A 144,179-nucleotide genomic window follows, 5' to 3' on the forward strand; every position below is an offset into this window, starting at 1 on the left:
TACTTACATAGAAATGCAGATCTATATTCTTTTGAACATTTTTTTGTGGCAGGATCCGCCTGAAAAAAACGTCATGTGCACGTAGCCACTGAGCATCAATTAAGTGTCAACTAAGCGTAAACTCTCCAAATCCTCCTCCAACTCTCAAAACTCATTAAAACCTTTGAGCTTCTGTTCTTAAAACTCAGCAAAAAAGGCGTCATGTGCACATAGCCTTACTATTTAAAGGATAAAATTGTAATTTTCTGTGTATTATTTCTTTAAAAAAAAAAAAAAAAAAAAAGTGATGTCCCAGGCAAAGCAAGTGTTAATCATCCACGGACCCCACTGTACCAGACCTCTTTTGAGCAGGCACTATACAACTGTTCCACATTTTCAGCTTTGAAGTCATTACTAAAAACTCCTGGAAGGGGCAATGGAATAAACACAGCGGAGGCTCCAGATGAATTTTGGCAGAATGTTCAGGTCAAAAAATTTTCAACATCTAAAAATTCTGACATTGTTACGGGAAAAACTTCTAAAGACTTTTCCATCCGTGTAACACATAACTGGGTGCGAGGGGGCGGGGGGGGGGACGGTGTGACATACGAGCGAGCGCTGAAGTGTTTTGGAATAAAGCTCAGAACTTTTCGTTCAATGTATTATTTTAAGCCACCCCTGATGGGAACAAGTCCAAAAAGCAGCTCCACAAACAGCCCCACCCGCGGCTCAAGGCATCCTTGGAACGTAGATAACACATATTTGGGATGCACATACTTGTGTGCCCGTTATAAAGAAAGAACAAAAGGGACAAAAAGGGAAGTTAAAAAAAAATTACCCATCGATATATCCTGCCCGAGGGTTTCCCACATCCATCATATCTCCTTATCTCAAACACTTTTACCCATACTAAGGTCAATGTCACTTTATCGGAGTGTGGGAGAAAAGTAGGGTAACTTCAGAAAAGTCATGTGTCCCTGAGAAGAACACGCAAACTTCTTGCAGATGTTGCCCTTGTCACATTTCATTCCATGACACCAGGGCTACTGAATTGACCAAAGAGCCACCATACCCCAGTTAGTCCATCTATCTACTGTATATAGCCATCTCTGCCTTATCAAATCTTGGACCTAATCTCGTCCCATCTTGGACCTGGAAATTCATTACATTCAGGCTTCTGGTTTTCTTTTAAATAGACCCGTGTGATGGATCCGATTCTCATCCATTTTTGATCTTTGAGTCAATTTTTTAACTTCAGTGGGGCCTCTGTTTGCTCATACACAAGAAAAAAAATCCCAAAAGGTCACCTACCCATTAAACAGTAAAAATTGTTTGGTAATCAGATGATAATTGGACGGCATTCAAATACTATCCATTTTTTTTCTTGGAACCATTGAGTTGAAGAGGACCTGCCATCAGGTCAAAAGTCCCCCGTTTTTGCTGCTCTTATTTAATTCTTGCAACTCCTCTAAGCATTTTTTTTCTTTTTAATTCCACCATAAGGTTCCACAGATATGAGGTTTTTTTTATTTGGGGCACATTTTTATGGACTTTTTCAAGGGGGTGTTACTCAAAGGATCCTCGGGGGAGTGTCTTTAGGCTGTTCTGCATAACTGAATTCCAACCATGTAAGCAACGCCCACTTAAAAGTTGAAAAATTAATACTAAAACACAGAATGTGAGATTATATTATATATATATATATATATATATATATATGTGTGTGTGTGTAATATAATATATTCGGAGTCAGATCTCTGTAGCTTACTACAAATATATATTTATTAATTATATATTTATATATATATATTATATAATATCTATATTGGGCCCTTTTGTATTTTTATTTACTTTTTAATTTATTTATTACCTTTCTTATTGTTACTTTTGTTTGAACATTTATTGGACTTTTTTTGTTGTCTATTAATTATTATTTATGATATAATCTATTTCCGATACTAAAAACTCAGTTTAACTGTAAAATATTTCAGAAAAGCTTTGACAGACCAGTAAGATAAAAAATAAATAAATAAATAAAAAATGGTTAAAATAGAATGTAACTGGGATTAATGAAACAATAAATGGACTGGGATTCACTGGTTACCAATGACCTAGACTGCAGTACTCAATGCCAGGCAGCAGCTGCAAAAGCAAATACAATTTTTAGGATTCATAAAAAGGGAGCTAAAAATGCATGTCTCTATAAATACCAGTACTGTATATACACAAGCACTGGCTTCTTTAAAAAAATGTTATATATACATAAAATAGCAGAAGCCAACTGAAGAATGGTCAAGTCACTTCTTTTGACCACTTCTCAGCTTTTAAATAAGTAACAAAAGACGGAACATATAAGTCATTTTGACATTGCTGTGCATCATGTCCATTGTTTTTAATGCTTATTGAGCGTTTTTTTCAGGCGGATAAAAAATTGGCTCTGCGAACAAAACCTAAACCGTCCCATCAAAAAGCTGCAAAGACTGTTACAAAACTTTTCAGAACTTCAAGAGGCAAACTCCCCCAAAAACTGCCCTTAAAAAAGAAAAAGAGCGGTTCCTGAAGCTGTTTCTGCTTGAAAAACTTGTGGTTTTTGAACACCAAAAAAATCTCTGTGTGTACATAGCCTTAAATTTCTGGTGTCTGGATTAATTTTGGGAATCTGGTTTTGGGGGTCTGAATATATTTAGGGGTCTGGTCCTATCTGGGGTGTGAATTTATTTAGGGGTTGTCAGGAGAAGTCGTCATGACGGTCTGAGCCGGATGGAGAATAAAACAGAACAAGTGAAATAGTAGAACTTGAGTCACTGGTTTATCGAGCCGTCTCCTCTCCTGACATGTCTGCTACAGCAAATCCTTGCCTATGAAAAAAACATTCTGGAGCCTCTTTTCTTGGCAATTGAGGACGGGACGCTCCTCTATTATTCCTCCTGTAAATGGGTTACTAAGTTTTGGTCTACCCAGGAGCTTTTTGTGAAAGTGTGATATTATTTTGTATACTGACAATATTATTGTTTATATAAATGGGTCTTTATATCAGTCCCTGTCCCTGAATTTAACTTTTCTTGTCCATTTTTTTTTGTGCTGTTGGTGCAGTAAATATTTTGGAACATAATTTATTGCTTGACTTTATGTCTATTGATTTTACAGAGAAAAAAAAAGTAAATTCATTTTAGAATATCATGCAAATTCCTTCGAGATTGGACTTTGCACTCTTACGTTGAATTTTTTTCCGTAATATTACCAAACATCTTTTAATGATTACATTTTCTGTAGACTTCTGGATTACAGGAAAAGTACGCTGGAAACAAAAAACTGCTCCCAGAATGCACCGCGGTGGCGGCTGAAGTTGGAGCACAAGGAGTGTTTCAGCTAAGAAAACTGGGTCAGTTGGCAGCAATTCCTTTCCTGGACGAGTGACACTTGGCAAGCGCAGGACTCCTAAATGGCACGCTGCAGGGCAGGTGTATGAGCGGAGATGGTCCTGGCCAACAAACCTCAGTCTGATCTGCGCTGCAATGTCGCCATCTGCTGGTAGCATAGCATATTGCTTTATTATCCTTACGTTAACACAGGGTGGTAATTATTTGCACCACTTCTAAACTCAATATTAATGAATCCCCATCGTGTAAAAGTGTAAATTATATTATGGTCAATTACTTACATGAGCAAAAGTACAGAACAAATCTGACTTGCAAATTAGACCTCTTCCCGAAGGAAAGAAAACAACCACCTATTGGATGTGGCTACCTTATACTCTTTTAAAGAGTTTTTCCCCTTTTTATAGATAGATCTTGCAAAAACAAGCACTTTTGCAATTTACTGCTTTTTAAAATTTCCATCTGTTCTTGAGTTATTAACTCTTCTCACGTTGCCTAGGAGACCGACCACCGCTGCTGTCTGGCTTGTAAACAATGCATTGAAGCTGGATAGGATTAGGACGTATCCGTGCACTCAAGGTTTCCTGGCCGGCTTAAAATCTGTGCTAACAAGCTCAATAGAAAAGAGCTTGTAAGTAATGGGTTAGTTCTGCTGTTTAGCAGCGGTGGTCGGTCTCCTAGACAATGAGCTGTAAACATTACGTTGAAGCTGGATGGGATTACAAGGTACTAGCGCATTCCAGGGATCCTGGTCAGCTTAAAATCTGTGCTTACAAGCTCAATAGAAAAAGAGCTTGTAAGTAAAGGGGAAAGTTCTGCTGTTTAGTAGCTGTGGTTGGTCTCCTAGGCAACAAGCTGTAAACAAAAAAAAAAGTATTAATCTCTCAAGAACGGCTGGAAATTTTAATAAACAGTAAATTGCAAAACTGCTTGTTTTTACAAGCTCTGACAGTACTTATGTATTACTTATTTGACTGGAAGATTAGCACATTCGGCAGCACTATTCTTTCTGACAAAATGGCAGACACAACAAAGGAACTGGACAGACCCTATTCTAAATCATTGGGGTCCGTTGGGAGAATTTGTTGACAGTCATGTAATGGATTTAACACTGCATCGTGCCCCTAATTGGGAAAATTCCAATATTGCTCTTTTTTTTTTATCAATCAGTGCAGCAAAACAAGTATTCCCTTCTCATGTGACACTTTCCCTCTGTGCTGCTGTTGTAAAATGTCTGGCATAAAAACCCTTAGAATTAATTCTAAGAAGAGCCACGGGTTAGGAAGTTGGATTTGTTTCTGCTTCCCTTTTACTTTTTTTTTTTTTTTTTTTTTGCATATTTTCTTTATCCGATGACCCATTCTTCATGCTTAAATATTCATCAATGCAAATTCCCTTACACGGCTCCTGGTGTCAAATTCAGATTCACCAGCAGAAGGCGCACTTTGTTCCCATATTATAGTCATCCGTGCGCCTGTCGTCAGTGGAAGAAAAGGGGAAATTCATACATAGTTACATAGGTTGACAAAAGACCTACTGTAGGTCCAAAAAGTTCAACCTTTCAAAATGTGTTTTTGTGAGTCTACCTGGGACTCAAACCCACAACCTACATCATTGCAGGTAGAGCTAAAGCCACTGCCTGCTGTAACAGCCAACATGCTTGTTAGATGGGTGGCAGTATGTTCTGCCACACATCCATTTCCACCTTGAGGAATGTGTCATCTGAAAGTGACAAATTGTCCAAAATACGTCAGAAATCTTGAATTTTTCTCTCTGGCTAATAGGACTAATACTGGACTCACACTCTCACATTTCCTGTTCTGTACAAGAGACTTTTCATCTGTCTCATTATCATCACAGACAGGAATTACAATGAATGGTATCACCTCTATGATGCCTCCACTCTGTGCCAGTCTTTGCACTGGTTGCCCATCCGCTACAGAATACAATCTTATCACTCGTAGACCACGTTCACACGTTCAGTATTTGGTTAGTATTTTACATCAATATTTGTAATCCCAAATCAGGAATGGAACAATTAGAGGAATAAAGTATAATAGAAACACATTTTTCACCCAGTCCTGGTTTGGGCTTACAAATACTGATGTAAAATACTGACCAAATACGGAACATGTGAACGTAACCTTACACACAAAGCTCTCCACAGTTCTGCAGCACCCTACATCTCCTCCCTCATCTCTGTCTACCACCCTACCTGTTTTCTCTGTTCCACTAATGACCTAAAACGAACACCCTCTATATTCCAAACTTCCCACTCTCGTCTCCAGGACTTCTCTCGTGCTGCAACAGTTTTCTGGAATGCACTACCCCAGACAATCCAGTTAATTTCCAGTATCCTGAGTTTCTAAAAACACATTTTATTAGACTGGCTTATCACCTCAACTCATTAATCTAACTATCCTCTGTTCTCTCTTCCATGTACTCAGCAGCACTTTGTAGTTGTACAGATACTGGCTGGTGACCGGCTCATGCAGCATTATTTGAATACCCCTGTTATACTGATGACTGGACCTTACATGACAATCACCCCTTTGTTGAAGGGGTTGTCTGAGTACTGTATAACCTCTTTAATAAAAGTAGTGCTAAATAGATGGTACTGTAGTTTAAAGCAAATTTATTTCACTGCTGTGCTGGATTCACAGGCGCACAGCTCAGTACTCCATTCTACTGCTTCAGCGTGTTACAGAAAAAGAAGAACAAGAATTCTTCTGTATCTGTGTACTGTGTAGTATAGAGGGAAGATATAGTAGCTAGTCTCCACCCACCAGCTCAGAGAGAACTGAAAATTAGAGCTAAAGCCCGCAGAAAGTGAAAAACTAATGGAAAATGTCATATACAAGTCATATAATTACAATATACAGGTGCACTTTAAAATAATGTGGTAAAATATAGGTGGTTGGGGCGAAAACTTGAAAGCCCTTTCCTCCGATGAGTCCATGGTCCTTGGTCCAAGAGTGTAGACCATCTTTACTCAGGACACAAGTGAATCACAACTTCAAATATTTAAAGGTTGTATAATAACTTTTATTGTTCTATAAACACATAAAACATTCTTAAAAAAAAAAAAAATCTTTAAAAAGAAAAAAAAAAAAAAATTCTAAATGAGACTGAAAATCTGGAACCGTTTCAAAGTGCACAGAATTTTCCAGAAATGCAAGAGATTTAAGAGAAAAAAAAAAAAGAAATATAAAAACACAATAACAATTCTCTATCATTATAAATATAAAGTAGTAGTACTTAGTACCACTGAAACCAGCCATAATAAAAAGATTACCCGGCTCAAAACTTTAAGATCGGACGATATTCATGTCGTCATGAAACTCAACAAACTTTTAAAGAAATACTCCAACTAAGGCTGGATTCACACTTTTAAAATACATACCAACATATCCATTAATAAAAGAGGGATGTTTGGAGGGGTTGTTGAATATCAGAAAAGTTTTTCCTCTAAGTTTATTACTAGTAATAAAAAAAAAAAACCACACTCCCCTGGTCCGGCGCTGAGTCTCCACCACTGCTCCATGCATCTGTTAATTGTCTGCAGCAGTACAGCGTTGCATCCATGGAAATGGCATGAGCTCAGTGATTGGCTGTCGACACAAAGCCAGCGCTGCAGACAATAAAAGACATCGGGAGCAGCAGTGGAGACTCAGTGCTGGATCGGGCAGGATTTTACTAATAATGTTGCTTATAGGAAAAATTATTCTGAAAGGGAACAACCACTTTAAGTCCAGCCCCCGAGGATCATCCTGGGAACATTCAAAATTGGTCAGGAATGCAAATATTTGGGTAAGGTTTACCGAAACGCCACCTTTTTTTTTGGACTGGGACAGAGCAGAATTTGCTGGAGTGACTTCTCAAAATTTTGGCTTAATGATGCAAATAAATCGAAATGTTTTAATTCTAAAAATTGTCTTCGTTGCCCAAACGAAACAGTGACTGAGTTAATTTTTTCCAAAGCAGTTTAGGATATAAAAGCTGAGCTGTGATTGGCTGCTACTGTCCGTTGGGATAAATATTTCCAGAATAAAGTTGGAAGATGACAACAGATAAAAAAAAAAAAAAAATTCCCTCTTCAACGGTTGATCAGGGCCGGGGTTCATTGCAAAGTATAGGACATGAGGCAGTCATTGGTGTTGTCCATCATATGGCAGTAAACAATATTAAGTGTCCCAACGAATAAACAAATCCACCTAAAATATAAAAAAAAAAAATTTTTAGACATTTGTACATCATTTCATAAAAAGAAAGAGGCCATGACACTTGCTAATAGAAAAAGACTGCGGCTGCATCTTCCTCAAAGAATTAACCTGATCTGACGTGAGTTTCGCACTTACCGCTTCATCAAGGGTTCTCCCTTCTCAATGGATTTTTTGAGTAACCAAGGAGGTTTATGAACATTTATAGGTAAGGAAAATGCACCTTATATTCCCAATAGCCACATATTTTCTGCCACAATGTTGTTTTTACATATAGAGATGGTAATAAGACATATTAATACTCATTGGGCTCAATGCCCATATTTGCTACTTACCTTATTTATGTGCAGGAGGTGGTTTGTCACTTTTCACTGTGCCACTATCTTGGAGAGCCTCCACTATCCAGGAAAGTGCCTTCGCGCAATATTCCACCTGAAATACACACTTTTCATGAAACTTCTGATTGTTAGAAGCAGATTTATGACCTAGGACTGGCCCTTCTCCCTCCACTACCGGTGACATCATGGAAATCTGTGCTGATAGAGTTAATTTGGAATAAAACAGATTACGCCTTCATTTCTTATCATCTCAATGGTTTCCTTGAATGAACCCTGGATTCTGGCTGGAAAGTTACAGCACTTTTGTGTACAGTAATCGGAGAGGACCGGCATACATTAACATTTATAATCCTTGCCAAGCTTCATTCTACCCTGAGCCTCGAGGTCACCTTCCAGATACTATGATTCACACGAGGATAAAGGCGGGGGCTGACATGGGGTTTTATTAAGGGAACCTACTTTTCTGGACAGTCTGTGGATGTCGTAGTTTCAGTGTCAGACCCAGAGTGCAGTGCATTACACAGTTACGTCTACGTCTTTGTATGTTCTTACCCTGGTTTCTTCAAACACTCAGAAAAATATTAATTGGATTCCTTCCTTGAAGCTCATGTGTATTAGAGAGAGCAGCACAGACGCTGAGCGCCATCGTCGAGAGCAGCACAGACGCTGAGCGCCATCGTCGAGAGCAGCACAGACGCTGAGCGCCATCGTCGAGAGCAGCACAGACGCTGAGCGCCATCGTCGAGAGCAGCACAGACGCTGAGCGCCATCGTCGAGAGCAGCACAGACGCTGAGCGCCATCGTCGAGAGCAGCACAGACGCTGAGCGCCATCATCGAGAGCAGCACAGACGCTGAGCGCCATCGTCGAGAGCAGCACAGACGCTGAGCGCCATCGTCGAGAGCAGCACAGACGCTGAGCGCCATCGTCGAGAGCAGCACAGACGCTGAGCGCCATCATCGAGAGCAGCACAGACGCTGAGCGCCATCGTCGAGAGCAGCACAGACGCTGAGCGCCATCGTCGAGAGCAGCACAGACGCTGAGCGCCATCGTCGAGAGCAGCACAGACGCTGAGCGCCATCGTCGAGAGCAGCACAGACGCTGAGCGCCATCGTCGAGAGCAGCACAGACGCTGAGCGCCATCGTCGAGAGCAGCACAGACGCTGAGCGCCATCGTCGAGAGCAGCACAGACGCTGAGCGCCATCGTCGAGAGCAGCACAGACGCTGAGCGCCATCGTCGAGAGCAGCACAGACGCTGAGCGCCATCGTCGAGAGCAGCACAGACGCTGAGCGCCATCGTCGAGAGCAGCACAGACGCTGAGCGCCATCATCGAGAGCAGCACAGACGCTGAGCGCCATCGTCGAGAGCAGCACAGACGCTGAGCGCCATCGTCGAGAGCAGCACAGACGCTGAGCGCCATCGTCGAGAGCAGCACAGACGCTGAGCGCCATCGTCGAGAGCAGCACAGACGCTGAGCGCCATCGTCGAGAGCAGCACAGACGCTGAGCGCCATCGTCGAGAGCAGCACAGACGCTGAGCGCCATCGTCGAGAGCAGCACAGACGCTGAGCGCCATCGTCGAGAGCAGCACAGACGCTGAGCGCCATCATCGAGAGCAGCACAGACGCTGAGCGCCATCGTCGAGAGCTGCACAGACGCTGAGCTCCATCGTGGAGAGGGACTGATATATATAAATATATGATCTATAGTATATGTGTCACAGTGTCTGTTTCTATATGTGAGTGTGTATGCATATAATGTACATATGTGTGTGTGATTTGTAGTGTGTGTGATGTATATATTTGTCATAGGGTGTATGTGTGTGATGAATTTATGGGTGATCTGTAGTGTATGTGAGTATATGTGTGATGCATATATGTTATTTGCAATGTTTGTGTCACAGTGTATCTATGTGTGATCTAGTATGTGTGTCAATTTGTTTATATGTATGTATTGTGTGTGTATATATTTATATATGTGTATGAGCAGTAATGTTTGTGTTACAGTGTGTATTTGTGTGATCTTTAGTGTGTGTCACTGTGTATAGGTGTGTGATTATATGTGTCAGTGTGTATATGTGTGTGACGTATTTCTGTGATCTGTAATGTATGTGTAACATATGTGCATGTATATACAGTATGTGTGATCTGTAATATTTGTATCAGTGTGTACATGTGTGATCCTTACTGAATGTATGTGTCACAGTGTTTATATGTGGGCGATGTGTACAAGTGCATTATGTAGTGTGTGTCATGGTATGTGTGATCTGTAGAGTATTTGTCACAGTGTGTATATCTGATGTACTGTATATATGTGTGATCTGCAGTTTGTCAGTGTATATATGTGTGTGAATGTTTGTCTATATATACAAATATATGTATACATTATATATGTATGTGTGTGTGCGCGCGTGTGTGTATATAGGTGTGTGTGTACATGTGTGTATATGCTATTGCCTTTTCTCTTTATATACAGATTACTGACATATGTACTGATATTTCCATTCTGCCCCCACACAGTTCAGCCACTCGTACCTCTAGTTCCAGCGCTTTCAACCTTCGGTCGTGCTCCTTGATCTCCCCGAGTTGCTTCAAGGCTGTATCTACCCTGCAGAAATTAAAACAAATGTGACCGACCGACAATGGACAGAGAAAATGTTCTTTGGTTCCATCTTGTCCTACAGAAGTCGGGACATTGGATTCATTAGTTAGAGAAATGTAAGTCTCTGTATAGGAACAATAATTTATTATTGGGAGATGATTTTTGTATGGAATGTTTTTTTGTTGTTTTTTTTTCATGGGATTGCGGGAAATAAGTGACTATCCAAAAATGAGCAAAAATTAAAAGAAAATGTATTGATGTGTTATGCATAGTGCTGGAGCTGACACGCTGCCCCACTATTCAACCTGGAGCACTGCCACGCCGTCTGGCGTACAGGTCCTTCATCAGTTTTACCCAGACTGTTCCTTTAAATTGGAGTCCGTATTGATCGCTTACTTTTGGGATGTGCGTCTGAGACGCTCGGAGTCGCTGTCCCTCTTCTGCTTTGCAATATTCACCAGGTAATTCTCCTTTTGAACGGCTTCCCATGTCAGCATCCGGCTGTCCAGTGGCTCCTTCAGCTCCAACACTAGAAAGCAAAAAGTATCGGCTATCAACATGGCAAAAACGGGGCAAGGCCACCATCTTTTATGTGTGCCCTTTTTTGGAGCATGTTCACACACACACTATTTCTGCTCCAAAATCCAACTTAAAAAAACGCTTCAAATCCTCCTTTGAAAAGGCGCCATATTCATTGCAATACGCCTAGGTGCACACGGTGGCGTTTTTTTGTTTTTTTTTCCGCAAATTCCCCTCCCACGTAGAAAAATAAGTAAATGGTCAGTTTTTATGGAATTTCTGCTTGAAAAAAATATTCAAAATTTTTATATCACCGAATTAATTGAGGTAGAAAATAATACCCCATAGACAAAAACAAAACAAAACGCATGAACACATTTTTTATTATTTTTGTGAACGGAACATATTTCTCTCTGCTGGAATTAATTTAGTGATCATGTGGAATAATTTTTTGTTAAGCAGAAACTTCACAAAAGTTTATATATGTCTAGTTATATTTTATATTTTCAATATATACATAAAAAATATGATATATATATATATATATATATATATATATATATATACACACACACACACATACATATATACACATATGTACATACACACTCATGTTTTTATGCGCTTTTGTTGTATATGGGGCATTTTTTTCCTGCTTCACTTGGTCAAATATGGAATATTTTTTTCAAGCTCAACGACAAAATTACATTTTTGCTTTTTTCCCCATGCTGGACAAAAAAACTGGAAGAAAAAACATGTATTAAAAAAATGTATCAAATAGTTGTGGAGCGGATCTCTTTCAATGTCCATCTCATACTTTGCACTGACGAGGGGCAAACACTGTCTGCAAATTGAGATTCTGATTTGACTTGTACCCTAGGTCATATCGTAAGACTCCTTAAAGGGTCAACACTGACTTTTAGGATTGCTACTTCCAATAGGTGGCGCTAGAGTTCTAAACCTATTCCTCTCTGAAAAGAAAATTTGCATATTTAGTTTCCCAGAGGAGCATGCATGGTGAAACAGTGAAGAAAATAATTATTTGATCCCTTGCTGTTTTTGTAAGTTTGCCCAATGACAAAGACATGAACGGTCTATAATTTTAAGGGTAGGTTAATTTTAACATTGAAAGATACAATATCCCCCCCCCCAAAAAAAAAAATCAAGAAAATCACATTGTATAAATTAGATAAATTTATTTGCATTTTGCAGTGAGAAATAAGTATTTGATCCCCTACAAACCATTATGAGTTCTGGCTCCTACAGACCGGTTAGATGCCCCTAATCAACTTGTTACCTGCATTAAAGACAGCTGTCTCACATAGTCACCCGTATAAAAGACTCCTGTCCACAGACTCAATCAGTCAGACTCTAACCTCTACAACATGGGCAAGACCAAAGAGCTTTCTAAGGATGTCAGGGACAAGATAATAGACCTGCACAAAGCTGGAATGGGCTACAAAACCATAAATAAGACACTGGTGAGAAGGAGACAACTGTTGGTGCAATAGTAAGAAAATGGAAGAAATACAAAATGACTGTCAATCGACATCGATCTGGGGCACCATGCAAAATCTCACCTCGTGGGGTATCCTTGATTATGAGGAGGGTGAGAGATCAGCCTAAAATTACACGGGAGGAACTTGTTAATGATCTCAAGGCAGCTGGGACCACAGTCACCAAGAAAACCATTGGTAACACATTACGCCTTAAAGGTTTAAAATCCTGCAGTGCCCGCAAGGTCCCCCTGCTTAATAAGGCACATGTGCAGGCCCATCTGAAGTTTGCCAATGAACACCTGGATGATTCTCTGAGTTATTGGGATAAGGTGCTGTGGTCAGATGAGACAAAAATTTAGCTCTTTGGCATTATCTCAACTCTCCGTATTTGGAGGAAGAAGAAGGATGAGTACAACCCTAAAAACATCGTCCCAACCGTGAAGCATGGTGAGGGAAACATTATACTTTGGGGGTGCTTTTCTGCAGAGGGGACATGACGACTGCACCGTACTGAAGGGAAGATGGATGGGGTCATGTATCGCGAAATTTTGGCCAACAACCTCCTTTCCCTCAGTAAGAGCATTGAAAATGGGTCGTGGCTGGGTCTTCCAGCAAGAGAATGACCCAAAACATACAGCCAAGGCAACAAAGATTGGCTCCAAAAGAAGCACAGTAAGGTCATGGAGTGGCCTAGCCAGTCTCCAGACCTTAATCCCATAGAAAACTTATGGAGGGAGTTGAATCTCCGAGTTGCCAAGTGACAGCCTCAAAATCTGAATGATTTAGAGATGATCTGCAAAGAGGAGTGGACCAAAATTCCTCCTGACATGTGCGCAACCCTCATCATCAACTACAAACAACGTCTGACTGCTGTGCTTGCCAACAAGGGTTTTGCCACCAAGTAATAAGTGTTGTTTTCCAGAGGGATCAAATGCTTATTTCTCACTGCAAAATGCAAAAAAATTATCTAATTTATACAATGTGATTTTCTTGATTTTTTGGGGGATATTCTGTCTCTCAATGTTAAAATTAACCTACCCTTAAAATAATAGACTGTTCATGTCTTTGTCAGTGGGCAACCTTAAAAAAACAGCAAGGGATCAAATAATTATTTCCTTCACTGTAAGTCTCCTCACTCTGACATGCCAGGCTTGACCTGTCACTCTCCACAAGGAGAAACGTTACCCCTTAGATCCCAATAGCCATGTAAAAGAACTCTTCACAAACATATCGTTAAAGTATATGGACACTGTTGGGGGTTATTTTATTTTTATTTTTTCTTCAGTTGATTTATGACCACATCAAAGTTCAGCTCTACTTTGATCTCCTCTGTGGTGATAAATCAACACAGAGGAGTTCAGAAAAAGTTTAGAAAACTAACTCACTGATGAATTCTCAGATAACTCATTCTGCAGCCATGAACCTCAGTTGCAAATTTTTTTTTGCCCAAATGGCGCCAAACTATTACTCTATGGGTATCTTTCTGTGCATCCAGACCTATCTGGATCCATTTAGGTTTGACAATTAAATTTATAATTTTTGGGTCGGTTTTCTTTCGAAGTTAGGAGAGCTCCATTCGACAGGACTGTATTTCCTAGTGAGCACTTACTGAAATGTCTTATCTTCTGAGACTGGACCTTGCGGATCTTGCGCTTGATAAATGTATGAATGTGGCTGATGATGATGAAGGGTGGGGCGAGAGCCGGACGATTGTGATATTCCACTATCAGGTTGTATCGCTGGAATTTCCAGTAGATATCACTGTTACCCTGCACTTTGGAGAAGGTGTAGCTGAAGAAAAGGGAAACAGAGAAAAGAGATCATCACATATATTGAGGCACCATAATGAGACGCCTATGGGTACGTAATAAACGCCGATAATTGCTGTTTCATTTTTATTTATTTTTTTACAAGTCTGACAAATTTGTGCATTTTGACCTTATATGATATTGCATGGTACCTACTAGATATCAGAAGTCACTAATAACGCTTTGTAAGGCTGCGTTCACATTTTTTTTTTTTATTTATTTATTTTTTTTTTTTTACACAATTTTTTTTTTTTCTTCAAAATCACAGCAAATAATGTTTTTTTTTCATGCAGCTGTGACCTTGGACGCAACGTGTGAACACAGCCTAAAGTGCAGCTTATTTTATAACACCAGTTGGCTATTACATTGTGCTACATGAGAAAGTAAAAATTTGATTCAATATCTTTGTACGAAGAATTCTCGATTTTTATCGGTGAATTTTCATGCCCGGCGGTTCGATCCTACCGGTCTTTATGATAGAACAATTCTTACATTTCCGTTTATTTCGGTAAAGATTGCAATTTATCTCTATGCAAATTTAATACATTATCACTCAGATACATATAGCATAAACAACGCCTAATAGAGTAATGTTTTTAAATCAAGCCATCAAAATATGGAGCTCAGAAGAAAAATAAGCAAGGAAGGACACATCTGTATTTTTACAAAAGAAGCCAAAAGGGGCAAGCACTATTTCACTGGGGTCTCCACACCCAGACCCCGCCAATCTTATACCACCACTACATTGCTCATAACTACCAATCAGATTGCTTCTTTTATTTTCAAATCTGCTCTGGAAAAATAAAAACAATAAGTTCCCTTTAAGTGCTGCCCATCCGTCTTCCCCTGAAATGTTGGGTAATTTCAGAGAAATTAGAATTTGAAAAGTCGGCCAGGGACTATGCATCTTGGATGACTTCTTCCCACCCCGATGTCCTTGAATGACCGGTCCCTCCTGATGCACATGCTCAAGGAGAGCCCTATCCATCTAGGAGATGAGCACAGGAGACCTGCGTTGGACTAGTCATTCTAGTTGCATAGTCCCTGGCCAGCTTTTGCAGCCAGTGTCTGATTGATGCTACCCGTGGTTTGGACAGCATTAATCAGATGCCAATTTCCCTTTAAGCTTGCCATACACATGAGAAAGTCGTTGGCTGAAAGTTCTCTCGGCTGTTGTCCATCTCACCCGACTTCCCCCCAAACACGAGCTCTTGACTTGACTCTTGACTGGTGACCCAGTAATCAATGTTTGAGTAGGGAAAATGAGACTCTAGCCTAATCAAAAATCATAACGTACACTGTTTTCATGGACAGGGACATGGACATACTGGAGATCTATATGTAATCTATTTTCTATCCGCTAATTACCTGAACATGGCGATCAGCAGATTCAGCAGGAGGATATTTGCAACAAGCAAGAAGACAACAAGCAGGAAAATTACCAGCCAGTTGGCAAATACGTTGACACATGGGGGATGTAGGCCGCTCAAAATGACGTCAGGGTCATCAGAACAGGTTTCATTGGCCAGCTTCCCAGCTACGGAGTAAAAAGACAAAATTAGAGGATCAATGCTTTGGTGTGGCCTACCCTGGTACGGCAGCGCCCAGCACCACCAGACACCGCAGTCAGTTGTGTTGGACATAGAGATTCAGATGTCATCAGTTGAGGCTTTCAAATTAATTTCTCCTTTAAGGGTCAATTGTTTCCAAATTGATTTCCAAAGACTGTTTTGCACATACACATCTGATGGTTGGACGGTCCCTCCAAAGTAGTTGGACTTTGCAGACTTTCATGTAAAGCATATGGGAGACTGAAGAGTGCCTTTACCCTTACATATATCTTTTGCTTTTAGCTTTCTGAAGGATTGACTCCTTGAGAAAGCTTAAAGGCAAAACATACGTTAGAGTCTTGAGTCACTCACTTCTGGTCTCTTCCTCTTCATATATATGGTATGCTGACAGTTAGTATCTGTATCTGTAAATAGTGATATATTATGTATACTTATATTATCACTATCTTTTTAGCTTCATATTTTTGTATGTTGAATGGTATAATAATAAAATTGAATTTGTAGGTATTCTGCCTATCAGTCTCAATGACTGTAGAGAGCGTGAACCGCATCTGAAAGTAGAGATGAGTGAATCAATTTGTAGGAACTAAGGATGAACGGACCTGTGGAAGTTCGGGTTTTGATACCCGACCGAACTTTAGTTCAAAGTTCGGTTAGAGTACCAGAATTGTATCTGAACTTCAACCAGAATCCCATTGAAAACAATGGGGACCCGAACTTTGTAGCTGGGAAAACTCTCTCTCCTCCTGGACTTCCCCCCCGAACTCCGAACATTAAAACGGACTTCCGGGAGAAGTCAGTGTTCAGAGTTTAGCACCGGACACTAAGTTTCCGGTATGAACTCCGAACTTCTACATTTGGGTTCACTCCTCTTTAGTAGGAACCCAATTTAGTGGCCAGATTAGTACTCTGTGCCCAGAGGATAAGAGCCTTGCAAACTTTCTCCTACATCCTCCATCATCCCGGCTCCTTTTTTGGCTAGCCGGCCGGCTAACGAAAAGTGGAGCCTCAGAAACCGGTAGGTAAGTGGTGATTTGCAGGACTCCAGTCTTGGGTCCATGAAATACTAACCTGACCACTGGACCAGGATTCTGAGAATTGATTCATCTCCATTTGAAAAGTGGCTCCATCATAGGGAATAGAAAGGTTTTATTTAGGGACCATCATAACAAATGAAGGAGAGAATTGGTTTTAGCCTAACAAAATACTTGCGGGTATGAATGGACAACTCAGACCAATTTTCCTTATCTGCAAGAGAACCCAATTTAGAGGGGCTTTCCAATATCTCGATATTGATGGATAGGTTGGGTACTATTTTTGGCCCCCCACCTCTTAGCTGGTATAATCTCTGGCATGGTCCACCAAACACTGTGGTGGAGCGGTGGGTTGTTCTTGCACATTGTTGATAGCCAGTAGCTTCCGGAGATTATTACATCTGTTGGGGGCGCTAATCGTTGGCCACCAAACCGGTGTCATATTGATGACTTATTCTTTGGATAGGTCATCAGTATTGATGTAGTGGAAAACTCATTTAGGAAGCTAAAAGTCATAAGGCTGAGGATCTTGAACACTCTAGGGTTAAAGGAGGGGTTGCTCATTCACTACACTGGAACAAAAGGAGCAAGGGACGTCTCTCTTACACGGGACGTTCTTCTAGCAGCTGTGAGATGACAACAACGTCAATGACATTGTAGGTCAACAAGTTACAAGCTTGTATCTGGAGCCTAGACATGGATGTGTCCCAATGAGATTAAACTAAAGCTGCACTTACACAGGCAGATTTCCTCTCCAATCAAACACCAACTCATTGCTACCACATTTTTGAGAAGTTTTCCCACTTTAGGAACAGTTTCCTCTTAGTCTCTGCTCCTCAAACTACTTGAAAAACGGTGTGCACATAGCCGCAGAGAGGAAACTCTTCAAGTTTCCACTAAAAAAACCCCTCAGCCTAAAGACCGATAGCCAGTGAGTGGAAACAAACTTTTTGAGGAGTTTTGAGATTTAGAGGGTTTCGCCTCAGCTTCCGCTCTACAAAACCCTCTGCGTACATAGCCAAAGTTTGTTTCACACAGTTTTAGGGAGGCAGAAAAATCAGTCAAATTTTCAAGATGAATTCAATAAAGGAAATGCGTTTTTTTGGGGGGGGGTTTTAGCACTTTTTTTTTCCCCACAATGTTTTGCAACTTTTTGACTTGACAGCGTCAAGTTTGGAGTAGATTCTTCAAGGAATCCACCTCAAATTAAAGACGTCACCTCTCCCCCCCCCCCCCCCTCCACAGTGAGGTTTTCAAAAATTTGTTTTCATACGACAAGTTTTTTGAGCAGTTTTTCTAATAAACTGGATTTAAATTAATAAGGAGAGTATTCAAAGCTTATTTTACACTGTTTTTGATGTGGATTTTAGAACAGCTCTGCCTCAAAACCCTCCTCTGAAAAAGTCAGTGTGACCGTACCCCAAGAAAATTGTTCTTCCAAAAGTTTCTGTACATTAAAATAGCTTTTTTTGTCATCCGTTTCTGACAAGTGGTTCTCTGTACTAAACCTTTGTTTTTTTGGATAGTCAACAAGCTGATGAAAAAGACTAGACCTCTTAAGATTACACCTTTGGTGCAGATGGTGGTGGTGTTCCTCTGTGTCATAGTCCTAGGCATCACATATTTGTCTCTTACCATCCATCTGGTCTAGTTCTATCTGACCGAAGATTTGCAGGTAGGGTCTGTAGAAGACACGTCGGAATATCCACCCCAGCCGTGTATCATTGGGGTGTAGGAGACCTTCGGTGGCAACCCCATAGGCAATCAGCCAGACACCAAGGAAAAACAGGAAGAAGAAGACGTCTTTCATCTGTGAAGAACGAGAAGAGACAAAATTATATCTTCCCCCAAGGTCAGAAGAACAATATAATTCGGAAAGAACACCTATAAAAAGACAAGTTGGTATCAACGACCTCAACAATGAGATATATAGTCTCATATGTCTATGACCAGATGTGGACAATCAAAGAAAAGAAAATGAATATAAAGGAAAGTAGATGGTACAAAAAAAAAAAAAGTTGGGAAAAATGAAAGTCCTCCTCTTTAATGGTGGCTTTTTGATGAGTTTTTTTTTTTTTTTTTATCTGAAATTGAAACTCTCCAAAAGCCTCATAAAAAATTAAGTTTCTGCTCAGTTTCCCCTCTAAAAACTAAGCAAAAAGTGCATGTAAGAAGTAAAAAACAAAACAAAAACACATCAAAAATGCATGAAAGGAACACTTACCATCTTTCTGACAATAATTATTTTGGGTCCCAGCTGTTTGTTGACTGCAAAAATGTGGATAAGTCGAAGGGTAAAAACCATGAAGTCGAAACACATTATGGTTCGTCCTGACTCATACGAGCTTTCCATCATTCTGTCCAAACAAAAGTATTTGTGTGTTAATTTTTGTGGTTTTAGTTGAGAAGCATGACAACTCCTTATTAGAGAACTTCTCTATGATCATTGCAGGCTCATAATACGTGGGTGTTTGCGTGAGATATTCTCCTACCGAGTTATTTAGGTGGAATCATAGCATGTTGGTCTGGTTCTTTGGGCCTTGCTGGGATCTAATGGTCAACTATGAAAGGCAGTAACTCAAAAAAAACATCAGGGTGATCCTACTCTAAAATGTCACTGTAGTACATTAGAGTGAGGTTAGCACTTGGGTCAGTGACTTGTCTCTTGACAGGGTAAAAGATCAGGCATATCGAAATCCAACATGTCCATTCCTTGCTTCTCCCAACATAAGCCTTCAAGTAACAGTGGAGAGATTTCCACACACATTAGATTGTTGGTTTTGCTCAAGTTTTAATAGGATCTACGGGTGTAACGCCAATGTCTAGGGGCAACTATAATAAACTCCATTTATATGGAAAAGTTTCTCCTAGTGGGAAAGCCCAAGTCAATGTAAGAAGACTTATAGGCCATGCAATGCTCCTCTGGGAATTTACATATGAAAATAGCCTTTTAAGAGAGTTATAGAGCAACGACGCTAGTCCTAGCCACCTATTGGAAGAGCAATCCTAAAACTCAGTATTGACTCTTTAATGAGCCTTGCCGCATGACTTAGGATAAGAAGCCAAACCCGAAACTCCATTGTGTTTTGGAGTGTTTGCCCCTCATCAATGCAAAGCAGGAGAACGAATTTGGCTAGGTGAGAGGCCTCTGACTGGGAGTCTAAGGGGTAAACTTTCTCATTGCGGAGAATGCCAAGTCAACGTAAGGAGACTTCTAAGCCATGCAATGTTGCTCTGGCCTCTCACCTAGCTAAATTACGGTTTGCACGGATGAGGGGCAGACACCCCGAAACACATGTCTACACCTGGATTTATGGATTGGCTTCTTATCCTAAGTCATTTGGTAAGGTCCTTTAATGGGTTGATATTGACGTTAGTGCCACCTATTGTACTTGGCAATCCTAAAGTTCCTGTCCTCCTGTGCTCTGAAAAGTTCCTTTGTGGTTGCTAAGACGACTCAGTTCTTTTAAAACCAATATACAGGAACAAATGAGATATTGTTATAGCCAAAACAAATTCTTAACATGAGCAGTAATTCCTCAATTTTTTAACTTTTCCAGTTGGGTAAAACCAGTACCTGCAGATTACTCCGATGATGAAAAGTAGCAAGGCCGTGATGTCTACATGGTTCCAGGAGTCCTCTAAGTACTGCTTGACCTTCTGTGTTACAGGCATGGATCCTACAAAGAAACTTTGCCGTATTTCTTCGCAGACCATAGTGAAAACCCAAAAATACAGGATAACCTCTGAAGTTGCTGGACCATCTGGTGGAGGTCTTTTAAAGTCCAGGAGAAGAACATAAGAGAACAGGAAAAGGAAGGTAAAGTACATGACAACATTGCCGAAGAACGCAGTCACAGGAGCGCTCCAGAATTGTTTCCAGCGACGCATCCATTGTGGCCGTGGCTTCTCCTTAGTGACTTCGGCTTCAACGTGAGCAGAGTTTGCATCGGATGCTTTGACAGGTTTGAGCAGTACAAGTTCACTCTTCTCCTTCATAACTTCCTCCCTTATTAACGTACAGAACAATATCTATTAATACAAGACCACAAAGAGTAGCGCTGGTCAATTCAAATTCTAATTTTACATACCCTTCCATTATTTCGGCCACAGTAGTCTTTATATCAATGTCTAAGCTGTCCATTTCAACTCTATTGGTGCCTTCGCTTCCATTTTCATTTTCAAAACTTCTAGAAAAAAAAACAACACCACAAACAAATTAAAGTTTTAAATTACAAAACAATCACATAATATTTTGGCAAAATGTATTGAGGGGTATATCAATGTATTAATTGTATCACTAACATTCTTGCCTTGCGAAATTATTCACCCCTCTTGGCTTTTTACCTATTTTTTTACATTACAACCTGTGTTTAAATACTTTTCTAATCCAGTTTGTGTGTGATGGATCAGCACTAAATAGTCTAAGTTGGAGAAATTAAGTGAGAAAAATAAAGCCATAAATTAAATTTATGGGCTTAAATAACTAAAAATTGTCTTGTGCATATGTATTCACCCCTTTTACTATGAAGCCTCTAAAAGTTTCTGGTGCAAACAATTCCCTTCATAAGTCACAGGTGAAAGGACGTTCACCTGTGTGCAATCTAAGTGTCACATGCCTGTCAGTATATACACTTTACCTTTTCTGGAAGGCCACATAGGCTGCAACACCATTAACAAGAGGCACCACTAACCAAACAACACCATGAAGACCAAGGAGATCTCCAAACAACACCATGAAAGCCAAGGAGATCTCCCAACACCACCATGAAGACCAAGGAGATCTCCAAATGTGGCGTCCCTGAGGGTTCGATCGCCACAGGAATGCTGCACTTCTTTAATGGAGTGTAGTGTTCCTCCTCTGAGGTAAGGCCAGTGTGATAGTCGTGACCTAACCTTTTGCATCCAACACCACACTTCTCCACCAGAGGGAGCTAGTATGCACTAGGTGCTGCTCCCCTGGTTACGGGGAGACTGGGGAACACAAAGTGGTAAGAACCAGATAGTGGGTGAGGGTGGAGGACTTACAAGTTAGTTACACTTTAAAATTCATATTTAATGTAAGGCCATCTTTGATCTTGGTCCTTTTTGGTTCTTCTGCTGGTCCTCCCTAGTTAATTGGTTGGTCGGCCTTGGCGCAACCTGGCTAGTTGGCCTTGGTCGTACAGTGCTGTCAAAATACTGTGTGTAATGTGACTTCCCTCAGGGAGCGCAAATCCTGTGTGGGCCTGCATCGGTAAGGGACACAGCCCTCGTACCGTGGCCTTGGGACGAGAGGTAGGTTGTAGACAAGGAATGTCTCAACCCGGCCGAGGACTAGGATCAAGAAGGCCCGGAGCTTGAGAGTGTGGCTCCACAGCAAATGGATCCCAGGCAGGATGCAGACGGAGCGGTGTACGCCACCTGTCCTCGCCATGCTGATATATTCAGAGGGACTCCGGCTGCAAGAGGGGTACCGGCCCCCGACACCCGACCTTGCTACTCTAAGTCTTGGACGGGAAAGCCCGGTTAGGCCCAGAGGATCCCATCGGGTATTGGAAGGAGCGGAGCTGCCACCCGTGCCCTTGTTCTGAGAGGAGTTCAGAGGGAGACCCGGCCTATTTGCCCACACACACGGACAGGAAAGGATTCGGTCTGTAGTTCAGGAACACTCTGTTGTAGGGTCGCGACTGAATGCTGGACTTACTCGGAGGTTGTCGGACCCCCGTCTCTGGTAGCCGCAGGACTCCGTGAGGAGCAGGGAGTCGCCTTCCTTCTGCCATCTCTAAAGTGAGTAAAGCCTTGGAAGTTCACCCCTATGGCCTCCGGACTGTTTATTCTGCGTCACACCGCACGACGCGGCGCCCGTCTCCCTCTACTGCTACCCCATCCTCCTGTCCCTCTGTCCTGAGGCCTTGATCCGCCTGTGGGCAGCAGTGAGAACTTTGGCCGCCATGACACCGGGCCTCGGCGGACTGTAGCGGTGCTGGTGGCCCTTCACCAGGCACCACAGGTGGCGTAGTCGTTAAATAAGTCACTCAACCCGGACGAGCCCACAACATCTTCCTTTTCATGTGACGGCCCTGAGCACGGGTCGGGTCCGGGCCACGGCTACATCCCATCTCTTCATCACAGGACCCGACACCGAGTCCCCCATCACCCAGGGTAAACTCAAAACTAAAAGGGCTCTTTCGAGAATGAGGCGTCACACAAACACCACCATGAAGATTAAGGAGATCTCCAAACACCATGAAGATCAGATCACCAAACAAGTCAGGGACAAAGTTGTTGAGAAGTACAAATCAGGGTTGGGTTATAAAAAAAAATATCCCAATCTCTGATGATCCCCCGGAGCACCATCACATCCATTATCATCAAATGGAAAGAACATGGAACCACAAAAAACTGCCAAGAGAGTGCAGTCCACAAAAATTCTCAGCATGGGCAAGGAGGGCATTAATCAGAGAGGCAGCACAGAGACCAAAAGGTAACCCTGAAGGAGCTGCAGAGTTCCCAAGCAGAGACTGGAGTGTCTGTCTGTAAGAGCAGTAGTTATTTCTCTGTCCTGACTCAATGTTGTTTTTTGTCCATGTACTTTGCTCACAAAGAGAAGCCTGTGATCAGATAAGAAGGTCTTAGGAATGTCTTTGTTTAAAACCCCTTTACAACCCATGCCGTATCAGTACGCACATTTGCGATCCCCCGTTCAGTGAGGGCTGCTGCACTGAGCCCGCACTGAACCGAGCACATGTCAGCTGATTCTTACAGCTGACATGTGCCCGCAACAGCCCCGGGTGGAATCGCAATCCACCCGCGGCTGTTAACATGTTAAATGCCGCTGTCAATCTCCGACAGCGGCATTTAACGCGCGCTTCCGGGTAGCGCGTCATAAGCCCCGCCCATCGGCGACCCAGTCACGTGATTGCGGGTCACCGATGGGTGGGCATGACAACCCGGGGTCTGCAGCAGACGCCTGTGGTTGTCATGATCTGGTCGCTATGAGCGCCACCTATTGGTCGGCGCTCATAGCACAGGACCATTTCTGCTGTATGCAGGGGATCAGCTCGTCCCCTGTATGTAGCAGAGGCGATCAAACAAGTGCTGCTTCTAGTCTCCTATGGAGACTATTGAAGCAAGCAAAAAGTGAAAGTTTTTAAAAATATTAAAAAAAAAATATAAAAAAGTTTAAATCACCCCCCTTTCGCCCCATTCAAAATAAAATATATATATAAAAAAAAACCTACATAGACATATTTGGTATCGCCGCGTTCAGAATCGCCCAATTATCAATATAAAAAAGAATTAATCCGATCGGTAAACGACATAACGGGAAAAAAATTCTAAACGCCAGAATTAAGTTTTTTGGTCGCCGCAAAATTGCAATAAAATGCAATAACGGGAAATCAAAACATCGGATCTACCCCAAAATGTTATCAATAAAAACGTCAGCCCGGAGCGCAAAAAATAAGCCCTCACCCAGCCACAGATCACGAAAACTGGAGACGCTACAGGTCTTGGAAAATGGCGCTATTTTTTTTTTTTTTTTTTTTTTTTTTTTTTTTACCAAATTTTGGAATTTTTTTTCACTACTTAAATATAAAAGAACCTATACATGTTTGGTGTCTATGAACTCGTAATGACCTGTAGAATAAGAATGACAGGTCAGTTTTAGCATTCAGTGAACGTGGTAAAAAAAAACAAAAAACCAAACTTTGGTATAGCACTTTTTTTGCAATTTTACCGCACTTGGAATTTTTTTCTCGTTTTCCCGTACACGATATGGTAAAACTAGTAATGGCGTTGAAAAGTACAACTCGTCCCGCAAAAAATAAGCCCTCACACGGCCATATTGGACCAAAAAATAAAAACGCTATGGCTCTGGGAACAAGGGGAGCAAAAAACGAAAAAGCAAAAACGGAAAAAGCTCTGGTCCTTAAGGGGTTTTAAAGACACAGAAATAACAAGAAACAAGACTAAAGGACCCGTCACACTTAGCGACGCTGCAACGATTCCGACAACGATACGACCTGTCAGGGATCGTTGCTGCGTCGCTATGTGGTCGCTGGTGAGCTGTCAAACAGGCAGGCTCACCAACGATCAGGGGAGCAGCGACATCGTGGAAAGAATCTTTCCACGATGTCCTGCTCCTTGTTACCAGCCTGCTGAAGCAGGAGCAGGCTGGTAACCATGATAAACATCGGGTTACTAGGGGCACACGCGCACATAGTAACCCGTTGTTTATCATGGTTACCACTCTGCTACGGTGAGCGGGAGGTTACCGCTCACTTTAGCAGGCTCGTAACCATGATAAACAATGGGTTACTAGGTGCGCGTGTGCCCCTAGTAACCCGATGTTTATCATGGTTACCAGCCTGATCGCTGCTCCCGCTGGTCACACACAGCGATGTGTGCTGACCAGCGGGAGGGCAACGACCAAAAAATGGTCCAGGACACTTTGCAGCGATCAGCGACCTCACAGCAGGGGCCTGATCGCTGCAAAGTGTCACACATAGCGACATCGCTGGTGAGGTCGCTGTTGCGTCACCAAAACCGTGACACAGCAGCGATCTCGCTAGCGATCTCGTTATGCGAGACGGGGGCTTAAGGGGGAATAGTACACCACCTAGTTTCATAAGCTTGGTGTCAATAGTATTAACTTAGCCAATTAGATGTATGTATGCTAATGCCAGCACATATTTAGAGATAAGCTGAGAATTATATTGCACTGTCCATACGACCACAATAAGCCTTGTACTCCATAGAGGTGGTCTTTATTGAAGAATGGGCAGAAAAAAAGTCCTTTACTTAGGCTATTTTCCCTACGATGCAGAAAAGCTCCGGATTTTTCCTGAACGTTTCTGCATCTCCCTCGCAGAAAAAAACGCATGCAGATTGTACATGCGGATGTGAAGCGTTCTTCACTTGCATTTCTGCATGCGGGTTGACAAGCGCTTTCCAAGCGATTTTTCGCATCACTTGGAAAGTGCTTGACGACTTGGTCACACTATATAAATCCATGCAAACGGCATGGATTTACAGTACAGACCAAAAGTTTGGACACACCTTCTCATTTAAAGATTTTTCTGTATTTTCATGACTATGAAAATTGTACATTCACACTGAAGGCATCAAAACTATGAATTAACACATGTGGAATTATATACTTAACAAAAAAGTGTGAAACAACTGAAAATATGTCTTATATTCTAGGTTCTTCAAAGTAGCCACCTTTTGCTTTGATGACTGCTCTGCACACTCTTGGCATTCTCTTGATGAGCTTCAAGAGGTAGTCACCGGAAATGGTTTTCACTTCACAGGTGTGCCCTGTCAGGTTTAATAAGTGGGATTTCTTGCCTTATAAATGGGGTTGGGACCATCAGTTGTGTTGCGCAGAAGTCTGGTGGAAACACAGCTGATAGTCCTACTGAATAGACTGTTAGCTGATTTTTTCTTGCCATAATACAAATTCTAAGTAAAGAAAAACGAATACTGTAAGAAATGAAGGTCAGCCAGTGCGAAAAATTGGGAAAACTTTGAAAGTGTCCTCAAGTGAAGTTGCAAAAACCATCAAGCGCTACAAAGAAACTGGCTCACATGAGGACCACCCCAGGAAAGGAAGACCAAGAGTCACCTCTGCTTCTGAGGATAAGTTTATCCGAGTCACCAGCCTCAGAAATCGCAGGTTAAAAAGCAACTCAGATTAGAGACCAGGTCAATGCCACACAGAGTTCTAGCAGCAGACACATCTCTTCAACAACTGTTAAGAGGAGACTTTGTGCAGCAGGCCTTCATGGTAAAATAGCTGCTAGGAAACCACTGCTAAGGACAGGCAACAAGCAGAAGAGACTTGCTTGGGCTAAAGAACACAAGGAATGGACATCAGACCAGTGGAAATCTGCTTTGGTCTGATGAGTCCAAATTTGAGATCTTTGGTTCCAACCACAGTGTCTTTGGGCGACGCAGAAAAGGTGAACGGATGGACTCTACATGCCTGGTTCCCACCGTGAAGCATGGAAGAGGAAGTGTGATAGTGTGGGGGTGCTTTGCTGGTGACACTGTTGAGGATTTATTCAAAATTGAAGGCATACTGAACCAGCATGGCTACCACAGCATCTTGCAGCGGCATGCTATTCCATCCAGTTTGCGTTTAGTTGGACCATCATTTATTTTTCAACAGGACAATGACCCCAAACACACTGGCTGTGTAAGGGCTATTTGACCAAGAAGGAGAGTGATGGGGTGCTACGCCGATGACCTGGCCTCCACAGTCACCAGACCTGAACCCAATCGAGATGGTTTGGGGTGAGCAGGACCGCAGAATGAAGGCAAAAGGGCCAACAAGTGCTAAGCATCTCTGGGAACTCCTTCAAGATTGTTGATAGACCATTTCCGTTGACTACCCCTTGAAGCTCATCAAGAGAATGCCAAGAGTGTACAAAGCAGTCATCAAAACAAAAGGTGGCTACTTTGAAGAACCTAGAATATAAGACATATTTTCAGTTGTTTCACACTTTTTTGTTAAGTATATAATTCCACATGTGTTAATTCATAGTTTTGATGCCTTCAGTGTGAATGTACAATTTTCATAGTTATGAAAATACAGAAAAATCTTTAAATGAGAAGGTGTGTCCAAACTTTTGGTCTGTACTGTATATAGTGTGACCGAAAGAATTGTAAAAAATAAATATATAATTACCTTCTGATGGCCCCCGGTGTCTTTGTCTCGGCTTGCTGGCAGCTCGCGTTAGACTAAAGGACCTGCCGACGTCAGCGGTCGCGTGACCGGTCACATGACTAAATGACGTCAGCGCAGGTCCTCGAGTCCACCGTGAGCTGCCGGCAAACCGAGACAAGAAGACCGGGGGCCATCAGAAGGTAAGTATAATATTTATTTTTTATTTTATTCTTTTTTTAACAGTTTCTATGGTACCCGGGTCCGGAGGAGAGTCTCCTCTTCTCCAAACTCAGGTACCATCCGCACATTGAATCGCATGTAATCCGCATGTACAGATGCAGTGATGCAGATATTAAGTGATTCAATGCAAGTCAATGGCGGTGCAAATGCCGCGTTTCCGCAAAATAATTGGTAGTGCTGCGGATTTTTGCGCAATGATAATCTGCAGCGGAAATTTCAGCAGCATGTACACAGCACATGCGGATTATCATTGGGGAACATGGCAGACCTTCTACCAAGCGCTTTTTCAGCGTTTCTGCGCAATTGCCGCTGCGGAAACGCTTAAAAAAAGCATAGTGGGCACACAGCCTTACACAGAAAAATTGTAAGGCTCATTCTGAGTTTGCCAAAAGACATGTGAGAGACTCCCCAATTGTATGGAGGAAGGTGCTGTTGTCAGCTGAGACCAAAATTGAACCTTTCGTCCACCAAGGTAAACGCTATGTCTGGGTCCAAACCAACACCGCTCATCACCCCGGGAACACCATCCCCACAGTGAAACATGGCGGTGGCAGCATCATGCTGTGGGGATGTTTTTCAGCAGCAGTGACAGGGAAAATGTCAAGGGGGAAGATGGATGGTGCAAAATACAGGGATATTCTTGAGCAACAACCTGCTACCCACCACTGGCCCTCTAGTACCATATCATGATCATGTTAGTCTAGCATGTCAATTTTTTTTCCCCGCCTGCTGGATTTACCGAGATTTCCAGATTATGAAAAATTGGAGTGGAACATATATTCTATATTCAATGTTTTAGAATCAATGTTCTGCAAATGAAAGTGTTGTTCTGAGAAGGCTCACAAAAAAAATGGATTTGGCTACTTACTTGAATTCAATCAGATCAGTATAAATGAGAGGAGGGCAGAAGAAAGTCAGCACCATTGCCCACACCGGTGTGTTTTGTGCCATTTGACCCCACCAGTTTTCTGTTAACATGGACTGTGGAATAGAAAGGTATCATTATTACAGTGGCTTCGATGATGAAAAAACCTTTGTAACTTTCAATCCTTTACTAGAGATCAATGTCACTAAATGGATCATTTAAGGGGTTGTCCGGTCTTAGGCTATGTTCACACTAGGCGTTTTTAATGCAAATTTTCAGCTGCATTTTACAGGACCAGCAAAATCTATGGGATTTCAGAAATCTCATACACACATTGGTTTTTGTGTCATCAGTATTTTGTTCTTTGCATGCTTTTTTACCCAATAGAGCACGTCACTTCTTTCTGCATTTTTTTTCAGCGTTTTTCACCCATTGAAAGTAATGGGTGGTGAAAAAATGCTGAAAAAACGCCTAGTGTGAACATAGCCATTTGTTTTTTTCACTAAAAACGCAGCAAAACCTAAGTACAGCAGTATGTGAAACTCATTTATTTTTGTGATTTTACCATCTTGTCTTTGTCACCTGAGATGGCAGTTTTGATTAGGACAGTTTAATTAAATTAGTGATGTGTAACATTGGCTGAGCTAGGTGTGAGATTGAACAATACCTGTGGCCCATGGAGGTATGAAACTGAACAATTTCTGAGCAGCTCAATGGCAGACCATAGTGTGAAAATAAATAGTGTCCTATAAACTCAATGCACTGCCAGTGTCTTATTGGAAAAACTATTCCTGAACAATTCACCTCCCCCTACTGTTACATTTGTAATTCTGGTTAATATGGTTTCACATATGTCTTGCATTGGTGACCTGTGCTCATGCTTCTGTGGTGGCAGCAAAGCTGAACTTAGGCATCCTGAAACACGTAGCAGAAACACACCAAAAAAATGCACCAAGAAAACGCACCAAAACCTGCATTTTTGACGCAGCTTCTTTCCTGTCAAGAGATCAGGTTTTGCTGCAGAAAAAAAAAAAGACGCTGAAAAAACACATCTAGTGTGAACATAGTGACTGCAGACTTGTAGCTTTAGGCTATGTGACTGCAGACTTGTGAACTCATAGTTCCTCCTACATGAATATTAGAACTCATACATGGACTTAGACCCTATTTGTTTTTATAGAAGCGATATCCGAGCATGCTCTAATCTGGGCAAAGGTCATTGTACAGGAGAGAGAAGAAGTGAGCTATGACATCAGTCCTCGTGAATAATAATAATATAATAATAAGTTATTTATATAACGCCAACATATTTCACAGCACTTTACAATTAAGTGAATAGTGGATCCTGTATTATCTATTGTATAGAAATAGGTTACCTTTCTTTAAACATAGTGTCTGTAACGATAATGAGACTGCTGAAAATTCTTCTGTACAGAATAGGAAGTGTGTCTAGAGTAAGGCTTCATGATTGGTGTGAAAAGTGCAATATTTTAAAATATATTGATGAGTTTGTATGTTTTCCCCGTGTTTGTGTGGTTTCCTCCCACAATCCAAAGACATTCTGATAGGGAATGTAAATTGTGAGCCCCAATGGGGACAGTGATGATAAGGTCTGTAAAGCGCTGGGGAATTAATGGCGCTATATAAGTGAGTAAAATAAATAATGAGACCTCAGTTCTATTTTATAAGCCTAACTATGCGGTCACCACATCAGATACTGGGTAGCGGATTGACCTTATAGGATTTCTCTGAAAGCATGATAGGTATGTTGTCTTACCTGAACACCATCCTGTGCAAAGAAATTACGTGCATCAGCCTCGTAAGCCAGCTGCAGGCAAGTGGCACCTCCCCAGACGGCTGAGCGGCGTACCAGTAGCTTAAACGCTCGGTTCTCGCTATTTCTGTAACACTCGTTAAACACACCTATAGCAATGAGAACTACAGTTATGCAATAGTTTTGACATCTGAATTGGCTGCATTCATCATTTACAATATATTATGTCAAGCAGACAGTTTCGTGAGCTGTCCTTAGTGCATGGGAGGTTATGGTCCTAAAGCAGGGGGATCAAACACGCGGCCCCTGAGGTTGCTTCATGCGGCCCGTATGCACTGTAGACCCCATGTCGATTGCGTCCCGGTCCGGGGGCCGTCGGCGTTAGAGCATTATTTCCTTGAACGCACATTCAATTAAAATGTATCAAGCTCTCTGCACCACAATACCAATGCCTGCCGCCGGCCAATCAGAGGCCAGCAGCTGACATCAGCATGCTGGCGTATAGCAGTGATGTCATAAGCTGCTGCTCCTGCACGCTGATGTCAATTGCTGGTGTGGCGACCTGCTGTGCATTGGTGCCACAGAACCCAGAAGGGTGCATGGATGGACTTCTCCACAAGAGGCCCTCACACATTCACACACCTCCACCCTACCACCTCAGACCACCAGAGGGAGCACGTTAGGGATATATATATATATATATAGGGAGGGTGGAGCCAGGCAGCTCAGATTAGTTCCTGCTGGGACACAGAGAGGAACAGAGCTCAGAGTGAGCTGAGAGTGTGCTGACGCTCAGAGAGCAGTGAAGAAAGCAGCAAGAAGGCTGCTGTGCTTAGGCGAGCCAAGGCCTACAGCACGTGTGGAAGCCTAGTGAGGGCCTTGAGTGGGCCGAAGGCGAGAGGAGAAAGAAGAAGTAGTGAGGGGGCAGAGGAGCATACCAGGCTCACCCCGATATATATACCGGACACCGGGTCCGCGCCTACAGGGTCCCTTTACACCCAGTAGGAATCACCGGAACCCCTGGAGGACTACAGGTCCCAGGTTCACCAAACACTGACTAAAGTACCAGAGCTAGGAGTCACGGAGGTCCCAGCGTCCAGGGAGAGTGATCTCCAAAGAGAAGGCCCTACCACCAGGTCAGCAGGTGCAGAGAGAGACAATAACCAGCTAGGCCCAGCTCCAGGCAGGCCAGAAGCTTAGAGAATAAGGCTGAGTTCACACGATGCGTTTTTCATGCGTTTCCGCGGCGTTTTTGCAGTTGCGTAAACGCCGCGGAAACGCATGAAAAACGCATGGTAGAAGGGCAGCAATGTTCCCCAATGGAAATCCGCATGTGCTGTGCCCATGATGCAGATTTTTCCGCAGCGTAAACGCTGCGGTCAAAAATCCGCAGCATGTCAATTAATTTTGCGGAAACGCTGCTCTTTTGCCGCCATTGACTTGCATTAGACCGCATGGAATCCGCATCACTGTATATGTTGATGCGCATTCCGTGCGGTCTAATGTGCGGATGGTACCCGGGTGTGGATGAGAGGACTCTCATCCAGACCCAGGTACCATTAAAAAAAAAAGAATAAAATAAAAAATATATATATTCTCACCTTCTGACGGCCCGCGCTGCGTCCTGCCGGCTTCCCGCGCACTTCGCGGTTGAATGAAGGACCTTCGCTGACGTCAGAGTCATGTGACGGGTCACGTGACGCTGACGTCGGAAGGTCCTACAGTCTTCACTGCCGGCAGTCGAGACCGATGAAGCAGGACACCGGGGGCCATCAGATGGTAACGTATAGATTTATTTTTTATTTTTTGACATCACACACTATATAAATCCATGCCGGTTGCATGGATTTATATAGTGTGAAGTTGACAAGCACTTTCCAAGTGATGCTAAAATCGCTTGGGAAGCGCTTGTCAACCCGCATGCGGAAATGAAAGTGAAGACCGCTTCACATCCGCATGTGCAATCCGCATGTGCAATCCGCATGCGTTTTTTCCTGCCAGAGAGATGCAGAAACGCTCAGGAAAAAATCCTGAGCATTTCTGCATCGTGTGCACATACCCTAAAGCAACGGATTGGGAGGCCCTATACCCGCTCACTGGGGAGAGTCCAGAAGTGTGCCCTTCACCTGGAGTACCCTGGACCGTGCCTGCAGCATCACTAGTAAAGGTACTGAAGCTTAGCCTGGTGTGAGTGTCCATCCTTCCTCCGGGACCGTCCTGCTGTCTCTCCCCTGCACCACCATCCAGTACATCCCCCACGCTGCCCTGAGGCCCGCTCCACCTGTGGGGAGCCATTCCATCACAAGCTGCCCTACCATCTGCCTCAGAGGACTGCTCTGCAGCAGTGGCACCCCGTAGCCGCATTCCACAGGTGGTGTCACGAATAATCCCAAAATCCCCATATAATAGAAGTTTCCCTTTTTTCATAGGGGACATTACTGTAAAAAGGGGACCAGGATGGGGCATCACTGTAAGAAGGGGACCAGGATGGGGCATCACTGTAAGAAGGGGACCAGGATCAGGCATCACTGTAAGAAGGGGACCAGGATCAGGCATCACTACAAGATCACAACCAGGATGGGGTATTACTACAAGATGGGGACATTACTACAATATGTGGACCAGGATGGGGATGTTACTACAATATGTGGACCTGGATGGGGCCATTATTACAAGAAGGGGACCAGGATGGCATTGTTTGACGCTCTCAGCCCTCCCTGGGAAATGGGGTTACTCGGAGCCGGGTCAGTGTAGGTGTCTCGGGGTTGCAGTCGTGGCCCGGACCCGGTCCGTGCCCAGGGCGGTCACATAAAAGATTTAATGGGTTTTCAGGGTTGAGTGGTATTTTCCGACTACGCCACCTACGGTTTCCAGTGATAGACACCAGCGCTGCCTCAGTCCACTGAGGCCGGTGTTAAAGGGGCAGCTTAGTTGGGACGGCTCCCCGCAGGCGGAGCAGGCCTCAGGGCAGTGTGTTGAGGAATGGTGGGTGCAGTGCCGCGCAGGTATTAACATGCTGAAGCGGGGTGTGAAGTCATCCAGGGTTTTTTACTCACATTCAGATGTACTTTAGCCGCAAAGCTTCCCTCTGCTCCTCGTGGTGTACTGCAGCCACCAGGAAGGGGGTCCAGCACTTTCCAGGTAGATCAGGAGCACCTGTCGAGACCCCTCTGGTGTGTGTTCCTCTCCTTGGTGAGTTCTCCCACTAAGTCTTCTCCTGACTGTATGTGTGGTTAGAACTAGGTGTAAGGCCGGGTCCCATTGGATAAACGCAGGTAGAGAGGTACAGGTGGCGTATGCCGCTCCGTCCGTATCCCTCCTGGGATCCACTAAGCCTCCGGGCTTTTCCGACTGAGACGTGAAGTAACAGTCAGATATCGGGGGCCGGTACCCCTCTTGCAGCAGGAGTCCCTCTGACTATGCCAGAGTAAGAAATACAGGTGGCGTGTGCCGCTCCGTCCGCATCCCCCTGGGATCCTTTTGCCTGTGGAGCTTGTCTCCTCTGCTCCCCTCCAGGCCTTCTTAGGTCAGGACCTTGACCGGGTAGAGGCCGTGGTTAACTCTGACCCGCTCCTCGTCTCAAGGCCAGAGAACGAGGACCGTGTATCTTCAAAGGCTGCGGGGTCTAGCAGAAGGCCACAATCAGCGATGAAGATCACAATCAAAGACCTTGAACCTAAGATGGCTGTAGATTAAATATGAATGAATAAGTGTAACCTAAAAGTGTGTTCTCCACCCTCACCCACTACATGGTTCCCCCATCTTTGGTTCCCCCCCCCATCTCCTATATCCCGGGCCGGGTCAGCACCCAGGTGCATTTAGGCCCCCTACAGGACAGGAGTGGTGTAGTGTTGAATGGTGAAGTAGGGTCCTGAGAAGTGCTCCATCCTTACCTGGAAGAGGAGATACCACACCTCAAGCCGAGGTGCAGTACCCCTGTGGCGACTGAACCCTCAGGAGCGCCACAGCATGTTACTAGAAGAAGGGGACCAGGATGGGACATTACCACCAAATTTTGAAAAAAAAATTCTTTCCAAATCAGACAATGTGATTTTCAGGATTTGTTTTCTCATTTTGTCTCTCATAGTTGAGGTCTACCTATGATATCAATTACAGGCCTCTCTCATTTTTTTTTAAGTGGGAGAACTTGAACAATTGGTGGCTGACTAAATACTTTTTTTCCCCACTGTATTTGTTATTGCCACGACCCAAACTTTAAGATAGTACCATAACCCATACGATGAATGCAAGTTAAAAAAAACAAACTAAAACACGCCAAAAATGTTAAAATTATAAAAAGGTGTATATTAAAAAATTTATAATCACTAAAAATGTCACTTTGTCTTGCAAAGAATGCAGCCCCCCAAATTCAATTTTTTTCTATGTGTGGCCCATAAAGCCAGCCAAATTTGGAGACCCCTGCCTTAAAGGGAACCTGTCAAATGGTTCATGTGGCTTAAACCATGGGCAGCATGACTCAGACTGGCTCTGTTTTTGCAGCCATGTAGGTTTTACTCTGAAATGTTGTGTTAGGCACCTGTGAAGAACTATAGACCAGCACTAACCAGATAATAAGGTAATGTGCCATACACCCCAAAAGCAGTAAATGGAAAGGCCAAGCTTTATTCCCTTCCCCTTTGGCTGCCACTTTTTGTTTTACTCCACACTGGGTGTTACAAGTGGCCTGGTGTTCCTCAGTGACATCATCTCCTAAGGACTTTTACAGCCCACTTGGATACCACTGTCTCTGAATATTGAGAATGTATTGCGTTCAATGACCATCCAGCTTCTTCTGTTGCCATCATCTCCTCAGACTGTAATTTTTTAATACTTGCATCTGCTGTTTCTGTGACCTGCAGGTTAACCCATCCATTGCTATCAGCATCACGAACTGTTATTAGAATTTTTACACATTATGTTTCAATCTGCTGTGGATTCTATAACTTACATCTGCTGCATCTGTGATCTGCAGGTTAACCCATCATTTGCTGTAAGCATCACAAACTGTTATTATGCTACCATCTGTTGTGGATTCTGCTACCTACATCTGAGCTCTGCTTTAGACCTGCTGTTTTCTTCTTCATCTGCCATTCTGGCACTTTGGCTTTCAGTGTATCCTGCCTCACGTTTTTGTTTATCTGCCGTCCAGCAAATCCTGTTGTCCAGGTCATTACTGTTCCATGTGTATTCCAGCCTGCTATGCCAACAACCTGGATCCATGGGACCACCCTAACCTTTAGCTTTATGAATCCACCTCCTCAGGTGAACCCAATACTCTGTGGCATTTCATAGAAAATATTATTTAAATCGGTAGCCAGGGATGATGCAACTAGGACCAGACCAAATCCCTGGCATCTTCTTCTAGCCCCCCTAGATTGATCGAAATGTGTGTGTGTATATGTGTGTGTGTGTGTGTGTGTGTGTGTGTGTGTGTGTGTGTGTGTGTGTGTGTGTGTGTGTATGTATGGAGAGACCTGTCAGCCAAGGGCAGTGAGACAGGAACAAGCCAACGGGATCCGCTTCTTGGACTAGTAATTTTAGTCACATGGTCCCCAGTCACTATTTCAAAGTATGGTTACGCCGCTGCGTGTTAGAGTGAAACATAAATCAATAACGGAGCAGATCTCTGATTTATACTACTTGTGGATCGGGCAGCATGAATCAGTTGAGAAGTCCCCTTTAAGCACAATGACAATGCCGCATACACGAAAATGTTCCAAAATTTGCAGGGTGGAGTCATTATTTCATGGTAAAAGGGCGGCTGTGGGAAATAATGTATAATTTTCTTTATATGAGGTGGGCAAAGCACAAAGACCACAGATAGTTACTGGAGACTATATAAGTGATGTGGTTTGGAATGGACAAGAAAAAAAAAAAAATTATATATATATATATATATATATATATATATATATATATATATATATATATATATATATATATATATATATATATATATATATATATATATATATATATATATATATATATATATATATATATATATATATATAACAAAGAAAATCATAAAATGTGAGAAACTACACTAAGATGAGAAGACAGACGAACTGTTTGCAAGAATGATTCCAAAGAGTGCAATGAGCTAAAAAAAAGCTTCAAAGGGAAGCAGTCAGCAGAGATGGACCTATGGTTTAAATCAGGTTTGTATGGTAAATGCATTTTTTTAATTGATATTATGTATTTATGTATGTATATAACCATATCTCAATTCTTATATATAAAAAAAAAAAAAATTGTGCAATTCTCTTACTGGCCACTGGGGCTTTTTTTACTCTAACTTCCTCGTGTTTCAGGAAGTTCACATCCTATCTTTTGTAATGAAGCATCTAATGAGCGTGTGCAAATGTCGTTGTGAAGGGCAAGGAGGTCAGGGTCAGCGGTGACATTGCCTATTGCGATTGTTGGATCCTGTGTTATCAGCTGTGCATGGAGATGCTACCTGTCATTGTCATCCTGCCTTTGATGATAATGAGCCTGCTGAAAAAACTCTTCAGGAAAGTACAAGTACTAGCAAAGTTTTAAAAAAAAGCCCACTTGCCCAGTGTGCTCTGCACTCAACATAATATAGTGTTTTTTGACTGGGCTATTATTTTAAGTGAAAGCAGCTATAGGATTAAAGTTGGTCAGAAATAGTATAAATACAAGATACTAAGTGATCAGTGGTGCCCATAGATGTACCCAATGTCAAGGCAAAAGCCGCCATCGATTTTTAATTTCTGCCTATTATTTTGAAAAATGAAGGTTAGACCAAGAGGAAGCAATGAGGAACTGCATGGTGTACGGGGTAAGATATTGTCTCCTCTCTAAGTAATGGGATGATTGTATCCGTTGTATAAACAGCAATGAGAGCACGTACAATGTAAATTACCTCTAATGCCAGCAAGGCGTGAAATCAAATATGTCCCTTCATACGGAGCCCTTGATGTGCTGCTGAAACAAACCTATAAAAAGATCTAATTTGTCTGTCAAATAAGAGCTGGCGCTGAGGTCGCCATTATTCTCGCAGCTAAGCTCTTGTAGGGGCGGAGGGGTTGGCTACTTTCCAGCATTGGCTGGTGCAATCCTTTAGAAGGTTTGGCGAAGGAAAAACTTACTGTGCTCATACACCCTTAATGCAGAGGTATTTCTCCGCCTTCCGCTATACACATGCGCATTCGGTTTAGCCGAGCATGCGTATTTTTTCAGACACCCCTTAGCGGTGGCTTATCTCCCAGAGAAATGACATGTTTAGGGAAAGAAATTCAACATAACCGATCCTTCTCTTGATCTTCAATATTGAGCCAGAGTGGAAGTCTGGTTAAGGCTGCAGCAGATTGACGACCATTGATTGGCTGCAGTGGTCACCAGACAATATTATATCACTTGAACGCTATGGTACACCACGCGGCGATTTGAGGATTGAGCATTTTAAGACGGACCATGATGCTGTTAAGAAGAGGTTGCACAATAGTGGTCATGCCTCTAAGCTTAGTTGACCTTTATAGGCCAATCAGAGGGACACGCCCAATTGACTAGGGGGAAGGGTAACAGTTTGATGTCACACTCCCAGGAGGAAGAAGAGAGGGATGGCCCAATGCAAAGGTGGTCCTGCACTGTTATTTCAAGTACAAAAACAGAAGTGTCCAGATTGCTGAAAGCAGTGTCGGACAAGGCCCACCAGTAACCAACTCCAGGTCCCCACTTTTCAGCTACATGCAAATGTGACATTATCCTCAATCACAATTTTTTATAACAATGAACGGGGTAGATGAACGGGGTTCAATGAATAAGAAGCTGCCTTTGTCTGTATATAGTAATTCAAGCATATTCAAGTAATTCAAGTATATTGTACAAAGTACTGTTCATATAAGAGGGTGGTGGCCCACCGGAGGGATTCCCCTGTTCTCCCGTGGGCCAGTCCGAGCCTGGCTGAAAAGGTTTCTTTTAACAATATTATAGAAGTAGATGATATGACGCTATGGATTACCTATTGCTAGATGTTCAAACCTTGCAGCTAGTTCTTTCATAGCTAATGCTTCTTCTGCTTCAGATTCCAGGCGAGAGAGCTCCTTCAGCAATTTGGAAGCAGCAAGTGCTGAGGTCACAGCTTCTGGTCCCTATAGGAGATAGAAAAACAGTTGAAAAAAACAAAACAAAAAACAGTCCTAAGGAGCAATTCGAGAACATAACTGATTATTATTTTTTCCCCACAGAATTAAACAGGTCTTCTCCTCCTCAAACTCTTACTTTCCTGGAGTCCACCATGTCAACTGACCTGCATTGTCATGAGCCACCCAATAGTCTGCATAAGAAAAGCTCCCTCTAATCCAACACAACTCAAGTGCCTGCGATTATCTTAGAGGGGCATCTTAAGAAAAGACTCCTTGCAAATCTGCTACTAACTTATGCCATGGCAGGGCATAAAGGAGGCAGTGCAAGACATGAGAATTCTCTATTCTTTATTTGGTGTTCTTTAAAGTGGTTTTACAGTTAAATAAAAGTCAAACTAAGTGAATGTTACTAATATGGTCCTATTAGCCCAGGTGCTATCTTTCCCTGACAGCAACTGCAAGCAGGACACGGTCAGTGCGAAAAGGGGGCTGGCTGATTGCTTATATTTTTTTATAGCTAAGCCAACCCTCTTCTCCAATGTATATACAGAGATGGCAGCTGGCTGATTCGCCTTTACATTAGAGAAGGGGGGCTGGCTTATATAGACAGTCTATAAAAAAAACAACAACAATCAGCCAGCCCCCTTGTCTGTCTATACAGTGGAGAAGAGGGTTTGTTTAGCTACAAAAAAATAAGCAATCAGACAGCTCCCTTCTATGTCTACGCATTGGAGAATAAGACTATGTGCACACGGTGCGTTTTCGCGGCGTTTTTCCTGCACGGAAATGGGTCAAAAACGCTAGGGAATCCTTGTGCCAGCTAATGCAATGACAATCCTGAAGTGCTGTGCACATGATCAGGAATTTTCCGGTCAGGATTGTTATTGCATTTAAATTTGGAACATGTCAATTCTTTGTGCGTTTCTGCAGCTTTTTTCACCCATTGACTTCAGTTGAGTGAGTCAAATCCGCAGAAAAAACGCAGGTATAAATATATTTGCGGATTTTTGCTGCAGATTTGACCGACTCAGTTGAAGTCAATGAGTCAAAAACGCAGAAAAAACTGACCGCGGGTGACAGCCGTCGGCTGATGAGAGACTACTCCTCCCATCAGCCTACAACTGCTGTCGCTGATAAAAGTGAGAGCAATCACCGCTGATGGGAGCTGTCATCAGCTGGTGTCTGTGCTTCCCACCACACCAGGGCAAGTGGGAAGAGTGAGGCTAAGCACCAGAATTGGTGCATCTTATGGCTGCGAGATTTCTGGGGACGCTGAGGGTTGCTATTAGCCTCGGAGGGAGCCAGGTTCCATGGCCCATTCCCTGGCTATTAATATCAGCTCATAACTATCTATTTAGCCTTTGTCAGTTAGATTTTATAGGGGGACTCTACGTCTATTTTTTTCTGGGGTCCCCCTGTAATCTAGCCAGTATACGCTAAGCAAACAGCTCTAAGCTGTTATTAATAGCCAGGGAACATTTTTGGCTAATAGCCCTTTCTCTGGACAGTAATATCAGCATCCAGTGGTCGGCTTCCCCTGTGCTGGTTATGAAAATGACGCGGGAGCGCACGCCATTTTTGCTATTTATTTCTTCATTTTCTTAAAGAAATCTCATGCCCACTGTACCTGTTTTTGATGCTTCATAACTCACCTGCAACATGTCAATTTCTGTAGCGGAGATGCTAGTTTCCGCTGCAGATTTTGACTGATTGAAATGTGATTACATGCCGTGGATCTGCCTGTACTGACAAAACAAGTGCGGCATTAGAACACAGCGTTTTGGACGCGGTGAAAATATGCTGCTGGTTGCTGATCATGGGGACATAGCAACTAACCAAACAGCTTGGAGCTGTTATTAATAGCCAGGGAATATGTTGGCCTAATGGCCTCTTCCTAGGCTATAAATAGCAGCCCTCAGCTGTCCCAGAAATTACATTTCATATTTGAATGGGATTAGGGCTAATGGGATTAGGGTTTATGGGATTAGGTGTCCCTGACACCAAGCCCTTGGTTTAGTGATGAAGAGATGTCAACCAGACACCCTCATTACTAAACCTATAAGTAAAGAGTTACATAAACACACAGAGTAAGACACTATTTGAAATACAACAGACACATTCTTTAATCATTTAAATTAACCAATATACTCACCCCAGGTCCGACGGTAATCCATGGGTTAAAGCGATGTCCCACGTTTCTTTTTTCAAATATCTTTATTTAGCCCTCAAAAAGCATTCATTGTTGTAAAAAAAAGCACCAAAATGCACGTTTTTTTTTCCCGCAGCGTTTTTGCTGCCAAGAGATTCAGAAACCTTGCAGAAATTTATGCAACTAAATACTCAGAAAATGGGGTTGGCTCATGAAAAGAAAAACAAACAGCCAGCCCCCTTATCTGTCTTTAGATTGGTACAAGTAAGCAAGCCTTCTACTCCAATGTATAGACAGAGAAGCGGACTGGCTCAGTTACTGAAAGCACCAAAAGTGAGGTGGCCTGGACCATGAATGTAGCTGGTAGTAGAAGAAGATGGCTCCTCTGCTAATAGGACTAAGTTAGTAAGCTATTAAAAATTAATATTCAAAGATTATTAACCTACAAGTTTGGTTCGCCCCCTTTAGATCTTTGCTGCTTAAATGTCCAACCATCTCCCCTCCCCAATGCACTCACATTCTTAATTATTGAGGAATTCTTTGCTACTAGTAAAGTTAGTTTGTCCCTGGACAAGAAGCGATGATGTCACCTGCAACTGTAAGGGGACGTCATCAGATGTCTCTCAGTTCCCCCCAAAAATGGACAAGGGACATCATCGCTTATTGTCCTGGATCCGCAGAGGTTGGAGCCGGTGAATATGAATATTTTATTGTTTTAAAACCATTGCTGGTATCTGTAAGATTTTTGTAGACAATTCAGAACCATTTAAAAAGCAGCACTCCAGACAAAACTGATTTATGGTGTCATGCCAAGTAGTGCCGGGCTCCTAGGGGGCAGTGCTTAGCACTGGGATCCTTCCATAGGTGATCTTTGAATTCTTATTGAATCCACCCCGTCAATAGGTATAGCAAAGTATCAGTTGTGCCCTCTTTCCAAAAAAAAAAAACAAATAATAATTAGTATACAGGTTTAGAAATAGGTCCTTTGAGGTCTCACCATTTCCCAGAAGTAGGTAGCCATTTCATTTCGATTCTGAAGAATTGCCCAAATGAAGAGATCGATCCATGGGGTTGTTGACTTTCTAGTGTCATACTTCTGATCAAGGCTGCTTGGACTATTTTTAATCTGTGGACAAAGACGTAGAAACAGGTCAAGTAAAAATAATGTAAAATAAAAGATACTAGGCAAAAATGTAATATTTTTCATACTACCTAAAATGTTCTTAAAAGGGCACTTTTTATGCAAATTAATGTATTTAGTGTTAAAAAATCATTGTATGTAGCACTTTTTACCTTCTGTAGAACTCATGTTGATCTATCTATTGCTGACAGCGGAATGAATTAACTGAGAATCTATCAGTGAGCTCATTCAGATTAAATAGCAGTCGGTAACACCATCTGTCTTTTCGCAGCTACCCTCACCTGATTTATAGCCACAGACCACATCAAAAAGACAAATGGTGGTAAATTTTTAATGAAATCCAATAGGAAAAATGATTTTTACCCCTAAATATAATTTTTTTTTTTTTTTTTTACTTAAAAACAAGTCCCCAAAATGTGTTTAAAGTTAATGGAAACTTTCAATGCAAAGATTCATATTTGTAACTAGTCTTAAAAGTGTCCAACTGCTTTATATCTCCTATCGCCTAGGATCAGACTACACGTGCTTTGTTTGTAGTCTGTTACCATGGAAACACAAGTCTGCACTGGAACTGGATTCACAAAATGGTAGGAGATTGTTAAAAAATTGTAACGGGTTTCAAGCTTTGGCCTCCCCTTTATTGCAGCCATCATGATTGCTTCTGGCAAGTTACTCAATACCTTGTAGTGCTGTAACACCTGCACATGGAACTGTCAGAGCAGCTACTGGTATACTGGAACTTACAGACACTAAGAAGAGCTTTGCAGCTGCTGTTAAACAGGGACCTACAGACATTAACTGTTTTTCCCCTGAGCTGCAGTGGACTACAATTCCCAGGGACCCTCGTTTCAGTCAGATGACACAGCCTGGAAGGATAGAAGGAGAGAGAGTGGATTGGAGGAGGAGGGACTTGGGGGAGGGAGCTGAAGTGAAAGTGAAAGTTCAGAGGAGAAGGAGCGTGGCAGCTTGCTGTGAGAGACGGAGCGGTGTGGATCTGCATTCCTCTACGCTGCAGAGTGTTGCCGTCCCCTCTGAGATACCCGCGCTGCTGGAGAGAGCGCGGTCCTGTCACTCTCTGAAGCAAGTTACATCAAGGACTCGGAGAGTTCTGCCGGCACTCCCACCGTATAAAGGCCTGAATCCTGCCGCCCCCAGCTGGTGTCCAGAGACCCATCCGACCGTTTGAGACACACAGTGAGTGCCCTTCTGAGACTTGTGGTTCTACCAGCGCTATTTACAGTGAGTAGACTACAACCCAGACTATTGACATTAATATTTATCTAAGTGCACCAACGGTTCTAATTTGTGCGCCAACATCCGTGGCAACTGGGCCCCAACGTTTGGACTGAGTTAATACAAAAAGGGAAAACCTGCTACGTTATATTTGCAGGGTCGGAGTAGAAGTAGATTGTGATGTGTATATGACTTTTATAGAGCACATTTACTTGTATTGTATGTTATTTCTTTACACCCACCTCAATTCTGCTGCATAGTAATAAACCTGTTAAACGGTTTTACTTTACTCCTGTTCCCTGTGTGTGTACTGAGCTGTGGCAGGGGCTTCCCGAATCAGCCCCTGGCAGAAGATAACCGTCCTTCTGCAGTCCCAGAGAGAGAGCTCCAATCAAGATTCGGCTGGAGGCACTGCGCCCTAGAGAGGTGAGACCCCCCATAACACCCAGTGTACCGTGGTAGCCCTAAAGGGGTGTTACAGTGCCAAGGAACCCGGGCAGATCAATATTCAGATCAACTCGTCATCTCAAACATAGATTGGACGACATTTGTGGAATCATTACGTACATTTGAGTTCTTCCTGTTGACGGAGCTCTTTGTATTTCCCACGACGTGTGTATAGAATGGGGTGCAGACATCACCCATGAGCTCTCGTAGAACTTTGGCCACATCGTGGAGCTTGAAATCATGTCTTTTGCCACCGGTGTCCACTGGCATGTAGTTCACATGCTGCTGCCCTTTGTTAGACTCTCTGCGCTCTTCATGTTTGCGCTGAAGTAAATGGCAGAGAACCGTATTATCCAGCACTGAGCTATACAGCTCCTCCAGCTGTCCATACGTCAGGTAATCCACAATGTTCATTCCGTTGTCCACAAAGAGCTTCACAAAGCTGGGTTTGTCATTCACGAGTGCGTCCGTCATTGTGTCTTCAAGATCACAAGCCTATAATAAAAAAAGAAAAAAAGTCAATAATCTACAATGTAATCTTTCATGGATTACAATGATGGACCAAATATATGGAACAGTTCGAAAAAAGTTTAGGACCCCATAAACATCAGTAAAGTTGATGAAACCACCCATTTCGTCATGACTGGTCTACTACCTAATGTATATGGGGACCTGCCATCTCAGCTTGTTGCATTTAATTGCTGATCCTTTATTTTCCTTGAAGATAAAAGACAAGTAGCCCAACTAAGGTAACCATACACAAAGAATAAGAAAAAAGGAACAAATTGGTGTCAGAAATGAGTCTCATAAAGGTAGTGATGGGACTTATACACTGTGTGCAGAATTATTAGGCAAGTTGTATTTTAGAGAGTTATTTTTATTATTGATCAACAACTATGTTCTCAATCAACCCAAAAGACTCATAAATATCCAAGCTTAATATTTTTGGAAGTTGGAGTGGGGGTTTTTTAGATTTGGCAATCTTAGGAGGATATCTGTTTGTGCAGGTAACTATTACTGTGCAGAATTATTAGGCAACTTAATAAAAACCAAATATAATCCCATCTCACTTGTTTATTTTCACCAGGTAAACCAATATCAGTGCACAAAATTTAGAAATAAACATTTCTGACATGCAAAAACAAAAAAAATGAGTGATCAATATAGCCACCTTTCTTTATGATGACACTCAACAGCCTTCCATCCATAGATTGTCAGTTGCTTGATCTGTTTTCGATCAACATTGCGTGCAGCAGCCACCACAGCCTCCCAGACACTGTTCCGAGAGGTGTACCGTTTTCCCTCCCTGTAGATCTCACATTTTATGATGGACCACAGGTTCTCTATGGGGTTCAGAGCAGGTGAACAAGGGGCCATGTCATTATTTTTTCTTCTTTTAGACCTTTACTGGCCAGCCACACTGTGGAGTAGTTGGATACATGTGATGGAGCATTGTCCTGCATGAAAATCATGTTTTTCTTGAACGATACCGACTTCTTCCTGTACCACTGCTTGAAGAAGTTGTCTTCCAGAAACTGGCAGTAGGTCTGGGAGTTGAGCTTCACTCCATCCTCAACCCGAAAAGGTCCCACAAGTGCATCTTTGATGATACCAACCCATACCAGTACCCCACCTCCACCTTGCTGGCGTCTGAGTCGGAGTGGAGCTCTCTGCCCTTTACTGATCCAGCCTCTGGCCCATCCATCTGGCTCATCAAGAGTCACTCTTATTTCATCAGTCCATAAAACGTTCGAAAAATCAGTCTTAAGATATTTCTTGGCCCATTCTTGACGTTTTAGCTTATGCTTCTTGTTCAAAGGTGGTCGTTTTTCAGCCTTCCTTACCTTGGCCATGCCCCCGAGTATCGCACACCTTGTGCTTTTTGATACTCCAGTAACGTTGCAGCTCTGAAATATGGCAAAACTGGTGGTGAATGGCATCTTGGCAGCTTCACGCTTGATTTTCCTCAATTCATGGGCAGTTATTTTGCGCCTTTTTTGGCCAACACGCTTCTTGCGACCCTGTTGGCTATTTGCCATGAAACGCTTGATTGTTCGGTGATCACGCTTCAAAAGTTTGGATATTTCAAGACTGCTGCATCCCTCTGCAAGACCTCTCACAATTTTGGACTTTTCAGAGCCCGTCAAATCTCTTTTCTGACCCATTTTGCCAAAGGAAAGGAAGTTGCCTAATAATTAAGCATACCTTATATAGGGTGTTGATGTCATTAGTCAACACCCCTCCTCATTACAGAGATGCACATCACCAGATTTACTTAATTGGTAGTTGGCTCTCAAGCCTATGCAGCTTGGAGTAGGACAACATGTATAAAAAGTATCATGTGATCAAAATACTCATTTGCCTAATAATTCTGCACACAGTGTATAAGCAAACATATGAAGACAGTATAAAAGACATCAAGAAAAAAAAGAATTGTTACCACCTATGCAGGCAACCACCTTCACCTAACGTGTGTTTCGCATTCACCGCTTCATCTGGGGGTGGCTGCACTATCTTATCAATTGTAGGGATTTATACTGTATATATGACAAACACAGTGTGGGAAAGAAAGTGCAACACGAAGGGATGAGGGGAAGTTAGCCCAGACACTAAGGACAAAGGGGGTTGAGACCTCCTAGGCTGATCTGATATCACCCTGTACTTCCCTACCGTCCCTATATTGGTTGCTCATCAATCGCCGATCAGGAACCTAAAACCGTGTCTAGGGTCTGGCTAGGGAACGAGAGGATGAGCACTAGTCAGTCCCCACTAACACTAAAGACAGCAAGGGGAGACAGACACGGGGGGAATAGCTTAGCTTGAGTCGACTTCAGATAGATGGCACACACGTCCTCTTAGCACCAGAGAGGAAGAACTGCACTTGCTCCAAGCCTTCACAAGGGGTCATGTGAATATCACCGGCGCCTCTCTATTGCAAAGTGAAGGTATTTATACACCCAGGCCAAGGTGTTAATTAGCAAGAGGAAGGTAGCTGCTGGGTTCCAGAGTGAGACAGATCTAAGAAGGCGTCTGTAATGCCAAACGTAGAGATCTCCTGCAACCAACTGCAGGGCGACTGTCTGTCAGATCTGACACTCCCGTAACAATACATCAGAGATCCAAGAAGATCCAACAAGATAGGTTACTTGAAAATAGCAAGATAGAAGATGAAAGAATACCGGTAGCATGCATATTCCATAAATTGCTTGCAAGTCACATGTATCGATACATTATTTAGGAACCTACTTTAGCATGGTCGTTTAGCAGCTAATTTTACCTTCCCCTCCAGCTAGTGTCTTTTATACTAACTGTTATCACTGTTATCCCTCCTATGCAGGCAACCACCTCCACATGACGTGCGTTTCGCATTCACTGCTTCATCTGGGGGTGGCTGTACTATTAATTGCAGCGGTTTGTGTATGTCAGAGATCCAACACAAGTCAGGTTACTTGTAAATAGCAAGATAGAAGATGAAAGAATACCTGTAGCATGCATTTGTGCACATTCCCTACATTATCCACAGATCATTTAGAAACCCACTTTACCACTGTCGGCTAACAGCTTTTTTTTCTTTAACTTCCCTACCTCCACCCGGCTGAGCATGGAAGTCTCTGTGTGGGAAGAGTAGAGCAAGTCATACCTCTTCTGGTGGCTCATCACTAGGGACTGCAATAGGATTGGGCATGCTCGATCCCCTTGCTCCTCAACGTCACGTGTCGAGGAAAAGTGAATAAGGTCCAATACACATTAGAGGGACAGAAGTCCTACATATAGGCAACTCCGACCTTATCTACTCTACTTTGCAAGGGGGTCTTGCGTCTCTCCACTCTACACTTGCACATTCGGTCAAGCAAAGTTAGTATGGGGTAGGGGAATCAGGAGAGATATTGGTCAGCTGAACAAGTGTTCCGCTAATAGTTATCTGATGTGTTTGGCATGATAGTCAAAAATGCGAGATATTGCAGGTTATTGACAATTTTGATCCTATAAGTGCTGCCAGAATTAAAACAACTGTTACTAATACTGTTAATATTTTAAATGATGCCATCATCACTCTTTTAGTCAAAGTCGCAAGATCTCACGACCTGCGAGATCTCATATTCTGACTGCAAGTGCTGACATACAAGGTTGGACGAAGCGGTATAATATGGCAGTATCCCATTACCTAAAGGTTTTTTTGTTTGTTTGTTTTTTATGCATGGTATCTCACCAGACTGGATATATCCATTTTCCATTCAGCCCGACCTGTTATGGTGCACTCCTGTTATTGTCCCCTGATGAGCCCTGACTGAGGAAGGGGCGAAACGTGTTGGGACTGGGACTTTAGCACATACTGGGACCATCAATGAACTGGCATCAGATAAGTCTGCATTTTAGCTGTTTATCAGTATATTATGGTTTTGATATGAACATATTGTTTGTTGTCTCTCTCTAGGTTTGGCTGAATAGTTGTGGCTATTATAATGGCTTTTTTCTAAAAAAAAAAAAAAATGCTGAATAATATAACAATATTTTGTAATTTTTAATTACTGCTCACATTGATTGAGATATTTAACTTTGAGTGAAATATATATTGAAGAGGTGCTTATATTAATCTCTCTTATTATTCACTGTTTTGGGAAATACCGATACTGATCGATGTTTTTTTTCCCCATACTGGCCCATAGTCACTTATTATCCTGTGTGTTTTTTTTTTATATTTAACAATTTAGAGAAATTATATGGAGAACTACTGATATTTACTCTTCTCTTTCTTTATCATAACTGATGCATGGTTCTGTATATACACTGCTCAAAAAAATAAAGGGAACACTTAAACAACAGAATATAACTCCAAGGAAATCAAACTTCTGTGAAATCAAACTGTCCACTTAGGAAGCAACACTGATTGACAATCAATTTCACATGCTGTTGTGCAAATGGAATAGACAATAGATGGAAATTATTGGCAATTAGCAAGACACCCTCAATAAAGGAGTGGTTCTGCAGGTGGGGACCACAGACCACATCTCAGTACCAATGCTTTCTGGCTGATGTTTTGGTCTCTTTTGAATGTTGGTTGTGCTCTCACACTCGTGGTAGCATGAGACGGACTCTACAACCCACAGAAGTTGCTCAGGTAGTGCAGCTCATCCAGGATGGCATATCAATGAGAGCTGTGGCAAGAAGATTTGCTGTGTCTGTCAGCGTAGTGTCCACAGACTGGAGGCGCTACCCGGAGACAGGCCAGTACACCAGGAGACGTGGAGGGGGCCGTAGGAGGGCAACAACCCAGCAGCAGGACCGATACCTCCGCCTTTGTGCAAGGAGGAACAGGAGGAGCACTGCCAGAGCCCTGCAAAATTACCTCCAGCAGGCCACAAATGTGCATGTGTCTGCACAAACGGTTAGAAACCAACTCCATGAGGGTGGTATGAGGGCCCGACGTCCACAGATGGGGGTTGTGCTCACAGCCCAACACCGTGCAGGAAGCTTGGCATTTGCCACAGAACACCAAGATTGGCAAAGTCGCCACTGGTGCCCTGTGCTCTTCACAGATGAAAGCAGGGTCACACTGAGCACATGTGACAGACGTGACAGAGTCTGGAGACGCCGTGGAGAGCGATCTGCTGCCTGCAACATCCTTCAGCATGACCGGTTTGGCAGTGGGTCAGTAATGGTGTGGGGTGGCATTTCTTTGGAGGGCCGCACAGCCCTCCATGTGCTCGCCAGAGGTAGCCTGACTGCCATTAGGTACCGAGATGAGATCCTCAGACCCCTTGTGAGACCATCTGCTGGTGCCATTGGCCCTGGGTTCCTCCTAATGCAGGACAATCCCAGGCCTCATATGGCTGGAGTGTGTCAGCAGTTCCTGCAAGATGAAGGCATTGAAGCTATGGACTGGCCCGCCCGTTCCCCAGACCTGAATCCGATTGAGCACATCTGGGACATCATGTCTCGCTCCATCCACCAACGTCACATTGCACCACAGACTGTCCAGGAGTTGACGGATGCTTTAGTCCAGGTCTGGGAGGAGATCCCACAGGAGACCATCCGCAACCTCATCAGTAGCATGCCCAGGCGTTGTAGGGAGGTCATACAGGCACGTGGAGGCCACACACAATACTGAGCCTCATTTTGACTTGTTTTAAGGACATTACATCAAAGTTGGATCAGCCTGTAGTGTGTTTTCCGCTTTAATTTTGGGGGTGACTCCAAATCCACGCCTCCATTGGTTAATAAGTTTGATTTCCATTGATGATTTGTGTGTGATTTTGTTGTCAGCACATACAGCTTTGTACAGAACAAAGTATTCAATGAGAATATTTCATTCATTCAGATCTAGGATGTGTTATTTGAGTGTTCCCTTTATTTTTTTGAGCAGTGCATTTTTTTCAGCATGTCAAGTTTTTGATATGACTGTCTGGTTTTCTACCATTGGGATGCTTTTTGTTTTTTATGTTTGTATGTCTGTATAGGATTTGTTAGGGACAGCCTCCGTGGAGCGGGGACACCACGTCGACACATTAGGGTGATTACTCCGCTGTTAAGTAGGGCATTCTTCCCTTTAGGGCGAGTTTGTATGCCATCTCAGTTACCTTACTGCTACCCCTCCCCCATACTTTTATCTGAATTTTTGTCCCCTATTTATTGATATTATCTTTTAAAATATCTATTAAAAGTTATATTTTAGGGTGTATAGTATGTTCTTTGGTTTCTTGATTTTAGTTAAAGTCGCAAGATCTCACATTCTGACTGCAAGTGGTGACAGACAAGGTTGGTTGAAGCAGTATGACATGGCGGTATCCCATTACCTAAAGTTTTTTTGTTTTTTTTTCATGCAAACATTTTTCAAAATAACTACTTTGGGGCTTGCTATGGTATATTTAAATAAAATATATTTATTTCAATATTTTTTTAATATAAAGTTACAATTCTAGACCACTTTTTCTTAGGACTCTAAGGTCTGACTTTCTGCTCTTATTCGGTCATTGGGGATTCAATCCGGTGACCTGTTGCCTCGTGGTTGGTTAGCTATTCTGTCTGCTTAGCTATTGCCCTTTTCTTCCCTGTCCAAGGGCTGATTGCTCCTATTTTCTTTATTCTGCCTTCTTGGTTTACTCTTCTCCAGGTCTTTCCCATTTTGGTTTGCCCCATCACATTCTGGGTTGGGCTTTACATTATCCCTTCACTGCACTTCCTTGCTGGCTATACTTTTAGGTGGATTTGTGCTAAGGAGTTCCAACCTTTCAGTTATGGGATTTTCCCTGCTATGCAAACACAGTTTGTATTCCTGCCGAGTGTCTGTTTATCTACCTTCCCTACACCTTTTTATTTGACCACAATTAGGGTTCAGGGAGGTTACTCTTGTTTCATTTATTTTTAGTTCTCCTTAGTTTTCCCCTCTCTCTTCTTTATGAACATGCTTTAAGTTTTCTCACTAAGTCCTAGTGTCCTCCTGCACACTTTCCTCTTCCCTGGTTAACAGTGTGTAGCGGCCCCCCCTCTGGTTCCTCAGGAGGTAAGAGAAACCCTTAGATGGCCTTTTAGGGAGTCAGATCTGAGGTGGGTGTTTTAGTTGTTCCTCTAGGGATGGTCTAGCCTGTACAGAGACCAGTAGGGTGTGGGTGTGAGACTTCTCTCTGTAATAGGTTTCCTTATTCCTGTTACCCATGTAACCCATAACAATTCTTTTTGCAAAATTATAAATAAACTGATTGAATCTTACTATTCCTTTATTTTCTCTGCACATTGTGATTCTTACATCACTGATTGGACAGCGGGAGAGTTTGTAGCAACAAACCCCTAATTGTTAACGCCCAATTGTCAATGTACGCATACATTTCTATTAGGAATAACAGAAGAATGGCATAATGCAGAGTCTCCTAATAAGAGATGATCCAAAATAGGTTTTCCATGAAGAAAACAATTCCTGTATTTGCTACAGCAAGACATGTCAGGAAAGCTAATAAGGACCTGTGACCAGGTCAAAAGTGGATAGCTTTTGCTCTTATTTATTCTCGCTGCTCCTTGACTTTTTCATGTTTTGCTTTTAATTTTTTTACAGTTTGTTTTAATTTGGGGCTATTTTTTATGGTCTTTACAATAAGATGTGACTCACAGGATCCTCAGGGGCATGTCTTTATGCTGCTCTGTATTATAAGCCTGTGAGCCCCGCCCCCTTATTAAAGACCAGAAATTGTAGAACTAGATAAAAAGGCCTATATCTCTGGAACTGTATGATGAATCTATCTATCTATCTATCTATCTATCTATAAAAAAAAATTAGTATACTCAGTGGAGCAGTGGGAATTAAATAAGAACAAAAACTGGTCACTTCTGACCGGTGACTGGTCTTCTTTAAAAAGCATTTCCTTTTATATTGTAACCTACAAAACATGGGAAAGTAGGGGAGGAAGTATGACTTCCTGAGATTGCCAATTGTGCATTCTTCTGACCGGAAATCCATGACTCCATGAACTTCTGTAGTTGATATAAAACTTTGCTGCTCATGTTCAGGTAGGGAACACATCTGTAATCTCAGAGTCCTATAGGTTTGTAATATCCTAAGTGTCTTCTCATAGCTGAATATCCAAGTGAGAAATTAACAGCGTAGAGGATGAGAATTGCATGAAATGACCGGGCAGGGGTCTTCTGATGTCCTATACATCACATAACTGCTTTTGCTTCAAATCACCTTTTTCTAGTTCTATTTCTTGTTTACCAACAAAGCACAAACAATTTAGTCAAAAATTCCACAAAAGGAATGGAAAAGAATGGCTATAAGTAACCCTGGATGAAGTTTTCGATTCATGGTTATTTCAAACAGGAAAAACACAATATAAGCTCACAAAGATTAGAGCAACGTCTCAGAATGTTATTACCGATGGAAAATATGTCCCTTTAAAACATAACTTTTAATCCAAAAACTATTAAAAAGTATTCAAAACTTTGGGCCTGATTCATCACTCACAATTTGTTTTTTAGGCTGTGTGCTCACTTGCGTTTCTGCAGCTAAAATCGGTTGGAAAGCGCTTGACAACCCGCATGCGGAAATGCATGTGAAGAACGCTTCACTTCCGCTTGTCCCTAGCAGGAAAAATGCATGTACAATCCGCATGTACAATCTGCATGCGTTTTTCCTGCCAGGGAGATGCAGAAATGCTCAGGAAAAAATCCGGAGCATTTCTGCATCGTGGGCACATAGCCTTAAAGTCACTTTCCTCTTTTATCTTGTAGTATTCATTAAGTTTTTTAAAAATGGCGCAAAAGATTAATTAATATTGTGGAAAATTAAAAATGCACTTTATTTTGTTCTGTAAACGTTTTAGCAAAAAAAGGTCACATGTTCCACTAAGATGTGAAAAAATAATTGAGCAAAAATTTCAGATGTGCATAAAAAAAAAATCATTCCATGGGGGTACTTTAATACATTTGTGAAAATATTTTGTTGCAATTGATGAATCAGTCGAAAACATCTGGTAACCCCAAAAGCTAATCAGAATGGCGAACACAGAACTAAAAAGGAAAAAAAAAAAACAGCAACAAAAAACACATATAAAATAAAAACTTTAAGTAAAATGGTGCAGATTAAAAGAATAAGACACAAATTAAAAAAAAAACTGGAAAACACTAAAAGCTGGACAAGAAAATGTCAAATATAATAAAAGCACAACATGTTCCTACTGATATAGAGTCGAGACAAAGACAGGGAATAGCACGAAATACACGTAACAAAGCACAAAGTGAATTCAGCAGTGGCATCATACCCTCCATTGTATTTCTCCATGGAACAATTCTGTTTTGGCAATGTCCTCCCTGTTCCAGGCTACTGCTAACTTCAGCTCATCCAGGTATTCTGTGGCATCATTAGACTGCTTCTTACATGCTGTGTTATAATCGGAAATAATACAATTATATTTGGGAAATTTAGGCAAATATTTATCAATCATGAAATACCAATCAGGACGATCACACCATATTGATGTGTTTTCGATTTCTCTTTTGTTCATTTGTAGCACCCTGAGGATTCGGCTGCTACAGGGGTATTACACCTCAAGCCAGAGGTGTGGTATTCCACTCCCGGGTAAGGATGGAGTGTGGAACTGAGCTCAGTAGGCTGCATGCACTACACACATCCCATTTCCGGGGGACAGACCAATGGTACTCCCACTAGAGAAATGTGCAGGTACGACAGTGTCTGTCCCTGGCTGGAGTGGGAGGGGGGTGGAACATCCCAGTAGTGTAGGGGCAGATAGGGGGAGCAGTCTGGGTAATGCTAGGAGCTCATTGGGTGCTGGTCACCTGAGCTCACACATAGAGGGAGTATATAAGGTGGGAACCATCTTAGAACAGGGTCTTTTGTAGAGGTTTGGTCAGACAAGCAGAACAGCTCAGCCAGCTCCAAGGCCAAGAGAGAGAGAGAGAGGAGAAAGAAGGACCCAGAGGGGGAGAAGAGGGAACTCCAAGAACCCAAAATTAGACCAGAGGGTGAAGAGTTGGCACAAGGGTACCGGATCCCAAGCTGGTGGAGGGCCCTAATCCTTAGCCAGAGACCGGAGGTCGTGGGCAGGATCTGCCACGACCACCCACTAAATCCACCCGGAAGGCAAACCAAGAATAGGGTCAGGGAACCCAGAGACAAGGGTTTACCAACAAGAGGCCCGAGGGAGCCGGACTTAGGTGGATCCCTGGTGGGGAAGGCCAGAGAGAAGGACAAGTCAGAAAGGGAGCTCAGGACCACGCTCCAGAATCACCTGGGGGTTGGCCGAGTCCAGGACCTGGTGGACGCAGCACGGCTCGGGTGGTCACTCAAGGCCGGAGTGACCAACACAAAAGCAGTAAGTAAAACCCTGAACTGCACAGCCCGACTCGGAGTCTTATTACCACTCTCACTGCACCACCACAACCACCACCCTCTACAACTGACCCCCTGAGGCTATACCCCTCCCGTTGGGGGTTATACTACCTGAGCTGCACACACACCACCAGCCTCAGCGGACCCTGCTGCAGCGGCGGCCGTAGTGACCGCAAATCAACGGGTGGCGTAGTCGACACTAAAGAACATCCAGTAACATCTGTAGGACTGCCACACACTGAGCTTGACACCCTGGGCACGGACCGGGTCACCGCCACTCGGAGACTACAACCCCCATCTGATCCGGCTCCGGGTATCCCCCAAACAACACTGGCCCAGGGGGCGCGTCACATTCACTTTGCATTTTGTTAAATTTATAAAGCAAACTATCTTCTAAAAGTTCTTACTTTACAGTATTATGCAAACAGTCATGGCCGAAAGGGTTGGCACTCTTGAAATTATTCTAGAAAATGAAGTATTTCTCCCAGAAAATGATTGCAATTACACATGTTTTGTTATACACATGTTTATTTCCTTTAGGTGTACTGGAACAGCACAAAAAAAAAAAAAAAAAAAAGGCAAGTTAGGCATATTTTCACAAAAAAACAAACAAAAATGGTCTGGACAAAATAGTGGGTAAACAACTATGTTTCAAGCATGCGATGCTTGTTTAAACTCACCCGTGGCAAGTAACAGGTGTGGGCAATATGAAAATCACACCTGAAACCAGATAAAAAGGTGAGAAGTTGACTCAATCTTTGCGTTATATGTCTGTGTGTGCCACACTAAGCATGGAGAACAGAAAGAGGAGAAGAGAACTGTTTGAGGACTTGAGAACCAAAATTGTTGAAAAATATCAACAATCTCAAGGTTACAAGTCCATCTCCAGAGTTCTTGGTCCACAGTGCGCAACATAATCAAGAGGTTTAAAACCCATGGTACTGTAGCACCCTGAGGATTCGGCTGCTACAGGGGTATTACTCCTCAAGCCAGAGGTGTGGTATTCCACTCCCGGGTAAGGATGGAGTGTGGAACTGAGCTGCAGGTACGATAGTGTCTGTCCCTGGCTGGAGTGGGAGGGGGGTGGAACATCCCAGTAGTGTAGGGGCAGATAGGGGGAGCAGTCTGGGTAATGCTAGGAGCTCATTGGGTGCTGGTCACCTGAGCTCACACATAGAGGGAGTATATAAGGTGGGAACCATCTTAGATCAGGGTCAGACAGGCAGACAGTTACCAGTCAGTCTGTTGTAGAGGGTCAAGCAGTCCTGAAAGAAGAGAGAGAGGAAAAGAAAAGGACCCAGAGGGGAAGAAGAGGGAACCCCAAGAGCCCAAATACAACCAGAAGGGTGAAGGGTTGGCACAAGGGTACCGGATCCCAAGCTGGTGGAGGGCACTAATCCTCAGCCAGAGACCGGAGGTTGTGGACAGGATCTGCCACGACCCCCCCACTAAATCCACTGCGAAGGCAGACCAAGTATAGGGTCAGGGAACCCAGAGGAGGTGTACCCACCAAGAGGCCCGAGGGAGCCGGACATAAGTGGATCCCTGGTGGGGAAGGCCAGAGAAAAGGAACGTCAGAGAGGGAGCTCAGGATCACGTTCCAGAATTACCTGGGGGTTGGCCGAGTCCAGGACCTGGTGGACGCAGCACGGCTCGGGCGGTCACTCAAGGCCGGAGTGACCAGCACAACAGCAGTAAGTAAAAACCCTGAACTGCACAGCCCGACTCGGAGTCTTATTACCACCCTCACTGCACCACCACAACCACCACCCTCTACAACTGACCCCCTGAGGCTATACCCCTCCCGTTGGGGGTTATACTACCAGAAGCTGCACACACACCACCAGCCTCAGCGGACCCTGCTGCAGCGGCGGCCGTATTGACCGCAAATCAACGGGTGGCGTAGTCGACACTAAAGAACATCCAGCAACATCTGTAGGACTGCCACACACTGAGCTTGACACCCTGGGCACGGACCGGGTCACCGCCACTCGGAGACTACAACCCCCATCTGATCCGGCTCCGGGTAACCCCCAAACAACACTGGCCCAGGGGGCGCGTCAGTACTGTAGCTAATATCCCTAGACGTGGACGTTAGAGAAAAATTGATGAAACGTTTCAACGCAGGCTAGTTCGGATGGTGGATAACCAGCCCCAATCAAGTTCCAAAGAAATTCCAGCTGTTCTGCAGGCTCAGGATGCATCAGTGTCAGCGTGAATTATGAGTTGACATTAGAATGAAATGAAACGCTATGGCAGGAGACCCAGGAGGACCCCACTGCTGACACAGACATAAAAAAGCTAGACTGAAGTTTTCCAAAAGGTACGTAAGCCAAAATCCTTTTGGGAAGACATCTTGAGAACAGAGGAGACCAAAATAGACTTTTTTGGTAAAACACATCATGCTGTTTACTGGAAAAGGAATGAGGCCTACAAAAAAAGAACACAGTACCTAAAGTCAGATGTGGTGGAGGTTCAAAGATGTTTTGGGGTTGTTTTGCTGCCTCTGGCACTGGGTACCTTGACTGTGTGCAAGGCATCATGAAATCTGAAAATTACCACAGGATTTTGGGTTGCAATGTATTGCCCAGTGTCAGGAAGTTGGGTTTGCATCCTAGGCCATGGGTCTTCCAGCAAGACAATGACCCCAAACATATTTCAAGGAGCCTCCAGAAATGTATGGAAACAAAGAGCTGTAGACTTCTGAAGTGGCAGCAATGAGTCCGGATCTAAATCCCATTATACACATGTGGAGAGATCTTAAAATTGCTGTTGGGAGAAGGTGACTTCAAATATGGGAGACCAGGAGCTGTTTACAAAAGAAGAGTCCAAGATTTCAGCTGAGAGATGTAAGAAGCTTGATGATGGTTATATGAAGTGATTGATTGCAGTTATTTATTCTAAATGGTGTACAACCAAATATTAAGGTACACGCATGAGACAGTTTTGTTCAGCCCATTTTTGGAGTTTTATGTGAAATTATGTCCAATTTGCCTTTATTTCCTCCATTTTTTTTGTGCCGTTCCAATACACACAAAGGAAATAAACGTCTATAACAAAACAGGTGTAATAGCAATAATTTTCTGGGAAAAATACTTCATTTTCTGCAACAATTTAAAGGGTGCCAACACTTTCACCCATGGCTGTATACACACGCACACATACATATGTATAATAAATATACAATACATACATATACTATTTATATTGTATGTAATTTTGCCAAACATTCCCGTAAAATACCACTTACCTTTTACTAGAGCTTTTAAAATCACAGTCTCAAAATCCTCCGTTCCGTCAGTATTGGAATAGACTGTGACCAGATCTCGATTTTCCACAATTTTTTCAATCTGAATTTCAAACAAAAATTTTGAATCAGTCACACCATTATCTGAATTTATGTACCAGCCCTTTAATGCACATGGCAGTCCATTATGGATTGCAGCTGTCCTTAGAGTTGTTCCTTTTCCGAAAACTCAGCGGGCTCAGTTCCTTCTTAAAAAAATAAAATAAAAACAAGATTTTCCTGAAAGGGGGACGACCACTTTAACTATCTTTAAGTGTGATTAATAATAAATTAACTTAAAAAAATAAATAAATGAATAATAAATGAAAGACAAAAATTGCTACTGACCTTTCCTATCATTTTTGTCAAGTTTTCCTCTGGGAAGTGATGCTTTAATTTCTCTTCTATCAGACTTCTCATAGATTCCATAGTCAGTGACTCTTCTAAAATTTCAGCCAGACAGTCGGCAACTCCACCAGAACCAGCCACAAGAAGACATGGGATGGGGCTCATTGTGGCTTTGTAAACTCTCTAGTTAAAATTAAAAAAAAGCAAAAAACAAAAAGACTTAAAAACTGTAAGACTGGGAGTTAGGGAATTGTGTATTTGACATCAAGAAGAAACTGGATGAAGAGAAAGATCGATCAAAAGAAGAATTGTGGGTTATGAATAATCTAGCAATAGAAAAAGTATAAATGGTCAAGAAAGGTTGAACTTGATGGACATGAGAGTTTTTTCAGCCAATGTAACTAAGAGGAAAATGTAGTAGAAGAAAAAAAAAAGGAGAGCTAAAATATGAAGTCGGTAGAGAAGACGAAAATAGAAATAGGAAAATTTGAGCCAAAAGAATGAAGGAAATGAGAAAGAAAGAGAAAGAAAGAGAAAGAAAGAGAAAGAAAGAGAAAGAAAGAGAAAGAAAGAGAAAGAAAGAGAAAGAAAGAGAAAGAAAGAGAAAGAAAGAGAAAGAAAGAGAAAGAAAGAGAAAGAAAGAGAAAGACAAGGGAGAAGAAAAATAATGAAAAAGAAATGAAGGAGTAGGAAAATTAGATAAAGAAGAAAAAAAGGGGGGAAATAAGCAATTTGAACCTGAAATAGTGGAAGAGGATTAATGGAAAAGGAAAAGCGAAAAACAAATAAGGTAAAGTAGGAGAAAAAAAAAAAAAAAAAAGAGGAAGAAGCATAAGAAAATCAAGGTAAAGTCTCAGAAAACAAGTGTTATTATATATTTGTTCCTTCCTGTTTACTGTAAAAACCGATTGTAAGTAATTTAATAGATTCTTACTTCCAACATTTTGGACTCTCCAGCAATAAGCATGCACAGAACAGGGATTTCAATGCTTCCTTTGCCTAGACAATAACAAAACACAATTGTCAAGCATGAAAATACATGCAAATTAGAAGTAAAGTGGAGCCTAAACAATGAAATAATTTTGAGTAAAAACTCTATCAAGAAGTGATAAAAAATTCTAAATGTTGTATTCTCCTCAAAAATTTGGGTTAATGCGAATATATGGTCATTATTACAACTTCCACCAGGAAATCCACACTGTGAATGGCTGATAATCACTATATAACTAATACTGGGCTCCAAACTGGATGTCACCAAGATCTCGTGGGAAAAAGTTGAATAAAACAATTAAAAAAAACAACAAGTACCTAAATATATTTGTTTTTTAAAAGGGGTTATCTGACTTGCGGGACTTGAGCAGATCACCATTGGTTTTGCCTTTTAGGATGCACCATACAAGTCTTCTGACAATCACATGCTCAACAGTTCGGTGACTGAACAAAGGGAACACTTGTTTTTTTGTCCCGCCACAGATCACCAGATAGATCTCTGCTGGATTCACCGTTGTTGTCCCTTTTTATTGTTTCAAAGCCATCACTGTTTCTCTAAAAAAAGATTTAGTTGTCTGATGACCCCTTTGCGTCACTAATAGAGGCCAAGTTAAAATAAGTTCATGAAGATCAATGGTCTTCAATAAAAATTTTCTCACCGCCCACTCCAGTTTTCTGTCGAGATATGTGCTCCTCAAGCCTAAATCTGAAGCTGGTTTCTCCTCCCATTTGTTCATTGGTTCCATCATCTGCTAAAAGGAACACTGAATAATTGTTGTCCAAAGAATATGTCGGTCCGTCCACGCCCACCATAAAGTATTTTGCAGGAGAAGATCCCTACATAAAATGAGGTCAACCATGAGTCAATGAACGAAATACATGCCTGAAAGTGGGTGTCTTATAAGATAATCTTTGCTCCAACGAATCACATCGCTGTCAAACATGAAAATCTCACCTTAGGGTCCACTAGGCTTTGGCGGTTATGTACAATTCCCCATGGTGCAATGCCCATGGCTACCACTTTAGTCCTAGAATTGGAGCTAGCAGTGGCATGGTCTCTGACGGCTTCACCAACATATTTTCCAATGCCGACTTGCATTCCACCTGTCATTATCCAAGCACCTGTCATGAGGACATGAGATTTTCACTTTTTTTATTGCTTTTATAAAGTTTGCATTATTATATATTCATACCTGGCAGAAATTTCATCAACTGTCCCATTTATCTATATGGAGATTAAAAAAAATCTATGCGCATGATGTACTGTACAGTAGATGCCCCATTGAGATATATAGGAAATAATTTCAAGCTACAGAAATTTTAGGCAACAATTCTCAGATAAGGAAGTAATGTAGCAACTTCAGGTCAAGTGCAAACAAATAGAATAGACAGTACACCGTGCAAGGGAAAAAAGACCTTATCGGTAGGATGGGCCAAAAATTATCACTGCATATGCTTAGGTCTACTTGTGGGGAAACAAAGAGCAAAATTACATTCCTTGCAAAGAACTATAAGAAGGCTGAAAACGGAGAGTAATAGTGAAAATGAAGGAGATGGTGGTGGAAGTGAGTGTGCAGGGGGGAAAGATCTGAAGGATGAAAATTGGGAAATGATAGATGAAAGTGGACAGGAAGAGACCTGCAAATCAAAGAGGGTGTTGGTTAAATGCGGGAGAAGGACTTGTTGGTGTCACGGGTGTGTCAGAGGTGACAGATCGTCTCCCTGCAGTTGGTTGCAGGAGATCTCTACACTTGACATTACAGACATCTTCTTAGAGGCTGTCTCTAGGACCCAGAGGATACCTCCCTCTGGCTAATTAACTCCATGGCCTGAGTGTATAAATACCTGGCGTGTCTGAGAGGCAGGTGCTGGCGTTATTCATTACTATGTGTGAGGCTTTAGCAAGAGCAGTACTTCTTCCTCTCTGGAGCTTGAGGCCGTGTGCGCATTTGTCTGGAGTTGTCTAAAGCTAAGCAATCCCCCCCCTGTTTGTCTACCCTTGTTGTCTATAGAGTTTAGTGGAGATCAACTAGTGCTCATCTCTTCCATTCCCTAGCCTTAGCCATACGCCAGGGAAAGTAAGGGAGAGGCGCACGTGTGGCGATTGATGAAGAACCAATATAGGGACAGGAATTGAGACAGGGTGACACTAGACCAGACTAGGAGGTCTCCACTCTCTCCTTTCCCTCTTCCCTCTGTGTTGCACTAAGTCTTTCCCACACCCTGCATGACAGTTGGTTAACGTGGGAGAAGGACTTGGTACATATGGGAGAAAGATTTATTGGCTAACACAGGAGAAGAGGAAACCGATGAAGAAGCAGAAGAGAAAGAAGAGGAGGAAAAATACAAAATTAAGGAAAAAGGGTGGAAATAAAAAGGAGAGAAGAAAAGGGAAGAGGGATAGAAAAAAAGGTATAGAACTGAAAGGCACATGGGAAAAGGAAAGGTGACACAAAAAAAAAAATAGAAACATTAGATATGAAAACAGCCATCTCCCTTGACAGCAATGCTTGGCTTACAGTGGGTACGGAAAGTATTCAGACCCCTTTAAATTTTTCACTCTTTGTTTAATTGCAGCCATTTGGTAAATCCTAAAAAGTTCATTTTTTTTCTCATTAAAGTACACTCTGCACCCCATCTTGACTGAAAAAAAAAACAGAAATGTAGAAATTTTTGCAAATTTATTATAAACGAAAAACTGAAATATCCCATGGTCATAAGTATTCAGAGCCTTTGCTCAGACACTCATATGTAAGTCACATGCTGTCCATTTCCTTGTGATCTTCCTTGAGATGGTTCTACTCCTTCATTGGAGTCCAGCTGTGTTTAATTAAACTGATAAGACTTGATTTGGAAAGACACACACCTATCTATATAAGACCTCACAGCTCACAGTGCATGTCAGATCAAATGAGAATCATGAGCTCAAAAGGAACTGCTCAAGGAGCTCAGAGACAGAATTGTGGCAAGGCACAGATCTGGCCAAGGTTACAAAAGAATTTCTGCATTACTCAAGGTTCCTAAGAGCACAGTGTCCTCCATAATCCCTAAATGGAAGAAGTTTGGGACCACCAGAAGTCTTCCTAGACCTGGCCGTCCAGCCAAACTGAGCAATGGTGGGAGAAGAGCCTTGGTGAGAGAGGTAAAGAAGAACCCTAAGATCACTGTGGCTGAGCTCCAGAGATGCAGCAGAGAGATGGGAGAAAGTTCCACAAAGTCAACTATCATTGCAGCCCTCCACCAGTCGGGCCTTTATGGCAGAGTGGCCCGACGGAAGCCTCTCCACAGTGCAAGACATATGAAAGCCCGCTTAGAATTTGCTCAAAACCACATGAAGGACTCCCAGACTATGAGAAATAAGGTTCTCTGGTCTGAGGAGACAAAGATAGGACTTTTTGGTGATAATTCTAAGCGGTATGTGTGGACAAAACCAGACACTGCTCATCACCTGCCCAATACAATCCCAACAGTGAAACATAGTGGTGGCAGCATCATGCTATGGGGGTGTTTTTCAGATGCAGGGACAGGACAACTGGTTGCAATTGAAGGAAACATGAATGCGGCCAAGTACAGAGATATCCTGGATGAAAACCTCTTCCAGAGTGCACTGGACCTCAAACTTGGCCGAAGGTTCACCTTCCAACAAGACAATGACCCTAAGCACACAGCTAAAATAACAAAGGAGTGGCTTCAGAACAACTATGTGACCATTCTTGACTGGCCCAGCCAAGAGCCCTGACCTAAACCCAATTGAGCATCTCTGGAGAGACCTGAAAATGGCTGTCCACCAACGTTCACCATCCAACCTGACGGAACTGGAGAGGATCTGCAAGGAAGAATGGCAGAGGATCCCCAAATCCAGGTGTGAAAAACTTGTTGCATCATTCCCAAGAAGAATCATGGCTGTACTAGCTCAAAAGGGTGCTTCTACTCAATACTGAGGAAAGGGTCTGAATACTTATGGCCATGTGATATTTCAGTTTTTCTTTTTTAATAAATTTGCAAAAATTTCTACATTTCTGTTATTTTTCAGTCAAGATGGGGTGCAGAGTGTACTTTAATCAGAAAAAAATGAACTTTTTAGGATTTACCAAATGGCTGCAATGAAACAAAGAGTGAAAAATTTAAAGGGGTCTGAATACTTTCCGTACCCACTGTAAGCAGAATTGGGAGATCCCCATAGATATTAGACTGTTGATCGATCTCGCCGATATTGGTGGCCACAGCAGACTTTTGTCTAATGTATATAAGGAGCTTCTCAACTTTGCCCGAGCAGAAAATATACAAATACAATCATTATTCCCCTTGTAAGACTCGTTAACCTCGGACCTGTGCTTTGCGCTGCCTTGACCAATCCCTTCCTCAGAATATCCTTCAGCCATGTCTTCATTTTGAAGTCTCCATCTCCTCCAACTACAGACACCACCAGGTTTGGCGGGGGGATCTTCCAATTATGAGTAATTAGGTTGTATACAATAGAGGGGTCGGTCTCATTTGATAAGCGAATAAACTGTAAAAGACAAAGCGAAAAGTAAAATTTCTAAAATGCTATAATAGATGATTCCACTGTAAAAAGACCTCTGAATTCTTTCTAATTATAGAGCTGTATCATATTGAGCGGTGTCACCATATGCTTTAGAGAGCCATTACATTTTTAGTTTTGTTTTAAAATAACTTTTTAAACTCTTTTTATTGCAATTATTTTTTTTACGCGTCTGCCCGATACAAGGGTGTTCGGGGGATTGAAATTATTTTTACAAGGGCTAAGACAACCATTAAAAAAAAATAAAAGAAGGAATACTCATCCTTAATGATTCCCCACATCTCGTGTTATGATTCCTAAGACTCCTATAGATGAGCTGATTATTGGGAGCAAAAGTTTTTTTGATGTCATTAAAGGGTTATTCCCATCTTCATAGATGTATATTGTTGGATAGAGCTTGCAAAAAAAATAAACCCTTTTGCAATTTGCTGCTTATTAAAATTTGGAGCCATTCTTGAGATATACATTTTTGTTTTGCTTACAACTCATTGTCCAGGTGACCGGCCACCTCTGCTGTCTAGATTGCAACCACAACACCAGGGTTAGGAGGTAACAGAGTCCTCCAATGATTCTCCCCAGCTTTAAAACAGCTCTTACAAGCTCAATAGAAAAGAGCATGCAAGCATGGCACATGTTCTGCTGTCTAGCAGCGGTGGGCGGTCTCCAAGACAACGAGCTGTAAACAAAAAGTGTTAATATCTCTAGAATGGCTGAAAATTTTAAATAAGCAGTAAATGGCAAAGTTGCTTGTATTTACAAGCAATATTTAACAATACCCATTTATGAAGATGGAAATAACCCTTTACCGTTTCCATACAGAATCAATAAAAAAAGTTCTACAGTACACCAAGTAAAACTAAAAAGACAAAATTAATTAAAAAGGGATTTTCTCATGTATGCTGTTTAGGAGCACAAGAAACTATCTTTTCTGATGCTGCTTGCAGAGGCAACGTTACCTCTGCAGCACAGCAGGAGCAAAAGAAGTTTGAAATTGGGAAGATCGAGAGCTTGCAGGTTCTAAAGCAAAGAACTTGCAACACAATCTCCTTGCCTAGGAGCAGTAAAATATAGAATTAAAAATCCATCCGTTCTTAAGAGCAGAGAATAAAATACACAATTTTGTAAATTGCAAAGTTGCTTGTTTAACACTTTGCAATTTTAGCTAATTTAGTAAGATGAGATCTAACAAAGACATTGATAGATTGGATTTCCTATCAATGTTGATGTTCAATGTTCAAAATGCTTCAGGTGACGTGTGGGGCGAAACCATCGCACTGTATAGGTCTAGCAGAGTAATTTGGAAGTGAAGGCCAAAATGATGTTTGCAGAAATGTTTGAGTAATGTATACTCTGACACCGAGGCATTTGCATAGTGTCCTTTCACAAAACCCACAACTGTACAGAGGAGCATCTACTTGTTGCCCAGACACGGAGCCCGACCAGCGACCTGCTTTGAATGGCGAATGCTGAATAAATAACGCGTGACAAGACTAAAAATAGCTGACAATGTAGAGAAGGAAAAACAGCCTCTGCTCCAAAGGAGAAAAATGGAAGGTTTTACAGGTGAACAAAAGCATCATCCAAAATCAACATATCCATTTATAAAAGTAGGAGTATAATTGCAAGAGTTCACAAAAGTATGGTTTTCTGAAGAGTGCATAGGCAATAACAGATCACAAAACACATCGTGCTGCCTGCGCCCATTTCATGTCATTCCTGACATTTCCTCAGGGCTTGCAGGTAACAATGCACCTAGCATATTAACCCCCTAAACCTCCATCTCACGTATCTTCCCCACCTGATCTTTCTATCACAATAAATGACACCACACTTTCCCTAGTACCGGCAATCCACTAGATCTGCAGCAGAGAAAACGGTGATTCCATCAAAATATCAGCAAGCAGCCCAGTAAGTGACACATTGCTGGAATCAGGGTCTCAGCCCCTACATTATGCTACTTTCAGATTACATAGGAACAACTTGATGACGGTTTCCTTTTAATCCGAGTAGGGCTTGTGGGGGTAGTCCTATGGGCGGCACTGTAAACATTGCTGGCATTGTTAATAATGGGAAGATGGGTGGATTTCTTGAAATATCCTCAAAGCGTATTATAATAAGAAGAGATTCTCTGTAAACCACTTTTCCCTTAATTGGTTTCTTAGATTTCAGTTTTTGGATTTTTTTTTTTTTACATGAAACAGAACCACTCTGCCACGAGATGTGTACGTTTCCCCAACATCAGTGTTGACAATTTAGTGAAGCTTTAGTTCCCTCCCAGGAAGACCGTGATCCCATCCACTAGCAACAATTGGTGGGTGAGGTTTGTACAACACATGCTCCATTTTGGCTCAGGACAATGAAAATTTGAGAAAAATTGGTACAGTTGTCTGTTATGATGTGCCTGATATTACAGCTCAGCCACAGGGCACAGCGGCACTATGGAGCCCATGGAAAGGACACCACTTTTAGTTATTAATTATAACCAATATGATCAGAACCTAATCACTGAGTAAAAAACATGACATTGATATCTCACCTTGCTGAGCTTCTTCCCAGCGCCTACAAACTCAATATCTCCATAGGCATCGGTGGGCTCTTCGGTCGTGTGCTCCGCCGAGTTCCAGGTGCTCACGATGGCTGCTCCAAAATTGTCTTCCATGGCCACAGACACATGACTTTGTTTGGGCAGTCCACACTGGCAGAACTGACCCGGTCTGTATTACAGAACAAATATTTATTCACATAACGTTATAAAAGATTCAGTCATGATGGTAGCCTTAACGTTAGCAGCTCTGGATTCTGATTATTCTGCCTTAAATAAATGTATTTAGGGCTAAAAATCATATTTACAAAAACTTTTGCACTATTTGTCTTTTATAGCCTCTGCTCTACTATATATTGCTGGCTGCCAGAATGAGTTAACTGAGAATCCTTCAGTGAGCTCCTTTGACAGGAGAGTTTGTAACTGCTTTCATCTGTCTTTCTGCTGATGATTTATGATCACATAAAAGTTAAGTGCGTGGGAAGAAAAAAAAAAGTCTGTAATAAGGCAAATTTTAAATAAAATCCAATTGGAAAAATTATTTTTAGTCCAAAATATATGCATTTAAAAAAAAATTCCAAAAAGGATTAATATATGATCGAATGCGAACCTAAAGCCATTGCATCCCAATACAAAATCTACCCCTAATCAAGTGCCATGTTTATTACTGGTGACTTCTAATATGGCAGGAGGGCCACCAGGTCCCCTATGTGATTATTATCTCTTATTGATGAATGGATATAACTTTGGGCTCCCAGAATGTTTATTAAAGTGTAGGATTTTGGCCAGATAACCAAGTTTAGTTTTTAGAAGTGTGTACCCTATAAAAATTCTAGTTATATGGGGATTGGCAAGAACCTGAGGTTGAGCTTTATGACATTTTTCTTACCTTGTTACTCGCGGTCGTAGATATTTTTACAATCCACCAAACTTTTTATAAGTTGCAATAAACTTGTAAAAAGTAAAAGTTTTCACACCTCTTTTGTGCATTTTTTAAAAAAAAAAAAAAATATTGTAGAGACTTCTATAAGTAGGTCTTCTCTTGTACAACCAGTCAGTGCAAATATTTGTAGAAACTTCACATATGAGGAGTGTTACTTTTTATCTCTTTCTATGACAGCAGTTTTTCACATATCACTTTTACAGAATTACCTTCTCCTGTGCCGGCCACTAACTGGCTTAAATGCAAAGTTCCTTGTCTATTTATGAAGAGGTTCCGCAGCAGCAGCAGTGACAGAGCAGAGAGCCATCAATCTGCCTGTACCTTGCCGCAGACTGCAGAAAACACTCAAATCAATGAACATAAGCAATTCTATGTAAAAATGATTTGCTGTTCAGGCTTTCGAGCATCTTTTAAACACTGCAGGTTTCTAAAAAAAATAAAAAATAAAAAAAAAATGGTTAAAAGCAGTGACTTCTATTTTTGTCTGGTGTTTTCTGCTCGGTCTGTGCTTTGCAATACTATTCAAAAAGAAAAGTTCAAAAGAAGTCCGGACGTCATTTTTTGGAGCATTTTGCAATGGTCTTGGCTTATTAAAAAAAATTGAGAGATTTTTCTTCATTATGCAGTGGAGTGAAAAAAAAAGGGAAAAGGAAAATTACAGTAAAAAAAGATGCTACAAAAACCACGGTATTGGCCAAAACCATCTGAAAAACACTCAGGAAACAAGAAAAAAAACTTCAGGAAAAAAATACTAGGTGGTGGGGGGGGGGGGGTCACTATTTCAACACCAAGGCACAAGGGGGGTCACCATTGCAATGCGGAGGCACAAAGGGGGTCACCATTGCAATGCGGAGGCACAAAGGGGGTCACCATTGCAATGCGGAGGCACAAAGGGGGTCACCATTGCAATGCGGAGGCACAAAGGGGGTCACCATTGCAATGCGGAGGCACAAAGGGGGTCACCATTGCAATGCGGAGGCACAAAGGCGGACACTTTACCTAGAAGCTTCTCTGGTCCGTCCTTAGGATTGTGCGGACCCCAAGTCATCAGTTACTTTGCAGATAGGTGATAACCTGCATTTATGACACTACTCCTTTGATCTGCGCGAGGCTATGTATATACCATTACAGCAATAAATGCATAATATAGAAAGTAAAAAAGCGAACAGGTAAGAAGTAACGCACCGGCCAGGTCTGTTCTCTTCTATATAGGTGGTACATGTTTTCTTTTTGAATAATTTGGGGATCCAGCTCTGTAGATAGATAAAAAAAAAAAACGAAATTAGATTTTGCAAATTCAGTCATATATTTTATGAAAAATTAAAATGAAGTTGCCAAGATTACATAACAAAATGGATAACGTGCCAGATGTGCAGAACTTATCAGGGACCCAAGACAAAGGTTGCCGCCTGCAGTGTCCATCAATATGAGTCACCCGTTTGATGAAGAGGTGTGACAGGTCTTAGCGCTGACATTCAGGAGCCTCACCCTTTGCATAAACAGTTTCATATTTTACTGCGAAAAACCGGATTCTTTGTAAACATTAATTACAAACTTGCTAGTAAAATAATAGGTCCCATGCCACGTCCTGCAGGTGCGATCCATCCCCCTCCCCAGATATTCTCTACAGAGCGTAGCTGTACGTGAAGGGCTGTGGTGCATGGAGAATCTGGGGGAAGGAGCCATCATAACCGCTCTGATCCTTATCTCACTAATGGCCAAAACCTGCAAATCGCTGAAAAGAAATAAGAAGCTTATAATTGCTTTATAGGTCACTGCATCATGTAACGTTTGGGCCAGTCCAGATGTAAAGCTGCCCAAAATCTTCCAAAGACAAGTCCTTCCTTTCATGAAGGGTCTTTGTAATACAATAATATATTTACAAAAAATGTGAGTGAGTATCTTTTCATGGGACAATACTGAAGATTTGACACTGATACAATGTAAAGGAGTCCGTGTACAGCTGTATTACAGTGTGCCCTTTAAATAACACACAGCCATTAATGTCTAAACCACTGGCAACAAAAGTGAGTATGCCCCTAAGTGAAAATGGCAAAATTGTGCCCAATTTTCCCTCCCCAGTGTCATGTGACCCATTACTCACTTTTGGGATATACCGTAGATAGATAAAAACAGGCAGCACTTTCAAATAATTATCGTGAAAAAGCTGATTTATTCCGTGCCAAAAGTAAACAAACAATGTTTTAGCTCTTTCCCAAGTTTTTTTTCAAAGCTCAAGAGAGAAAGACTCCAAACATTGTATTCTTTGGCACAGAATAAATCTTCAGCTTTTACACCATAATCATACGGCACTGCTGGCTCTTCAGGCCCTTTATGTTTGGGGTCCGTTCTGTGGTTTACGGACCTGAAGTCTTTCACTCGCACTTCATTGTAAATTTGTGTGGCTTAATTTTGTGATTTTTAGATGGGAGATTGATGAAGGTACTTAGTGCACAAATCGGCCAATTCATGAGAGCCCACCAGCCATGACAAGGTGACCTCTCTCTGATTGGACCCTAGACCTGACCTAATCTGTATCAGCTTTAGAGCTGGATCCTACCGGTCCTTTCAATTTGTTGTTTTTTAGCCCGGTAAGATGCATGTTTGATTAGAGTTCCATCAGAAAAAGGTCGCCTTGTTGTGTCTGGTGGGTTCTCTTAAAATGAAAGTACTTAGAGCAGAAATTGACCAAGTCATAGGTATATTCTATATAGCGGTAATTCAGTTTACATACATACAATATAAATAGTAGTAAGAAAGAAGGGGTAACCGGGGAAAGATGTCAAGGAGCTACTTTGGCTTGGCATTTAGATAATGGATTATACCAGTCAACTGAACTTTTGCTCAGGGTAAAGGAAAGTATTTATAGTGATAGATTAACAGAGAAGGTGCCATTGATGCCCTCTACTTCTTACAAGAAGTTATAGATGACACATGATATACACCTTATATAACTGTATGTTGTGGATACAGCGCAGTACATACACAGACTATAGGGCAGGATTATTCTGGGAATGCCCATGAAGAAATAGTCACTTGTGCCAAGACACCTGTATGTGGCAATATCACTGTCTCCTGGCAGCTAATAGTGCAGGGCTGGAAGTACAAAGGCTGAAAATAAGGACATTTAGGATTATTTCCAGTCTTTGTGAGTAAGTACTTGCAGGACTGGTTTTCCAGCTTTCCGCGGTGCTTAGTCACTGATCCGGGGAATACATGGCTAATCCTCTGAGGGTATGGACTAATTCCTATTCTCACACAATACCTCGAAAGCAACATGGTGATCACCCTGGAGACAAAACACTGGTAACTGAAGAACATACATGAATACTGAACATCCTGTAATAACAGTACTGTATGCTTATAGAGTATATCTGCCTTGGATAATCTGGAAGACCCCCTTTCGATGAATTTATTATAGGATGTAGTGTGGCTGAGACCACCACCACAAAAAAAAAAAAAAAAAAAAAAAAAAATCAGATGCAAACTGATTGCACACGTTCAATATCCCTGCAGCTCCCCCGCAGGTGAGATAAAGCATTACACAGACCACGTGTGACAAGGGAACATATAAAAGTGCAACATTTTTTATTGGGTTCAGCTGAAGCCTTACACCCATGGGTGTTGGCTGAGCATAGGATAAAAGGAGATGGCAACATGCTGATGGGTTCCCGTATAGTGTTGGGAAGAAAAAAAAAAAAAAAAAAAAAAAAAAAACAACACACATTATAAAGCCACTGATCACATTTATAAATACGGGATTTCAGTGTTTATGCACATTGCCTACTAAGGTGGCTCAGTGGTTAGTACTCCAGCTTTGCAGCTCTGGGGTCCTGGGTTCAAATCCCACCAAGGACAACATCTGCAAGTAGTTTCTAGGTTCTCCCTGTGTTTGCGTGGGTTTCCTCACACACTCCAAAAAGGATTTCCCCTTTGCCTAAGACCCTACTCCACGAGATATAAGGTTACCAACTGCCCTCAATTTGAATTCAAACTTAGCTGCCGGTTTATTTTCAAACTATCATTAACAGCTGTCGTAACCAGACACCTTTCAATAAGAATCATTTCATTGGATCGATATAAGGTTCAATAATAAATAATCACAAATACTACAAATAAAATAAGAAATAAGACAACAATATAAACCATCATAAAGTATTATAGGTCTCTGCCAGAGGAACCATGTGTGACATGCAGAAGTAGTGCTGTTGCTTCCAAAGCATCCAGCAACTGTTGCAAATAGCACAAGCACAGGAGACAGGAAGTGTTGTGCTTCAGAAGCATCCAGCAAATAGAGGGGTTAACACAGCCACAGGAGACAGGGAGTGTTTTAGCAGAGCCCCAGGGGGGGATTGTGGGGAACTTGTTAATGTTGTCTGGCTGAAGCTGAAGAGAAAGGTGGTGTGTTATCTGTAGCTGACAGAAGGCAACTGAACAGGATTTAGATCAGGAGAGAAGCTAAACACAGGTCAGATAAATTCTCTGAACTAACAGTGCAGAGTATTATGGGACAGGAAGATAAGGACTGGAAGGAAGCATGTCAGAGATCATCTCCCTCATTACACCCTTCCCCCCCTCCATCTCCATGCAGGATAAAGAATGCTGTGTACTATTGAGTGCTGTGAAGGAAAAGCCTGTGGCTGTGTATGCATTGAAGTGTGCTGCTAAGAGATCTAATCTATGCTGAATTATGCTACTGAAGAGACTGTAATACTGTGCCTTGTGAAGAAACTACTGTATTGTTACTGGAGCCGGTTGCTCAAGAAACTCAGACTGTACTGTAATGAAGATTGTTGCTGTAATATCCCTGAATTGCACTGGCTGTGCTTCAGATTAAACTCTACTGTTAAACTGTTGAAAAAGACTCTTGTCAGGGGTATCTGGTCAACAATTGAATCTATCGTGTGCCTGAGAGAAGCTGCAGCAGATGGTCTATGGTGGCCCTGAGTAACTGTTCCTCCAGGATTACAAAGAATTCATGAAACCCGTCTCGCCCTATCTGAACCTAGCGGCGTGCGTGTAACACGTGAACTCCAAGTTCTCCCCCAACCTCCCGGTTCCTGCTGAGTAGACATATTACTATGCACCACTCTAATATGCCATGTCCTTGCAGAACGCGGTTCCACTTCTGAGCATCCAAACATAAAACTAACAGGTTACTCTGGAATCCAAAATAAGCATCTGGAAATCACTTGAATTAACCAGATGCGGATAAACCCATCTACAATCCGCTGTGACATCCGACCTAAATAAAACCCAGTCACATTCACAAAATATTTAGGGCAGCTGTAATGCCTGCCAAAAAAAAAGGAGGAACTTCCTCGTCATCCTCCCTTATATGTGCCTCACTATTTAACCCAGCAACCTATCCCCTTGCTCCCACATACACACTTTTACTTAATTTGCTTTTAATGGACAACCCCTTTATCATCTACCCAAAAGGTACTATAAACTTACTGATAAATAGGGGTCTGACTGCTGAGACCTGCCAAGATAGGCAGAATGGGGAATTTTAATTGCTGACGAGGCACAAAATTAGAAAATGGGGCAACAAGTAGGATGACCGCACCATTCATTCTCTATGGAGGCAGCTGGAAAAAGTCAAGCCCAGCATTCGACAGCCCCATAGGGAATGAATGGAGCGGAGATCGAGCATGTGCACTGCGCTCCAGTCTAACAGGGATAAAAGTTCCCCATTCTGCCGATCAGTGTGGGGCACAGAAGTCGACCCTTCACCGATCAATAAGTCCTGTAGAGAATGATATTCTCAGAATGTATATACATATGTAGGTGGAATCTGCAATTAAAACAGAAGGCCACTTGGGATCATTATACATCATGAATTCTTCTAGTGATATGCAAATCTGCCAAAATTCAAATCCAACAGTTTGCTCGAATGTGATCATAAAATTCAATTTGCATCGAATAAGTTAATAAATGGGTAGAGATGAGCGAACCCGAAGTGTAAAGTACGAGGTTCATACTGGGCATCTTGTGTCCGGTGCTGAACTCCAAACACAGACTTCTCGAGAGCGAAAAAGAGAAATCTTGATATATCCTGGACCTCTATATGCCTCCCTACTCCCCGCCCCCCTATTTTTTACCATTTGCTTTGGCAATGCTAATATGTACTTAGTCCTGCCAATAAAGCTCATTTGAATTTGGAGATAGAGATAGAGATAAAAGAGCGAAAAAAGAGCAGAGAGCAAGAAGAGAGAAAAGAGCAAGAAAAGAAAGAGGACAGAGAAAGAAGCTTTCCAGCTCCAAACTTCGGGTCCCCATTGATTTCATTATTCCATCACCATGCGGTGGATTGATGTGGTCATAGCAAGTCAGTATTATTTAACCTTCTATAGCGGTATTATTTATAATTTTGGTCTTGCAGTAAAATTTGAGATGGGGGGGTGAAGACATGTGCGCTTTAAAATGTTATTGTTGTATTTAAGTCTCAGTCTGCCCCTGATTTCGGGTTAAGAGCTTCTCTTGTGCAGATAACGGCTATATGTGAAGAATAGAAGGGAGGGGTCTGCACTGCAGTTAGGGGGGAGGAATTCTTTATAGAAAAATTTCAACAAGTTTTTGCCTGACACACAGGGATCACTGACATGTAACTAACACCAAGGAGCTCGCAAACCACAGATTCTCCCGCCCAAAACCACAAGAAAAATAGGCGTATGTACATAAATTACATACGGTTCAGAGCTGCATTCATAGTTCATGAGGCTTCAGAGCTGAAATCTCCTGGTGTTTCATTGCATCTCATTGGCAGAGGAGAGTTTGCTTTAATTTTTGGATTTTTTTTTTGTTTTCTACCCAGCGTTGGGTTCACAAATCTACTGTGCAATATATACGCTGCGTGAAATGACAGGAGCTGAGGGTTTGGGATCGGCAGCATGTCAGTTTCGGCTGCGGATGTAGGTGCGAAATTCACCCTTTCACCACTGCTTCTTCTTCGCAATGATATCCACTTTCACTGTAACATCTCCACGGTGGGAATTTTTTCAAGGGTTCATTTCTACGCCCAAAAAAAATGCTGCATACAATAAGCACGTTTTTTTGCAGCGTTTTTACATTTGTTGTTCAAAATAACGGGTGAAAAGTGCTGGAAAAAAAAAAAGTGCTGAAAGAATTGACACGCCTTGGCAAAAAAATGCAGCAGTGCTGAAAACACGAGCTGTAAAAAAACAACATGTGCAGGAGATTTTAGAAATCGCATTGGTTATGCTGTTATTGTAAAATGCAGCCAGTTTTACGCACTACGAACTCTACATAAAAAAATACAGCAGAGTATGAACATAACCTTAGCGTTAGACCAAGCACTATGCAATAATCGGACGTGGGAAAAACGCTAAACTGTTAGAGCCTGACGACGATCGAGCTGTTCAAAGATAGTCAGCAGAAGTATGAATGCAGCTCTGAAGTATAAAACAGATTGTAACCCAGAAACAAAGCAAGATAGGTAACTAATTTCTATGTCATTTATATTACCCTTTTGTGTCACCCTGGCCTGGATGCCACAAGTGTAATAAAGCTGTGTCTGAGAGCAAGGGGGAGGTTCTCTGGTTAGGGGAACATTAGCATGCAGTACCTCCTGTCTCAGGCCAGTAGGGGGAGCTGGCTGCCCCTATAAAAAGCTGGTACTGGGGGCAGGGTTAGGGAGAACTTGAAGGCCTGTCTCAGCACTGAGACTTGTCCCAGAGCAGAACAGGGACAGACAGTTGCACTGCACCTAAGAGGAAGTGTGGCAGGAGGAGAGCCACAAGCCAGAGACAAGAGGCGAAGCAAGCCTGTCTTGGCAGATAAAGGACTTGCTTTACCAGACTTTGGTGTCTGAGGCTGGAAGGATTTCACATTCTCCAGCAGATAACCAGTCCGCAAGGGACTGTATATTCCTTGGCCTAAGAAGCCTGGAGGCCCTGCCACAACAGAAGGGACCAGCAAGGAACCCACGTCGCAGGCCATACAGGCGAGAATACACGGAAAGCTTGGAAACGTGGGCTGTTACCCTATAAAGAGGAGATAGCCAGAAGGAGCGCAGAAAGCACGGTAGGCCTACACCCTCACCCTGACCAGGGCCAATTTCCCCGTTGCTCTCAGACATCCAGGTCCCCTCCTAGCTGGGACTGTTTGTGGATCAATTTACCTGTTCTAGTAAAGACCCTGGACTGCAACCTGTTGTCTGTGTGCTCCTTGCTCCTCCAGCACTATCAGCACTGGGACTCTCACTACCATCACTCCCACCATCCATTATACTGCCCTGGGGCCGCACTCTTCCCGTGGGGAGTCACACTACCCTAGCTGCACACCTCATCAGCCCCAGCGGTCTGCATGCAGCGGCGGTTCCTAATAACCGCAATCCACGGGTGGCGTAGTCGGACATAATCAATAGCACATAACGGACTACCACTGGCCTGACCACCCTGAGCCACGGAACCGGGTTGCCACTACTACCCCCATCGTTCCCTATTGCCCGGATCCGAGTGCCCCACGGCCCAGGGGGCGAGTCACTTTAATAAACAGAGCTTCAAACTAAAGAAAAAGAAGGGACAGCCATATTTTTTAAAGACTTTGTAAAAAGGAGGGCTAGAAGTATCTGATGGGAGGAAGCTTTGACTAAGCTGCAGAGGAAATGTAGAATTGTATGGCAGCCGTTCACCTGAATGGTTGTCCCCATAATATATATACGAGTGGCTTTTAGTGGGGGATCCTGCTCTATGACATTTGTATGCCCTACCAAGGCATTTGGAGAAGGGTTGTCTTAGTGAGATGACCCCTTTAAGGAAGCAACACCCAGTGTTATATTGCTGTGATAAGGAGTAATAATACAAGTCTTCAAGGCGTGGAGCCATAGGGGAGACTCATACTATTACCTAGACGAGCAATGATCACCCAGGTCATGTCATGTTCCTCTGCTGAAAATAACTTTTAAAACTTTTTCCCAAAGTTTTCAATCAAAGCAAAGGCTAAAGCTACCATGCAACGCTTCTATCAAGGGATCTGTATTATCTTGCAAGATGAAAGGACATTGAATAAGCAGTTTGGCCGCACACCAGGAAGTGAGCGGTGCTGATGATGTTGCACCCCCTTATACTTGTGCATGATCAGCAGGTATCTTTCATTCCTTTAAATAGATTTTCTCAAGATGAAAATCCCCTTGTTAAGCCGCCCAAGCAATTAGCCAAATCACACCATTGGTTAAGCTGCTGAGGCCCCAGTCACTGGGTATCACTGAAGCAATTGGCCATGATTTTCTAGCAGGGGACATGTATTATTAAATTATGCCCACTCAAATGAGAACGTGACCACGTAATGCCAACATTCACGTACTTAAAGTTTAAGCTGTATGACTACACAGGCGTTCTGCAAGCAAGGAGCCAGCTGCTACATAAATAAATAGGCTAAGGTTACACACAGACTTCGGCAGCAAGGTTCCACAGCCAATGATCGCTGTGTGCAGCGTAATATAGATGAATGGAGATGGATTTCGATCCCTAAGGTAACACAGCAAAAAGGTCACAAAAAAGTCCAACCCAGTGGAATTTTTTGGAGGTTGATTGTCGCAGTACTCTAGGGTTAGCCATGCAATCCAATTCACTAAGTTTCTGTGAGATCACATTGGGTTTCAGCTGGGTATTAAAAGGGTTCTCCGCTACTGAACAATTCCTTCTTAGTAAGTTGCAATCTGGTGCAGAAAATCAAAAATAAAGAGCATACATACCTGCCGGACTGGCGTCAATCCTACTAAGTCACCGCTGACTCTCCTGGCAGTCACGTGAAATTTTTTTGTCCCATGACCTCTGCAGCCAGTCAATGGCTGCTGATTGGCTGCAGCCTTCCAGTATTTTGTCATAGATGAAACCCAGAAGATTATTGGCTTCATCCCCACCCTGATCATGGAGGACTTTAAGGACAAGAGCACGACCTAGTACCATTCTAGACGCGTACATACCACACATATTTCTGTGCACAAACATTATCATCTCCGAGCTTGAAGCAAAGTTCAAAAGAAAATCTGATGCAAAAGCAAAACTTTCCCGCGGCCACTACACAGATATCAACATGTTTTATTTTGGATATATGTCATAAATGACGGCGATGGGAACATCCCATACTTGCTAACTTAACCAGAAAGTTCAACAGCCTAATGGATTAAGGCGAGAACTCTTGGGATTCCCAGAAGAATCAGCAAATATCCAATGGGTGTAGAGGGACAGGGCTCCAGAAACGGAGCATAGTTGCACCACAATGGGAGTGGCCATGGTGGAAGTTGCATTAAGGGAAACCAAAAGAAAAAGAAAAGTATAAGCCACCTCGCTACTCCTGAAGATCCACTTGCCCTGGACTTCTGACCGGATGTCCCGGATCTCCAGACGAGCAGTGCACCACTTTGAACTGTATCTGCATCAGCATGACACTGATACAATTATATCTACTACTTTTATACTATTTGATTTAAAGGGAATCTGTCACCATGGTTTTACTATGTAATCTGATAGCAGCATTATGTAGGGGCTGAGACCCCGATTCCAGCGATGTGTCACTCGATGGTCTCCATGCTGTCATTTTCATAGAATCACCGGTTTTCTCTGCTGTTGATCTAGTAGAGCTCAGAATGCTGAGCCTTGTATAACCCCGCCCACACCACTGATTGGCAGGTTTCTGTATATTGACAAAAAGCTGCCAATCAGTGTTGGGGGCGTGGTTGGACCAGGAGGCACGAGATACCTAGTCCTGTAGTGATAATCTCCTGCTGATAAAACACTGATTATATTGAAACAGCAACACACAGCCCAGTAAGTGATACATCACTGGAATCAGGGTCTCTGTCTCTACATTGTACTGCTCTCAGATTACATAACAAAAACATGATGACAGATTCCCTTTAAGGAGCATTTAGAGGGAGATTTTTACTGGGCAACAGGGCACAATACTTGCTTTGCCCTGGGCACTGGCAACTGACTGCAGAAAATGTGTCCTCCTTCTAGATACTTGCCTCCAAAACTTGGCAAGTAAATTTCTTTACTATCAATTCTCCCTATAGATGTGGTGGAGAACAAAAGATTTAAAATACAATATATACATAATAGAACACAATGTATACTTTAAGTGTACTCATTACTTTGACATTGAAAGCATATTAGGCATGCCATGTCATTATCTATTGTGTTTAATTGAGGAAAAGGGGTTTTCCAGTTACATGACAATGGCATCTGTGACCCCTACCGAGATAGAGAACAAATGGTTCCCATATTCAGAGTGTAATTAAAATTCGTAGGGCTCCATAGACAATGAGGCTCTCCCTCCCCTACTGTAATGCAAACAGGGTTGTTACTGCTTTTACTTTGGTAGGATCGCAAGAATGGATATCAGACCTTGTGCACTCAGGAAAACCTACATATTCAGGCTACATAGGCGAGAGGCATCAGCTTGGCAAAGGCCATGTTTGCATGCGTGGACACATCAAACTAAAATCATTAGGAGTAATGGAATCATGACAGATTTATTTTTTTAGATCAGGGATGGGGAACCTCTGGCCTGCAGGCCGTTAGCGGACCAGAATTATCTTTTCTCCGGCCCCTGGGCAGATTCACAGAAACCGCAGAGCTTGGGCCCTGTGGTCGCACTTTGACAGACCCTTAATTCTTGCGAGAACTGCAAGAACACTGGGACGCATGCATTAAGGGATTACGTCCTGATGCTGGCCAGTTTTAGTGTCTGAACATATTTAGTGGGCGGAGTTAGCCCCTCAGATGAAAATAGCCTCGTCCACCCCACTGTCTCCTGTGGTGTACATGTGTGGCACCCCAGGGGTCTGGTTTCCATAGTAATGTAATGTTATGTCTGAGAGCAGGTGGGAGGTCCTTTGGTCAGGGATCCTGTGCATGCCACACCTCCTGCCCAGTCTTGGGAGGGGAAGAACTTCCCCTATATAAACCCGGGGCTGAGGCAGGGTTAGGAGTCAAGGAGAGTAGAGACGAGAAACAGTCATAGGAAGAAACAGCAGAAGCTCAGTGGGAGCAATACTACTACGAGTCAGGGGCTGGCAGCTGCAGAGCTCGCCCTGACTGAGAAGCTTTCTTACCGGACCCGGCGTCCGAGGCTGTGGGGACTAACTCTTACCCAGCAGCAGAAGCCGACCGGCAGGGGATTGCAGGTCCTCTGGCCCAGAGACCCGAAGGCACGGTCACACGCGTGGGACCAGCACCGCCATCGTGGAGCGGAAGCCATTAGAAGGCCCCGAGTCACCGGCCATACGGGTGAGCACCACACGGTACACTCAGGGACGTGGGCTACTTCTATCCGCTTCTAGCAAGGTAGCCAGAAGAGTACAGTCAGTTTGGGAGGCCTACAACTCCGCCTGGCCAGGGGAGATCCCATCTGCTCAAGGACTGACCAGGCCCCGTTCGCTAGCAAGTACTCCGGGAGGGTCTATCGTTGTTACCAGTAAAGACCCTGAATTACACCGCACCGTCTCTGAGTGGTTCCTGCTACCCCCATCTTCCACGTCGGCTGCCCTGAGGCCATACCCCTCCCGTTGGGGGTTATACTATCACGCTGCACAATTCTACACCGGCCTCAGCGGTCTGCCCTGCAGCGGCAGCTCCATAGCTGCAAATCAACGGGTGGCGTAGTCGACACTCAAATAACACCTATCAAGACTGCCACACACTGAGTTTGACTCCCTGGGCACGGACCGGGTCCCCGCCACTCGGAGACTACAACCCTCATCTGATCCAGTTCCGGGTAAGCCCCCGTGCGCGAGACGCTGCGCGACATAGCAGGCCCAGGGGCGCGTCAACTTTGGCGTAGTCGGCAGGATTTCGTGCCCGCAACCACCGGGTACTGCGTGCCTGAAAAGCAAAGACTGTTCAAACTTACCAGTGGTGAGGTTTCCCGCCATCTTCTGCCTTCTTCCCGCCATCCGGCGCCATCTTCGGCCTTCTTCCCGCCATTGGACGCCATCTTGAGGACGCCGCGCGGGAAGAGGGGCGTGGACTCCGAAAGCGCGCGAGAACTGAAGCCCCGCCTCACGTCCGGACGTTGCGTAAGGTCCTGGAAGGAGCTCAGCAGACGCCGACGTCACCAGAGCGCGACAGAAGGTCCTCAACCCTGACGATCTACTGCGGAGCCGCGGCCTACGGAACAGGATCATCGCAAGGTAGGCTACGGTCCACTAGGGGGGAGGAAGATGTCGGATGCGGAGGAGAGCTTCACTGCCTCAACCCCCGCCAGCGCCACCGCTGCTGCAGTTATGCCCTTCACCATGCCCTATATCCCGGGAGCAGCCTGGCTACCCCAGTACTCAGGGGAGTCACATACCCTGAATGACTTTAAAGAAAAGCTGGATAGCCTCTTCCAGGTGTACCCCCTCACAGAGGAGCAAAAAGTGAGCATCCTGGTGGCCCAACTAGCCGGGGCAGCCCAAAGGGAGGTAAAGTCCTGGCCACCTGGGAGGAGGACTGTCGCAGGGATACTAACCCGGCTGAGGGACACCTTTGATACCCGCACCTCAGCCGAGATTAAGCTTAGATTCTATGGGTGCAAGCAGCGAGCACATGAGAGTATAAGGGACTATGCACTAAACCTACAAGAGGCCCTGAGAGCCATTAAGCAGACCGATCCTGACGGCGTGGGAAACGAGGACAGGCTGTTGACCAAACAATTTATAGAGGGACTATATTGCAATGCCCACCGAACCCACTTGCGGGCAATGGCCTTACAGGATCCTCATCTGGACTTTGCACAGTTCAAGGACAGAGCCATCCGGGTGCTCCGAGAACCGGCACCGGTTGGCGTTGTGACCCACAGGCACCCAGCTATCACTTACCACCAGGAGGCGGCGCCCTTGTCGGCAGGGCCTGTGGGGGCTGATGCGCAGGCTTTGAACAATGACCCGGCTCCAGACCTGCACCATCAGGTCCAAGAGCTAGCTAAAAGCGTTGCTGCGCTAACCCGAACTGTGCAGTCTTTACAGGTTTCCACCCCAGGGAAGATCCAGCTGGCATCCAGACCGGAGGACATCCCGTGGCGTCGACCAAGGAGGACCCCACCGGCCAGAGGAAGACCCAGTGACCGATACAGCGAAGACGGACGACCCATCTGCAATCAACCCGGACATATGGCAAGGTACTGTTCTTTAAACGGGCACAACCTGGGGTAGAGGGCCAACCCCCAGGAAAAAGATCACCAGCCCCATCGAACTGGCGCGACAGATATGTGGGAGGACGTCCAGTCTTGCCTGTGGTACTGGATGGCATTCCTATGAGTGCCCTACTGGACACCGGGTCACAGGTCACCACCATCCCGTACGTGCTCTTTAAGCAGTACTGGAATGACTCGGATATTACCCGCTACCCTGACGACGACTTGAGTATCATCGCCAGCAATGGCCAGCCCGTGCCACAGATCGGATTTAAAGAGGTGACCATCAAAATCGGTAGAGTCGAACTGGCAGCACAGGGACTGATCATTGTAGATATTGACAAACATGAGAGTCACCCAAAAATAACTCTAGGAACTAATGTAATTGAAAATTGTCTTGCAGAGGTGATTTTCCTTTTACAGCAGGTTGCCAAGAACGCCAGCTCCGGCGAGCAGCGGGTGCTCCAGAAAGAGATCCGGGCACTGATGCGACGGCAACAGGTGGAACTCTCCGGCGGTGAGATTGGTAGCGTAAGAATGTGTGACCCTTTTCCTATTGCCATGCCCCCAAAAAGTGAAATGATGATTTGGTGCTGGGCAGCTATTGGTCTGAGAGGTAGGGATTACCAGGCAATGGTAGAACCAGTTTACTCGGACAGTAGGCCCACCATTTTGACAGCACGGGGGGTGGTTGATGTACGCCATGGGAGGGTGCCCGTTCGCATAATAAATATCGGGGAGAGGGAAGTGTACCTGCCCCGGTATGCCACGCTAGCCAAATTATATACCATTAACCAAAATTCTATATAATCTGTGGAACCCTTGCCTCCATCTCACCCGGAGGAAGGTAACGGCTCTAAGAAAAACATGGAGGACTGGTGTCAGCAACTACATCTGGGTACTGACTCCACTCCCGCACACCAGAAACAAGGAGTCTATCGGGTGGTTCAGGAGTACGAGAGAGTGTTCAGTAAACACCCGTTAGACTTCGGGCGAGTCAAGGGGGTAGAACACCACATCCCCACGGGAGACCATCCTCCTATAAAAGAGAGGTATCGACCCGTACCCCCTGCCCACTACCAACACACCAAGGGGATGCTTAGCGACATGAAGGAGGCTGGGGTGATCAGGGATAGCTGTAGCCCCTGGGCAGCTCCACTAGTCTTAGTCCGAAAAAAAGACAACACCATGAGGATGTGTGTAGATTACCGGAAAATCAACCGTATCACACACAAGGATGCGTACCCCTTACCAAGGATAGAGGAGTCATTGGCTGCTTTAAGATCTGCTAACTTCTTCTCTACCTTGGATCTCACTAGCGGGTACTGGCAGGTTCCTGTAGCAGAGGCGGACCGGGAGAAGACCGCATTCACCACCCCGATGGGACTTAGCGAGTTCACCTGCATGCCGTTCGGACTCTGCAACGCACCAGGAACCTTCCAACGACTAATGGAGTGTTGTCTGGGCCACAGAGTCACCGGCCATACGGGTGAGCACCACACGGCACACTCAGGGACGTGGGCTACTTATATCCGCTTCTAGCAAGGTAGCCAGAAGAGTACAGTCAGTTTGGGAGGCCTACAACTCCGCCTGGCCAGGGGAGATCCCATCTGCTCAAGGACTGACCAGGCCCCGTTCGCTAGCAAGTACTCCGGGAGGGTCTATCGTTGTTACCAGTAAAGACCCTGAATTACACCGCACCGTCTCTGAGTGGTTCCTGCTACCCCCATCTTCCACGTCGGCTGCCCTGAGGCCATACCCCTCCCGTTGGGGGTTATACTATCACGCTGCACAATTCTACACCGGCCTCAGCGGTCTGCCCTGCAGCGGCAGCTCCATAGCTGCAAATCAACGGGTGGCGTAGTCGACACTCAAATAACACCTATCAAGACTGCCACACACTGAGTTTGACTCCCTGGGCACGGACCGGGTCCCCGCCACTCGGAGACTACAACCCTCATCTGATCCGGTTCCGGGTAAGCCCCCGTGCGCGAGACGCTGCGCGACATAGCAGGCCCAGGGGCGCGTCACATGCACCAGCCCCACTGTCTCCTGTGATGTATATGCTCCAGCACCAGCATCTCCCTTGTGATGTGTATGCTCCAGCCCCAGTGTCTCCTGTGGTGTATATGCTCTAGCACTAGCGTCTCCTTTGTGATGTGTATGCTCCAGCCCCAGTGTCTCCTGTGGTGTATATGCTCCAACACCAGCGTCTCCTTTCTGATGTGTATACTCCAGCCCCAGTGTCTCCTGTGATGTATATGCTCTAGCACTAGCGTCTCCTTTGTGATGTGTATGCTCCAGCCCCAGTGTCTCCTGTGGTGTATATGGTCCAGCACCAGCGTCTCCTATGTGATGTACATGCTCCAGCCCCAGTGTCTCCTGTGCTGTATATGCTCCAACACCAGCATCTCCTTTGTGATGTGCATGCTCCAGCCCCAGTGTCTCTTATGTGATGTATATACACTGCAGATTTCCCACTGCTTGCGTTCTATAAAAGTAATGTGAACAGTGGTGAAATTTCCACTGTGAGGAGACCTGCAGTGTAATATACATTTGTGTTCGGAACAACTTACAGCTGCGAGTCCTTTACAAAACTTATCACAAAGAGTTGATTATGTTCCAAAGAGAAGCAGTTCCAGCCATCACATTATGGGTGAGTTATTATCTGTTTGACCCAATATAGCAGGATTATTTTCAAGTTGATAATTTGGCGCAGCCCCCGAATGATAGTATAAATATCAAAATGGCAGTTGTCAGGAAAAAAGAGGTTCCCCACCCCTGCATTACACCATTAAATGTCGCCCCTACAGAGGGTCTCAGCTGATGGACCCCACCAATATAACTGTTAGTGCTCGTTCAGACAAACATGCTACACGGCTGTGTACAGTCTGGAAGGGCTACAGTTTAAAGAAACACAGTTCCCGAGACCTGTGTCTCAACTGACAGGGGAGCTGTACCATAAACATACATGCTGGTGAGCTGCTGGGGAAGGTTTCTGCTAGAAGAAGAAATAAATCTCCTCAGCTGACTGCGAACAGAGGACTGAGGCTGGGGGAAAAAAAATAATTTCTGCCCAGTCAGTTGAGGAGAAAATTTATTTCTTCTCCTGTCACTGCCCTTTTATGGAAACTCAACTCTCTTACACTCAGCTCCTCTGTCAGTTGAGACACAGGTCTCAGGAACTGGTTTTTCTTCATACTGCAGCTTGTTCTGATGTGTGACTAGGACAAGCTGCCGTTTGAATTACATGATGGGGACCATTTTATTGCATTCTTGGGCAACCTCTTTAAGATAATAAAGGTCAAACACTGTTTCCTATTTATTAAATTATGTAAAAAAACAAATGGATGCCATACGGATGAAAAACCGGATGATTTTGCATATGGTCATCTGAACCCAGCCTCAGGGTATGGGCACAGAGTTCTTTTGAGGCTAAAATAACAAGTTATCTAGTGAAAACCACTTTAGGACACACTAGCTCTTTGGGGAGTTTTTGGAGGAGTTTTTTCCACTTCTTGAAGAAGTTTTAAAAAGCTTTGGAAGAGTTTTTGTAGCCTTTTGATTGGACAGTGTATGGTTTGGAACGGATTCCATAAAGAGCCAATTCAATGAAGCGACATGCACTCTCTTTCCCCACACCAGGTGTTTTGTAAAAACCTCTGAAAAGCCTGAACAGCAAAATGTTTTAATAATAGAAATGAATCGGAAAAGTCCTTCAAGCGCAGGACTCAAGACCTTAACTCAACAGCCTCATATATGCTTTATGAAGCTGTAAAATTCAGGTCAGGAGACCGCTGCCAGTCCGGGCATCTCTGTCAATTTTTGGACCATGATTAATGGACATCAAAATGAGGCTTTAGGTTCGGCAAAGACCCTAATGGCAACCATCAATGGTTATACATATCCAGAAAAACTAAAAAACAGAGACAACTCAATTTATAGTTTTTTTTTTCAAGATTAGGGTAAGTTCTCTCTCTTTAAATTAACCCTTCTTGGATTTGAGCGTGCGCTGGATGGATCAACCTCTTATTGTTGTCTAATGGAAGGTATTCCCATTCTTCTATGAAGATACAATGCCCTATACACGACAGTCAGAGAAAGGAACCATGATGGACCATTGTTTAAGCAGGTGTATGCTGCTGAATGAACCCATTAACTAAATATACATGAAGCTAAAATATCCTAAAACAAGTAAAACATGAAAGCCTGATGTAAAAGAAGAAAATTAGTTGGTGCCCAAATATTACAACGGTATAAGGAATACCAGCCAAAATTGTGCCTACAGATAAAATTCAAGTAAAGACCGCTATTCATATTATAGCTGTTGGCTGTTAGGGCCTTAAAGGGTTATTTCCATAAATATATATATATATGTTTAGATTGTTCTTGTAAATACAAGCACTTTTGCAATTTACTGCTTATTAAAATTTGCAACCGTTCTTGAGCTATTAACGTTTTTCTTTTCATTTTGTTGCCTAGGAAACCGACCACCACTGCTGTCTAGATTGTAAGCACTACGCTGAAGCTGGCCAGAATTAGGGTAAAACACTGCACTTCAGCGATGATCCTGGCTGGCTTCAAAACATTGCTTACAAGCTCAATAGAAAAGAGCTTGTAAGCGCTGTGAATGTTCTGCTTTCTAGCAGCAGTGGTCGGTCTCCAAGGCAATGATCTGCAAGCAAAAGAAAAATGTTAATATCTCAAGAACGTCTGAAAATTTTAACAAGCAGTAGATTGTAAAACTGCTTGTATTTACAAGCACTATCCGACGATACCCGTCTAGGAGTTGCATAAACATTGATACACATAAAGTAACTGTGCAATGTAGATTCATGCAGTACTGAGGCCTGGTTAACCAGAATGCAATTAAGGATGTCATCTCTGGTTTCTCTATCTGTAGTGACAAGTAATGTGTAGAGGTTACCCACCTCGAAAACCGGCCATGTTGGTACCTACTTACCATGTCATAATTTTAGTAAAATACCCCCAATTTTTTCCAGAACAGTTTAAGAAATAAATCTAAAATTTATGGAGTTGCTATGGGCAACAAGGACAGTTGAAAACTCAAAAAGGAAAATTCCAATCAGTTTGAATTTTTACATTTTCAAACAGCTTTTGAAAAATGACAGTTGGGATTTAAATTGACGCAGGCCTTCGTTGCCCACAGCAGCCAATCACAGAGCAGCTTTTATTTCTGGTCGTGGTGTAGAAAATTGAAAGCAGCGCTGTAGTAGGGTCCTAACTATAATAGGTGCACGGGTTGAAATGGCACCAGGGTCCTGAAACCTAAAGGGGTCCAAAAAGTCCAATACTATTAAAAACTTGCAATAATTGGGGGCTCCATTGGAGCTTTATCATTGAGGACCACGAGCTTCAAGTTGCGGCATCTCTAGAGGATCGGCAGTCCGAAATTGGACATACCGGATCCTTATCTCTCTTCCCATCATCTGCAGGGGGCAGTGTTAGGAAACCCCAATCATACACATTAGACTAATGTCAACCGAGACCACCTATATTGGCCAATTCCACCGACATCAGTATGGAGGCCTTTACGCTTGGAACATCGCTTAGTAATATGAAGCATAGTAACGGTAGTATACAAATGCAGCATGTAACTAATTATGTAGCCAATATAACTGATCAAAGGAAAAGTCAAAGTAAACACCAGATAAATCCTATACAAGAAGAAACAATTGCACAAAGTTCTGTCCAAGTTGGATACACGAGATGCCAAGAATAAGAGCTGGCAATGGCTCCTTTGTAGGAGGTAAGTGGATACTAAAGGAAAAAAAAGCTAAATCTAGAAAGCGGCAAGATAATTAGTGTCTGACAGCATCCTCTGGTGCAGACATAATATAATCAGAGGACGACTGTAAGAGTAGGACGGACCTTCTGCTGCCGGGACAGATAACACTGGATGGACATTTATAGGACATCAAATAGCTGAATACATCTGATGCTCTTGTGACGCCTCAAAGTCTTCTGTAAGCCCTTAGCCTGGGAGATGGGGGACTCGGAGTCGGGCCCTGTGATGGGAGAGATGGGGTGCAGCCGTGGCCCGGACCCGCTCCGTGCCCAGGGCCGTCACATTTAAAACAAAAAGATGGTATGGGCTTATCCGGGTTGAGTGGCTGATCTCGACTACGCCACCTGTGGCACCTGGTGAAGGCCACCAGCGCTGCTGCAGTTCAATGAGGCATGGTGTTATGGCAGCCGTAGTTGTTACTACTCCCCACAGGCGGAGCAAGGCTTCAGGGCAGAGGGACAGGATGACGGGGGTAGTAGTCTAGGAGGTCTGGTGCTGCATAGCGCGGTGTAATGCGGAATAAAGAGTCCGGAGGCCATAGGGGTTAACTTCCAGGGTTTTTACTCACGTTGTAGAGTACAGCTGCAAGGCTTCTCCCTGAGATCTGCGTTCACCAGAGACGGGGGGGTGGGGGTGGAAGGTGGTCTGCGACAACCTCTGAGTAAGTCCAGCGTTCAATCAGGACCCCCCACCAGAGTGTTCCTAGACTGCAGACCGGGTACTTTCCTGTCTGTGTGTGTGTAGATAGACTGGGTCTCCCTCTGAACTCCTCTCAGAAAAAGGGTACGTCTGGCAGCTCCGCTCCTTCCATTACCCGGTGGGATCCTCAGGGTCTACCGGGCTTTCCCGACCAGGACGTGGAGTAGCAAGGTCGGGTGTCGGGGGCCGGTACCCCTCTTGCAGCCGGAATCCCTCTGAATATATCAGGTTGGCGAGGACAGGTGGCGTACACTGCTCCGTCTGCATCCTCCCTGGGATCCATTTGCGGTGGAGCTACACTCCTGAGCTCCGGGCCTTCTTGGTCATGGTCCTTGATCGGGTTGAGACATCCATTATCTGCAACCTGCCCCTCGACCCAAGGCCAAGGTACGATGGCAGTGCCTCCATCCGATGCAGGCCCACACAGGATCCGCTTACAGGGTAGGAGCTCACAGTAGAACAGTCAAAGAACCATCATGGAGCAGACTGAAGGACAGCCTGACGGGCTGAAGGACAGAAAGGACGGACCATGAACCAAGATGGCTGTGTATTAAATATTAAATTTTAAGTGTCACTAAAATGTGAGTCCTCCACCCTCACCCACTAAATGGTTCCCCCATCTCTTGGTTCCCCAGTCTCCCGGTAACCAGCAGGGCAGCACCTAGTGCATTCTAGCCCCCTCTGGTGGGAGAAGTGTGGTGTTGGATGTGAAGGAAGGGTCCTAACCATCGCACTGTTCTTACCTCAAAGGAGGAACACTACACTCCATTAGAGAAGTGCAGCATCCCTGTGACGGTCGAACCCTCAGTGGCGCCACACTCTTCATACACAGCAGAGGCAGACAGGCCACAGACTAAATAGGTTTCACATGTGTAGAAGGTAACCACATCTCAAAACTGCATCCATATATATTACAGCAACCAGAGTGTTCCCCTATACACAGTGCCACACTAGCAAGTGCATCCATATGTATTGCCATAAACAAACTGGGCTCCCATATATAGTGCCACACTAGAGCATGCTCCCATATACAGTGCTACAACAAGTGTGTGCCCCTATATACAGTGCCATACTAACATGTGCATCCATATATAGTGCCATAAACAAAGAGTCCTCCCATATACAGTGCCACAACCAGAATATACTCCCATGTACATTGTCTCCATATATCATTCCCCAGCTATGAAATACCTTTTATACAGTGCCACAGGCAGTGTTCAAATAAATATCCCAGCTAAAGTGCTCCCAGATACAGTACCACATCCAGAGTATGCCCCTACAAATAGTATCATTACCAGAGCAAAGCGTGCTCCTAATATACAGTGCCATAATCAAAGTGTGCATCCATATACAGTGCCACACTAGCGTGCCCCCACATACAGGGCCGCAACCATAGCGTGCCCCCACATACAGGGCCGCAACCATATACTGCATTATGCCCCAGCTAGAGAATGCCTCTTATACAGTGCCACAGCCAGTGTTCAAGTAAATAATATCCCAGCTAAAGTGCTCCCAAACAGTACCACATCCAGGAGTATGCCCCTACATACAGTTTCATTAGCAGAGCAGAGTGAGCCCCTAATATACAATGCCATAATCAGAGTGCACCTCCATATTCGTTGAATGCGCCCCCATATACATTAATACAACCAGCTCCCAAATACTCACTTGCTTCTCTCATTCACATAGGAGGAAGTAACATGTTAAAAACAATCAGCGGCCACAACATAGGTCACAGCTTTCTCCTGTGTCTATATCCTAGAGGTGCAGAAATATGAAGACACATCCATCAAGTGTAAACAGCAGCGCCCTAGCCGTCTGCCTATCTTGCCGGACCCTTGTCCTGGTTATCACTCGTATATACCCATGCTTGTATGACAATGTATACAGAGGTTGTCACCCTGCTTTCCACCGACCCTGAGTGATGTATCACTTCCCCAGTCATCCATTCTCTCCCTCTGAAGTTGCTTTCATTGATTTGCAGTTCTGGGAAAGCTACAAATCAGGCATCAGAAACAGGCTGCTCTGGATGAATGAACCAGATTATTATAGAAATTCCCTCCCAATTTCCTTAAATTCTCACCATGCATCATTTTCACACTATTGTTGTCAAATCTAACCCATTATACCGCGCCCATAGCCTCCTAATGCCGCCACTTCTGTGCACCTCCAATATTATAGGGAGGGAAATCCATCAAAGTACGTGGCTGTACGCTTCATCACATGCCGAATAAAGGAGGAAGATGTGATCCGTAAATCTGCTCAAGGTATAGGACTCTCTCCAGATGTGTCATTTGGAATCTGCTAAACCTCAGTGACAACCCCTTTAATGGCAGCCATATTGGCCATCACCCATCTTTTCCAGTTACAGGTAACATTTTATCAATTTTAACAGGACAAAAATGACTTAAGGCTACATTCAAACTTTTTTTCAGAAATTCCATTTGTCTAAAATTTACCTGTTGCAAGCAGAGGCATTCCATTGACTATTATGGGGTATTCTTTATTCTTTATGTGCCTATTTTGTCTTTAGAACAAAACAAAAACCAAAACACAGCGACGCCAAACAACTACTGATATGTAGTGAATCCCATAATAATCAAAGAGGTCCCTCTGCCTCTGCTTGTAACAGGTAAATTTTGGATGAATGAAATTTCCGAAAAGAAGTGTAAATGTAGCCTTAAATAAGTCATTTTTTTCCTGTCAAATTTATATAATTTTACCTGTACCTGGAAAAGATGGGTGATGGCCAATATGGCTGCCATTAAAGGGATTGTCATTTAGCAGATAAATGTGCGAATATAGCCTGTCTGAAAAAAAAAAAAAAAACATGTCAGGAAAGTTGATTGGTGGGGGTCCTATTGATTGGAACGGGGGAAGTTTTATCCCCCCAGGAACATTCGACCACTGCTCCATTCATTCACTCTGGGGCTGCCGAGCATTTCACTTGGCTTTTTCTGGCAGCCCCATAAAAAATAAATGGGCATAAAAGTTCCCCGTTTTCCCGATCAGTGTGAGAAAGGACCCCCTATCAATCAATCAGCAAGGTCTAACCGATCCTATGGCTAGCTAACCTGTTTTGACTGGACAGCCCCTTTAAATATCAGGTTTACTTTAACAAAAGGGAATGACGGCATTTTTTCCTTTGAGGATCTGTATCTAGGCGTACGTCATTCTTGGCACAATGCACCGAGAGTTACAAAAATATGAACAGCCTAAAGTGTTTTAAACTGATAAAAACAAAGTTCCAACTCCCACGACATTGCAGTAGATGGAGCAGCGAGCACGCACGACATACCGCACATCATCAGCAAGTCCACACCTGATCTACCTACATATCAGCAGGCAAGCACACAGCATGCATCACAGGTGACTGCAGCGGCTGCCGAGGGCCGTCCACCTACCTGGTCTTTAGCAATGGTATTGGCCATCTCTCCAGGTTCTGGTGACCAGCCTGCCTTCAGAGCAGGGCTTTTCTGTGTAAATTCCCTGCTGCTTTCAGTGCTGGCAGCTAAGGAAGTTCAACTTCTAAACTGTGTGAGGATGGTGTTCCCTTGCAGCGTATGCCACACCTACAGAGACAATCCTCTTTCTCCACCCTATTCTCCTCCCGTAATATGCACACCTGCGGAGAACCTGTCTGTCAGGATTGCATGGCTTATCAATGACGCCACCTTGACCCACTGCTCTCCGCTCACACTCACTGTACTTTTAATTATGGCTATTATATAACCTTTACATGAAAATCTGGGGGCGGACAATGACAGAAGAGGACCACAGATAGATGAGGGCCCAGTGTCAGACTGAAGAACATTGGGTCCACCAGAGGATTTGATTCTGAGGGCCCACCTTTCTCCCCCACTCAAGAGCCCCATAGCAGCTTCAACGTTTGCACTATGAACTCCGTGTGAGCCCCTGTGCAAGAACAATATATGGGCCCTTTGTCATCCAAGCTTTGGAGGAGGAAAGGGGCCCCTTTACCTCTTGGACCCCAGGTTGCCCAAGTCCGCCCCTGCTTGTGCAAGATGCCACCTCGTCTTTCTGCTTTCTAGCCTACTCAATGAGTGCTTTGAATACGGAGAAGTCGTGGGTCTATTGGATCTTCTCATCATGTGTCCACTAGGTCCCACCAGCAAGTTGGAGATGCTAGGTCCTAACAGATGCAGATCTGTCATGACAGGGTGTGGTTTATCCTTGTAAAAGTTCCCCATATTAGGTAGAAGTCATCCAAAATCGCCAATTGACCATCTAACGTATATGGTCTCCCGACAGGTCATGTTGGCTTGTACAGTTGAAATTCATTGTTGGGCTGGATGATAAGCCGCCATTAAAGTTGGGAGAATCGATTCACGGGTCTCTGGTCCATCGGCTAGGTGCAACCTCATTTGGACAACATGCCAGCCAAGATAACTAAAAGATACGCCGGGGATACAAAAAGGTAACAGATTTGCAAGACTCCCTTCCAGTGGCCATAGACTACTGACCTGTCCTATGGATCGCGGTCAATTCACTCAACTCTAGCCACCACCAGTGATGCCTGACATCGGCTAACTTAGGGCGCAGTCAGACGACTATATAAATCGGACCGAGATCAGGACCCAATGCATGGACTGGCCGGCAGCTCTCCCCACCCAAGCGTGACCCAAGCGTGTATTTCTATGTGGCTGTCAGGCTCGGTGGGGAGAGCCGCCGGCCAGTCCGTGCCTTGTGTCCTGATCTCGGTCCGATTTATATGACCGTCTGACTGCACCCTCATAGAGAACACACAAGTACTAGGTCGAGCCAAGCGATCCTACGTCTAAGGGAGTCAGGGAAGATAGTTGTAATCCGAACGATCCTTTCATACGGCCAACTTAAGATCTTTAGATGCTCAAGTTTCAGTGGAAAACGGCAAGATAAAAATAAAAAATGTTACAGAGTAAATGTCCCCAAGAGATTGTTTATGACTGTTAGGTTGAAGGAAATACATAAAAAAAATCTGAAATAAAATACTAAAAAAATAATTGTTGCCCACACTAACATGAATTGTTGCAAGACAACACATACTATATATATCAAAATGAGCTAGTAATTCTAATACTTTATTTGGTATCAATTTGTACATTTAAAGTATACAAAACTATAAATAATAAAGTTTTGTTTTACCTTTTACACATTTTCCCTACTAAAATTAAAAAAAGGGGAAAAAAGATGGTGAAATGGCGGCATTATGTGTCAAGGAAAAAATAAAGCTGGAAAAATTACTTTGGGTATATTCATACATAGTGTTTTTGCTGCTTTTATTTTTCCACAGGAAAACGTATTCATCAAAAAAATGCTATAGCAATTCTGTATTAAAATGCATTTTTGATGCTTCTTGTGAATGAGATTTTAGAAATCGCTATAGAATTCAAGTCCTCTTCCTCTCTGAAGAGGCAATTAAAAAGTTTTGGTCATTTATGACTCAATTCTCTACTCCCCTAGCATAAGTAGAATCCAATGGGCGTGTAAAATTTGGACCTGTCCCTCCCCCCTCTCCGCATGTTGGTCAGATGTATGGGCCCTTGTAGCAATCTAAATCCTATAAAGACATGTGTTGCCCACCCCATTATGTACTAATTTACCCCATCCTTGGCCCCTTCCAGGTATATATGTCCCACATGCTGGGCCCCTTTATAGTATATATGTCTCCCATCCTAGGCCCCTTCTGGGTATATATGTCCTCCATCCTGGGTCCCTTTCTGTACATATGACCCCCATCCTAGTGTCATGGGTTTACTACGGCAGAGAGGGGCTAGAAGACCACACTGTCTGATTTCACATATTCCTGGACTGATTAGAAGCACTTCTCCTTCATATTAAACAGTGCAGGTTTCTGTTAGCAGTGCAGGGGTTAAACTGTTCAGCTTGGAGTCTCTTAGGCTTCCCAGATTGGATGATCTCAGCTGTTCAGTATTAGCCACTCCCCTCTACTATATATACTAGCCTCTGGTAATCTGGATTGCCAGTGTTAGTCTGGTACTGCCTGGTGTGGAGTGGAGGTGTTGGTAGAGGCGTTTGGAGTGTTGATCTGTGACAATTGCTTGGTGATTTGGCTGTGTTTCCTCTCCTATTTGGTTTTCCTCCCTTTTCTCCCTGGTCTTCCACTCTGTTGTCTGTGAGTGCATATTTATATGATTAGTATATTCATTTATCCCTGTACATCCTTCCTTGTTAGTCTGGTTTGTGTATATACATACACTATTACTCCCCACTTCCCTGGGTGGGGGAGGGGGACAGATATAAGGCTGATTCAGGAGTTCAGCAAGGTACGTGGCACCGGGGTCTTCACCATCGGAAGTAATCGGGGGAGCAGGGATAACTCGAGCGTCTCTAGCGTTAGGGACAGGGAAGGAGCCCCTGGCCCTGGGTAATCCGACAACAGAGTTGTGACACCTAGTATATATATCCCCCATTCTGAGCCCCTTCCTGGTATTTACAGTATGCTCCCATTCTAGGCCGCTTCCTGGAATATATGTCCCCCGTTCAGGTGTATATGTTCTCCATTCTAGGCTCCTTCCAGTTATATTTCCTTCATCCTGGGCCCCTTCCTGGTATATGTCCCCTATTCTGGGCCCCTTCCTGGTATATGTCCCCTATTCTGGGCCCCTTCCTGGTATGTTCCCCATCCTGGCCCACTTCCTAATAAATATGTCCTCATCCACTGCATCACAATACAATTCAGCTGAACGTGCGTCCTCGGATGTACATCCAGCTGAAATAGCCGCTGGCATAGACGGACCTTCTGTGGCCGCTATTGTTACGCCCCTGACTCCCTCAGCCCAACTGACAAGTTCCGCTCAGTGTTCCTTTCCCTCTGTTGCTGCTGCTGGGGTGAAGATTGAGTTTAGCTAATGAATACACTTGGATTCCTGAGCTCTTCACTCTCTTGCTGGACTCAAATTTTCAAAAAGCATTTCCCAGCCATTCTGACATATTTCGTCACATGTAAGTACACCAACCACATCAGGTCCAACTCTAAGACGTCTACCATAATTACTAACATATGCAGTTTGTATTTTGAAATCTGGTGACAGATCCACGTTTTGGCTATGTGCCCACGTTGCGGACCTGAAGCATATTTTTTACGCTTCTCCCTGGCGGGAAAATCGCATGCGGATATTACATGCGGTTTTCCCGCCAGGTAGAAGCGTTTGTGAGGCGTCTTTGCATGCATTTCTGCATGCGGGTTATCAAGCACTTCTCCAAGCATCACTTGGAAAAGTGCTTGACAACTTGTTCAGAATGGTAAAAAATAAAAAAAAACTTTATACTCACCTTCTGATGCATTCTCTGCCCCGTCCGGAGTCTTGAGCGGCTCACGCTGTTGTGTGCAGGACCTGCGGTGACGTCATTGAGTCATGTGGTGGGTCACATGACTCAATGACGTGGCAGGTCCTTCAGACAACAGCGCGACGGAGGGAAAACATCATAAGATAAGTATAAACTTTATTTTTTCTTTTTTTTACAGGTTCTTTGGTACCCAGGTCTGGATGAGAGTCTCCTCTCATCCAGACTTGGGTACCATCCGCACATTGATTCCGCTGCGCTTCCGCAAAATTAATGAACATGCTGCGGATTTTTGACTGCAGCATATATGCTGCGGAAAAATCCGCAGCATGGGCATTGACATTGCGGAATGCCATTGGGGACCATGGGGTGCGGATCTACATGCGTTTTTCAAGCGTTTACGCTGCGGAAATTCCGCAGCATATATGCTTGAAAAACGCTACGTGGGCACACAGCCTAAGAGCTACTAGTATTAAAATGTATGCAGAAAGCTTATAAGCGCCTCCTAGTGGTGACTGCAAGCAGACATGGGATCAGGAGCCCTGTGTTACTAAAACTGCACTCCAGACTTTATAAAGTTTTACAATGAATTTAATTTTGCACAGACCTTTGTTAAAAAATGGTGTTCAAGGCTAGATATTCATTTTGCTGTTATCTGACAGCCGCTTCTACTTCCAGTTTATATGTTCGATTTTATTCTGCTATGTGCTGTCATCTGCCAGGGACATCTTTCCCAATAATAAATTATATAAGGGTTTTCTGGCTTTCTAGCTATGCAGCTTACTTATATACTTTGCGTTTCATCTAAGCATCTCTTGGAAACATTATTGTTTGCATTCAGAGACTGAAAATTGGTACAGAATTAAAGCCGCATTCACACGTCATGGAACTGCCTGAGCATACATCCCAACTTTTGAAGAACAGTTTTGTCCATGCCCATGGCCACAACCCAATCCACGCCCATTTACCATATCTTTCTCCCCTGGCAGAAAGATTTGTCAAAGGGGCGCTGGTAATGAGGGGCATTCAGCAGACGCCCGAGACTGCAAGGCGTAGACCCAAATCCAGGACTGTCCACTGTATCCGGGACAGCTGGGACTAGAGATGAGCGGATGGATTGCTGGGTCTCTGGTCCAGCATCCAGGTCCCTGTCCCCGGCGCAGCTTTTGATGACACACAACGTCATCTGTGCGTCCTGCTCACCTCTAGTTGTGGATTATTTTTTGTTCCCTCATTCACAGTCGGAGCCGCCAGAACTTTCTCAACTCCATGTAGCTTCACTATACGACATCCGGCTTTTTTGTGTCTGTAAGGCCGTGTTCGCACAGTGCAGAAATACTGTGTTTTTTGTTTTCTGCAGAATCCGCACCAAACTCCACAATAAGAATCAAAGCTTTTCTGTACTGTTAAAAAGCATTAAAAACTCTGCTTCATATCTGCTCCAAAATCGCATCAAACAAAGAGGAAAACGCGTGAAAGAAATGCAGCAAAGACGCCATAATCAGAGAAGATTGTTACTGCATTATTTGGTGCAGCAGAAAGAACGCAGCATTTAGGCTATGTGCCCACGTAGCAGATTTGATGCAGAGCGTTTTTGCCTCTCTCTGGCAGAAAAAAACGTATGCAGATTTACATGCAGATTTAGGCTGTGTGCCCACGTAGCATTTTTCAAGCGTATATGCTGCGGAATTTCCGCAGCGTAAACGCTTGAAAAACACATGTATATCCGCACCCCATGTTCCCCAATGGGATTCCGCAAGTTCTATGCACATGCTGCGGATTTTTCCGCAGCGTTTATGCCGCGTTCAAAAATCCGCAGCATGTCATTTAATTTTGCGTTTCCGCAAGCGGAATTGCCTTTGTCCAATGCATAAAAAACGCAAGGCAATTCCGCATGTGGAAAACGCGTGATAAACGCGTGAAAAATGCGCGATAAACGCGTGCGGAATTCCGCATGCGTTTTTCCGGGAGAGGACTTGCATTTATGCAGCAGAAATTTTCTGCTTTATAAATGCAACGTGGGCACATAGCCTTACATGCATTTTTTCTGCCAGAGAGAAGCATTTTTTCAGCGTTTTTACATGCGTTTTCGCATGCGTTTTTAAAGCAGTTTTCCAAGCGATTTTGAGCATCACTTGGAAAAGTGCTTGACAAGTTGGTCACACTATATAAATCCATGCAACCGGCATGGATTTATATAGTGTGACCGAGTAATAGTTAAAAAAAAAGAATAAAAATGGTAAAAAATAAAAAAAAAGATTATACTCACCTTCCGGTGTCTTCCCGGTGTCATCTCCGCTGCGTCCGGTCTCTTGCAATGCTCGCGCTGTTGTGAAGGACCTGCGGTGATGTCATTGAGTCATGTGATGGGTCACATGACTCAGTGACGTCATGGCAGGTCCTTCACAACAGCGCGAGCATTGCAAGAGACCGGACGGCGTGGACAAAACACTGGGAGGACATCGGAAGGTGAGTATAAGCTTTATTTTTTATTTTAAATTCTTTTCTTTACAGATTCTATGGTACCCAGGTCTGGATGAGAGTCTCCTCTCCTCCAGACTTGGGTACCATCCGCACATTAGAAAGCGGCAATTACACAAGTACAGGTGCAGTCTTGCGGAATTGGCGCATTCTAATGCAAGTCAATGGCGGCGATTACGCTGCGTGTCCGCAAAATTAATGGACATGCTGCGTATTTTTGAGCGCAGCATAAACGCTGCGGAAAAATACGCAGCATGGGCATTGAAAGTGCAGATTTGCATTGGAGACCATGGGGGAAGGATTACCAAGCATTTACGCTGCGGAAATTCCGCAGCGTAAACGCTTGAAAAACGCATCGTGGGCACACAGCCTTACACTACGTGTAAACATGGCCTCAGCATTACCGTTTTATTACATTTTTATGGATTTAAAAATATAAATTACGCCATTTTTTTAAGTCCTTTACGGGTCCCGGTAAATAACCTGATCGCTGTGTTGTGCGAGTCGTTACGATTACAGGAACGCCAAATATGTCCATGTTATTTGCTGATTTGTGATGTTTATTATTTAAAAATAAACGCATTAAAAATCACATTTTTTTCATTATCAAGTGTTTTTCATTATTATTTTTTTAGTAATTTTACAAGATGAAAAAATCTCTTAGAGTTATGTGCACACGATTCGGAGCCGCTGCGGGTTTGATGCTGCGTGTTATGCAGCGTCAAACCCGCAGCGTCCTGATGTTACAGTGTGGCACCCTGCTGTTCACAGGTACCACAGGACCCAAAAAGGTGCATGGATGGACTTCTCCACAAGAGGCCCTCATTACATGCAGACACCTCCACCCTTCCACCTCATACCACCAGAGGGAGCCCTGATAGGGATATATATATGGAGGGTGGAGCCAGGAAGTTCAGTGAGTTAGTAGTTCAGAGAGTGTGCTGCCACTGAGAGCAGTGAAGACGCAGCACGTCTGCTGCTGGATTGAGGGCCCCGAGTGTGGCCGGAGGCAGTAAGGAGAGGAGTTGAGGGGGCAGAGGAGCATCACAGGCTCACCCCAAGACACAAACCGGACACCAGGTCCGTGCCTACAGGGTCCTCTATACCCAGTAGGGACTACCGGCTTACCAGGAGGCTTCCAGACCCCTAGTCATCCTGAAGCTACCAGCAATAACAGGACTAGGAACCACGAAGGCCCCGGCGTCCAGGGATACTGGTTGCCAAAGAAAGGTCCCACTACCAAGCGGTCAGGTGAGAGAGCAACACAACACAGAAGCTAGGCCAAGTTCCAGGCTGGCTAGAAGCTTAGAGAGAGGGAGACACGGATCAGGAGGCCTTATACCTGCTCACTGGGGAGAAGTCCTGAAGTGTACCCTTCCTAGCAAGTACCCTGGACCATACCTGCCATTACACCAGTAAAGGTACTGAAGCGAATCCCCTGTGTGAGTGTTCGTCATTCCCCCTGACCTGGCCATCTCTCACCTGCATCCCTTCCATCAACTCTGCCCTGGGGGTCCGCTCCGCCTGTGGGGAGCAGAAACATCCCAGCTGCCATTTCATCACCCCCGGAGGTCTGCAGCAACGCCGGTAACCATTACCAGAAACCACAGGTGGCGTCACGAAACAAACCATACACTAAAAATCCCTTTTTCAAGAGAGACCCCAGAGTACAGGCCCAGGAGCCGACTGCCGTGACATCCTAAGCAAGGTTAAGGCCTGGGTACCAAGTCCCCTATATCCCCCTGGGTGACACTTCTCTCTTCCTGGCATCACGAACAGGATTTTGTGCCCGTTGCCACTGTGTACTGTGTGCCGTAATTGAACTGTGTTTAAACTGTGGTGAACATCGCCGTCATTACCGAGTCGCCGCGTGGGAAGAAGAGGGGCGTAACCGCGGGAACCAGAGAGGCGTGACTGTTGGTAGCGCGCGAAGCCCTGGCCCCGCCTCGCGCCTCGATGCCGAACCAGGAAGCGTCAGGTCCTGGAAGGAGACCGTCGTCAAGCGCACGGTCTGACGTCAGCTGCGAGGGAAACGCAAGGCAATGGAAAGAGACCGTCGCCAGCGGAGCTGCGGCCTACCCAAAAAAGGAAAAAGGAGGTAGGCTACGGTTCATTAGGGGGGCGCAACCATGGCCGACGACCAGCAAAATGCCGAAGCACCGGTTAACGCTCCTGATGCTCAACTCGCGCCCGGCGCTGCTCAGGCCGTAGCAGCCGCCCCACCAGCAGGGGTCGCAATTCCAGTCATGCCCATGGCCCTGCCGTACATCCCCGGAGCAAAATGGCTTCCCCAGTAAGAGGAGGATCACCTGTTGAGGCGGAGCCTGAAGGCCCAGTGATCAGTGCACTTGCCAGTCCCATAGAGAGATTGAGGCAGTTTTATAATCTACCAGCACATACACCTGATAGGTTAGCAGAGAGTGCATGCACAGACACCAGTATCACCCCAGTGCTACGAAGGTCCACACGCAGCACACAAGGCCAAATCCCTGCCAGGTTTAGGGATTAAAATACAAAATGCCTAAAGTATAAATAGTTACCCAGTTGGGTATTGCCTATTGTTTATTGTGTAAACTGAAATCAATGTGTACCTGTAGTTAACCGTCAGGGTACAGAGACTTGTAGGCTGAGAACTGTTAGCAGCCAAAAACTGTCTTTGAAAATAGTTGCACTCATCAAAAGTGCCCCCTTATTTGACCACTGAACAAAAACCCGTTTGGCGTGGCCGAAGACGTGGTCCAACACCTGGATCACTTATGCCCTGTAGCCACGCCCAGAGCCTACGTTGAGGGTTTTCAGGCGGGTCCCTCATGTTACTCATTTTACGCTTTCTTCGGTGAAATGAACACCGGGTTACGGGACTTACTGTAACTTTATTATTGTTAATGTTATTATAATTATTGTTATTGTTGTAACCTGTTACAAAATGCTTCAGTCCAGGAGTACTGAATTGTACTAGGGGGAATGTGGCACCCGGCTGTTCACAGGTACCACAGGACCCAAAAGGGTGCATGGATGGACTTCTCCACAAGAGGCCCTCATTACATGCAGACACCTCCACCCTTCCACCTCATACCACCAGAGGGAGCCCTGATAGGGATATATATATGGAGGGGGGAGCCAGGCAGTTCAGTGAGTTAGTAGTTCAGAGAGTATGCTGCCACTGAGAGCAGTGAAGACGCAGCACGTCTGCTGCTGGATTGAGGGCCCCGAGTGTGGCCGGAGGCAGTAAGGAGAGGAGAGAGGAGTTGAGGGGGCAGAGGAGCATCACAGGCTCACCCCAAGACACAAACTGGACACCGGGTCCACGCCTACAGGGTCCTCTATACCCAGTAGGGACTACCGGCTTACCAGGAGGCTTCCAGACCCCTAGTCATCCTGAAGCTACCAGCAATAATAGGACTAGGAACCACGAAGGCCCCAGCATCCAGGGATAGTGTTTGCAATAGAAAGGTTCTACTACCAAGCGGTCAGGTGTTAGAACCCTCCTGTTAGTTTTTTCTATCTTGTGTTTTGCAGTCACGTGACCATCTGCCTATTTATTCCAGCTCCGCCCTTCTGGCTTTGCTGGACTTCAGTGTTGTTTGACTGTCTTGCTAGCCTGGTGCTTCGGTGGCTATCTCTGTCAGTTCGCTTGGTCCTCTGGGACCTCTGGTACTTTTTGTCAGTTTGTCTTTTGTGTTCTACAACAACTTCTGTTTAGGAGGTGTCCCATTTTTGTCCCAGTCCTTAGTTCTTTTAGGGACCCCTCCCTTAATTCTATAGGTCTTCGTTCAGACTAGCCGAGGACGAAGGCGGGTCTGTTCACTAGGAACAGGCAGCCCGCTACATCGTAGGGATTCAGCTTAGTCTTATTGTAGGGACAGCTTTCCCCTATCTTTTCTTAGTTCTTGTTGCAGATCATAACAGTAAGTCCAGCCCAAACAAAAAAAAAAAACTTAAAGGAAAGAAATTTGGGGATCAGTATGATTTCCGTCCAGGAGTTGGCTCAACGCTTGCAGGGATTGTCTCTGGAGGTGGCCGAGCTCCAGCAACACGTGAGTAGCTGTGCTGGAGCGCATTTTGTCGAACCCAAGGTAGGACTGCCTGATGTTTTTTGTGATAAACAGCAAGATTTTTTTTCCTTTACAAATGCTTGTTTGTTATATTTTCGTTTGAGACCAAGATCCTCTGGGAATGAATCACAGCGCATTGGTTTTATTATGTCACTTTTGCGCAAGGAACCACAGGGGTGGGCCTTTTCTCTCCAACCTAATGACCCGTCTTTGGGGTCTGTTGAGGAATTTTTTTCTGCTATGGGGCTATTATATGACGATCCTGATCGAATCTCATCTGCTGAATCAGAACTTAGACGTTTGAATCAGGGGTCAGATGATGTTGAAAATTATTGCACACACTTCAGGAGATGGGCCTCAGAAGTTAAAGGGAATGATTCTGCGCTGAGATGTTTATTTCTTGCTGGTCTGAGTGAAAGGGTTAAGGATTTGCTAATTGCATTCCCTGCACCTGAGACACTGCAGGAAGCTATGCAGTTAGCTGTTCGTGTGGACAGGAGACTGAGGTCCAGGGTGATTGATGTAAAAACTCCTGTAACGTCATGTCTTAGTTCCCAGAAAATCTGCTCTGACAGCGGAGAACCAATGGAGGTGGGGATAATGTCACTCCGCTCTCAGGAAAGAGACCGGAGATTCGCCGAAGGTTTGTGTCTTTATTGTGGTAAAGCTGACCATTTGATTAAGTATTGTGAGCTTCGTTTAAGTAAAGAAAAAAAAAAGGTCAGTTACGCCTGTATAGCTTGTTTACGCTCTGCAGGAGTATTTCTTTCTGGGAGTACTACTCTGCAGGGAGATTTGACTGAATTTCAGGTATTTGTGGATTGTGGTTCAACACTTAATGTGATTGATAAAGGGTTTTTGGAAAACCTTAAATTGAAATCCAAACCTTTGTCATCACCTATTTCTGTGGTTGCAATTGATAACACTCCTTTGAAATGTATTACTCACATGACTGTTGCATTTTCCCTCACTATCAATGGAGTTCACCAAGAAATTTTGGACTTGGTTGTTTTGGATAATTTGCCTTCTCCAGTTGTTCTAGGATGGCTTTAGTTAAAACTGCACAATCCTTTATTGGACTGGTCTACTAATGTGATTAAGTCTTGGAGTCCGAAGTGCTATGATAAATGTTGTAATGGTCGCATTGCGGCTGTGGTAAAAGGGGAATTACCTGTACCTATTCAAGATTTTTGGAGGGTTTTTTCGGAGGAGGAGTTGCAAGTTTTGCCTCCTCATATGGATTATGATTGCGCCATTGAGTTTGTTCCGGGTGCTACTCTTCCCAAAAGTTGCTTGTTTAATCTGACTATCCCTGAAAGAAAGGCTTTGGAGGAGTACATAGAGACTAGCCTGGCTGCTGGTCACATTAGACCTTCTAAGTCGCCGGTGGCAGTTGGATTCTTCTTTGTTAAAAAAAAGGACGGCAGTTTACGCCCATGTCTGGATTTTCGTGAAATTAATAAGATTACCGTACGCAATTCCTACCCATTGCCGTTAATTCCTGACTTGTTTAGCCAGTAAGTGGGAGCCAAGTGGTTCTCCAAAATTGATCTCCGGGGGGGCATACAATTTGTTACGAGTGAAGGAGGGTGATGAATGGAAAACTGCTTTTAACACTCCGGTAGGTCATTTTGAGAATCTGGTGATGCCTTTTGGTCTTACCAATGCACCTGCATTTTTTCAGAACCTTATTAACGACGTCCTGAGACCTTTGATTGGTAAGAATGTGGTTGTGTATTTGGATGACATTTTGATTTATTCGCCAGATCTGGAGTCCCATCGGCAGAGTGTACGTGAAGTTTTGCAGTTATTGAATGATAATTCACTCTTTGCTAAGCTGGAGAAATGTGAGTTCGCTGTGCAGAAAATTAGTTTTTTGGGCTACATTGTCTCCAGCGAGGGCTTTGAGATGGACCCTGTGAAGGTTCAGGCTGTGCAGGAATGGCCTAGGCCTATTGGTTTGAAATCTATACAGAGATTTTTGGGTTTTGCCAATTATTACAGGAAATTCATTAAGAATTTTTTTGTAACTGTTAAACCTCTAACCGATCTCACCAAGAAAGGTGCGAATACGGCCCAGTGGACTACTGAGGCCATTGAAGCATTTGAGTATCTCAAAGAGAGGTTCAGTTCTGCCCCTATCCTTATGCAGCCTGATGAGACAAGCCTTTTTTGGTAGAGGTTGATGCTTCATCGGTGGAGGTCGGAGCAGTTTTGTCTCAGGAGAACAAGGGTGGAGTACATCCTTGTGCCTTCTTTTCGAGGAAATTTTCAGAAACCGAACTGAATTATGATGGTGGAAATCGGGAGTTGCTGGCTATTAAACTTGCATTTGAACATTGGCGTAATTTTTTGGAAGGCGCTAGATTTCCTATTCAGGTTTTCACAGATATAAGAATTTGATCTATCTGGATGCAGCCAAGCGCTTGAATGCCCGTCAAGCTAGGTGGGCACTTTTTTTTTCTCGGTTTCATTTTTCTGTTACCTATATCCCTGGTACTAAGAATGTTAAAGTCAATGCTTTATCTCGCAGTTTCTCTCCTACGGTCGGTGCCGAGGAGGAGGAGAGCATTTTATAGAAAGGAGTTGTGGTGGCGGCTTTGGACTCCGTTTTGGAGAATGGGAGGTCCACACGCAGCACACAAGGCCAAATCCCTGCCAGGTTTAGGGATTAAAATACAAAATGCCTAAAGTATAAATAGTTACCCAGTTGGGTATTGCCTATTGTTTATTGTGTAAACTGAAATCAATGTGTACCTGTAGTTAACCGTCAGGGTACAGAGACTTGTAGGCTGAGAACTGTTAGCAGCCAAAAACTGTCTTTGAAAATAGTTGCACTCATCAAAAGTGCCCCCTTATTTGACCACTGAACAAAAACCCGTTTGGCGTGGCCGAAGACGTGGTCCAACACCTGGATCACTTATGCCCTGTAGCCACGCCCAGAGCCTACGTTGAGGGTTTTCAGGCGGGTCCCTCATGTTACTCATTTTACGCTTTCTTCGGTGAAATGAACACCGGGTTACGGGACTTACTGTAACTTTATTATTGTTAATGTTATTATAATTATTGTTATTGTTGTAACCTGTTACAAAATGCTTCAGTCCAGGAGTACTGAATTGTACTAGGGGGAATGTGGCACCCGGCTGTTCACAGGTACCACAGGACCCAAAAGGGTGCATGGATGGACTTCTCCACAAGAGGCCCTCATTACATGCAGACACCTCCACCCTTCCACCTCATACCACCAGAGGGAGCCCTGATAGGGATATATATATGGAGGGGGGAGCCAGGCAGTTCAGTGAGTTAGTAGTTCAGAGAGTATGCTGCCACTGAGAGCAGTGAAGACGCAGCACGTCTGCTGCTGGATTGAGGGCCCCGAGTGTGGCCGGAGGCAGTAAGGAGAGGAGAGAGGAGTTGAGGGGGCAGAGGAGCATCACAGGCTCACCCCAAGACACAAACTGGACACCGGGTCCACGCCTACAGGGTCCTCTATACCCAGTAGGGACTACCGGCTTACCAGGAGGCTTCCAGACCCCTAGTCATCCTGAAGCTACCAGCAATAATAGGACTAGGAACCACGAAGGCCCCAGCATCCAGGGATAGTGTTTGCAATAGAAAGGTTCTACTACCAAGCGGTCAGGTGTTAGAACCCTCCTGTTAGTTTTTTCTATCTTGTGTTTTGCAGTCACGTGACCATCTGCCTATTTATTCCAGCTCCGCCCTTCTGGCTTTGCTGGACTTCAGTGTTGTTTGACTGTCTTGCTAGCCTGGTGCTTCGGTGGCTATCTCTGTCAGTTCGCTTGGTCCTCTGGGACCTCTGGTACTTTTTGTCAGTTTGTCTTTTGTGTTCTACAACAACTTCTGTTTAGGAGGTGTCCCATTTTTGTCCCAGTCCTTAGTTCTTTTAGGGACCCCTCCCTTAATTCTATAGGTCTTCGTTCAGACTAGCCGAGGACGAAGGCGGGTCTGTTCACTAGGAACAGGCAGCCCGCTACATCGTAGGGATTCAGCTTAGTCTTATTGTAGGGACAGCTTTCCCCTATCTTTTCTTAGTTCTTGTTGCAGATCATAACAGTAAGTCCAGCCCAAACAAAAAAAAAAAACTTAAAGGAAAGAAATTTGGGGATCAGTATGATTTCCGTCCAGGAGTTGGCTCAACGCTTGCAGGGATTGTCTCTGGAGGTGGCCGAGCTCCAGCAACACGTGAGTAGCTGTGCTGGAGCGCATTTTGTCGAACCCAAGGTAGGACTGCCTGATGTTTTTTGTGATAAACAGCAAGATTTTTTTTCCTTTAAAAATGCTTGTTTGTTATATTTTCGTTTGAGACCAAGATCCTCTGGGAATGAATCACAGCGCATTGGTTTTATTATGTCACTTTTGCGCAAGGAACCACAGGGGTGGGCCTTTTCTCTCCAACCTAATGACCCGTCTTTGGGGTCTGTTGAGGAATTTTTTTCTGCTATGGGGCTATTATATGACGATCCTGATCGAATCTCATCTGCTGAATCAGAACTTAGACGTTTGAATCAGGGGTCAGATGATGTTGAAAATTATTGCACACACTTCAGGAGATGGGCCTCAGAAGTTAAAGGGAATGATTCTGCGCTGAGATGTTTATTTCTTGCTGGTCTGAGTGAAAGGGTTAAGGATTTGCTAATTGCATTCCCTGCACCTGAGACACTGCAGGAAGCTATGCAGTTAGCTGTTCGTGTGGACAGGAGACTGAGGTCCAGGGTGATTGATGTAAAAACTCCTGTAACGTCATGTCTTAGTTCCCAGAAAATCTGCTCTGACAGCGGAGAACCAATGGAGGTGGGGATAATGTCACTCCGCTCTCAGGAAAGAGACCGGAGATTCGCCGAAGGTTTGTGTCTTTATTGTGGTAAAGCTGACCATTTGATTAAGTATTGTGAGCTTCGTTTAAGTAAAGAAAAAAAAAAGGTCAGTTACGCCTGTATAGCTTGTTTACGCTCTGCAGGAGTATTTCTTTCTGGGAGTACTACTCTGCAGGGAGATTTGACTGAATTTCAGGTATTTGTGGATTGTGGTTCAACACTTAATGTGATTGATAAAGGGTTTTTGGAAAACCTTAAATTGAAATCCAAACCTTTGTCATCACCTATTTCTGTGGTTGCAATTGATAACACTCCTTTGAAATGTATTACTCACAAGACTGTTGCATTTTCCCTCACTATCAATGGAGTTCACAAAGAAATTTTGGACTTGGTTGTTTTGGATAATTTGCCTTCTCCAGTTGTTCTAGGATGGCTTTAGTTAAAACTGCACAATCCTTTATTGGACTGGTCTACTAATGTGATTAAGTCTTGGAGTCCGAAGTGCTATGATAAATGTTGTAATGGTCGCATTGCGGCTGTGGTAAAAGGGGAATTACCTGTACCTATTCAAGATTTTTGGAGGGTTTTTTCGGAGGAGGAGTTGCAAGTTTTGCCTCCTCATATGGATTATGATTGCGCCATTGAGTTTGTTCCGGGTGCTACTCTTCCCAAAAGTTGCTTGTTTAATCTGACTATCCCTGAAAGAAAGGCTTTGGAGGAGTACATAGAGACTAGCCTGGCTGCTGGTCACATTAGACCTTCTAAGTCGCCGGTGGCAGTTGGATTCTTCTTTGTTAAAAAAAAGGACGGCAGTTTACGCCCATGTCTGGATTTTCGTGAAATTAATAAGATTACCGTACGCAATTCCTACCCATTGCCGTTAATGCCTGACTTGTTTAGCCAGTAAGTGGGAGCCAAGTGGTTCTCCAAAATTGATCTCCGGGGGGGCATACAATTTGTTACGAGTGAAGGAGGGTGATGAATGGAAAACTGCTTTTAACACTCCGGTAGGTCATTTTGAGAATCTGGTGATGCCTTTTGGTCTTACCAATGCACCTGCATTTTTTCAGAACCTTATTAACGACGTCCTGAGACCTTTGATTGGTAAGAATGTGGTTGTGTATTTGGATGACATTTTGATTTATTCGCCAGATCTGGAGTCCCATCGGCAGAGTGTACGTGAAGTTTTGCAGTTATTGAATGATAATTCACTCTTTGCTAAGCTGGAGAAATGTGAGTTCGCTGTGCAGAAAATTAGTTTTTTGGGCTACATTGTCTCCAGCGACGGCTTTGAGATGGACCCTGTGAAGGTTCAGGCTGTGCAGGAATGGCCTAGGCCTATTGGTTTGAAATCTATACAGAGATTTTTGGGTTTTGCCAATTATTACAGGAAATTCATTAAGAATTTTTCTGTAACTGTTAAACCTCTAACCGATCTCACCAAGAAAGGTGCGAATACGGCCCAGTGGACTACTGAGGCCATTGAAGCATTTGAGTATCTCAAAGAGAGGTTCAGTTCTGCCCCTATCCTTATGCAGCCTGATGAGACAAGCCTTTTTTGGTAGAGGTTGATGCTTCATCGGTGGAGGTCGGAGCAGTTTTGTCTCAGGAGAACAAGGGTGGAGTACATCCTTGTGCCTTCTTTTCGAGGAAATTTTCAGAAACCGAACTGAATTATGATGGTGGAAATCGGGAGTTGCTGGCTATTAAACTTGCATTTGAACATTGGCGTAATTTTTTGGAAGGCGCTAGATTTCCTATTCAGGTTTTCACAGATATAAGAATTTGATCTATCTGGATGCAGCCAAGCGCTTGAATGCCCGTCAAGCTAGGTGGGCACTTTTTTTTTCTCGGTTTCATTTTTCTGTTACCTATATCCCTGGTACTAAGAATGTTAAAGTCAATGCTTTATCTCGCAGTTTCTCTCCTACGGTCGGTGCCGAGGAGGAGGAGAGCATTTTATAGAAAGGAGTTGTGGTGGCGGCTTTGGACTCCGTTTTGGAGAATGGGATTCTGAAAGCTCAAGATGATGCTCCATCTAACACTCCCCATGGGAGGTTGTTCGTGCCTAGAGCCTTTAGGAGAGATTTGTTTGTGGAGTGTCATGAGTCTCGGTTGGCAGGTCATCCAGGAATTTCGGAAACTAAGAGACTTATCAGTCGCAGTTTTTGGTGGCCTGGATGGCAGAAGGAAGTCATCAAGTGGGTGCGTCAGTGTACTGTGTGTGCTAGGTCAAAGGCTTCACATACTCCTGCTGCGGGGTTGCTTTGCCCTCTAGAAGTTCCTAGTGCGCCTTGGATGCATCTCACAATGGATTTTATTACTGATCTTCCAGTGTCCGAGGGTTTTACTGTCATCTGGGTGGTCGTGGACCGTTTTAGTAAGATGTGTCACTTGGTTTCATTCATTAAGTTGTCCTGCGCCAAGACACTCGCTAAGGCGTTTGTTAAGGAGATTGTCAAACTCCATGGCGTTCCCACAGATATTGTTTCTGATAGAGGACCTCAGTTTGTGGCTCGCTTTTGGCATGCTTTTTGTGACAGGTTGGGAGTCCATTTGTCATTTTCGTCTGGGTATCATCCTGAGTCTAATGGACAGACTGAAAGAAAGAAAGAACCAGGATGTTGAACAGTTTTTGCATTGTTTTGTGGCGGACAATCAAGAGGTGTGGTCTGAGTTTCTGCCTCTCGCAGAATTTGCTCTTAACAATCATATATCCTCCTCTGCTGGGTGTTCTCCTTTTTTTTGTTGTACTGGGAGACATACGTCTTTTGGTTCCTTCTCCAAATTAGGGTCGGCGGTGCCGGAGGAGGAGAATTTTTCCTGTGATTTGGAGAGAGTTTGGACTAATGTACGTTGTAACCTTCAAGAGGCTAACAGAAAGTCCAAGAAGTATTTTGACAGGAAATGTAAAGAGGTTTTGTTTACTCTGGGTGACATGGTTTGGTTGTCCTCGAAGAACCTGCGGTTGAGGATTCCCTCTAAAAAACTGTGTCCTAAGTTTGTGGGTCCATTTAAAGTGCTTCAGGTTGTTAACCCGTCTGCTGTTAGGTTGGATGTCCCTACTTCCTGGAAGATTAATCCTGTGTTTCATGTTTCCTTGTTGAAAAAGGCTGACGTTTCTGATAGGGACGCCACTGTCACAGTTCCTCCTGTGGTGGAAGACGGCGAATTTGAGATTTCGCGTATCTTGAATTCTAGATGGCATAGAGGGAGATTACAGTATCTTGTCTCCTGGAAGGGTTTCGGTCCCGAAGGCAACTCCTGGGTAAGGACGGATGATGTCTCTGCTCCTAGGCTTGTTAAAGCTTTCCACAGGAGGTTTCCGGATAGGCCTGGGCCTGGAGGATCCGGAGGATCCTCATAAAAGAGGGGGTACTGTTAGAACCCTCCTGTTAGTTTTTCTATCTTGTGTTTTGCGGTCACGTGACCATCTGCCTATATATTCCAGCTCCGCCCTTCTGGCTTTGCTGGACTTCAGTGTTGTTTGACTGTCTTGCTAGCCTGGTGCTTCGGTGCCTATCTCTGTCAGTTCGCTTGGTCCTCTGGGACCTTTAGTACTTTTTGTCAGTTTGTCTTTTGTGTTCTACAACTACTTCTGTTTAGGAGGTGTCCCACTTTTGTCCCAGTCCTTAGTTCTTTTAGGGACCCCTCCCTTAATTCTATAGGTCTTCGTTCAGACTAGCCGAGGACGAAGGCGGGTCTGTTCACTCGGAACAGGCAGCCCGCTACATCGTAGGGATTCAGCTTAGTCTTACTGTAGGGACAGCTTTCCCCTATCTTTCCTTAGTTCTTGTTGCAGATCATAACATCAGGTGAGAGAGCAACACAACACAGAAGCTAGGCCAAGTTCCAGACTGGCTAGAAGCTTAGAGAGAGGGAAACACGGATCAGGAGGCCTTATACTCGCTCACTGGGGAGAAGTCCTGAAGTGCACCCTTCCTAGCAAGTACCCTGGACCATACCTGCCGTTACACCAGTAAAGGTACTGAAGCGAATCCCCTGTGTGAGTGTCCGTCATTCCCCCTGACCTGGCCATCTCTCACCTGCATCCCTTCCATCAACTCTGCCCCGGGGGTCCGCTCCGCCTGTGGGGAGCAGAAACTTCCCAGCTGCCATTTCATCACCCCCGGAGGTCTGCAGCAGCGCCGGTAACCATTACCGAAAACCACAGGTGGCGTCACGAAACAAACCATACACTAAAAATCCCTTTTTGAAGAGAGACCCCAGAGTACAGGCCCAGGAGCCGACTGCCGTGACATCCTAAGCAAGGCAAAAGGCCCGGGTACCGAGTCCCCTATATCCCCCTGGGTGACACAACAGCATAGTAGATGGATTTCTAGAAATCCATGTCCACTATGCGTCTCTGTACACCTGTGGAAATTGACATGTGGAGCGTCTTTCCAGACCGCAGCATGTCAATGTCTCTTGCGGGTCCGCATGCGAGGTTTCCCCATAGATCTAACCACTATGAGGAAAGTCTGCAGTTGAAAAAAATAATAAAAATGGCGCCGTTCATTTGCATATTGAGCAGAAGCCAGCGGCAGCTATTCTGCACTTTCACGGCCGCAGGATGGTACGCATTGTGGGCACATACCCTGATTCTCCCTGTACAATAAAAATACATATATTGTACACAGTAGTGTATTTCTATCAGCCTAGTCATAGTCTGCAGTACAGATCAAGTACATGAAATTCTCCTCATTACACCACTTGAGCTTGCGGCTCAGCACACTAAAGCTCCTGTTGTCTCTAATATGAAGGTGGTGCCTTCAAGACCTAAGTAGACACTGCAAAAAAAAAATTTGAACTGTTTAATATTTCTAGGCTATATTACCACTATCAGGAACAGCAGCGCTTTGGACGCAGCATATTCTCGCTGTATCCAAAACGCTGCGTTATAATCATGCAGGTAAATCCGCATGTGTTCACTGAACCATGTGGAGTCACTGCATCTTATGACATTCTAGTGTGGAAATTTCATAGTGGAGTCTCCGCAACAGAAATTGGCCTGCTGCGGCTTGTAAATCCACACCACTGGAGAGTTTACGCAGCGTCAGACAGAAGAACAGTGGGTGTGGGATTTCTATAAATCCCTCCACTGTGCTTGTAATGCAGAATGCAGCATTTTGGACGCAGAGCAGATGAGCTGCGTCCAAAATGCTGCTATTACAGATCGTGGACTCATAGCCTTATAGGAACAAGATAAATATTTTTCTTCACCTCAATATACAGCCACCATAAAAATACATTGTTATATATGCAATGTATTTCTATGGAGCTGTATACTCTGCTACTGGACTCTTTGCAATGTAGAGTCAAGATAACCAAAATCTCCCATCTTTATCATTATGGGCTGTAGCTCAGTGGTTAGAGCGCACAGCCTGAAAGCATTGGTGAAACATGTTGTGAGTTTGAGTCCTCTGTGAGACCAAAAACATGAGTGAGAGGAGGTGAATATATATGATTTTATTTATGCACTAAGAAGAGATAATAGGCCCCGCGAAGAGGAGCTACGGAGCGATGAGAACGTGGGAGAGACGGGAGAACAGCTGAGCCGTGGATGGGAGGACAGTCCAGTGGAAACCGAGATGGTTGGGAGCTATGCCTGTGGCCAATCTATCGGTGATTATTTTTCACGAGAGGATTGATAGCAGACATTCGAGGTTGACAATCAATCAGGGCTCATTCAGATGTCTGATTTTCGCATACGAGTGTTATTGCTGGTTTTCACAGATAGCACTTGCATCTATGATATTCTATTGGCACATGTCTCAGACCAAGTAGTCCATTGGTCCATTTTTCTCATACGTGGAAAAATCGGCTCTAAATTTAAATCTTCTTCCAGTTTCAAAGTGGATACAATTTAGGTAAGGGCTCATTGACACATTTGATTTTTCCACATATGAGAAAAACTGGCAGATTATTCTGATCAGACTTTGTTCAAAGTTTGATCACAGAGTTGTCTGAGTGTCATTCGTTTTTCTCGTACCTGGAGAAATAAAAACAAAAAGTTTCTCCACTTTTAACTTTCTGACAGTCAGTGAAAATCAAACCACACTCGGAAGTCATCCAAGTGCAGTCTGATTTTTTCACAAACCTATTGATTTGCATTGCCGATTTTGATCTGACTCTCGTATCAAAATTGGACGTTTCTCTGCGATTTCTCAGACATGTGAAGCGACCCATAGAGTCTATGGCATAGACTATCACAGATATGAGTGCTATCTATGAAAATCACAGCACTTGTACCTAAAAATCAGACATCTGAATGAGGACTAACACTGTGAGCCAAACACTCAGGAGCAGCTGAGTAGATAAGCATATAAGAGCCAAATGCTAAGAGTGGCTTGTTATGGTAGCTGCAAGCACTACTACCTGAATACTCAGGCGGTGAGCAGCCACCAGAACCGGCCTTAAAAGCCCTTGGATTATGACATCAGAGGTGCATGTCGGGTTACCACAGTAAAACTACAGACTAGCAAAGAAGGAGTAAGTGGTAGGTAAAGGAAGAAGCATAGCCTGGAGCTGGAGTCAGGAGAGGTGAGTAACAGTACCCTTCCTTTTAGGGACTCTCCCAAAAGAGTCCATCAAAAAAGAAAGAGGATGCTTGGCATTAAACTTCTTGAGTAAATTTGGAGCATTAATGTAGTTTTTAAGAACCCAGTGTCTTTCTTTAGGATGCATCCCTTCCAGTATCAAGTAGAAAAGTTTCCCATAAACCTTCTCAAAGTCCAGAATTTGGGTAATCTCATACTCCAAGTCAGGATCAGTAGTGAAAGCAGATGCTGACTTGATAGTATAGTAGAATTTAGAGTATGGAGATATGTAAAGCATTGTAAAGTTTCAAACTGCATGAAAGTTTCAAACAGAAAGTGACCTGATTAACTTGCTCACAGATTTGGAATGGACCAATGAATTTAGTAACTAGCTTCTTGCAGTGAGTCTTAAATCAAATATTTTTGGAGAAAAGCCAAACTTTATCACCAAGAGAGATTGATGAGGTTTATCAGCATTCTTAATAAATCAGAAGCCTCTGGTGCCAAGACACCTCCTACTCAAGACAGGAGTGAACATCACCGGTCTTGATGAATTGGGGCTGTACACTTTTGGATGAATCCCCTCTAAAACTTCTCGTTAAGGTAATGGGACATTGCGTCAATCTCAGGGAGAGATAGAGGATAAACTCTCCCTTTGGGTGGTTCAGTTCAATGAAGAAGAGGTATGGTGCCATCCAGTGGCGGATGAGGAGCTTCTGTTTCGACATTCTGTCTGGAAAAGACATCTATGAAATCCTGATAATGAATAGGAAAGTTGTAGGAGATGGAAGCAGAGTAGAGTTTCAGAGAAGATGGTTGAGGTAAGAGCTTTGAGGCAATTTTGAAAACGAGAAGATCTGGTCAAGAGACAAATCATTAACCGGGGCAGGTAGCTTTAGCCACAGATGGAGTTGGGAGAGGTGAGTAACCGTACCTTTCCTTTTAGGGACCCTCCAAAAAGAGTCCATCAAAGAAGCACCGGTACATCAGAAAGTGGCAACACTAAAAAAGAAATGCCCTCAACATGTAGTTCTCCTGAAGGGTCACCATCTTAAGCTTTATTCACACATCAGTGTTTTTGATCAGTATTTGTATGCCAAAACCAAGAGTGTCTCCAAAACACAGAACAGGTCTTTCAATTATATTTTTTCTCTATAAGTTCCACTCCTGGTTTTGGCATACAAACACTGATGAAAAGTACTGACCAAATACGGATGTGTAAATAAGACCTTAGTCGACAAATTGCCTCTTTAAAGAGGAAGAAGACTTGAATTCTAGTGCCACCGGTTGGACGTAGTCAATATTGACTATTTTACGAGCCTTGCCACCTGACATAGGATAAAAGCCAATCCAAAATCTCAATCTAAAACTGTATATGTAGCACCCCGAGGACTCGGCTGCTACAGGGGTATTGCACCTCGAACCAGAGGTGTGATATTCCACTCCCGGGTAAGGATGGAGTGTGGACCGGGGCTCAGTAGGCTGCATGCACCACACACACCCCATTTCCGAGGAACAGTCCAACTGTGCTCCCACTAGACAGAGTGCAGGCACGACAGCTTCTGTTCCTGGCTGGAGTGGGGAGGGGGAGGAAAACCCAGTGGTGTAGGAGCAGATAGGGGTGGGTTTCTGGGCATAGATAGGAGCCCATTGGTTGCTAGTCACCTGGGCTCACACACAGAAGGAGGTATAAAAGGTGGGCACCATCTTAGATCAGGGTTCAGTTCAGGCAGGAGGAGAAGAGGAGAGGAGCTCAGCCAGAGAGGGCTGACAGGGAGCTGTGGCTCAGTCTGGGCCCAGCTCCAGAGGCAGGCCTGGAGTGGAGGCCAGAAGCAGCAGAAAGAGAGAGAGGAGAAGGAACAGAAAGGAAAGTAAGAAAGTAACTGAAACGGAGGAGAAAGGAGGCAAGGAACACAGAGAAAGGCCCAGAGACACGAAGGCAGAAGGAACCCCATATGCCCAGAGGAGATACTGGGTGAAGGGTTGGCAGAATAGGGTACCGGAACCCAAATTGGTGGAGGCGACTAATCCTCAGCCAAAACCGGAGGTTGTCACCACATCTTGGTGCGACCCCTCACTACATCCACCAGAAAGGCATACTGCATAGGGTCAGGGAAACCGGAGAGAGGTTTCGCCAACAGAAGGCCCGAGGAAGCTGGACAAAGGTGGGTCACTGGTGGGGACGGCCAGTAGAAAGGAAGAGAAGGGAGCTCTGAACCACGCTCTGGAATTGCCTGGGAGTTGACCGAGTCCCTCACCTGGTGGACGCAGCACGGCTTGGGCAGTCATTGCCTGCAGCATTGACCTGAATAACAACCGTGAGTAAAGCTTTGGAAACTGCAATTACAAGTCTCTGTGTTTCATCGCCGCACCAGCACCATCAGTACTGGGACACTCACACCATCACTCCCATCATTATCCACAGTAGCTACCCTGAGGCAATACTCCTCCCGTGGGGAGTCATCCCATACTCAGCTGCACAAACAACATCAGCCTCAGCGGTCTGCAGCGCAGCGGCGGTCCCCACTGACCGCAATCCACGGGTGGCGTAGTCGGACACTTATTCCAATACAAATAGACTGCCACTGGTTTGACCATCCTGGGCACGGACCGGGTCACCACCACGGAGAACTACAACCCCCAGCATTCTACAACAGGCCCGGTTCCGGGTTCCCCTGCACAACACAGGCCCAGGGGGCGCGTCATATACGACCACCAGGGCATGTGAAACTATTCACATCGTTAACTTTCAGGGAGATCCAAAAATCAAAAGGAATTTTAAGCATTTTGGCTATCGAGAAAAGCAATAAAATTCTCTGCAGCTCCAGAATCAACGAAGGGATGTTCTGTGTACTCAGAGGACCTGAAGAAAATAGACATAGGCACTACAAGGTTGTATTTGGTGGAAGACAGTGTGAACCTCAAGGTGATTCCTCCTAAGGTTTGAAGTTTCAAAGTTTGAACTTGAGTTTAGAACAGTCTATGATGAATGATCGTTCTCCTCAAAATATAGACAGTCCTTCTTACAAGGCAACAAGATAAATTTTTCCAGCCAATTTGCATGGGTTCCTGTGTGGCCTCTCTAGGGTGTGGAGAGGAAAATTTTGAATATGTTTTAAGATTTTGTACCCAAGAATGTTGAGATTTCTGTTTTGACCTTTCTTTAAAATGTAAGCCCAATCCAGTGGAGAAGACCCTGGTGGACCTATCTAGGCTTGCACATCATTGATCTTCCTACAAGTCACAATGGCTCAACATCGAGATGAAGGCAGTAAAAAAAAGTCCACTCTATTGGCAAGAGAAATTAGATCATCAGGGAAAGATGGCAAGTCTCTACTAGCTACTTCATCCTTTATCCAGCTAGAAAGACCAGCGTAGAAAATTTCCAGAAAAACATCATTGTTCAAGGCCAATTCAAATTAGAGGGTTTGAAATCAGGTGGCATAACATCCCACAGAGTTAACCCCTAGTCTAAGCAAAGGTATAAAGTGAGCGGCTCAGTGAACACAACCTGGTTCGTCAAACACTCTATGGTAGAGAATGGTAGAGAATGCATTATTGGGTCCTCTTGCTCCCACAAAGGTGCAGCTCCAGTTAAGGCATTTCTGGGCAACAAAGAAAAAAATATAAGCAAGAAAAAAATTTATAGGAACAAAATTAAAAATATGCTGTGCATTGGTTAACCGAGCTCTGGCAAATCTTTATCAAAGCAAGAGGAGGCAAATGTGGAGGTGATCCCCAAGAGAATGGCCCGGAAGATATTGAAAGCTGGTGGTGAAACAGCAGGAGATTGAGACAGTGGATCCAAACAGGTTGGGAGGTCATGCAAAGCCTGGATCACAGAAAGTTGCAAAACTGGTTTTGATAAGTCCTCAGTATTTAGCAGCAAAGGTGTTGATACTGCTGCACCTTTGGAATCCATGGCCTGAGTATTCTTTTATAGGCTCACCTGGTGAGGTGGATTTACTAAACCATAGCTCAGACGGACCAGAGGCGTTGATACAAAGGAGTAGGACAACTGGACAGAACGTGAAATAGCGAAAGCCAGTAGATCTAGATAAGTAGGACAGCATGTGGTCTAGCAGACATGGAAGTACTAGATGTAGCAGAGCTAAATATGCAGACATCACCTTGATGCAAGATTCACAAATAGCACACAGGAACAGCAGAGTTGAATAGGCAATCAAACACCTTGTTGATGAGGGTCTGGATAACACACAAGTAGACTGGCAGGTACATTAATGCAACAGAATTGTGAGTGAGGAAAACACATTGGAATAGCAGAGATGAGTAGGTTGGCAGGTACCTTATTACAGCAGAGCTGAGAGTTCGGAGAGCACCAAGGTAACAATAAGATAAGGCTAAGTAGATAATCACGCACCTGAAACTGTGGCTTGACTACCGGAAAGCACTTTGTACCAGCATGCACTTTGATCTGACAGCTGAGATGACCTTAAAAGTCATGGGAAAATGACATCAGAGGTACATACCAGGACAGGTGAATAACATGTCATATTTTTAGATCAATTTTTTTGTTTGAAATTTTGGCACATGTTGGTGCATTGTAAGCCATGTCTTTTTTAGAATCCTATTTCGTTGGAATAGCAGAGATGAGTAGGCTAGCAGGTACCTTATTACAGCAGAGCTGAGAGTTTGGAGAGCACCAAGATACCACTAAAATAAAGCTATAAAGATAAAATAAAGTCCTATTAAATTATTTATAGCCTGCTCTGTATGACTGTGCAAAGAAAAATAGCTATCAATCCCTGATAGGACCGCCCACTGGACTCCCAAGCATAAAAAACTGTGATGAAAATGAATAAAATACAATACTAATTATATTCCCACAAAACTATATATTAATCTGCTCAGATGCTCCTACAGATCAGACCCCATTTTTAATTTTTGGGACTTTTTCTTGATTACTGACATATTTTTCTTAAAACCATTTTTATAGGTTCCTTTAAAAAAAATCTACACTCTGCTGTTCCATTTTTTTTTTTTGGTACAACCAACTGGATATTGTATAAGAGTCACATTAGTATAAATGTCAGAGAGGTTTGTAGGAGAGGCCGGACCTGCTACAAAAGGTCCGGCAGCCCATTATTGAGAACCACACATACAGTATGAATGGAGCGTAAATATTAGAAAAAAAGAATGTTAGAGTTTGGGGAGGAAAGAGGCAACAATAGGCAATGATTCCCCGTTCTGCTGCAAGTCAGAATTTGAGAATGGAGGCACATTGGGCACCAAAGGGCTCAGTCTCAGCCCCTTTTGTGGAGTTTCCCCAAAGATCTGACCTATGTCATGTCTATTCTGCAGTGAGTTTCTTTCTTGTTTGGTGCAGGATTTATTTACATTCCTAACAGTAAAATGACTGGATTTGACCTTGAAAGAAAATGTTTTTCTCTATAGGAAATGAAATTCATGTTACACAATCAAGAATAAACAACATATACTGGCCCAAAGCCCAAACTGATACATAATTCACCCGCCGGTCACATAGCTCTCTAAATTATGAGAGAATCAGACACATGCCATGGATGCACATATAATTGCTAACCATAACAAATAGTGTACGGGGGGGGGGGGGTGAGCTGTGACATCACATATTGTGAATGGGGGATCCTGTGTTATCTACTGTATATAGAGGTGTTATCATTCATTGTACAGGAGGAGGAGGTGAGTTGTGATATCACCTATTGTGAATGGTGTGTCCTCTGTGTTATCTACTGTATATAGAGGTGTTATCAGTCATTGTACAGGAGGAGGAGGAGGTGAGCTGTGATATCACCTATTGTGAATGGTGGGTCCTGTGTTATCTACTGTATATAGAGGTGTAATCATTCATTGTACAGGAGGAGGAGGTGAGCTGTGATTTCACATATTGTGAATGGTGGATTCTGTTTTATCTACTGTATATAGAGGTGTTATCAGTCATTGTACAGGAGGAGGGGGAGTTGAGCTGTGATATCGCCTATTGTGAATGGGGGATCCTGTGTTATCTACTGTATATAGAGGTGTTATCATTCATTGTACAGGAGGAGGAGGTGAGCTGTGATTTCACATATTGTGAATGGTGGATTCTGTTTTATCTACTGTATATAGAGGTGTTATCATTCATTGTACAGGAGGAGGAGGTGAGCTGTAATATCACCTATTGTGAATGGTGGATCCTGTTTTATTTACTGTATATAGAGGTGTTATCATTCATTGTACAGGAGGAGGAGGTGAGCTGTGATTTCACCTATTGTGAATGGTGGATCCTGTGTCATCTACTGTATATAGAGGTGTTATCAGTCATTGTACAGGAGGAGGGGGAGTTGAGCTGTGATTTCACATATTGTGAATGGTGGATTCTGTTTTATCTACTGTATATAGAGGTGTTATCAGTCATTGTACAGGAGGAGTGGGTGAGCTTTGATTTCACCTATTGTGAATGGTGGATCCTGTGTTATCTACTGTATATAGACGTGTTATCAGTCATTGTACAGGAGGGGGAGGTGAGCTGTGATATCACCTATTGTGAATGGTGGATCCTGTGTTATCTATTGTATATAGAGGTGTTATCAGTCATTGTACAGGGGGAGGAGGTGAGCTGTGATATCACCTATTGTGAATGGTGGATCCTGTGTTATCTATTGTATATAGAGGTGTTATCAGTCATTGTACAGGGGGAGGAGGTGAGCTGTGACATCACCTATTGTGAATGGTGGATCCTGAGTTTTCTACTTTTATATAGAGGTGTTATCAGTCATTGTACAGGAGGAAGAGGAGGTGAGCTGTGACATCACCTATTGTGAATAGTGGATCCTGTGCTATCTACTGTATATAGAGGTGTTATATCAGTCATTGTACAGTCTTGGAAGTGGTGAGCTGTGAAAACACCTATTGCCATGTATCCTTTGTTATCTACTCTTTCAAGAGGTGTTACCTCTCATTTTAATCCTGTCTGTAATGATAATGTCATGCACAATGTAGGAAAGACAAAGTGCAACACGAAGGGATGAGGGGAAGGGAGCCCAGACACTAAGGACAGAGGGGGTGGAGACCTCCTAGGCTGATCTGATATCACCCTGTCCTTCCCTACCATCCCTATAACGGTTGCACACCAATCGCCGAGCAGGAACCTAAAACCCTGTCTCTCCCTAGAGCTAGGGTCTGGCTAGGGAATGGGGGGGATGAGCGCTAGTCAGTCCCCACTAACACTAAAGACAGCAAGGGTGGACAGACACGGGGGAAGTAGCGTAGCTTGAGTCGACTTCAGAGAGATAGCACACATGTCCTCTTAGCACCAGAGAGGAAGTAAGAACTGCACTTTCTCCAAGCCTTCACAAGAGGTCATGTGAATATCACCGGCACCTCCCTATTGCAAAGTGAAGGTTTTTATACACCCAGGCCAGAGTGTTAATTAGCAAGAGGAAGGTAGCCGCTGGGTCCTAGAGTGAGACAGATCTAAGAAGGTGTCTGTAATGCCAAACGAAGAGATCTCCTACAACCAACTGCAGGGTGACTGTCTGTCACATCTGACACACCCGAGATCGATAATGAGACTGCTGGAAAGTCTTCTATATAGGACAGGCAGTGTCTAAGATTAGGCTCAATGGCATACTGTATGCAAAAATTGCAAGATTTCTGACTTGTTTTTTTTTCCTATAGAAAGTGATGGAAATTGGAAAAAAAACATCAAAATTATAAAAAGAAAAATTAGCATAAAACCTGATTTTAATAATATCTTATCTCCTTTAAGCAATGACCATATATAAGAGCAAATGTAGCACCTGTGGTTCAGTATTATGGATGCATGGACACTCTGTGGACCGACTTTTCTTCAGATGTTCAAGTTCTTCTCCATCTGACAACTAAACTTTACTGTATCGGTATTTCTTCAGTGAATTAATAAAAATTTATCTAAAAGGTTACATTAAATCATTTCCTACCTTGACGTATAAGTTGTGAAAAAATGCATGGTGTCCCATGTAGACTTTGTACATCTTGAGTTCTTCTTTGCGTCTGCTGGATGACTTACCAGTATATGTCATGTACGTGTGTGCATTAACCAGTATTATGTGTGCGTCCTATTTTTTTTAAGTAAGAATCAGGGAGGATCGATATTGGACCAATCGTAATTGGGATCCACCAGTGAAAGTCAACATAAAGCACCTCCTTTTGTCCCTACTTGTAATATCATACCAGCCATAAATCACAACGTTCTCTTCAGGCAACTTGTACAATAGGAAGGTACAGATAATTTCTAGTAATTAGAGACATTGCAACATTTTAATAACATGGATTGTGTTACGTCAATAGGCTGAGATGGATCGTGCTTACCATTCCTATAAACACAAGCCACAACACGGATATGTGCAGAACTTTCTACATGGACAATTCATGGACGTAGAGAAGTACTGTGCAATTTTTCATTTCCTGCAGAAGGAGCCTCTCCCCACTGCTTTATTGGAAATAGATATTAAATCCCACCCCATTGGCATATCCCCACTCCTTAAAGTTTGTAAGAAAAATATATAAGACCAGTAGGAAACTAGTTCGTGTTCTCTACAATATTTCTACAAGTTACTTGGTTCAAGAACATAAAGAAAATCCTGCCGACTGATAAACACAGTGAGCAAGTTTTTCTTCTCCCTCCACATTATTACAGGATGGTGAATGGGGACATTATTACTGGAAGTGGAATGGGGACATTATTACTGGAAGTGGAATGGGGAAATTACACCAGGATGTGGGATATTATACCAGGAGGGGACCCAAGATGGGGGACATTATACCAGGAAGGAACCAAGGGGGACATTATTACTGGAAGAAGCCGGGATGGGGAAATTACATCAGGATGAGGGACATTATTACTGGAAGGGGCCCAGGATGGGGGACATTATACCAGGAAGGGACCCAGAATGGGGGACATTATTACTGGAAGAAGCCAGGATGGGGAAATTACATCAAGATGTGGGACATTATTACAAGAAGGGTCCCAGGATGGAGGACTTAATACCAGGAAGGAACCAAGGATGGGGGACATTATTACTAGAAGAAGCCAGGATGGGGAAATTACATCAGGATGGGGGACATTATTTTTGGAAGGGGCCCAGGATGGGGGACAGTATACCAGGAAGGGGCCAGGATAAGAATTTTAATACAGGAAGGGACTCAGGATGAGCACATTATACCAGGAAGGGTCCCAGGATGTTGCACATTATTACTGGAAGCTGACCAGATTAAGAAACATTCTTATTGTAAGCGGCACAGGATGTTGGACATTATTACTAGAAGGGGCCAAGGATGGAGGACATTATTACTGGAAGGGGCACAGGATGTTGGACATCATTACTGTAAAGGGCCCAGGTCCAAATTTTGCATCGGGGCCTATTGTACTCTAGTCATGCCACTGCCCCATTGGCACTCCTGTATTGGGATCACATGGTGCAGATAATCTGCTATGACCGCCAGTGGCCAACAATGACCGGAAGGTCTAACAAGCAGTGATGTCACATCAATAGTGCTGCATTTAATCACTGGGCACAGCGGCTCATGCCGTTTACATTGATAGAACCACAAATCCCAGTAATTAGGCAGGAAGTACAGGGTTTGCACTGCAGAGGATTGGGGTAAAGTTATTGTCTCTGATGAAGCCCCATTTTGGGGCATCTGGAAAAATGATTGTCTGGAGAAGAAAAGGTGAGCGCTACCATGAGTCCTGGGTCATGCCAACAGTAAATCGTCCTAAGACCATTCATGTGTGGGGGCTTTTCATCCATGGGGCACAGACACGACCCTTCCTCTATTACACATGACTTTTTCTCAATGCAGATCTGATGTATTGTCAAGTGTTGGCTTGACGCTATGTGTACTGTATACTTTCCAGTTCTTTCCATTACCCAACCAGTGAACAAAGCTCTCTTGATGACTGTAGTCAAATACTATGTAGATATATGTAAAGAGAGTAATAATCCCTCTGCTACTCTCACAGTGCAACGTGCTCATTACACAGTAGGCAGTAGAGGCGCCGACGTAATCAAAGTCAGCAAATATGAGCATCTTCTACAGGTTGAGCTGCAAAAACGATTATCAGACCTCATTCATCAGAACGTCTTCGCAATCAATCAGAGCTTGGCTTAATCAATCAGAGCAGATGTAAGAAATGACCGAGACCCATCGTATCCGTGGTTCTCTGCGGAGGACGATAGTGTTATGTGTGTGTCGTATTGTGATAGTGGATCATTTACCAAAACACAAGACTGTTCTACTGGTCAAATTCCCAACCTTACCGTCTGTGTAACTCGGTATCTTTGGCCAATGCAAAAAAAACAGACAGCTAATAGTTTAGACACTCGTCATTGTTGGAGAGGATTTTGAGAAGCATTAGATCGTCGTGAACTTAAAGAAGTTGTCCACTTGGACAACTACTTCTCATACCCCCTGCTTGGCCCCGATAAAATAAAAAATCCTATACTCACCTCCCGTGAAGGCACCATTCCCATGGCGTCAGCACTCGCTCTCCCCGGCGCTCCTGTGTTGTTGTTGTGACATGTGAGCCCAGTGCCCCAATCAGCGCTGGCGTCACTGTCCCCACCTGTCGAATTGACCAAGAAGAGGAAGGCAGAGAGCAGCCGCAGTCCAGACTTCCTCTTCATGTTTGATTTGTCTGAAGGCTGGGACAGTGATTGCGCGCCGGGACCATGTGTCACAACAACCACACGAGAACCCTGGGGAGAGCTAGTGTTGACACCACTGGAACAGCGCCGACACAGGAGGTGAGTATAGGCTTTTTTATTTTAAGGGATCCAAACATTTACTTCAAGAAGGGGTTGTCCAAGTAGTGGACAACCCCTTTCATTTGTCCGTCTTCTCCATTGTCTGTGTCGATGACAATTGGACTGCATTTGGATGACATCCGAGTGCAGTCCGATGTTTCACACACACCTATAGACTTGTATGGTTGCACGTGATCCGTATCGGATGCACCCACAGCATGTTGCAATTGTTTTCTCATGCCGGATTGCTCCAGTGTTTCCTGGGAGATCCGTAAGTCACAACTCAATGTAAGTCTATGAGAGCCAGGAAAAGGTTCTCATAGACTTACATTGAGAGCCTGTGATTATTGCCTCTGACTTCCGTTCAGTCAGAAGTTGCGGTCACAAAATAGCGGCAAGGGACCAGAGCGGCACCAGGAATAGCTGTGCAAGGACCTGGGGAAGAGCTGAGCAAGGAACCCGGGAAGAGCTGAGCAAGGAGTTATAATTATTTATATTCAATAGTGGTGTCATTGATGCTGATCAGGATTCGAGCCTTTAGGGCACCGTTTTTTTTAAAAGCGAATGATGCCTTTCAGAAAACAAATAATGTCGTACTCACCCTCCCCAGGTCCACCACCGAGTATACGCCATTGCTCCAGGTATCTAATATTGGCATCACATCAACAGCGCGGCAGTCAATATCTGAGCTCAGCGGCTCTGCACATTTGGATGGAATGTCCACTCAGCTCACTGATTGGCTGCTGCGCTGTTGATGTGATGTCAGCGCGGCATCCAATATCTGTCACGCAAGGTGTGGGAAAGAGAGTGCAACACAAAGGGAAGAGGGAAAGGGAACCCAGACTCTAGGGAAAGGGGGAAGTGGAGACCTCCTAGGCTGATATAATATCACTCTGTCTCCACTAATGTCCCTATATTGGTTCTTCACCAATCGCCGCACGCGAACCTCGCCCTGTCTTTCCCTGGCATTAGGCCCTGGATAGGGAAGGGAGGGGGATGAGCGCTAGCCGATCCCCACTGACCACTAAAGACAACAAAGGGGAACAAACAAGGGAAGATAGCTTAGCTTTAGTCCACTTCAGAAAGATGAACACCAGTCCTCATAGCTCCAGAGAGGAAGAAGTATGCACTTGCTCTGAGCCTTCACAAAGGATAATGTGAGTATCACCGGCACCTCCCTCTAGCAGACAGCAGGTATTTATACACCCAGGCCAGGGTGTTAACTAGCCAGAGGAAGGTAGCTGCTGGGTCCTAGAGAGACAGCCTCTAAGAAGGTGTCTGTAATGCCAAACGTAGAGATCTCCTGCAAGCAACTTCAGGGCGACAGTCTGTCACTTCTGACACACCCGTGACAATATCAGATACTTTAAGCAGTGGCGAAGACTCAGCACTGGACCTGGGGAGGGTGAGTAAAACACGGTTTGTTTATTTATATAAAAAACTTTGCCCATTAACTTGTATTTTCTGAAAAGGCGCAACCCCTTTAAGGCATACGCTAGCAAGTAGCCAAAGTAGCACATTACGGCTCTTATGATAAGAAAACAGCAATATCTATTTTCCAATACAAGATTTTACAACTACGATTTTAATGATGTCGCAATTAAGCTCAGAGGTGACAGGACCTTTAGAAACTGGGTAAAACACAAGGACACACCCGAAGATTGCACTATCATCTTATGGCCGTGCAGTGTGTATAGGGTGCAAAGGTTTAAGGAATCAACTTTAATGGGTGTCATTCAATAGAAGACATAATCTTCAGTAATTTAGCTGAATTAGTATATAGCTCATTAGAGGAATTGTCCACTACTGGAAATCCCTTTTTAATTAGTCCCGGGGAGGTGAGAAAAATAAAACATACTCATCTTCCGGATTCGCCATGCTCCTCTATATTCAATGCTGCTTTTCCTGGTCGGTCTGGAGTCAGTCGGCAGCCGTGGAAGAAACACTTCTTCCATGTGAAGTAAGCATGTACAATTGGTTTAGCCAAACTTACATGTTTATGGAGGAGTCAGAACAAAGGTATTTAATGTGTATGGAAGAGATGAGCAAATCGATTTTCAGGACACTAATCCAGCAGACACATCAATATTCCGATGGGAGCTGTAATGTGACAGCTGGACAGGTCCTGGACAGGAGGTATGTGTCACCGAGGTCCCAAGCCTCGATGATGTACGACCCAGAGAAGCAGGCTGCAGCACGTATAGTGCTGGGGGGTGCTTTTAATGGGAGCAAATTTTGGGTCAGGGTTTTAGGAACGGCCATAGAGCTGTGTGGGACTGGCTGTTTCATTACCTACAATTCCAGGATTTAGAATGGTCTATATAAGGCAGTTCAGCTGCCTCTTTCAGTGTCTGGGAGTAGAGGTGGAAGTATTAGTTGTGGAAGTCTGGGAGTATAGGTGGATCTGGTGGTGTTAGTCAGATCCTGACAGGCTGTAAGTGTGTCTGAACGGGTGACTCTGTGCCTCTAAATAGACTTTTTACTTTTATGTTATCCCTTTTTGCCAGAAATGGCTGTTTTGTTTTTTTAACCCGGCCTGTTTATGTGCATAATAAACCGCTCATTTGTTTTGAACCAAACAACTGGATCCTTGTGTGTGCACCAGCGTCAACCAGAGAGCTGTTCCCTTACAGAACCCTGCAAATTGCCTTCTACCTGTAGGCATTCTCGGCACTTCTTTTGTTGAGTAGGCAACGTGGGACGTCATGTGGTCTGCAAATCAGAAGAGGTGATGTAGATTACGGCAGGTATAAGGCGTTTCGCAGAGCTCCGATCTAGTGTCCACCCAATATTGACCTGGCTACTTGACCATAGTCTTGCGAAATGATTCGCTTATCTCTATTGCAAGCCCATCTTCACAGTCCTGGGAGCCAGGATCCAAGCAATATCCAAAATCACAGTTTGAGCAGTGCAACTGACGCGCCCCCAGGGCCGTGTGTGGGGGAATACCCGGAGCCGGGTCTCTGTGTAATGCTGGGGATTTGTAGTCTCCGTGGCGGCGACCCGGTCCCGTGGCTCAGGGTGGTCAAAACCAGTGGCGGATCTGTTTATTTGTTTTTTAATGTTTAAATGTCCGACTACTCCACCCGTGGATTGCGGTCACTGAGAACCGCCGCTGCGGGGCAGACCGCTGAGGCTGATGTAGTATAACTCCTCACGGGAGGAGTATAGCCTCAGGGCAGCGTGTATAGATGGTGAGAGTCGTGGTGCAAGGGCGCAGCAGAAATGACTCAGAGTCCGTGCAGTGCAGTTCAGGGTCTTTACTGTTGGTAATGAAGAAGGCCCTGCCAGGAGTACTGGCTAACATTAGAGGCCTGGTCAGTCTGTGAGCGAACAAGAGTCCCCCTGGCCAGGTGGAGTTGTAGGCCTTCCCGTCTGACTGCACTCTTCCTGGCTACCTTGCTGTATTCGTGTAGTAGCCCACGTCCCTGAGTGTACCGTGTGGTGCTCACCCATATGGCTGGGGACTTGGGGCCTTTGGTAGCTTCCACTCCTCGATGGCGGTGCTGGTCCCTTGCGTGTGACTGAGCCTCGGGCTTCCTATGGCCAGAGGACCTGAAATCCCCTGCCAGGTGGTTTCTGCTGCTGGATGTGGAAATCCTCACAGCCTCGGACTCCTGTGTCCGGTTCTCTGCGTCTTCGGCCAGGACGAGCTCTTTTAGCTCCAGTCCCTGGCCTTCAGCTCCTGTCTCCTACAGAGCTCCTTGCTTGCTGCTCTGTTCCTCACTAGACTCTGACTAACTAACCCCACCCCAGACCCAGCTTATAAAGGGCAGGTTCCTCCCCTCCCTGGACTGGGGCAGGAGGCGTTGCCTGCAACAGTGCTCCTGACCAGGAAAACCCATGCTCGCTCTCAGACATGGTATTTCTACCACTGTGGCAACCAGACCCCTGGGGTGCCACACAACAATCAGGTTTGATCACAAAACCAAAAGGATTTCTGATCTTGGCAATTGGGGCAAGAATATGGCTTTGCATGGCTTTCCAAAATTCAAGAGGACACACAGGCAATGGTCATCCAATGTCCTGGATGTAACAGTTGGTTAAAAAAGGGAGATAGTTCAATGTGCCCAAAGGGGCAATATGTATTCTATCAATATGAGTTGATACATACAGTTGTGCTCAAAAGTTTACAAACCCCGGCAGAATTTTTCCTTTCTTGGCCTTGTTTCAGAGAATATGACTGATAACAAAAACTTTTTCTCCACTCATGGTTATTGGTTGGCTGAAGCCATTTATTGTCAAACTACTGTGTTTTCTCTTTTTAAATCTTAATGACAACCAAAAACATCCAAATGACCCTGATCAAAAGTTCACATACCCCAGTTCTTAATATCGTGTTTTGCCCCCTCTAACATCAATGACAGCTTGAAGTCTTTTGTGGTAGTTGTGGATGAGGTTCTTTAATTTCTCAGATGGTAAAGATGCCCATTCTTCTTGGCAAAAAGCCTCCAGTTCCTGTAAATTCCTGGGCGGTCTAGCATGAACTGTGCGCTTGATATCTCCCCAGAGTGGCTCAATGATATTGAAGCAGGAGACTGAGATGGCCACTCAAGGACCTTCACTTTGTTCTGCTGTAGCCAATGACAGGTCGACTTGGCCTTGTGTTTTGGATCATTGTCATGTTGGAATGTCCAAGTACGTCCCATGCGCAGCTTCCGGGCTAATGAGTGCAAATTTGCTTCCAATATTTGCTGATAACGTGCTGCATTCATCTTTTCTTCAACGTTTACCAAGTTTCCTGTGACTTTGTAGCTCACACATCCCCAAAACATCAGCGATCCACCTCCGTGCTTTACTGTAGGAATGGTGTTCCTTTCATCATAGGCCTTGTTGACCTCTCTTCAAATGTAACGTTTATGGTTGTGGACAAAAAGTTCAATTTTGGTCTCATCACTCCAAATTACCTTGTTCCAGAAGTTTTGAGGATTGTCTCTGTGTTGTTTGTCATATTGTAGGCGAGATACTTTGTGGCATTTGCACAGTAATGGCTTTCTTCTGGCGACTCGACCATGCAGCCCATTTTTCTTCAATTGCCTCCTTATTGTGCATCTTGAAACAGCCACAGTACTAAGTTTTCAGAGAGTCCTGAATTTCAGCTGATGTTATTTGTGGGTTTTTCATTGCATCCCGAACAACTTTACTGGCAGTTGTGGCCGAAATTTTGCTGGTCTACCTGACTGTGGTTTGGTTTTTAAAGAGCCCCAGATTTTCCATTTGTTAATCACAGTTTGAACGCTGCTGACTGGCGTTATCAATTCCTTGGATATTTTTTTGTATCCCTTTCCTGTGTTATACAGTTCAACTACCTTTTCCCGTAGATCCGTTGACAATTCTTTTGCTTTCCCCATGACTCACAATCCAGAAACGTCAGTTGCTGGATGAAAGATGCAAGAGTCTGTCTGGATCCCAGAAACTCACTCAGCTTTTATGCACACACACTGATTACAAGCAAACAGGTCACAGGTCTGAGGATGTTACCTTTAGTAGCTATTCAAAGCCATTTGTGTCAAATTCTGTGCATGTTATCAGGCCAAAATCACCAGGGTATGTGAACTTTTGATTAGGGTCATTTGGATGCTTTTGGTTGTCATTAAGATTTAAAAAGAGAAAACACAGTAGTTTGACAATAAATGGCTTCACCCAACCAATAACCATGAGTGGAGAAATTTTTTTTTTGTTATCATTCATATTCTCTGAAACAAGGCCAAGAAAGCAAAAATTCTGCCGGGGTATGTAAACTTTTGAGCACAACTGTATATGTTGGATCATTAAGAAAACTTGGTAAACATTCATTGCATTCTGAGTGTAGGTAGTAGAAAAAAAGTACAAAGAATGATAAGAATTAGATGTATTCCATCAATTACATTCTGTATTTAGACCCATGAATCCACAAATGTCAGCACCAAGTTGTTGGGTGTGTTTGGTGTCAATACAATAATCAAATGCCACATAATACCATAAAACCATAGTACATCTGTGGCTGTACAAAAAGTAAAAGAGCAAATCAATCGAGCAAAAAAAATAATTTCATGCTACAATGATCCTGAGGAATGTAAAAAACAGACCCAATGTGAGGTATCTCCCAAGTGTAAGAACAAAAATCAATAGTAAGAGATAACTCACGGGCATTTTTACTTCTTGTGAATTTCTCCTTTTTTTGACTGTTTCTGGAATTTTTCACTAATGGCCTATCCTTAAATGATTTGCACAGAATTAGAAGAATGTGTCTGCTTTCTTCCAGATATGGCACCACATCTTTCTATGGTATTGCATAGTGGACAGATGTGGCACTAGCCATATGTTTATAATTCTCCACCAATAATTGGACTGTAAGTGCATTGATACCCTGTGGCCCTATGTAGCTGACATCATGTGCAAATTAATTTTTTCAGTCAATAAGGTAGAAGCGCTATGCAGACAAATTAAATTGACCGTGCCAAAATCCCATCCAGTAATGGTTTGATTGACAGAGCTGAAGATAAAGTATCTACTTAACACTCCCCTTGAGAAAGCATTGAGTGTGAAACGCGCGTCAGGGTGGCTGTGGTGGTCCCCACTATTTGGTGCTAATATGGGTAAGCTAGCAATTGATGCATTTTTTCATTAAAGTGATCATGCCTGATTGATAGAAGTCTATGGTAGACAAATTATATACTATGTTCTGTCAGCGGCTACTTTCTGCATTAATATAAGTAAATCTGATCAGGTGATTATACCTTAGTCTTACCTTGGTTTACATCACTGTTCTTTACTTGAATAATCCTCTTTGTTCAATCTCCATGCATGTGACATTTCATTACAGTGTATGGTATATGGGTTTTAACATAGTATGTCAAAAAAATTATTGATTTTATATTTACTTGTGCGAGTGGTCCTTGGATACCAAGTATCCAGTTGTAGGTCAGTATCTACTTAATTGTTGCAATCTATAAAATAATCTAAAACATGTAATAAATTATTTAGAGAACACAAAACAAAATCACAAAAAATGGAATTTAATTTTTAGTAAATTTTGCTTAAAAACTGAATGTACAATGAACTTTGAAACAATAAAAGGAAAATATACAACAGGGTTAAACCTCAAAACACACAAAAAAACAATAAAGGTTATGACTCTTCAAATGTGGATAGACAAAAATGTCACCTCTCTGCCTTTATATAAAGGTCTACACCTGACAGTACAAATGCAAGCTGGGCAAGGAATCCTGTTGTATGCTTCTACCACATGCCTCGGGTTTTATTAACTTTATTGTTATGCAAATATATATATTTTTTATTGTTTATTTTATTCTTTATCTTTGCATTTGCAAACGTAATTATCAGTAGCAGAACTAAAGACCTTTGGGCCGAGGTGCAAATTTGGATCTGAGCCCCCACCTGCATGTTGAACAGATGTATGTGACCTTGTAGCGTTCTAGATCCTATAAAGATGTAAGTGTTTAATGTAATAATATCCCCCATCTTGAAATAATGTCACCATCATGTAATAAGTTCACCCATTATGGGTCCCTTCCTGTAATATTGTTCCACATTCTGTGGCCATTCCTGTTTCAATGTCTTCTGTCCTGGCCTTTTCCTGTAATAATGTCCCCATCCCAGCCCCATCCTGTAATATTATTCCCCATTTTGGGGCCCTTCATGGTATAATGTTCGCCATCATGGACCCCTTGTTGGTATAATGTCACCATCCTGGGCCCCTTCCTGGTATAATGTCTCCATCCTGGGCCCCTTTCTGGTATAATGTCCCCAAACATGGGCCCCTTACTGGTATAATGTTCCCCATCCTGGGCCCCTTTCTGGTATAATGTTCCTCATCCTGGTACCCTTTCAGTAATAATGTCCCCCTTACTGGGCCACTTCCTGGGTTTAATGTTCCTCATTCTGGGCCCATTACTGGTATAATGACCCCATTCTGGGCCCCTTTCTGATATAATGACCCCCTTCGTGGGCCCCTTTCTGGTATAATGGCCTTCAACCTGGGCCCCTTCCTGATATAATGATCCCTATCCTGGGCCCGTTTCTGCTATAATGTTTCCCATCCTGGGCCCTTTTCAGTAGTAATGTCCCCTATCTTGGGCCCCTTCCTGGTATATTGTTACCCATCTTGGGCCCCTTTCAGTAATAATGTCCCCCATCTTTGGACCCTTCCTGGTATAATGTTCGCCATCATGGGCCCCTTTCAGTAATAATGTCCCCCATCCTTGACCCCTTGCTGATTTAATGTCCCCCATCCTGGGCTCCTTTCAGTAATAATGTCGCCCATCCTGGACAACTTCCTAGATTTAATGTTCTCCATCCTCGGCCCATTCCTGGTATAATGTTCCCCGTTCTGCTGCTCTTCCCCAACACATTTAAAAAAATAAACGATTCTTCTTACCTTCCTCCGCTCCTACGACGTACAGGGTCCTCTTTTATAGCCGACACAGAGGCCGGCAACCTCGGACTCACATCCAGCTAAAATAGGTACTGGTGTTATTGCCCCCCATGACATGTTTCTCAACATGTGGCCTGATTCCTGATGCACGCAGTCCAGAAGGTCTTCTCTTTTAGCAGGAGAGTCCCACCAGTTTAAGGCTTCAATAAAACACAACCCCCATGTGGCACACAATAAGACACAAGCACACCTTATTCTTATGATGGGTGGGTTCACAGCTTTATTCATCTGGAGTTTTGCATACATAAAGACACTTTAGAAGATTGCGCAAATACAAGGGGCATTAAGAACTGTGCCAACCGCCAAATTCCCGGTGGACATGTCTGCCTTCTTAAGTCTTGAGTAATCGCTGCTGTGATTTCAGAAAAAATAAATAACAATAAACAATATATAAATAGAAAAGTAACAATTCTCAATATCAGGTAGGTAGGGCGAGCAAAAACCTGTGAGAGAATAGCCCATAAACCACCTATTTCAGGAGGACTGATGGGGAAGGAGGCCTTAACATGATTGGTCCGGCCTGGAAATATCAGCGGGGTACTAGACTAGAGCACAAGGGGGAAAGCTTATGACGCGCCCCCTGGGCCATATTCTTTAGGGGGAATATCCGGAGCCGGATCAGATGGGAGTTGTAGTCTTCCGAGTGGCTGTGACCCGGTCCGTGCCCAGGGTGTCAAACTCAGTTGTATGTGGCAGTCCTACAGATGTTAATAAGTTCTTAATGTCGACTATGCCACCCGTTGTATTGCGGTCACTATGGCCGCCGCTGCAGCAGGGTCCGCTGAGGCTGATGGTGTAGGTGCAGCTTTTGATGGTATAACCCCCAACGGGTGGGGTATAGCCTCAGGGGGTCAGGTGCAGGGGATGGGGGTTGTGGTGGTGCAGCATAGATGTTAAAGGAAGACAGAGTCGGGTTATGCAGTTAAGGGTATTTACTCACTGCTGATGTTCCGGTCACTCCAGCTTCAAGTGACCTCCCGAGCCGTGCTGCATCCACCAGGTCCTGGATCCAGCCAACCCCCAAGCGAGTCCGGAGCGTGACCCTGAGCTCTCCTTCTGTCCTTTCTCTGGCCGTCCCCACTAGTGATCCACCCAGGTCCAGCTCCCTCGGGCCTTCTGTTGGGAGACCCTTGGCCTTGGGTTCCCTGACCCTCCACGTGGTATGCTTTCGGGGTGGATGTGGTGGGTGGCCGTGGCAGACGCTGCCCACGGCCTCCGGTCTCTGGCTGGGGTGTGTTTTTGCCCCCACCAGCTTGGGTTCCGGTACCCTGATGCCGACTCTTCACCCGTGGATTGGATTTGGGGTCTCAGAGTCCTCTCTTCTGTTTCCCCCTCTGGGTCTCTCTTGCTTTCTCCTCTCTCTCTCTCTGGGGCTGCTCTGCTCCTCTGCTTCTTACTCCTCTGCAAAGGCTGACAGACTGACTGACTTGCCTGCAAAGACTGACTGACCCTGTTCTTAGTTGGTGCCCACCTTATATACACCCTCTATGTGTGAGCTCAGGTGACCAGCACCCAATGAGCTCCTATCCTTACCCAGGCTGCTCCCCCTATCTGCCCCTACACTACTTGGGATGTACCACCCCCCTCCCACTCCAGCCAGGAACAGACTCGGTCGTACCTGCACATTTCTAAGTGGGAGTACCGTCGGCCTGTTCCTCGGAAATGGGATGTATGTAGTGCATGCAGCCTACCGAGCTCAGTTCCACACTCCATCCTTACCCGGGAGTGGAATATCACACCTCTGGGTTGAGGTGCAATAACCCTGTAGCAGCCGAATCCTCAGGGTGCTACATTCCCCCCTGGTAAATCACAGCACGTCCTCGGGCTGTAAGACATAACACCAAAAACATACAAATTTTTGCATAAACATATAAAACATATAAAACATTATATATATATATATGAATATAAAACATTCTCGTCGCCTCTGGCTCCTCCTCCGGTCACTGTGCAACGTGTGACCAGGTAAAGTGCGACAGTCTCTCTGGAAAACTGGTTTTCCTGTAAAACCGGTAGGGGGCGCTTTAGGACGCGCAACTATATACAGGGATGATGGCCGCTCTCAGTCCTCGGCCAGGTATTAGGGAGGAATGACCGCTCTCAGTCCTCGGTCAGTGGGATTAAGGGAAATACGGGTAACAGTTCACACATGCTGGTCCCAACGGGGACTATATTAGCAACAGCAACAGTTTCAGTTTCAGTTTCAGTTTCAGTTCCAGTTCACGGTTTCAGTTTCAGTTTCAGTTCACGGTGCCCCGACGGGCAACTATATACAGCTTCTGCTTCGCTGTCCTTAGCGACGGCGTCCTCCTGCTCTTGCTTTATGGTTACCTTTGGCTTCAGACCCGTCCGGGTCCTCTTGCTCTTCCTCCTCACACCGCAGCTCTTCCTCCGTCAGGCGATGCACATGGAGGGCGTAGGGACCTTTGGCACACTTGTGCCGGGTGAAGGTGACCTCGTCCCCGATGTAAAGGTCACGACCTCTGTGTCCCTCCGGTAGGTGGGACTCAACGTCTCTCCTGGTTACGAAGACGTCGCCTAGGGTGTGGTGGTCTCGGATGAAGCCCCACCCATGCTGCAGGTTAAACTTTATCACAGTCCCGGTGGTGCGGGGACTATGCGCTGCACGGGGGTCTCTCCTGGCCCGGCTCTTCTGCTCCGCGCTCTTTACTTGAGCTAGCTGTTCCCGGACCCGCCTCTCTCTCCGCTCCCTCTCGAAGTCCTCGAGCTGTTGGCGGCAGCACTCAGCACGCTCCGCTGCAGCTGCCCGAGTCTCTTGAGTGAACCCCATAAGATCTTCTCCGGTGGGGTCCCACTCAAACTGTGCTTCCGCTAGCGGGGGCGAGATCCTCTTTACGGGCTTTGGAGCCGGGATCAGGGGTTCATCCAGGGGTCTCTCTCTCCGGAGTCGGGGATGGTGGAACTCCGGTGGCCATATAAATGGCTGCCCATCCGGGCACGTATGCTGGGCGTACAGGTCCTCTCCCAGATGCGGCACTCTTGGTCTTATGGGCGCGGTGGTGTTAGCGCCCGGGTTGCCCGGGCCTTGCGGCCAGGCCTGGGGTATCTGGAAGGTAAAGGGCACCGTAAGGACGGCGGCGCCCTGGGCTACTTGGCCCTGCGACCAGGCCGGGGGCTCCGCGGAGGTAGGGGGCGCTGTTGGTATTGCGGCGCCCGGGGGTACTAGGCCTTGCGACCAGGCTGGTGGTACTTCCTGCTTGGTCACGCTCAGGGTCGAGGCGTGTGACGTCACAGGGGTCGCGGCTCCCGTTTGAGGCCTAGTCTGCGGCGGTGACGTTGCAGCGACGGGCACGGCAGGATAGACTTCGGGCTCTGCGACGGGGAGCTGGGGCAGGTACGCGGTTTCCCGGTCTGGGGTATAGACGTCCCCTTTACCTGCCTCCACTCGTTCGGCTCCCTTCTCGGCGCCGTCTCCGGCCTTCAGTCCTCCCGCGCCATCCTCAGAGGCGGTCTGTCTCCTCGTCTCGGGTGGCGTGCTCCGCTCACAGGTCTCGGTCTGCTGGGCCATCTCACGGCTCCACTCCGCCAACGTCTCTCGCTGCACCCGGGCCATCCTCCTTGCGAGGCCCTCCAGAGCGGTCTGTGCACACTCCCGGTCTCGGGGGAGCTGTGCTAGGACCTCCACTAGGCCTAGTGGGGTCGTTGTTTCCAGCAGGCTCCTGACCAACGGGTCGGTGCTGCTCTGCTCTCCTACAGTCGTCTCCAGCAGGCTCCTGGCCAGCGGGCCGGTGCTGCTCTGCTTTCTCGCCGTCTCCGGGTAAGCTCCTCCGATACTCTTCTCCAGGCTTCTTGCCTCCGGGTGCGCTCGCTCTAGACTGCTCCAGGCGGCACCCATCTTTTCTCTCTCCTTTCGTCTCCTCCCACTTCGAGGGCGGTCCCGGGGCCACTTGGTGACTGTCAGCTCCAGGGGCTGTTCTTTCACGCTGACAGACACCTCTAGCATCACAGTCTCTGTTGGTGGGGGCGGTTTCCACTTTTGGCGCCATTTTCGGTCCTGGCCCACGATGGGAGGTGGCCTCTCGCCACCCTCTGGCACGCCCATAATGGCGTCCGCTCTTCCAAGGCGGGAAACCTTTGGAAATGGCGGGAATCGCTTCCCAGTGGCGGGAAACTCTGCAGATGGCGGGAAAACGCGGTTAATGGCGGACAACCGGCTGGAATCGACTGGTGATGGGGTCCGATGGCGGGGACCCTCCGGAACCGGCAGGAGACTTCTTTTTGAGGTAAACTTGTTCTTTTCTTCAGGCACGCAGTACCCGGTTGTTGCGGGCACGTAATCCTGCCGACTACGCCAAAGTTGACGCGCCCCCTGGGCCATATTCTTTAGGGGGAATATCCGGAGCCGGATCAGATGGGAGTTGTAGTCTTCCGAGTGGCTGTGACCCGGTCCGTGCCCAGGGTGTCAAACTCAGTTGTATGTGGCAGTCCTACAGATGTTAATAAGTTCTTAATGTCGACTACGCCACCCGTTGTATTGCGGTCACTATGGCCGCTGCTGCAGCAGGGTCCGCTGAGGCTGATGGTGTAGGTGCAGCTTTTGATGGTATAACCCCCAACGGGTGGGGTATAGCCTCAGGGGGTCAGGTGCAGGGGATGGGGTTTGTGGTGGTGCAGCATAGATGTTAAAGGAAGACATAGTCGGGTTATGCAGTTAAGGGTATTTACTCACTGCTGATGTTCCGGTCACTCCAGCTTCAAGTGACCTCCCGAGCCGTGCTGCATCCACCAGGTCCTGGATCCAGCCAACCCCCAAGCGAGTCCGGAGCGTGACCCTGAGCTCTCCTTCTGTCCTTTCTCTGGCCGTCCCCACTAGTGATCCACCCAGGTCCAGCTCCCTCGGGCCTTCTGTTGGGAGACCCTTGGCCTTGGGTTCCCTGACCCTCCACGTGGTATGCTTTCGGGGTGGATGTGGTGGGTGGCCGTGGCAGACGCTGCCCACGGCCTCCGGTCTCTGGCTGGGGTGTGTTTTTGCCCCCACCAGCTTGGGTTCCGGTACCCTGATGCCGACTCTTCACCCGTGGATTGGATTTGGGGTCTCAGAGTCCTCTCTTCTGTTTCCCCCTCTGGGTCTCTCTTGCTTTCTCCTCTCTCTCTCTCTGGGGCTGCTCTGCTCCTCTGCTTCTTACTCCTCTGCAAAGGCTGACAGACTGACTGACTTGCCTGCAAAGACTGACTGACCCTGTTCTTAGTTGGTGCCCACCTTATATACACCCTCTATGTGTGAGCTCAGGTGACCAGCACCCAATGAGCTCCTATCCTTACCCAGGCTGCTCCCCCTATCTGCCCCTACACTACTTGGGATGTACCACCCCCCTCCCACTCCAGCCAGGAACAGACTCGGTCGTACCTGCACATTTCTAAGTGGGAGTACCGTCGGCCTGTTCCTCGGAAATGGGATGTATGTAGTGCATGCAGCCTACCGAGCTCAGTTCCACACTCCATCCTTACCCGGGAGTGGAATATCACACCTCTGGGTTGAGGTGCAATACCCCTGTAGCAGCCGAATCCTCAGGGTGCTACATTTACATTATAAAAAAGGGTGGAACTAAACAAAACAGATAACAGCAGTCAGGGACACTTTCACTAACTTCTACAGTGACTTGCACTTTTTTGGTCAGGGTTGGTAATCCCTGAAAGTCAGTCGATATTCATTTGCTTTATTTAGTGAATTTACAGATCTGCCAACAATAGAGATGCAGAAAAAAATGTGACAAATTCTTTGAAAGCCTTAAAATAAAACTCAGGGATGTAATAACTACTCTGAGGACAAGAGGTCAGCCTGCAACCATGAAGAAGGCATAGTTTTCATATTCTAGCTTCCTTTTCCTTCCCATAGTATTCCTGTTTCTACAGTAGTAATATGTGTTGCAGCTATTCTGAGAATAGTTTATATGCAGTATATTGCTATATTTGTTCTATACATTCATTGACTCATAACATTAGAATCATCTGCCTAATATTGAGTAGGTTCACTGCATGCAGCCACCACAGCTCTCACCTATTGTGGCATGGGCTCAACAATACCTCTGAAGGTAGTCATTGGGCTCTTTGAGCTTGGGGGCTTTGGATGACAAGTCGATAGCTTAGACTCTTTGTTAAGTTACTAAAATATTTAGGTTCTGTAGTTGGTACATGTCAAAGTAATATCCACATCAATCAGGACCTAACGTTTTCTTGCAGAACATTTCCTAGTAACTCACCCCTGATGCCACATCCTTCGCATGTTTTAGAACTTGTACCCTGGATTGGCAAAGCAGGTCCCGTCTTCGCTCTCCATGGGCCTCGCCTCCTGAACAGTTTACCTACCTAGTAGTATGCAGCTTTGTGTGGGCATCAGTTGCTGTATAGGAACACAGTATGGCTCTGCAGCTTATGGCAAGGTCAAAACAATATAATAAAAAAAGTGTTCTTTTCCAAGCAAGCCAAGCCAGTGGGGGAAAGCTAAGGACACAGCCATGCAGCCAGCTGGGGGTGCCAGTAGTATACTAGTGGTAGAACTAATGCTTAGAGGCTGGTAGGGGGCATCAGTCTCAGGTGGAAAAGGGGGCATCTAAAAGGCTCAAACGAGCCGTCCCCCACTGCTCGCTCTACATGGTTCTTGGAAATTTAGAGCATAAGGCCTTCTCACCAGCACGGACCAGGTCTCAAGTGTCTGGCTGCTTTATAGGGTTATTCCCCAAATATCAAGTTATCCCTTATCTATAAAAATAGACCTGAATGTCTAAGTGCAGTCTCCAGTCCTCTCAGAGAGCTTCATTTAAATTAATTATCCCCTATCCAAAGGATAGGTCTCAGAAGTGACAGACAGCCACCCTGCAGTTGGTTGCAGGAGATCTCTTCGTTTGGCATTACAGACAACTTCTTAGAAGCTGTATCCCAGCGACTACCTTCCTCTGGCTAATTAACACCCTGGCCTGGGTGTATAAATACCTGATGTGTGCAAGAGGGAGGTGCCGGCGATATTCATTACTCCTTGTGAAGGCTTGAGCAAAAGCAGTACTTCTTCCTCTCTGGTGCTAGAGGAAGTGTACGCATTTGTCTGGAGTCGACTAAAGCTAATCAATTTTCCCTTGTTTGTACCCCCTTGTTGTCTTTAGTGTTCAGTGGGGATCGACTAGCGCTCATCCCCTCCCTTCCCTAGCCTGAGCCTAATGCCAGGGAAAAGATGGGGCGAGGTACGCGTGCTGTGAGTGGTAAAGAACCAATACAGGGACGTTAAGGGAGCCAGGGTGACGCTAGATCACCCTAGGAGGTTTCCACTCCCCCCCTTTCCCTGGAGTCTGGGCTCCCTTTCCCTCTTCCCTTTGTGTTACACTTAGTCTTTCACACACCTTGTGTGACAATAGATCATCAATATCAAAATAGTGGACAAGTCCTTTAAAGCAATCACTTCAAGCCCCGAGAGCAGATTAATTTCCAATGTCGCCAATTATTTATCCTGTAGTATTTACTCTCCCCCTGTGTCTATCAGGGGGTTAAAGCTATATCCCACAACGGATGCTCTGATGTTTTGATCAAGTTTTTTACGAGGGTTGAGGAACAAGTAGAATTCTTCCACTGTTTAAAACTGGGACCCACTTGTCCAAGACCTTAGTTGTAGGTTTCAGTTCCTAGACCTCCACCAATATGGACTTTTGACATACCTGATTGACAAGTTGGAATATCCAATTATGTAAAACCCATGTAAGGGGAATGTCCAGGATTAGAAATAAAATAACTTATCTATAAAAAGTTCCACACCTGCTTATGAGCTGTGTCTGGTATTGAAGGCACAGTCCATCCTCATTCCTTAAAGAAGCCTTACGCTTGATATTGTCATTAAAGGAGTATTCTCAAGTTTAAAAGTTATCCCTTAACTTTCCGATCATTAGTGGTCCAAACTCTGTGGGCCCCAGTGATCTTGAGAACTGGGGCTCCATATGAATGGCGTAGTGGTCGATCATACGCACTGCCGCTCCATTCATTTTCATGGGAGTGCCGAAGACCAGCCGAGCGCATCACCAAACAATCTCCGGCATTCCTAGTAAGAGTGAATGGAGCAGGAAAGCATGACCAACCACCACTCCATCTTGGGATCGCTGAGGCCACAAGCGGTCAATTCGCAGTGATCAATTGCCGCACAACTAATATTTTAGTTGTGTAATACAATGTGGTTACAAGCCAAAAAAATAGATGTTTGCAGATAAACCTTGAAGTGTGGTTGATTTTGGCCTTTAGTCAACACAATTACTCATCCCTTTGAAGTTATGTTACCAACATAATTGTCTGCAGTTACTTTTAGCAGACATTGGTTGTTGTATAATTGTGTCTACTCCTCTATAGACAATAGACACAACGATAGACATAAGTCTGCATTCTGCTTTTGGAAATGCTGACCAAGCACGAAGAATGTCAAGAAGTCCTGCTATGATATTGTACTAGTTGATGTATATTCTTTTTATTACGCCAGATCTATTTTAAAGAGGCATTCATTCCACAGGTTAATGGAAACCTGCCAAGCTGTACATACAGTCATCCCCGTAAGAATGTCCTAATAGGGTAGTTGAATGGATTTTCTATAACAGATAACCCCCGTATATATAATCACGGACAGTAGATCAGAAGAGTGGTCCCTTCCTCTAAACAGTTGGGTACCTGGTTGCTCTACCTGCCTAATTTCTTAACGTATTGCACCTGTGCCCTCAGGGGCCCCTTATTTTCCAAGTCACTGGTTTTGGACTTAATTTGTGTCATTATATCTGCCGTCTTGTTAACCTTCTTGTAAGTCTTTGCCTTTGGCCTCTTGAATAGTCTCTCCTGTTGTCTTTGAAACTTGAAAAACGAGATGTTGTTGCACTTTCCTGTGTTTGTAGACACAAGTCTGGTTATTAAAAATGGAAATCTTGAAATCTAAAAGAGAGTTAATTATCTGGGATGGTAGAACCCTCCAGATGTTCCATATAATCTGGAATAAAAATGGTCACCACACCCACATCCACATCAGGTATCTAAAGTTGGAACCCAAGTAATATGAAACCCATTAGTCAATTGGCTTCTGACCTAGTCCATCAGCCTGCACTTGGGTATATTCCACAGAATGGGAGTACTGGATATATTACACTCAATATCAACCATATTGCACCTACCCCAGTAAATTTCTGATTCAGGGTAGTTTGGTAAAGAAGGGGAAAAGCAATCACCTAATATGTATGAGGGCCTCCTAAATCTTGGAAGAGAGCGCGATCAATAGGGTGCTTGGCCAACAGCTATCCAATGTGGAGGAGAAAAGCATTGGAGCATGGACAAGGTAAGTTAAAGAGGTTGTCCACTACTTTAACATTAATAACCGCCCTGGGTCATGGACCTGGTCACTGCCACTGTGACATCCCCAGCACCGACCGGCCCGGCTACCGAGTACCCCATGGCCCAGGGAGCGTGTCATACTTGGCGTCACGAACAGGATGAACCGACCCGTTACAACGGGTTCTGTGTGCCACAAAGACTCTGTATAACTGTATAAACTGCAGCCATTACTGTAGCACATGTGGAGTTAATGATATGTGGGGTGTCCCATCATGGGCGGAGCCTCAGAAACGGAGCCAAAATAGGCGCCTCCCACTTGCATAGACTGTACCAGAGTTGTCTGTCTCTCAGGCTGAAAGGTGCCAGCCTTCCCCTTTTCATCAGACTGAGGGGGGAGATTGTCTCCTCCCCCTGCAGAGGGCTGTGTGATCCCATCCATCTATCCCAGCTGCTGCAGCTCTGTGCTGTGTGATCCCATCCATCCAGCTGCTGCAGCTCTGTGAATACAACACAAGTGTGAGAAGTTGTGCAGCAAGAGTGCGGCTGTACAGTGACCAGCAGAGCAGTCTCGGTGATCCGCTGTGCAAGGAGCGACGACATAAGCATCCGGAGTGGTGAGTCCTACCCCGGCAAGGGTGAACTAGGGGAAGAGAAAGATGCCCAACTTAGGTGAAGCTCCAACAGCAGGTGCTGCCGCAGCCCCCATAATACCACTGTCTATGCCATACACCCCAGGAGCCTGGTTACAACAATACTCAGGAGATAGGGGGTGGCACGCGCTTGATGTGCGGAAGGCGAGTGCGGAGGACATGCCCCTGACTTCTGGTGTCGCTGACCGTGGCCATTCTCAAGCAGCTTCTGCTCCTGCTGCAGCTAAGTACCTTGGAGACAGAGTCACCTACACCCGTCACCATGGAGAACGTGGATGGTATGCCCTACATGTGTGTAGAGAGGAGGAGAACGTACCCCTGCCATCTGAAGAAGATGACCTGGCTAGGCCATCTAGTGGCGGTCCAATGTTCCCCCGGAGGGAGCACCACTACTGAACTGCACTGTTTAAAAGTTGACAAACTGTAAATAGTTACCCGGAAGGGTATTGATATAATCTGTGTTTGAAAAGTTATTGTTTGTTTAGTGTACTCGGTTAGGGTACAAATACTGATAGGCTGTGGACAGTGAACAACCAAAAAACTTTCCATTGTAAATAGTTGCACTTCTTAAGGTGCTTCTTGTTGGTTTTGTCAAGACCACCAAACAAAAACCCATTTGTCGTGGCCGAAGACGTGGTCCAACGACTGGATCAGTTATGCCCTGTAGCCATGCCAAGGGCCTATGTTGAGGGTTTTCGGACGGGTCCCTCAAATTGCACCTTCTCCAGTGAGATGGCCACCCGGTTATGGATCTCACTGTAATCTGCCGAAAATGTGTTTATTATGAAAAAGTTTTATAAGTATGAAGAAGAATGTTATTAAAAGTGCTTTTATAATGTTTTATATGCTAATAGAAACCTGAAACGTTTAAGAAAATGTGCCTCCCATAAAGGGAAGAAGGGTTAAGATTGTTTTTTCTATGTGACGCATCTAAAATTTTGTATGTCTTAAAATTTGTTTTACTCTGTTCCAGCCTGTGGACGTGCTGTGTTTAATAAGGGGGGTATGTGGCGTCCCTGCAGGTTCAGTCGCTACAGAGGTACTGCATCTCACCCAGAGGTATGGTACCCCACTCTCAAGTAAGGAGGGAGTACTACCCGGGACCCACCCACCTACATCCAACACTACACTATTCCAGACCAGCAGGAGGGGCAAGATGCATGAATCCACTGCTGAGCCCTGTCCCTGGTTAGAAAGGGGGGAACCAAGAGAGGGGGAACCATGTAGTGGGTGTGGGTGGAGGAAATTGATCAGGGGAGCACCGTCAGTAGGAGTATAAGGAGGGAACCATCTTGTAGGAGGCAGGTCAGTCTGAGGAGAGAGTCAGAAGAGAGAGAGTGCTGGGAGCAGAAGCTCAGGAGGAGCTCTGCTCATGACGCGCCCCCTGGGCCTGTGTTGTGCAGGGGAACCCGGAACCGGGCCTGTTGTAGAATGCTGGGGGTTGTAGTCTCCGTGTGGTGGTGACCCGGTCCGTGCCCAGGGTGGTCAAACCAGTGGCAGTCTTAATGTATAGCAAATGTCCGACTACGCCACCCGTGGATTGCGGTCAGTGGGGACCGCCGCCGCGCTGCAGACCGCTGAGGCTGATGTTGTTTGCGCAGCTGAGTATGGGATAACTCCCCACGGGAGAAGTATTGCCTCAGGGCAGCTAATGTGAGAGATGATGGGAGTGATGGTGTGAGCGTCCCAGTGCTAATGGTGCTGGTGCGGCAAGGAACCACAGAGACGTGCGGTTGCAGTTTTCAATGCTTTACTCACAGTTGTTGTTCATGTCAATGCTGCAGGCGATGACTGCCCGAGCCGTGCTGCGTCCACCAGGCAAGGGACTCGGTCAACTCCCAGGTAATTCCAGAGTGTGGTTCAGAGCTCCCTTCTCTACCTTTCTCTGGCCGTCCTCACCAGTGACCCACCTTTGTCCAGCTTCCTCGGGCCTTCTATTGGCGAAACCTATCTCCGGTTTCCCTGACCCTATACGGTATGCCTTTCTGGTGGATGTAGTGAGGGGTCGCAGCAAGATGTGGTAACAACCTCCGGTCTTTGGCTGAGGAATCTGTTGCCTCCACCAATTTGGGTTCCGGTACCCTGTTCTGCCAACCCTTCACC

The 144,179-nt window shown here is 44.4% G+C and overlaps 1 protein-coding gene across 1 annotated transcript; it reads right to left on the reverse strand.

The window, feature by feature from the left end:
- Positions 1-6,485: 6,485 nt before the first annotated feature.
- On the reverse strand, positions 6,486-91,291 carry TRPM4 (transient receptor potential cation channel subfamily M member 4). Its single transcript, XM_073656411.1, has 25 exons — positions 91,104-91,291; positions 68,235-68,302; positions 66,101-66,278; positions 63,351-63,531; positions 59,977-60,143; positions 59,681-59,858; positions 58,966-59,030; positions 58,032-58,214; positions 57,648-57,747; positions 53,310-53,428; positions 43,681-44,055; positions 41,737-41,865; positions 38,467-38,596; positions 30,483-30,628; positions 28,709-28,821; positions 21,038-21,136; positions 20,524-20,955; positions 19,171-19,303; positions 18,582-18,756; positions 15,710-15,878; positions 14,143-14,324; positions 10,912-11,044; positions 10,449-10,521; positions 7,912-8,008; positions 6,486-7,570 (listed from the first exon to the last, which is right to left on the reverse strand). Exons 1-24 carry the CDS (start codon positions 91,128-91,130, stop codon positions 7,913-7,915), a joined length of 3,651 nt encoding a protein of 1,216 aa, XP_073512512.1. The 5' UTR covers positions 91,131-91,291; the 3' UTR covers positions 6,486-7,570; position 7,912.
- Positions 91,292-144,179: the final 52,888 nt, after the last annotated feature.

Source organism: Phyllobates terribilis, unplaced genomic scaffold (assembly GCF_046119375.1).
Source record: "Phyllobates terribilis strain yellow unplaced genomic scaffold, ASM4611937v1 Scaffold_12__6_contigs__length_324123572, whole genome shotgun sequence".
In the NCBI taxonomy this organism is placed as follows: Eukaryota; Metazoa; Chordata; class Amphibia; order Anura; family Dendrobatidae; genus Phyllobates; species Phyllobates terribilis.

Excerpts from the sequence above, each read along its gene's own strand:
- TRPM4 (XM_073656411.1), bottom strand. The coding sequence starts at position 91,130 with ATGGCCAATACCATTGCTAAAGACCAG. Across the intron at positions 68,303-91,103 it reads ATACCATTGCTAAAGACCAG|AGCTGGATCCCCAAATTATT; the intron begins GTAGGTGGACGG and ends ATCTATCTACAG. Across the intron at positions 59,859-59,976 it reads AAAGCCTAGTGGACCCTAAG|GGATCTTCTCCTGCAAAATA; the intron begins GTGAGATTTTCA and ends CATTTTATGTAG.